This window comes from Notothenia rossii, assembly GCF_949606895.1.
Source record: "Notothenia rossii genome assembly, chromosome: 2".
Lineage (NCBI taxonomy): Eukaryota > Metazoa > Chordata > Actinopteri > Perciformes > Nototheniidae > Notothenia > Notothenia rossii.
In genome coordinates, this window is record NC_136904.1 from 81558692 (window position 1) to 81680587 (window position 121896).

General features: G+C 38.9%; 3 protein-coding genes and 1 long non-coding RNA gene across 5 annotated transcripts; 2 read left to right on the plus strand and 2 right to left on the minus strand.

The window, feature by feature from the left end:
- Positions 1 to 26534: 26534 nt before the first annotated feature.
- gpc6b (glypican 6b) lies at positions 26535 to 116930 on the plus strand. Of its 2 annotated transcripts, XM_079666461.1 has the most exons (10): positions 26535 to 27106; positions 50521 to 50679; positions 61358 to 61749; positions 66980 to 67145; positions 81699 to 81829; positions 82488 to 82631; positions 83579 to 83608; positions 110991 to 111127; positions 113256 to 113431; positions 114614 to 116930. In XM_079666461.1, exons 1-10 carry the CDS (start codon positions 26956 to 26958, stop codon positions 114817 to 114819), a joined length of 1692 nt encoding a protein of 563 aa, XP_079522587.1. In that variant the 5' UTR covers positions 26535 to 26955; the 3' UTR covers positions 114820 to 116930. The 2 variants fall into 2 exon arrangements, with proteins under 2 accessions (XP_079522587.1, XP_079522588.1); XM_079666462.1 differs by lacking the exon at positions 83579 to 83608 and having other exon boundaries at positions 26538 to 27106.
- LOC307030185 lies at positions 100109 to 101686 on the plus strand. The gene is made up of 2 exons (XR_013805571.1): positions 100109 to 100658; positions 100989 to 101686. It is a non-coding gene; the product is annotated as an uncharacterized lncRNA (long non-coding RNA).
- Positions 101832 to 106616, minus strand: LOC307030184 (uncharacterized protein). The gene is made up of 6 exons (XM_079666464.1): positions 106532 to 106616; positions 105377 to 105422; positions 105104 to 105195; positions 104102 to 104212; positions 103566 to 103842; positions 101832 to 102722 (listed from the first exon to the last, which is right to left on the minus strand). Exons 2-5 carry the CDS (start codon positions 105413 to 105415, stop codon positions 103665 to 103667), a joined length of 420 nt encoding a protein of 139 aa, XP_079522590.1. The 5' UTR covers positions 105416 to 105422; positions 106532 to 106616; the 3' UTR covers positions 101832 to 102722; positions 103566 to 103664.
- On the minus strand, positions 116141 to 121680 carry dct (dopachrome tautomerase). The gene is made up of 8 exons (XM_079666463.1): positions 120766 to 121680; positions 120358 to 120657; positions 119980 to 120080; positions 119186 to 119352; positions 118879 to 119058; positions 118655 to 118790; positions 118353 to 118554; positions 116141 to 117646 (listed from the first exon to the last, which is right to left on the minus strand). The coding sequence occupies exons 1-8, from the start codon at positions 121052 to 121054 to the stop codon at positions 117468 to 117470; spliced, it is 1554 nt and encodes a 517-aa protein (XP_079522589.1). The 5' UTR covers positions 121055 to 121680; the 3' UTR covers positions 116141 to 117467.
- Positions 121681 to 121896: the final 216 nt, after the last annotated feature.

Sequence of the window (121896 nt, forward strand, 5' to 3'; positions counted from 1 at the left end):
AACATTCTTGTAGTTTTTTTTTCTTTCTCCTTTCAGACTCCTGTGCACACCTGTATCTTCTGGAAAGCTCCTCGTGGACTTTAAAGCATCCTGAATCATTATTTGTTTGAAAAGCTCCCATGAAGAGTCACTGTAGTGTCAAAGTGCTTACAGTGCAGGTAGTTTTATAAGATCTACTGCAGTGAAGGCACTTTCAGCACTATTCTGATAATGGTAACTAAAGGAGTAGGCGTTTCTACAGACATGGCTGGCTCATGATTGTAGAGGGTAGACTAAATCCCAAAAAAAAAAAAAGATACACACCTCTTCACTGATTTGCTATGATGTACCCTGCTGTTCCTGAAAGAGGCCCCTCTTATCAAACATGATAATTTTGAAGTCATTCTGTCACTGTTAATAACGACATTTCAGTGTTAAACTGTGCATGAAATCAGTAAAACAAAGTATTTCCATTCAGAATTAACTAAGTTTCAGACCACATGATGTGAAATTGGTCTTGAAGGCTTCCCTCAATATGTACTGTTGAGAGAAATCCTTTTGAATGGGTGTTTTGCGTGGCTTTTACCAGTCCTTTGCTAAGGTGCATCTAGTGCAGATAGTGAAGTAGACTAGCACCTACTGCCCTAAGTGCTCCTTCTGGCATAAGATTCTGGAACTCTCATCTGATATGTATCAATTGTTGTGTGTATACATATACACACTTTTTATGTGGCAGTTCTCTATTAGTTTTGCATAGTTGTACTGCAAGAAGAATTGAGTTGTGCAAATCTATGCAAAACTGATGGTGGCCTGTGTTTTCATCTGAAATCCCAATTTACTCCATGTTGATCAATAGGATTCCCACTACAGCTCTGTAAGAAGGGTACAGAAATGTGTCGGTAGTATTAAAGTGCTTATAGTGCAGGTAGTTGTATGAATTTCTACTGCAGTGTGAGCACTTACAGTACTCCTAGATGTGTGTTTCTTCTTGGAAAACGGCAGTGGTAGCTAATCTACATGGGTCTCTGGTTAGTTTTGCTGGTTTGCTTTCAGCTTATCACTGTACTGCTGTGCAAATCCATGCAAAACTGATCATAGAACTGAAATGAGTCTATCAGAAGTTATCCCTTTCTGTGCAGGTTGGGAGAGGAAGCAATGCTCTGTACTTGTGTGGTATTGCACTTGTCCCGGCCTGTTGAGGACATGGGGAATTGTTCTGCACGAAGTTCTACCACATGCGTTAAGGATATATTTGTGCTGCTCTATTGCATTACCATCCTTGCGTTCACCATTTACCTCTTATTTGTGATTATGTAGTATTAATCAAACTGCTAAATATTTCTTGATTCATAGTTAAGGCAACATTTTATTTCTGACAATTGACTCTTATCTATACCGCTAAGGAGAAGTTTGTTTTCTAAATGTGACTAAACAATGTAGGTACAGTATTTTTGACAATTCAATGTTGAAAATAAAATATTTCAGTTGGCTCACTACGGATCTGGTGCTTTTATACCACATATTAATCATCTTGACGAATGTCTACTGATTTTAAGAACAAACATTTGTTTACTGTTAAACCTATAATTGTGAGAAGAAAGAAATCCATACAATCTGGGGATGTTCCTTTTTAAAAAAAAAAAAATGTAAACATGAAGGACAATGTCTTCGTTTCAGGGTCAATCTGTTAGAATCTTTGTGTAAAATTGGATTTCATTTTTTATTTCAGACTCGTTTGATTAATTTTCCCTCAAATCTATAATACAAAAATGTATGCCTCTGATATTTACATTGCTTTTGAAAATGGATCTCTTGCATGGAATTTTTATTTCATGTTATTGATTACTCCTAAATTACTACATTTATTTACATAACAGTTTAACTTTCTTATAAATGCATTACACGTGGTGCTTGACTGTTTGAGTTTAGATTAAATGGAAATGTAACATTGATAATTGATTAAAAAAACATTTTTGGATTTAAATTGACATGTCGAGTAATACATTTTTGTTTAGGTCATAACACATCTTCCTAAACACATGCCAAATATTATCTGTGAAACATCTAATATTAAAATACATTCTTGAAACAATTGAAGATTTTACATGATGTAAAAAAAAAAAAAGTAGTTATGCTTTAGGTGAGTTTTACTCCTGGTACTATAAGTCCTGTCAGAAAGGCTTAGTTACAATTGTGTATTGAGTTCATATTTATTTTTATTTAAATAAACTATACTGTACAGTTATATTTTCTTGTTTTGAAGAAACTAAAAATGTTTTTTTTAAATTGATTGTGCAGTTACCTATTCTTCCAGCAGAGGGAGGTATTTGACTGCCCAACACATATCTTGGGGTAAGTCACCAAAGAACTGCATGAGGAATTAAATTATTGTACAAACAGAACGGCACAATATGAATAATTTTTATACAGCTATGTTATGTTTTATTATTACTAAAAGGGTGTTTGTATTTCTTTTTACCCTAAATTCCATTTAAAGGAATGGGCTACAGAATTAAAATAGATGACGCACACACACACATTTAGTCAAACCCCAGGCCAATGGGCAGAGTTTTCATTATTCTGCATTGCACGGTAGGCTGACAGAGAGAGCCATTCACTGGAGTGTTCACCTTTCATTATCATGTCCTCTTTCCTTGACAGTTGAGATAAATGGGAAGCATCCAGAAAGGACATGAACTCAAAAGATGCATTCCTGCTTGTCAGCCCATGCTGGTAGCTCTAGCAACCTCTATTTACTTTGGTGCCTAAAGAAATCCAATGCCTTCATGGGACATGAATTTATGGGTCATTGTGGAATGCCAGGTTTTAATTTGAGCAAACTGTCAGAGATCAACTGATTCGTTAGTCTTCCATCTTTCAAATACATATTTAAACATACCACTTGAAGCAAAGCTCAGTGTTCTGAAACCTAATCAATTAATCCAACAGATCAACAGCTTCTTGATGCATTGTGATAACACTCAACAAACATTTGTTTACGAACATTTGTGGTGCCCAGTGGATACATGTAGTAAATGTTAGCTAACATGTTAAATGATGATTGTTGTAAACATACATAAAGCCTTGAACCGATTGTGACCATTCTAGCATAGACATAGCATTTAGCTGGATTTAAATGCACTGCTGTACAAATAAGGCAAGGCCTATTTATTTTAAAACCAGAACAAACAATGAAAAGATAAAGAAATAATAGCACAGACTTACTAAGTCAAATGCAATAGGTTGCTAATTTGTTCCACATTAGAATAGAAGATGTACTGATGTACAGTTTGGCATTTTACAAGAGGTATTTATGGGGATTGATTGGATTTAGCCTCAAGTGGCCATTAGAGGAACTTCATCTTTCAACACCAGAGGTTCCCTGTTGGGTGAAACTGAATAAGTATGGACATTGCATAGCCGTGGGAACATGTTTCAAATGGGGGGTGCTGTGGGGATGACACAATGGCTGGTTCTGACCAATTTGCTGCCCTAGGCAAGATTTTAGCTGGCAATGAAAAACCTCTACAAAAGACCAATGCACAACAAAAAGAGAAACGTATTGATATGGTGGACAGCCTATATAAAAAGGCTTCAAATGTATTTAGTATTGCATGAACATGTTTTAATTGGGGGGTGGACTCCACATCCTCTAAGGGGTCCGGGGGTGCCCCCCCGGGAAGATTTGTTTTAACATTTAACATGGTGCACTTTGAGCGCCCAATTACTAGAGACTGATCTAGGGGATACAACTCTAAACACCCATGTGAAAAAGATCGGTTTGTATGTGAACATAACCAATAACCTACCATAGCTAATAACAAATAAATGTAGGCTAACTTGTTTTATTTTTGTGGTTCATTCATATCTTATTTTATCAGTTAACATTTATTTATTTATGCATATTTTAAAATATCTCCAGTTTTAAACAATTTTTTTTGGTTTACTGTCCTATAGTATACATTGGAATGATTTCAAACCTGTTTTTATTTATCCTAATATTTATAAAGGTTTCCTTTTGAAATATTTGCTTACATAAATTGTGATCAAAACGTTTGAGACCCACTGAGATAACTTAGACTAAAGTGAATTATCTAAACACTCAGTCCTTTACCTCACTGAGCCTCTCAGTCTGACAGGACAGAACTCTCCCTCCACATTATTGTAGAAACAGATTCTTATATCCGTTAGCGCAGCAGAAGCTAACAACAATCCCCGCCGGCACCGGTGCACCCCCTCTCTCTATCTATCTATCTATCTCTCTGTCTCTCTCACTTTGGCTGTGAGCTGCGGGCGCCTGATAAGCCAACATTCCCCACTTTCATCACTTACAGCGCCCATCGTACAGGGCAAATGGAAAATGTAACTGGGGTGAAAAGGGTGTTATCTTTATTTAATTATGAATGTTGTTACATCAAGGCTGAAAATTCGTTTTTTTAAAAATTATATTTGCATTTAATCTTGTGGAAGTGCAGATCCCCTGTCCTCCACCAGGGTGTGCTGCAGCACCCTCAGCACCCCTACTTCCCACGACCCTGGGACATTGTGTCAGAAATGAATTTGAAAAGTATCTTATTTTAAACGGACTTCAACACAGTATTTCAATCTTCCCGATAGCAATGAATACATTAAATGAATACATTAAATGCTTTGACAATAAATACATTAAAAAGACGTCATCTGTGGAAGCCGTGGCGCTGTAAAAAGCACGACCAATTATTTTAGCCGGCCCAGCTAAAATAACTGGATGGCCTACCTGTCTGTCAGCCTTCCATCTCGTGCACAGACTTTTCTCGTGCCCTCATTGTTCATGTGCGCGTTCGTGTGTGTTGGAGGAGGGTCTCTGTGAGGAAGTCTGAAGGAAGGGGGCAGATCTTTTTCGGCTGCGTACTTTCAAATTCTAGCGCGCTCGAGCTGGTTTCTCAATTCTGACCTACTCTACCTTTAATGTTAAAATGGCCGCCCTTGATTGTTGTTGTTTTCCCCTTGACAGCCGTATTACAATAGAATAGAAATTATCATCATAATACCAAGATGGCACGCTCAGGTTATTACCTATTTCTCTATGTTGTTTGGGACATGTCTTAGTATTACATTTGCCATGAGGAGTTGAAAGAATATTAGTTCAAATGCTATTAGATGTAGCCATGGGAAATTAAGGTCTGTCTCTTTGCAATTGCCAGTTGTCGGAAGTCATTCAAAGGCACATTCTAATTAAGACACAATCCTCTCAGCACAAAAGTAGTCTTTGCTAGAAGTGTTGGGTTTTCTGCTTTTCTGCTTGATTGTGTTATTCTCCTGGAGCCTAATCTGTATTCAGAGTTCAGCCTCGCTCTCTGTGCCGCTCTCTCTCTGCGTCCTTTGCTAGAAATTATAGACATTTTCTTATCCCCTTTAACCCTTGGCTGGTGTTTTCCCCCTATGTCTAATGCAAGACTGACCTTTTATTGTGAATAGTTATTGCCCCAACACTCCCTGGATTAGAGGAGATGATATAGAATACATCGCCTAAATTAAAGAGTGCGTTTTCAGGATGTATTGTTCTCTCCTTTCCTCTGAGGAACAACTCAAGGCAACACTTAATCAATATGCAGGGATTCCTTAAGGACTGATGGGAGGCTGTTTGTGCATGCTCAAATTTGTTGGATTCCCTGCATGTGAAATTATTGCTGAGACTTTGACAAGCGTTTTGGAGAAATAGGATGTAAGTCTGATTCATTCTTCAAGCATGTTTATCTGTTGTTGGTTTCATTGAAATTGAGTAGCCCTCAATTCACCACATGCATCCTCAAACACCTAATCAACATTGTTCTTAAACATCGACTCTCATCCTGGTAATAATTACCCAGCTCCCACTGTTTCCGCCTATAACTACATGTGGCACCGATGAGAGTCTCAATTTAGTAGCAATACATGTGTATTTGCTTGAAGAGTCTTTAACCTAGAGAGCTCCATAAAAGTGTGGTTATCAGTGTGTGACTAATTGTACATAAACCTGTTTAGCTCCTTTTATTACTTGTAGGGCTAATTGAATATTCAGAAGGAACCTTGTGTGTGTTGATGTTATGTGTCTCAGGGGATTGTTTAATTCTGCTAACAGACACAAAAAAGCCTTTGTCAGGCATGCTGCTGAGGCTGCAATCCACTGCTGGCATTCACTCTGACGGGGGTCTGCTCCTTCACCTGACCTCTGTGAGCTAACCGTGACTCTATCTCCAGGATCGTGCCCGACCGGAGAATGAACTCTAATTTTACGTATGCATATGGAACAACGCAGCTGTCAATTTATGCTAATGCCCTTTTGAATTAGCAATGAAAAACAATTAATTTCCTGAGCCAGTTGATGAGGAGTTTTCACAAGGAGCTTAATCACAATCTTTTGTGCCAGAACACTTGCTGATTCCGTGGCTTGTGAAGCAAGACACCGACAGAATTCCAAGAATGTCCAAACGAGATTAGGAAAGAATCTCTTGCCTGCTTAGTAAACACTCCAGGTTTGTTGTGATGTCGAGATGAACCCTAGTGATTTGCTTGAGTTAGTAATAATTATATAATTCTAATTATATAAGTCATGCTACTTATACAGACTGACACATCTTAGCAAATAAAGGAGCTTTCACAAGTTACAATACACAAGTTTGACACAAGGCCTAATACTACACTGCTTTAAGACCTTGAATGAGCGTATGCAAATTAATGGTGTAATATATTAGTAAAACCTTTCACCAAAGTTGCGTTTACACACTATTGTTTCGTCCTGCTGTGATTAAAATGAATGTTTTACTATGCAACCTTTTTACAAGAAATACTATTAAAATATAATTACTGGTGTTTAAATCTAGAAAAAAACGTCCTTGTAAAATATAGGCCAGTTTGGGTATAGTTGTGAACAATTCTAGCCTTAAGTAGGGCCTCAAAGATATCATGTGCAAGAAAGAGCACGGCTGGGGTTACTGAGAAAAATGGGCTGCTAACTCACATTAACTGTCTTTAACCACACCATTTCACAGCTACCAGTCTGTGTCTTATATTTTTCACTCACCCTTCGGGAGGCCAAGTCGCCTTGAAAACCTCTCCTATATTTTCTCATCAGCTCAACTAATTTCCAGTACACCAGACAGTAAGACAGAACTGGGAGAAATTGTATCACTGCAGGTGTGGAAGCAACAAAGGCTCTACTCTTTTCTGGCCCTGTGACAATTTCAGGGTTATTACTGCGGGGACAGCAACAGCTCCAGTGTTTTACGGTATTTGTAATTGTGTCCTTCCCAAGCAGTTTTCTCAAACTACATTCAATGGTGCTGTTCAGGACTTACATGCAGTGTAGCAGTTCTCTTTCCTTAGTGTTTTCTGTATAGAATGGAAGAACATAATGTTGGTTTATGGAAGTGGGATACACATTAAACTGGCTACTATCTCTTGGGTTTGGGTTGTCGAAAGTCCACGCAGGGCAAATGGCCCTGAAACATCTGTGTGCATCAATCAGTATTCTATAGTTCAGTCTATCAAAAATGTACCATCTGGGCTTCTGGAGCTTTTCATGAACAGTAGCACTAACACTCGACCTGCTGCTCTCATGTGTGTGTTTCTCTGGTGTGCAATGATCTTTATAAGTCAAATACATAATCTTATGTCAGTAATTATGTCTGAAAAAAAAAACAACGCAGGCATTTTACGCTGTGAAGTACAATATGTTTGTTCAAACTCAAAACCAAATTAAAACAGTATAATTGAAAGCTGTGAAAGTAACAAGAAATTCAGCTGAAAGACGGATAAAAGCTCTATATAGAGGTGAAGAAACAGCAAATCTCGATGAAAAAGTCATCTTTTCTCCCTAAAACATGACATTTCCTAACTGGGACTGTAAGAGGGATTGTGAAAGGCATGTGGTAGATAGTGACTATTACTTTGATGAGAGGAAGGCTACCATCTCCCTCGACTACTGTTTCATTTTAATCTACTGGCAAAACATCAGCTTTATTAATCCATACCGCAATATTTCAGATGTTCTGTCCCGTTCTCTGCTTACAGATGAATGGCTATTCACACTGTTCATAACACATAGGCTGATGTACTGTATATTCTATCCTCACTCATACACAAGTTTCACCAAAAGTCAGGGCCAACAACAAGAACACAGAAATGTGTTTCAAGAGAATTATTTTCAGCACATTCCTATGTTTAAAATGGCAACATGGAACCTAGCTTAAGAAACATTACACATTTCTTATATTACTTAAGGCATTTAATCACTTGAGTTATGCTTAATAGAAGAAAGGCAACGCTTTAATTTTAATTCTGCGCATAACTTGTATCCCCTCAAGGAGTGTATATTCTCTCTGAAAACATACGGGGTGACGTCTGCTTGTAGAAAAAATCCTTTTGGTATTAAATCTTTATGGACAACAGTCTATCTGTAAAAAGTTCCCAGTGACGCAGAGATCAACCAAAGGAATGCTCCACTGATGTATTTGTTGATTTACATATATTGGAAAAACATGTAGTCACTTTCAGTGGTTATATCTGCCGACCCAAGGTAAGATGGCTCATTGGCGCGGCCTTCATTGCATTGCAAATCTGTGTTTCTCCTGTGAGTGAGCAGGTTTGCACGATGCAGCAAAAGCAGCACACACATTGCTTTTACCATTATGTGATGTTAAGGTTTAACAAAGTGTATTTCTTTTTTAGGAAGCATGAAACTGGATGATACTTAAGTCTCTGGGAAATAAAAGCTTGTGACAAGAGATATTTACTGACAGCTCAAACGACACACAATTTTTTCTCTGAAGAAACCGACTGAGAGGAGTAAGATACAAGCCTCTTAGCAGCTTCTCATTAATTATAAATCCTCTCAAGGGGAAAATAAGTGGTTTTGTAACACTGTGTCTTGTGCTGTTGTGGGCACTGCGGGTGAAAAGTTGAAGAGCTCAGCGATATATATATATAACAAGTCTCCATATGTCAGCTATAATTAAGAAAGGTTTTTATAATGGGACATTGCTTTGGCCATTTCCAGCATAATATTTGGTGGTCAGAATTTGCCAAATGATGTATCTCATCACGATGTGTTACATGGTTTGTTTCTACGTGTACATGGGTTCATCCGAAGTGGATGTTTTACCTGTATCAAACATCTTAAAATAAGCGAAAGTTGTCTCGGATGTGCTTCTGAATGTAAATGCATATTGTTGAAGACAGGGATCATTTGTATTTGCAATCCTCCTCCTGCCTCACTCACAGTGAAATGATGTGTTTACAGTTCCACTGTGGCTAATGACTCATATCATTTGTCATCACAGAGTAATTCCGCCTTGAGTTATTAGATTACTATGTCGCCTAATTACTCTGTCTGAATTAATATTTCAGACCCATCCTCTGAAAGTTGACAGAGCAAAGCTGTGGGAAAGTATCTGTCACCATCTAGGGTCCAGAGAATTGATGGTTTGACCCCACTTGTCTGAACATCACACTTGGCACTCGTACTCCTGCAGGCAATGTCAAATGAGACAGCTGGGGCTGACTCTGGATGACACACATCACTGACTGCTGCTAAAGATGTACCATTTGTCAGAAATAAACTCATATTTCCTTTTAGCCTTAGCTCTCTGTTCCACTACATTTAATAATTGCTGCAAGGCAATGTGGATTGGGGAGATCTCCTGTAGTACACACAACTATACTAGCATGCCATTTGTCCTAGATGTAAGAATCAGTCTAATATGATCCAAAAAGCGCTCTTAGAGTCGGGTGGAGATTTACTTTTCGTTAACAGTTTTGACAAAAACTTGGCGACGCTGCCAGACTAAATTCTGAAAGGAATTAAGTGACTTGCCCACCAGAGAGACAGCCATCACAGTGCATCGGGGCAAACATCCTGAAAACTACAGTATAGTTTATCATGGCCTGCCACAACATACCAGAAAATATACTGCACATTGTATACAGTGGACTCCACTTATATTGTCTTATGGTATGTCACTGTAAAAGAATAGAGGAATCAAAGAAGAACTGCAACTATAGAAATGTGTGGGTTTGAATGCAAACAGGAGGCTTGAGGAGCTTATTGATGAATAAGTGGGTGGATTGTGATCCAGGCATATCTAAAGCTACAGAAAGTGCATCTATAAAGTTCGGCTCCAGGGTAACTGCTCTTTTGAAACCAAATGATTACATTTAAGGCGATTTTGTCCAAAGCAACAGCTGCCCGTCAAAATGATGAGCATAATTTGAATTCACATTCACATACAATAATTGTACATAATAATGGCAGCTGTCAAAATGTATAGTCATGAGGTATAACTATTCTTCACTCTCTTAACCCCTATCTTCTTGGTACAAGTCATACAGGCTTTGAATTAATGAGCTGTAACCTTTGTGGCAGCGGCATCTCGTTAATGGAGCGTGCACCGAGCAAGTTCACATCATCTCACTGTAACTGGGTGAAAGAGCCTAGAGAAACCCGGTATGATGTAAATGAAGACTGATATGGATTTTATTATATAGGGTCTGCAATTTTCTTGCAATGATTGGCTCAAGAAACTTAATTATCTATGAAAATTCTAGGTTTAAAAAAAAAGGTTGAGAAGGATACCCTAACATAATAAGTTATTCACATCATGATAATAACGATATGAGGAAGAGAAAGAGAGAGAAATACTTTTGGGACACCACAACAGTTTTGACACCAATTCAATATAACACAACAAAATGTGCCAACAGTTTGAAACTATACATTCCTTGAATATATAAAAAGATTAAACAAAGGGATAATAACAATAAAAGGTATTTGAATAAAAGGTAACATTAACCTGAGATTAAACAGTCCCTATGGAAGGTTTTAAAAAAGACCTGTTGTTTTTTACCTCACTGCAGTAAAGTTAGATTGGCCCTTATTGCTGCCAGACTGCCTTTGGTGCTCTCAAACCATCAATAAAATAAAAATGAAAACGTAAAATGCTAAAGTCAGAACATTTTTGAACGCCTAGAGACCTGTCATAAATAGTTTCTCATGTATATGGCTTATCACTTGCTAAGATAGAACAAAACAAACAAAAATGAGAAATGTACAAGAACATAAACTCAGTGGCCAGTATCTGTCTGCCAAACACCACGACTGCCCGAGTATGTGGCGCTCGGCTCTGACTTTTATATTCACAGAGTGTTTGTAGGTGAGCTACCAAGGCCACAGGGAGGAAGGAAGAGGCAGGGCTGAGCGAAGAGCTTTCAGGTCTATCACATATTGCAAAATAACAAATATCCTCATCTCCATTACCTTAATTCACGGAAGACTATTATAACCAGCTCGAAATTCCTGCACAGCCTCAGGTTGGTATAGCTAAGGTTATTCCTGCCTCATGGCACAAAACGACCTTAAGAGGTTCTGCTAGCTAAAAACCCACTTTTCAAAACATCCAAATATGATATTATTAGAAATGTCCGTTTTAGATGAACATGGATTTCTCTTTAGATCTCTGCTCTTATCCGTTGGTATTTTTATTTGAATCATTGTGTTTTCTTTTAATTACAGGCCACTGTAAACTGCCAGAAACCTGTCGATTGCTGACACAATTTCTTGGCTACAGATAAATGTCAATAATGTACCGTTTATTTTTCAATTCCATCAACTTCTTGCCCTTGAATGACATCATGTTTTGTGAGTGCATCAGCATTGATTTTGTTTATAGTATGGACTGACCCAGCATCCATTTATGTTTAGTTACTTGTAATTTACAATGACAGGGGTGATGCATAGTTAATACAGATATGTAGATTTGTTTTTAAAGCACAACATACCTTAATCAAGTGGTATAGTGGAAAAAAAACACAACATAGCCACTAGCTAGCTATGACAAAAAAAAGACAAGCACCAAAGAATATTTATCTAAGCAAGGTTTGCATTTTAAACTTGTCTCTTTATCAAGGATTAAGATGTTATTATTATTGTCATCACAGTCAATATAAAGAAAGAAAGTTTCCAGGGATACTGATTCTATGAAATGTGTGATATGAAAATGATATGCTTTCCTACAATGTAGGGCACATTGATGCATATCATTTAATTTTAAATGTAAATGTCATGCTTCACATCATATCAGTATCGTTGCTAGACTTAAACTTGCACTTGCAAAATCTGCAGAGTTTAGCCAATGAGTCAATTTCAGCTTTTACATAAATACTAAAATGAAGAAAGTGGTTATTAACCTTTTGTTTTTATTTAAAGCTGTAATAAGTTTGTGACTTTCAATAACACCTCCTCTAATTAAAATGGTGGACCATACCACATACCACATAGCACAGGGGCTAATAGTGTTTCCAACTTGTCAAGTCTATCAAGGATTCCTTAAGGTTTTCCCCCTGACATCCCACTCATTAATTCAAAGGGTTTCATTTGTGTTGCAAGCAGTTTGATGTTTGAAATTGAATGTATTCTTGATGAGGGGAGCTGGGAATTGGCTGGGTGTCAGATCAGCATTATTATCTGCCTTTTAGGTTTGAAGCAAATTAGACTTGGGGTCCCTGAGGTGCCTGGACCCTTGCATTCTGGCAGTGTTGAAAGTGTTGAATTCTCCGAGCGTGTCACTTCTTTGATGGAAATTCATTTTAATCAGAAGAAGACTCACATCCCTTCTGGAACTGTTCACGGCCTTTTGACTTGTTTGCAGGGTGTCAGATAGAATATGTTCACCTGAAACTAAGAAAGGCATCAATAAGAAAACACATGCAATGTTTGACCAGTTTTAGCCTGCTGCAGGGTTATTAGGAAGTCATTATGTTACCTTAAACATGACAAGTCCAAAAGTGAAGTACAAATACTTTGATGTTGCAAGATGACGATGGAAAAGTGAAACTAAAGAAAAAACGTAAAATATAGGTTAATGGTTATAAACTGGACTTCTGATGAAAACAAATGGATTGAATTAAGACAGAAAAAAATTCTCGGTGCATAAATTGGAAACAATAAATACATTTAATGAATTCCAATATGTGTTGGTCATTGAAACAGATTTGTTTTGTATTTACTGTATCTAGAAGTCTGCCAAAACAGTTGGGTGCAGTGCCTGGACTAAAACAACATACATAACATGATTTGCATCTTTGAAACACACCATCAACTTTTTGTGGTAACCTTTCTTAAAGAACAGAAAGGCAGACAATGAGATTTTCTTCCTGACGTTTCTTTTCAAAGGAAATGTAGATGCACTGCAGGATATCACTTGGTGAGAGAGCTTTGGAAATGTAAATAGCTTAGGAGCTAAATATCGATACTGAAGAGGATGATTTAATTGGGTTAATAGAAGGAGCGTTGAAACGTGTTTGTTTAGAATTCTCTTGAATTGTGGATTGATTGTTCAGAAAGAAGCAACATATTCAAGTGCCCAGCTAAAATCAGTTTGGGTAACTGATGCCAATAGGATTGGCTGCTGACCCTGATTGTTGGTCTGCTTTTGTGTGAAATTCATGCATTTTGAAGTGATTTTTGTTTTGGGATCAACTTGGTACCAAAAAAGAACCCCCTAAGCACACACAAACACACATCCTCCTGAATTAACATTCACACCGTCTCCCACATACTACCTCTGCTTTTACATAAACATGCCTGTGCACACACCAACGCAAATGAGTTGAATGCTATCAGTGCGCTTTCTTGGGCATTTCAGTACCAGCACAGTTAGATCTCGCTGCAGCTCCTCGGTTCCCATCCATCTTGTCTTATCAGTGTTTATAAGCCATCAGGTTTATTGTGTCCGACCGATTCCCACAGGTAATTTGACTTGCAACATTATTTTTAAAAACATCTTCCAGGCGCCCAGAGCAGTCCAAATCATTGTGGTTTCTGGCAGATACAGAGCAAGCGAAGGATTAAACCAGAGAAGAGCCAAGGAGTGTCAGGATTGTGTTTGTTTGTCCCAGCTGTGTTGTTTACAACTCCCTGTGCTCTAGTCAGCCTGGCACAACAGACGGCAGAGAGGCTTCGGACTCCAGGAGCTTTGTTGAGCCTATCTTCCCTGCACTGTTATTTGCAGGCTCAGTGTGTCCACCATTAGAAAGTGATTGACCACCAGCCTTAGATTGAAATTGATTGTATAAGGGCTATAACAATGAAAGACTGTTGGTATTCTGGCAGTGGCAGTGGAGGAGTGTCAAAGGATGGGATGCTGCTGTCACAAGAACAACTGGCTTCTATATTAACATATTGTCCAGTATTCACATCCCTAAAGATGGGAGTAGACCTTTGATCCGAGAGATACTGTGTTTCTAATTGGGTTATATTGATCCGTCCTGCTCTTGTGATGGCACAGTCTGGATGAATGTCAGTCTGCTGTGCTGAATAAAAAAATTGAAGTAACCAGCCAAATGTTGCCTTAAGTTCACCTGGGTTGTCTCAGTGATTTATGTTGCCAGGTTTTAGAAGTTTGGAAAAGAATGACACTTAAGTGGTAGAAAATCATTATCAGTCTGCTTTGAAGTTTTGGGTCAAAAAGTTGTACTAGTTCGGAGTCTAGTATTGGTAATTAATTACTATGTTACCCTAGGAGAAACACACATTTGCAGTGTATTTTGATCAATTACCAAAAGCCTAATAAATAAATTAGATGAACAAATTATGGAGGAAATTCTTTGACGAATGTATTTTCGTGAAAACCAATGCAAATGATTCCATGGGAAGGACAGTTTGCTGTTCTCAAACTAAAGCCAACAAATAACGACTGACCTTCAAAAGAAAGACCATGCCTCATCAAATTCTCACATCTGTTGTATTGATCTGCCACTTTGAATGAACAATATGATAAACTGATATCAGCAAAAATAGTCATTTCACATCAATCAAAAGTTTGTAATAATTGCAAATTATAAACAGGTTATCATGGTTTGTTTGGCATTTGTTTTTAGAATTTCTGACATTGACTGCATGTGTTTTCTATTTGAAAAGAACCATAATGCTGTATAAAAAGGTGTTGCTTATTTAAACAATGGCAGAGCCAAAACCATAACTTTTAAGTCTTATTTAAGTGTATTTTTACATAAAACAGACACTTACACAGTACAATAAGGTAATTGTGAGCCGATGATTAAGTGTGAAGGAGGAACAAGGGATAAACCTAATCTCACCCCGAAGCTCATTGTTTTGATGTTGTGTTTATTATTCAGACATTTGCGTTTGACTATAGATTTACACAACCATCATTTTTTGAAAATGTTGCATGGCATTTATTTTAGTTGCTCTCAGCAATTGACTTTAAGTAATTAGTCATCTCACACCTTGGAAAATGCATCTGACATTTATAAAAAAAGCACTGCAGAAATATACAAATGCATGACATGTTTTGGATCACTTCTAAAACGATCCATGGCATTGACGTTGACACAGGCTTCGTCTAAGAGTATCTGCCACTGATTCATTATGCTGCATCAGATGTCCTGGAATGAGGGAAGGGGCCAAGCTTGAAGGATTGCACAGCATATTAAATCTGTCTTGCTGAACATCAGTAGAATGAAGAAATCCCAGGAAGATCCAAATGCAGATTTAAAATAACAAGTCGCTGGTTGAAAATGAATGGCTTTTAAAACGTGCATGCAATCCAGGGAAATGGAGGGTAGCATAAATTGCAGGCAGTGATACGATAAAAAACATTTTTTTCTGAAGCGGATAAATGGTATGTCACTCATTGTAAATGATTTTATTGATGGATTTGTGATGCTGTGTGGGCTGCGATGGTTACAATGGTTCCTCTGAATTCGATGTCGTGCATGTGAACTAATTAGAGAGTAATTAGAGAGAATAAACACATTTAATCCTCATTAAATGTAATCATTAACACGTGTCTAAGTAATCTATTTTTAGATATTTTCAAAGTCTGCAACAACATAAGGAACGTTATAAATGAGGGCCAGCTAAGGGTTTATACTTGAAAACAAACCAAGATCTTTATGCTCCCCTAACATAAAAGAGCCAAGACTAGAGACTGGGGGCAGCCATGGCCATCACACTAAAGATAAGTCATTGAAATGGTCAGGTCTAATGACAGCACACTTATCTTTATGTGCTAATCTTCCCAGCTTTATTGCTTTATCCGACCTGTTTGCTAGTGTTTGCAGAATCTGTCAGGTGGGATTCCTCTTCGCACATTCAGATCAGACTGCGATCCAATGTTGGGAGAATGCAAGTTAATTCAGCATGTTGGGGGAAAAGGAGTTGAGCTTTACTTTTTCATGATCGGAAAGGATAATGATTTAAAATTGTGCATTTAAGTGTGTTTATTGTATTATTGTTTCTGAGTTTAACAAACTGTAGTACATTTTGGTTTGGATGGTCATATCTGAATAGTGTTGTGCTGCAGTGAATTGTTGCAGACACAAAGGATCTATCATGCAGAACATGTTTTGTTGGTGCTGTATTTGCATACTGTAACTGTTGATCGTTCTTCATTATATAATGGATTCATTTCTCAAACTCAACCCAAGACATGCCCCAAAGACATGTTTGTTTCTAATGCAATGAACAATTGCTGAAGTGATGAAGAATGAGTAACAGACCCACATGCAGAGTCTTCCCTTGCCCTGGGCTTGTTGAGAATGTGTGGGACCTCTCTGGCCATACTTTAGAGAAGATGGAAGGTAGTGCTAACTCAGAGACGTGTAATTTCATCGCGCAGGCCTCCATTTAAAAACGTTGGTTCGTACCTGTAAGGTGTCGGTATAAATGTGACGTACCTCATGAGATGTCAGATTAATATACTCTACTGAAATAGAATGATCTTACAATGGATAAGTATAAATCTTGTATCATATCCAGATGTTATTTATGTGTACTTAAGAAGTGTTTATTACACAAAGGTACTCATAAAGGAACAGGTACAACTTCTTATACAGCAGTTTCATCCCAGCAGTAAGGATAACAAGCCACATTCCACAAACAAATAGTAACATGCCAAACAGTACTTACTTTGCCCTTTATGTGCCGGGCTCTGATTGTTGAATGTCTTTTCTAAGATACATGATTTTATGACACCTTTTACTTCATAATAATGACATAATTAAATGTTCACACTGTCACTAAGCCAAACAATAGAGAATAATCAGATGTTATGGTTCTTGGTAATCATTTTCATCCAAGTACAGTCATCAGTCTTGGTGAAACAATCAGAGATGATCATGGGACTTGTGACTCCCTAATTCTTCCGATTAATTATGGTTTTAATTTCTTTCCAGGGTATAATTGAGGTCTGTAAATTCTCATAATTTGTGTCCTAATCTGGATCGTTTAGAAATAAAATCATAAACATTAATTCAAGACTATATTTGAAAATGCATAGTGATGCAATAAGGAAACGCTGAGTAAAAAAGTGGTTTAAAGTGAATTAATTAGAATCACCTCACTTGATTTCAGGGGACGGGAATTAGCTTTGCGTCCGATGTGATTAGTTATTTTGGGCATGCAATCTGCAGTTAAGAGAAGTGAGTGCAACCAAGGTGTTTAATGATTCATGATATCCCAACAGAAATACTTTTCAAACTGATATAGCAATGTAATATGTAAAATAATGAATGTGTTTATTTTTAAGCATTTTTGGACACATAGGTAAGATTGAAAAATCCAATTGTGTGGCTGCAAACGCATCTTATTTTAGTGACAGCATTCCCACTATCTGTTATGCTACGCACAAAATTCTTTATTATTCCGCCGGGTTATTTTGCGCCACTTCTCCTCCCGCATTGAACATCGCAGAAACTCTGTTCAAACATCAAAACTTTCAGCTCGGTCAGGAATCAATGGCTATTACTTTTATCATTCATAACTTTCATGATTCCAGAGATACATCCCATAATTCATCCCATTTTTAACATGGAAGTCAATGGAGAAATCTTCAGACTTCAACAATCTTCATGCAACTTCAACTGCTAACTAGTCCTTCTTCAACTGCTAACTGCTCCTTCATACCTTCACTCAAAAACCTCATTCCAACTTTAAAATGTTACACATCTTTCTGACATTATTCGTGGAACACAACTTTTAAATCTGATTCTTACTTTTACAGATATTAAACATTGTTCAGACCTTGGTAAAGAGGCGCTCTTCAGATTTTAGAGTGCGTGATGTCATAGCTAGAGTGGAGGACAGATTTAATTTTGCTTTCTTATTTTCTTTTAAACCTGCCATACTTCCCAAACCATAGATTCCTGAGACATAATTTTTCATGACAAACGTAGGAAAACATCTCGTAGCTTGAACGATAAAAAAATTAAGCAAAATAATTAAACAAAATGCCTCTTGAGGGCATGAAGTGACAAAAACGTTCAACATGTCTCCATTAAACTCCATTGTAAATTCAGCCTCACCTTTCCCCACCACAGCAGCCGCACACCTTTAGTTAATCTGCCAAAAAGGCCACATTATTTACCCGAAAGTACACAAAAAGTACACTTCAGATGCTCAAGTTCCTTGACATGCTTCACACTTTGAAATTTCAACGATATCTCTTACGGTTCTTCAACAAAACGTTCACATGTAACAGCTTTATCTCTCATTCAGAACAATGAAAATGCTCTCCTCTCACTGATCACCATGGAAACCTTTGATCTCTGGACACGCCGTTAGCTCAAATATAAACACCTGTGTCATGGAACACGATGATGTCATAACTCAATTAACATAATTAGCAACAGACTAATGACATGGTCACTGGAGTTTAACAGACTGTCTCAGCCTATTGTTTTCCGACTGATGGCGACTTCATACTGACTTCAACATGTTCCACATATTTTAGACATTATTGGTGACGTATGCTTTAGTTCTAAAGTTTTCAGTTCAAATATTCTGCTGCTTTTTCATGCATTTAGACTTTTATCTTCTTGTTCTTATTTCACATTCAAGTCCCCTCTATTCATGAACCCTTTAAAGCAGTGATTCTCTTTTTCAATAATGTACCCCATTTGAAAAAAAAATGCAGCCAAGTACCCCCTGATCAGCGCAAAAACAAGTTGTTAGGGAAAACATGCCTATATAAAGAGGTACAGTACAGCCTTGCACCATCAGTGTCTGATTTATTAAAACAACAACATTGTAACTGAGAAACACTTAACCTCTTAGGCCCCACGGACCCGGGGCCGAAATCGCGTCATTTGCAGGAAACAACGTCTAAGGAACCTTAATATTTAATAAACTATGAATATTTTATATCCATATAACGGGAAACATTCATTCATTTTCTTTTTAAAAAAAACCCCACAATGCTAACAGTGAGCCTCTGAATTAGCCCAGAGCGAAAGATGCTAACCTATTACTGCACTGAAAATCACTCCTAGCTCCCTTATTACTTATCCTAGCTGCACATCCAACACATCGTTTATGATCGTAAAGACACAGAATCTAACGGTGCACACCTCAACGCTGAAAGATACAAACTTGCGACAAAAACGTACATCAAAACAAGTGGCGCTAGGTAGCCCACAACGCTAACATGGCTTATCTTCGTCTTTGTCTGGTCTAAACTGGTCTTCAATGGCATTAAAACGATAACAACAATGATGTAGTTAATCCATAGGTTAATATCCAATGTGGCTGTGTCCCCTTTGAAATGTTCTGATAATCTATAAGCAATAAAACTGCAATTCCGTTTTAAAAAAAACGCCCTAGGGGCGTGGGGAATGAAAAGAAAAAAAGATATGAGCATTTTATGAGCATGGGATTTTGACCCCTCATATTATGTATAGTGGTGCGCTATACTTTGCAGCCACACGCCGTTGCCAAGCAACGCTTATTGTTTAGGTCCTTTGATAAGCAGGCAGTCATATAATTAACCAGAACTAGCTAGATCTGATAGATTTGGACATAAACGCGAGACAGAGATCAGAGATCAGATCAGCTGCTGCTGACGGAGAACACGCAGCTCTTCCGGATCACAGTTCCGCCGCTGTGACCAGTGGCGGAGCCAGGACATTTTCAGTGGGGTGGCCAGGATGGAACCAGTGATCATTTTGGGGTGGCATTGAAATCACTATTATATGAACATAAAAATACAACTCACTATAAAATAAGGGGTTATTTAAGGCACCTACAGCACACCTCTACATTATTTGGGATTAAGCTAGTGGTGGAAAAGATCAAATAATATTCAGCATATCTAACTATTTTGTTCTTATTCCCACAGGCAAAGTATCGACAAAGTTTACATTATACAAATGTAGTGCAATATACAGACTGTTTAGCTTATGGTGATCAGCAGCCCTATGAGCTCATTCTCTCGGTGTATCATCAGGAATACAGAGACACACACACATCATTTAAATAAGAGTTTTTAAATTTAATTATTTGTTAAGAATAAACATCTTAAAGTAAATAACAATAAACAATAGCCCTTACTATGCTATTGGGTAGTAAATGTGTTTATATGTCTTACCCTCTGGCCATACATATAAGACTAACATTCCTGACAATAGATCTCAATAGTCATCTTTTATGGTGTAAATGCCTTTTTAATAATAACATTTTTGAATGGAACATTCTCAACACGAATGCATCAATCCAAATAAATATAACTTAAATATGTGGGAAAATACTGTGTTTGAAATGTATAATTGAAATGAGATGTTAGCTTTTTGTTTTGATATATATATATATATATATATATATTGTATTCCAGTCTCCCTTCAGATATGTTAAGTGACATGTAATTCAACACAATGCTGCTCATCTCCTTCAGTTGGGAGAAAAGCTGGTTCAGGTTCAGCATTATGGGGGGTACAGAGGCTTTGGATAATTAACTTTTGGAAGAAAATGAATTAATTGTAAGTTTAGTGAGTACATTATCAATATAACGTTATATTAATGTTAATTATTGATGAATGATGAAAGGTTACATAAACATTTTTTTCTTAATGTTCTAAAATTGTTTGGGCCCCCGTGGTGAGGGTGTTTGTGGTGGCCAATAGGGTGGCCCCAGCCACCCCCCAGCTCCGCCACTGGCTGTGACGGACCGCTGAGCGGAGCAAAATACACTTAGAGTTAGACCTAACAAACTTAGTTTATCTACTCTGGAACTAGCTAAACTAATTATAAATATATTTATTCTTTACTGTCGGGTCACTTATTACAGGTTCAGCGAGCTGCATGAGACTGACAGGTTGTCAGGAGAGGGAGAGGAAAAGAGAGCTCCCCGTTTATTTTTCCCATTTTATTATCCAGAATTAGTGTGAATAAAGAGTTAATCTACTATTAGTAGTTTGTTTAAATGCATTACTTGTGTTTTTTTTTTTCATTAACATAAAATAATTTCACGTACCTCCTGCAGTACTCCAACATAACCCTAAGGGCCCGCGTACCCCCATTTGAGAACCACTGCTTTAAAGTACTCAGCCACACCACTTATACCAGGTGCGACTGTTGCTATGTGATTTAATCTTTCAAATACAAGGTTGCTTGTTTGATTCAAGCTCTTGTGGTCAATATGTCAAGGTATTTATCCCTAATATTTTATCAGCTAACTAATGACACACACTCGGAGGACCTTTATAAACGTTTTAAGTATTGCACATCTTTAAACATGACTCTTATAAATCCCTTTTAAAACCAGTGATGCACTACAGTGTCAGCTTTTCTAAAATAGAAAATTCAATGTTCACATCTTTCTAAATGATTCTACTTTTCAATTACCTGCAAATAATAAAAATGTGAGCCTTTGCCACATTTATTTGATTACCATGGAAACCTTTGATATGTGGACACGTCGTTAGCTCAAATATAAACACCTGTGTCATGGAACACGATGATGTCATAACTACAATTGACATGCTCAGAGCAGCAGACTTCAAATAATGGTTAATGGTCCTGCCTTCAACAGCTCTACGTCAATTATGGGGTGACATCATATGCCGTTTCCATGGAAACGCATCCCTCGCCATAAAACACGATGTCGCTGTAACTCCAATGGACACGGTCCGATCGTCCCCCAAACTTTGCTTGTATATCACCGGTCCATGCCTCAACAGCTTTACGCCAAATCTAAGATCTCACCATAGGCTGTTGCCATGGGAACGCATCCCTTGCTATAAAACACGATGTTGCTCTAGCTCCAATGGACACGGTCCGGTCGTCCCACAATCTTCACTTGTATATCACCTCTCCATGCCTCAACAGCTCTACGTCAAATCTGACATCTCACCATATGCAGTTTCCATGGAAACGCATCCCTCGCCATAAAACACGATGTTGTCGTAACGCCTATGAAAAGGGTCAAAACAGCACCACACTTCAGATAATGGTGAAAGGTCCAGCCCTCAACAGCTCTACGTCAATTATGGGGTTTCATCATATGCCGTTTCCATGTAAACGCATCCCTCGCCATAAAAGACGATGTCGCTATAACTCCTTTGAGAATGTTCAAAAAGTGCTCAAACTTCACATGTGTGCAAACAGTCCAGCCGTGAAGACATCTACGGGACAGTTTTGAGATTTCTTCAAATACCGTTGCCGTGGCAACACAATGTTCACCATGAAACAAGGTTTTCTCATAACTTCAGTGAAAATGCTCCAAATGGCCCAAAACTTCACAGGTTTGGTAACAACGCAGCCATCAACGCATCTAAGCATATTATGGGATGTCACCAAATGCCGCTGGCATGGCGACAGATCATTCACCATCAAGTTAGTTCAAAAGTTTGCAGTTCAAATCTTCTGCTGCTTTTCCAAGCCTTTTCACTTTCTTTTCTTCTCTCATCACACATTCAAGCCCCCAGTGTTCATGTATAATTTCAATCTAAATTCTTCAATTTCTTCTTACACATTACATTTCAGCATAGCAGTTTAGCGTCAGCTTTTCAGCATAAAGTATTCCCACTAGCAATTTCTTCAGGAATTGCATTCTCTAGTTCAAATTGAAATTGCAGGCACAGTATGGTGGAGAGTTTGAAGGCCTTGTACTCCATGATGTTGTTTTGAGCCTCATGCTCCTTGAAAGACAACACTTTGTAAAGGGTCCTCAGGTAGAGGTAATCCGAGAGCAATACAAGAGGAGCTTTAACAACGGTTTGGTATAGCCTTCACATGTAGTAAAATCACAAGAGTCCACTCTAGGCGCAGGCTTGGGACTGAGTGCACACAGTCAAAGGTTTGGTGGCTAGAACCCCTTAGGCTCAGGAACAGCCTAATTACTTTGATTAATAATCCAGCATCGGTGTAGCCGCTGATTGTTCATTCCTTTCTCAATGGGTCATTCTTTGAAACATAGCATTTTGTTTAACTGGGAGTGGATGAGGAGTCCCTGTCCTCTGAGCATCTGTTCAGTGCAGCACTATATGTTCCAGACACCTCCAAACTACTTGTGCAAAAGACTGTTTTCATATCTCAGTGACATTTGAATGGGGAATCTAATGCTGATATAGACTAGTTTCAAGTTTCAAGGCTTTTATTGTCATTTGTGCATAGCTACAGTGTAGTTATGACAATGAAAATCTTAGGTCACAGGCTCATCCAACAGTGCAACACAATACAACAGATAAAATAGTACAAGTAAATACAGTTACATAGAACATAATAGAAACAGAATATAATATAAACAGTGCAGAGTAGTCTATACTGTATGTAATTGCAATATTGATATATGAGTTGCAAACAGATGAATGTTATGTACGTTCTTTCAAAGGTTCAGGTGTTTTTTCTCCCATTTTCAATGCAGGAAAATGCAACCCCCAAAATTAAGAGGCTGATAAAGAGAGAAAAACACTAATCACTGAAACATGAATGTTCAGAGTCCCCCAGTGAGGGGTGTGTTGGTTTACAGGGTTGAGAAGTTCACTGCATAAAATTGTTGAAAGTAGATAATTTATTAGTGACTGCTCAGAACTCTCAGTTGGAAGTGCGTTGGTTTGTGATGACAATATTTTTGTTAAAAATAAAAGCTATTTATTGAGTTTCGGAAGCGGTGTTAATGAGTGATATGAATTATTCAAATACTTAAGAAAGCAAGAAATAATAGGACTCAAAAAATCAAAATGATTTGTCTGGTACATGACACACAAATGAGAATAGAACATTCCAGTCAGGTAGATAACTACTTCTAGTATTATTACTCATATTGAATAATTTCAGTTATTTTACAGTTTCTGATCTGTTCTGTGAACCAGAAATCAGTTAACCTGGTTATATCAGTTTATCCACATTGTCACTATACATTTTCAAACACCAGTGAGATGAAACACCCTGCACACACTTGAATATAAAACACAATTAAATATAATCACAAAAGTATGCGCTTAAACCATTCAGCCAGCTAATGTTATACCAGCAAATATTAAACAATGTTCATCAGCAAAACCTGGTGAATCCTGGTATACATCTGGCCATCATTATCCCAAACATCATCAGCATTTAATAGTTATTGGTCTCAGCTGCAGTGATGCATGCTGGATCACATAGAGATGTTATGACCCCATAACCTTTAGCTGATGACCAAAACATAAAAGGCTGCAGATACAAAAAGCTACAGGATTCTCCAAAGGTGGTTAGTCTCTCTCTGAGATACTGTGAAAAGTTATATTAATCACAAATGATCTCAAAGCTGCATAATTAGCCTTTTTATAAAAGTTGTAGCGTTGAGGTGTTTCAGTTACCTGGTAAGAATGTGGCACTCTCCAAGGTGCTGATTAAGCATCTGTCCTTTTAATGACCCGTTTAACAATTAGATCACATGAGTTATTCCTCTTGGTTTTCCAGTGTTCAGTGTGCCTTCGCCTGATAATGCATTCGTTAGCTACTAATATGGTTTGACTGTTTGAATCTTTATGCACTGTAAAGGGATTTCCAAAGATGTAGTTTAATCACCTTGATTGATGAAGTGTTGACTGTTTTGCAAAGGAATGTTTGTGGTTTTGCTAAGATAATAGAAAAAAATGTCTGCATCATCAGTCTCCTGCATTTTAACATTGTTACTTTTTTTACACCGTCTTATGGAGGAGTGCTGGGTATGACCAGCTGGAAGGAGACTCCAAGATAAACTCAGAACACAGAGGAGGGTTTGTACATCTCTCACAATGTTGGCAATGCAATGGTAATGAAAATAAAACATGCACAAATTGTTTGACAAATGGTGTGCGCAGGCAGCATTTAATGCAGCCCATATGCACATGCACACATATAGATGTTCTGGAGTACAAGTAGTGTAGTTAGGCAACTTGACTGAGAATATACCATTAAATTCATTTTTCATTGTATCAAACATTTCCATTTGGATGAAACGTCCCTTGACTTTCAAAGTTGGATACGTTAATTAACTGTGTACAGTTAAAAAAGGCTCAAAAAGTAGAGCAGAGAATATTTTGGGAGCGGTAGGATGGCTAAGAGTAGACTCACCACTCACAGCATAAGACATTAGTACCTTGTATCTTGTGAACAAAAGCATTTGCCCATTTGTAACATATCATACAAATGATTACGCTTCAATCATTTTATAATTGTATTTTACAAATTCAACATTGTTATTTTTGGCTCATAGGAGATACACAAACTGATTCTGTGGTTAATAGAAATTACATAATTCAACATGAATAATATGCAATCTTAAATAATAACAGACTTTCCAAAAATAATTGATGTCATAAAAGCATTGGATTTGGTTATTTGATACAAAATCGTCCAGTGCGTGGTCACTGTCTGTAAGAAGTATCTTTAAAGCACCTCTGAAAATGTGATATCCCCATATCAATAGGAACAAAGTGATATATATAATAATACATACAATTTAGCTGACGCTACAATAAATAAGATGCATCGGTTTCAATGGGGAATGTCTTTAAGCGCTAAATATATGTTTTATTTTTTATTTAATTGTCAAGGTACAAGCAAAACATGTGGGATTTCCCTTTTCCATGGCAGATATATATATACTTGAATGAGAACATTTTAAAGCAATTGTAATTTCCTGCCCCAGATGAGGGAGAAAGAAGCACCGTGTTTATATAGCCCAACCCCTAGTCTATACTAATCCATCAATAATCAATCATGATGGCACGTGATGGCAGCCATGTTAATCCACTGATGATCTACCTACCCTGTATCAAGCTTGCAAAATCAATAAAGCCATGAAAGCTTTGCCTTCTGGTCTTCCACACATCATTTAAATTATCTGGTTAATACAGTTTGATACCATACAACTGTTGTTTGCTTTGATGTCAGATGAATGAGAAGAAGAAAAAAAGAAACTGTCAGCATTTACATTTTCTGAATTCAGGAAAATCCCCATCACTGGATCATACCATAAGACAATTAAATTATGTTAAGGAGCTTGGATGTCATATTTAGACACAAACATTAGGTGAACAAGACATATACAAAGGTTGTTTGCAATAAGGCTAAATAAGCATTTAGACTTATTGCATAATTTCCCCACATTTTTCCTCATGGTTTTAAAGATTTTCCATTTGAAACTGAGTGTGTATACTATACCTGAGAATAACATAACAGTCTCTTAAAACAGATTGTATTACATTCCACAGTTAACCCACCTTCCTACATAAGTAACCTATTTGTTCAAATTGATTTATTTCCAAATCGTCCCTGTTGGTCTATGTGCCGACCTAAAGCCACTACCAAAACGGATGAGACTGGACTCCACTCCACATTTTGTGTCCCTCTCTGGCTCCTCAGTGTATCTGATGTGAACACAGCGCTCCTCTCCACAGCAGTTCCACTTCAGCTCAGCAATCAGCGGCTTCGTCTGCTCAGCGAAGTTGAGTCAACACGCTGGGAATCGCTCTGCCTGGATTCATGTGGCACCTCCACATCTTTTCTTAAAAGGGACTTTTTCTGTCATTCTCTGATAGAAACTCGTTTTGCTTGAAATGTGTTGTTAGATACTAATAGTTGAGTTGCAACCATTAACCGCTCAGTCATTAAGTACCTGCGGATCTACTGCAGGGGAGTTTTCACCAGCAAGGATACTGCAGAAAACCTTAAACAATAAGGATCTTCACAGAACTGAAACAATGCTCAGACTAGGGACCATCATTTGCACTTTTTCTGTGCTGGCTATTGCAGCAAGAGCAGATTTTAAGGCTCGGAACTGTAGCGAGGTGCGGGAGGCTTGTATCGGGAAAGGCTTCAGTTTCGCACATGTTCCTCTTCAGGAGATCCCAGGTAAGTGGCACAAGTCAATGAGGCTAAAGACCTGCTTAACAAGACAATATGAAATTATTTTGTGAGAAAATAGAATGCTTAAAAAATATATATACTTTGTTTTTATTATCAAGCTCCGTATGGTTTGTTACAAATCCCACACCTTTAATATGCAAAGTGGCTTAATAAATACACCATTACTGTAGATATGTTGTTGGATGTTGAAACTGTAGCTGCATCAAACTAATCTGTCAAACAGCAACCCAACCACCTGTCACTCACTAAGTTGCTGCAAATCAAACGGACGAAAGTTATATCAACATATTCTGCATTTACCTCCCTGGATGGTCACCAACAGCTGCAGCCTCCTGCAACAAGCACCCATCTGGAAACTGACAGGCCTGCTGTAATCAGGAACACTCCTCATTTAACACGCCTGAACCCAGTTAAAAGCTGGTTTACTGATTGTATATCCATCCTGCCATAACAAGATATCATCAGGTGCATCAATACTGAATGTGTGAAGAGTGAGTGCCCCAGGCAGCTGTGGGAAAGATCTGTGTCCAGTAGAGGTCTGCGACTGTACTAACCAAGCAGAGATAATGAATGATCAACTGTGCAGATTAACTCCTGTCTGGAGAAAATTAAGTGATAAGGTGAAGTGGAACTGCTGGCTCTTGCAGTCCTTAATCATGAGTCAACTACATAATTACAGCCACTACTACCCTTTGGAGCAGTTATTTTAAATGACTTATATAATAAATGTCCTATTAGCGTATTAAATGGACAGAGTTAATACATAAAACGACACCATTTTAATAATGTCTAGTTAGAGCACCTACTGACTTGGGAACCGAAGTAACCTTTTTAAAAGAGAGAAATTCTCAATTCATGCATATACATTTTATTTTAGCATTTCAGATCATTTCAAAATATGTCAGTCACTCCATTCAAAAATATTATTGTGTGATTTCACATGATCAGTCAAAGTCATATTTTTCTTATCATGTTAATGTGTGCAGCTGTAGAAAAGTAATTACTCCAGCTGAGTTGTCTCTCAGGTTGACATTGTTGTGCTTCAGGGCCAATCATTCTCTCTATAAAGCAGGAAATCTGGCACATGTAAAATGCTGCATATTTGATAACAGGCACACCTGTTCAGAGCTGGGTTGAATAACCTACTGATTAAATCCTTTGGATCTGAGTCTCTGACATCACAATTAATCTCCTAAATGAGTGAAAAATTCAATCTCTCTCATCTCTGAGCGTTGTCACCCTGAATAAACGTCTTTTGATGTGGTCTTTGAATGAGTCATAACCTTACGTGTCTGCAGGAGAGACAACGCATTATCAACACCTCAGCAAATTCACACAGTGATGGGCATGCCCTTCAGCCTTGGGACTTATTGCCTCTCACTCATGCAAACAATAATCGAGGTGAGACCTACCTTAGCTAAGGTAAAGGTTGAGATACCTTTTATTTAAAAAGTAGCAGAAGCTGAACTACATTTTCACTTTTCAAACTCTGGAGACTAATATAATGTTGAATTGGTTTTGAATTTTATCATGGATGGTACTTTTCTGTGCTATTTCCAATGGGTCTATTGAGAATAGAGTAGTATTTTGTCAGTAGTCTATGCTTTAAATAAATCAGGCATTGCATATGTATGTTCTATTTCCAATTAAAGTGTACTTATACAATATACAAACAAAGATAACATACAGTTACAAATTGTGTGTAGGACAAAAGCAGTTCATTTCATTGAGGTATATTGTTCACATTTTGCAGGTTTTACTGACAGACATAAACACTGCACACATATGGCAGATTACATTACACACAGATTCCTAATATAAGCGGTTTATTATGTGTCACCGAAGGGGTTAAGAGTCCATGTGGCAGATGGGCAGCATCCTTACTGATGACATTACCTGGAGTTAATATTCCAGCATGCTACTTGTAGATTAGTTGGCCCTCGTGGGACTCTGTTTCGAGAGCCTCTTAAAGCTTCCCGTATAGCTTATTGTTTCTGTCAGCCTTACAACTGCCATCACACTCTATTAATTTACTGATGATTTGGCAAAAACGTCAACCTTCATGTTACTGGTCCACCTCTACAAACGATGGTTTGACTGCTGCCACATCCTTCATGTTGCTCTTTGGAGTTTGATTTCTTGATATCTCTGTCGTTATCCGAGACGCCAACATCAAATTGTAGTGACAACAGGATGTGTTTGTGTGTTCCTTTTTCTTTTTATATTAGAGACCTTATAAGACATGAACTTAGACAGAAACCACTCGCTATCCCTTTTGACGTTACCTACAGTTTAATCCCAGATATTTGGACTTGTTCATTCAAGTAATTCCCATTATACTACTGTTAAATTATTATCACACTTACTATGTTAATGAATGATTGTTTTACTACGAGCTATTTGCCTTTGTCAGATGTTTCTTGTTATTCATTCATTGTTGCCTTTCACATTTTGATTACACCATATGTTTCTGGCTAATATGAAGCACTTATTACAACCATACAAATATAATGGAGAAAAAACAGCAGGGTTTTTGTACTCAGCGCCTTTACACTGCTCAGCCACTGAAACAATATGTTCTTTCTGAAGCTAAAAATGAAAGGCTTACAATCCCACACTCTGGGTCAAACAGAAGGAGGAGGTCAGGTGGAATGAAAGCAGTGGTCAGTGTTATTGACAGAAATGTTTTTAAGATCCAAAGCTTAAAGGCTCAGTTGGAACAGTAATTCCACAAGACTGAGGCGATGCTTCTGCCCGCTGACCAGGCCAGGCTGGAGGGTGTCAACAGCTTTGTGGTGAAGTCATTTTAAACCACGGGAGCATGATCTTTTGGATTGCTCAAGTGCTCACATATCTAAAACTGCCCAGAGCGTCTCCCCCTCCACTGCTGAACCATCCCTTTTAATTATACTGTTAATAAGAGTGTCACATTTTTGCTTTTTAAATCCGCTTCTTTGCTCTGGGTAAAAATCAGACCTGCACCCTGCAGTCTAGCCCCAGCTGTCACCAAACGTCTGAGACGAGATGGAAAGATATGAGTAGGGAGTCACACTCCTGACTGCTGGATTCAGAACTTCCTAGCATGTCATAGTCTATTGACGGCCGGCTCTGTTTACTCGCAGTCAGGAGATGGAGATGGGACAGAAATAACGGCGCTGATGTTTAATGTGATCCAGTGCTGCCTGCACAACATAGCAAATGATCTCTGCTGAAGCGTGTAATGTGCACAGGTTCTCTTCTGTCATGTAATGGGATGGAGAGGATTAAAAAGGGCTAAATGGGAGTGCCTGCAGAGGAAATGGCCAGGTGCCCTCACAGCATAGTGCTGCTGTGATGTATCGTCAGATTATTGTGACCTTCCTGCCACTCATTCATGTGGAGAGAGACCTGGCCAAAGACGGGGATCACAGCTTCTGATGGGTTTGTGGTGTGTCTATGTTTTTTCATTTGCCTCCACAAACATCAACATCTTTGCGATAGATTTTCCGATAATTGGACTTTTAGAAGCGTGACTTATTGTTTAAGTTTGTAGCCTATTTTGTAGCGCCAGTATTTCAGGCTGCATTCTTCTATATAAAGTAATGTGAATGTGTCCTGCTGAGAAGCAGGGGGGGGCACTATCAGGGAGGAAGAATCCAAACAATCATCATTTTTTTCCGGCGGCAGAGGGGATTTCTCAAACGCTGCTTCCATCTCCGTGTCATCAATCATGTTCATGAATGCTAGAATGGCCTCATGATGGGCTCTCTCTGTAGGTGTTCCCTCTGAGAGCGGTAGGAGACGTTGTGTACAAGGGTTTTAGGGTTGAAGCTTTGGAATCAGAACAACACTCAGCACTTAAAGAATATCAAAGCATAGAATATCCTATCTCTAATCAAATACATTTTTTAATTTAAATTTGTTTTGACTTGTGTTGTACATTTATCAAATAGAACCATAAAATAGAGTTTTGTGCAGACATGTATTATGTCAAATACCCTGAAAACTTATTTTCTTAGTAAGTTTCTCAATGTTAAGTATGGGTTCCAACATGGAAACAAACTTTCTGTCAACATTTTTCTTGATTTCACAAAATAATAAAATGTTTTTTCCCTTTCTATTTTTGTTGTTGCTTATGTTTCCAGCAAAAAATTAATTGTAATCCAACTTCAGGGTGCTGATTAAGCAATTTAACAAATAAGAGCTTCTGGGTGTTGAAAACTAATACATACAAAATATATGAATTTGGAGGTGTTTGTCCTAACTTAAAACTTCATTTTATTCAGACATTACACACAAGTGTATGGTGCTATCATTGTGAAGCTATAGTGCAGGTAACCTTTAGAGATGTGTAATTTTGCTCTTGGGTTATACTTGATTTCATTAAATGTCTTTATAAACACTGGGGACAGGAGTATTGGTTAACCTTTGGTAATGGTCGTCTTTTTTCATATTTGTTCCTACTTTTAGTACAGTATGTGTAGTACAAGTTAGTTTTAAGTCAAGCTCGGCAGATATTTAGTGTCAGTTTTTGCATGGCCACATGACCACATGCATGAACACACTCATAAATCCAGGCATTAGCATATGTTATCTGACCAACAGTGCAAAACCCAAACTTTTTTATTCTGTCAGTCAGTTGGAAACTGACAGACTATGCTCTGGTGCTTTGTTTCGGCTTCTAAAAGCAAGATGCTGTGCATTTTTGATGGATCTGGGTTTCCTTAGAAAAGGAGGGAAATTCATGTCCTCAGGGGTAGTCTTTTTTTTTTAACACACTAAAAGTCGTTTCTGGATAATATTCAAAACCATAATCTTGTTTGTGACCCAGGCTTTCTGTTTATGGTTTTTGTGTCCTTCAGCAGGGTTTATGCCCAACTTTCTGTTGCTGGTTCTGAAACTTTAATAGAGCCGACACAGTTTAACAACAACATGGATTTTAGCTGGCAGTTATTAACTGCTGTATGTTTTCCTAATTCACAGACAATATTATATATATATATATATATATATATATATATATATATATATGGGTGTGAACACAGCCATAAACAATTAACGTTTGTCACAATCATCTGAGATAAATCCTCTGTGAAAAATAAAGACAATTGATTGAAGTGATTCTCCTGAGACGGCATGGCTGTTTTCATGGCTTAAGAATAATTAGAAATGCGAAAGAATGAGTGCTCCTGTTGTCAACAAGAGATTGAATAGATGTTATTTTGATGTATTAGTTCCTGTCAACAACTGTCCAATTAAATTCTAACTTGGAGCCTCTGACAAGGAGCTTTTTTATTCCTTATTTCACAAGCTGGCATAAACACATCTCCTCTAGTCACTGATTCTGTTTTTGTATTGTTTTTCATTTTTCGAAACTCTTGACCCGTGTAGACCACACACTGAACAATACACGCCTGATTTGTAACAGAAACAGAAGCTTTCTACTCCTTTTGGTGTATTGATAACCATTATAATTTGTATCAACCAAAGGCAATTCATACAGGGGACATAATTCTCTTCACATACTACAAGGCTCTTAATAAACCTTTTTTATTTCCTCACTTTGGAGTGGGAGATGGATAAGAGGTGTTACCTTGGATAAATTCTGAGATTGATTTCACCGTCATATTGTTTCTCACCTGCAAACCATAAAATGCCACCATGTTGTCCTGTCTGTGTAAGATTTGTGGATGAATAGCCCCGTTAAATTCTCGAATGTCCCTTAACTGACATTTTTCTGACATGTCAGAGTCTGTTTATTTATGTATTTTAGAATTGTTTACACATTTCACGTAGTATATCACTGTCTCTTTTTAAGCCTTCCCTGACTTTTCATAAAACAATCCACAGGATCAATGCGAGTCTCGTCATTGACATGAGGATCAAATGTAGGCTTATGACTGTGACGTATAGCTGGTACTTTTCCCTGACACCTCATCTGCCTGTCAAAACCTAGCCATCATGAAACAAAGCCCCCTCGAATGCCTCATCGCTGTTGTTGGATCTATCTTTAGCCACACGTCTACCACTCCCGTTGACAGTGTCTGACTAGACATGATGTGCAACCGGATAGGACGCTTGCCTTTTACTCTGCTCCTGACGACGCTCAGGTGTGTTTTAGCAAGCTGCAGTGAGGATCTGTGTGTTGTACAGTTGTGTCTTCTCCTTCTTACTAAAGCAGCCTGCTCACAAGAGGACACTGCAACAAGGCAGCAGAGTTAATAATGGTCGGAGTCTGTAAACTACGCTGTAAATGCTGAGTGAAAGGTAATGATCAGTGCAGGTCTCAAGGCCCTGGAGGTCTCCAAACAGCCACCAGCTGCTGCCTGTAGCGCAGTCCTCCGCCATGCTCCACTTAACAAGTTGACGCAGAAGAGAGTGGCTTGCCTGCTCACGTCTCATTCTCAGGGGCTTCTAGGCGTGCTGCCCATGCGGATCGAATATCCACACCGTCTTGTCATGCCCCCACTAGGCTTTTTATTACACACTCCTCAATAAATATCAAAGCCAGACATAGTGCTACATGCGCTGCATATTTGGTGCTTGTCATTCCTAAATGTGCTGCACATGGTGTTAGGGAATCCATACATTAATCTCAGCTGTAATGATATTGGTGCACCTTGCAAAAGGGTATGGCACATGAATATTCCATAGGTATTTTCTCAGGGTCGTGGTTGTATCTTGGCAAAGATTAATACGAGGGAGATCTAGCCTTTGTGTATTGTTTTATATGTATTCCCTCACTGTAACAAGTAAAGCAAGGCTAGAACAGTCTTTTAGTGTTATTTGTTTTCTCATTACTTTCTCAACTATTGATTTGGTTTTTAAAATATCAGAAGATTATCATAATCCAAAAAAATAAACATTACTTTATTTACTTTTTCACATAACAAAAAAAGTATTTTTCCCCGAAATTAACTGAAATAACAATGAAATTATTTAGATATTTAACAAATAATTTCCTTAGTTCTAAAGGATTAGTTTACAAATTACATGTCACTTGTTTGACGCTTTTAACCAAAGCAACTTACATACTTGATACTGTGGGCACTCCCCACAGGAGCAATTTGGTGTGAAGTGTCTTGCCCAGGGACACAACGACATGCTGACTGCAGTGGGGTTTGAACCTGTGCTCCCCTGATACGAACACCAACGCACTAGTCCACTGCGCCACAGCCTCTCGGAAGAAATGTATTCAATCAGTCACCCTTAACTTTTATGGCCTTATCTTCTGTACTAGAATACCCAAACCTTTCATATATGAACCAAAATGAGTAATTGCAAAATCAAAGATGGTTCTATATTCAAGAGCCACAGTGAAGCCCAGTTTCTGGGAACAATTACCTTTTTTATAGAAATATATTGTCTATAAAAACCCGTTCCTCCTCTACTACTTCTTCAAAGCCTCTACACATTTTTTTTCTGCAGTGACAGGGGCGACTTATGCATTTATATTTTTCTCCTCAAAGAGATTTCTTTATCGTAAATTTAAACATATTTCAATATGAATCACCACACCGTTGAGGCAACATTTGACTGTTTTATCATATACACAGCTTTGCACATGGAATGTTGCTGTGAAATGTCTTGAAATATTAAAAAGAAAATACTGACACATTTGCGAGGGGTATGAAACTGTTCCAACATCTTTATTCTTGTCCTTTTTCCCTTCACGCTGACTCTCCTGAGGATGTAGAATGCCATCATACCATTGTACTTTGCTGCTTTTATTGTAGACTGTTTTATGTCGGTGAGAATTCATTTCTCTTGAACCTGTCCTCATTCACCCAAGGACATACTCCTCTATATCAGCATCCCCCAGTTATTTAAAACATGAGCATGCCTTTCATTATGACTTCTGACATGACCCAAAATGTGATGGGAATAATGTCATTCAATTTTGATTGATGCAAGTTCGAACTTGAGCGAGAAACTTGTCTATTCTGTACACAAAACCCTCTGGAGACACTATTATGTAAGTGCAAGGGAAGACTGTGTGTAGTGCACACATGAATAGGTGCATGCTGATTCATATGCTTTAAATTCCATCCTCATTTGCTGTGGTTGTTTAGGAACTCAGCGTCTGATTAGTTAGAGGAAATGTTTCAGGAAAACGGAAACAATTTACATTGACTGCCTTGGATGTCTGAAAGCATACAACAATGAGTGGATATGAAAAGTGTTGGATAGAACAGCGATGTAAAGCAACCAGTAGTTTAACTATATTATTACAAGGTAAAACGATTTTTGATCTTTATCATTTATATATGTGATTATCATGAAGCCTGACAATGACATGCATTTTCATTTATTCATTCGTCTATATCCAACCACCCACTTACATTGGAAGTTAGACTAATTCATTAGTTGATTTGGTCATGCATTTTCTCATTTATTCATAGTTGGTCTGCTCATGCATATGTCTGAAGACGTCACACTTAAACAGCCTCCTCCCAACAGTGTTTAAAGTGCAATCTGCTTTGTGTTGTGTCCGTGCTTTGGATTCAATAATGTGACTAAAATAGCCTTGTCTCAAATAGGCCAGCCTAAATCACTTTAGCTCAGATTTTTCAAAAATGTTTAGCAGGACATCTTCCACTGAGAATCTCTCAAGCCCATTAGCTAGAAGCTCTAAATAAGCCCTATAAAAGCTTATATGATAACAGAGAGTTAGAATTTAAATGAGTGCAATACTTTTGTATGCAGCTCTAACTGGTCCAGGCCGATTCTGTTGCCCATCTGGCATTGGATTAGATGCAGAAAGTCTTTTCTCTTGGTTTGTATTATCAAAGCAAACATCAACTAAACCATTTCAGAGCACATTGAGCAAAGCAAAATTGAATAAAAATAAAATTACATTATACCGTTTTCATGTGGGGTTACCATTTTTTCTTAAGTGACTGACATTTCTGAAATAAGGTGGTTAAATATTAAATCATCAGATGATTGATGACAAGGAAAAATGCATTGACTCAAGTCATGTCTGACTCAATATTTCCTGAAAGGAGACAAACTTTTTTTGATGACTAAAATAAAGGAATCCAGAGTTTTTGTTAACTACGTATTTTACTAAAACATAAAGGAATTCTGACTTCAACACATGAACTCTTAAGCTAAGACATACATGTTACAGCTCCAGATTTCAGATGGCCTTTTATTGCCTTAAGATGATGAAGTGATGTGAAAAGGACACTAAAAAAGCTTCTCTTATTATGTTTGAGTGTGGCTCCAAGTGTGTAAACCCATAGAGTTTGTCGGAGGGAATCCTGGGACACAGCAGATGGCCGAGCACATGCTGGGTCTCTTTGGCCAGGTACACTGAATAATACTTCTGAGAGTTGGCCCGTGCTTTATGCAGAGGGACTTGGACTCTTAACTCTCCAGGCTGAAGTTTGTAAACGATGTCCTCATGTCTTCATATAGAGATTATTAGAAACGATTGTGTTCAACAGAGCATATTAAACATGTAAGTATTTATAAAGCTATGTGTTTAGACAGTGAAGTTCTTAGTTGTGTTCATTGCTTCCTCCTTATAATTCTCTTCCCTTCTACATTCATGCAGGGACAATCATATAAACCTAATAGAAATTATAAATCAAAAAGTATAAAGAAATAATTAGATACAAAAATGTGTTATATTTACTTTACTTTTTGAACAATGACTTTCCTATTTTGGAACATGCATGGGGTTTAGGTATTATCGCATAATTAGAGATATACCATAAGTAAATGAAGTAATGAGAATATTTAAAAACAGGTATCAGAAAAAAATATCTAACCTGTAGGATTATACACTATAACAGGAATCTTTGACCTGGTGAATGATGGGGAAATGATTACCAATGTTTACAACAAAGGACATTATAAGTTTATTACATTTGCAGTGCATAAATAAATCAATGAGATCCTACTAATAGAAGAAAAGTATGCATCAACATGTAAGCAGAAGCAGTAAGAAGGCAGAATACATTTCTTTTTCCCGCCTCGTCATTAGTGATAACAAGGTCAATTACAGACATGGCAGTGACGTGGAGTACTGTAATTGCGACTCATGATGATAGCTCGTATACAAAGGCGTTAATAAATGTGCATGCATAAACCTCTATCATTAACTCTCAGTTTTATGTTTTTCGCAGTTTTGTTAAAGAGTTAACACTAGTGACGTAACATTAGTATGTATTGAATCTGCGTCTTGTCATTAATATGATAATGTGTGCAGGATCTGCTGCTCTGTATGCATGTTAAACATCTGGTGCCATGGCTCGATGCAGAGTCAAGTTATGCGTCTTGCTGGTGGCTGTGGACAAATAAAGGACAGGGAACGGGTGGGTACAGTGAGGTTAGGCTGGGACAAGTCTCTCTTTCTCACTTCAACAGCCCTCTTTATTCTGGATGAAGTGCCAAAGGCCAGCTTTGATACAAGGCTAGAGAAGGGAAATAATTCTCCCTCAGCAACTAAAGTAAGGCTTGCTCGGAATCAGCGACAGCTTCAGATGGAAATCAAACTTGATACCATACCGTGTCAAAAAATCAAACAAAAAAGTCTATCTGCATAAGACTTGGCTCAGTGCAGATCCAATAAAGAAACAAACTATCCCAAAGCTGTTCTGAGACATGAAGAACACTTTTCACAACTGTTTCCACAGACCCTTTGTAACTCTCATGGATCACATCCTCACATCGCTCTATTTTTTAGTTTTAAAGATGGAACCTGAGGTGATAGAAAAGTTGATACAATCTTACAGCGAACAAAATGGGACCCTAGAAATAAAAAAGTGCAAGTTAAACCAGGGGATGAAATATAGTAGAAATTAGACAGTTATTGCAAAAATGAATAAACTGAATCCAAACCGCATGCATAAAGATGAAGTACAGTATTGAGTATTGTACATTTAAGTTTTTTGTATGATGAATCAAGTTGTTTTACCTGTACTATAAGCTATGCTATAACAATGGATGGTGTGTTTGCGTTGTAGTTTTACAGTGTACTTAAATGATTGACAATACAGAACTGTGCCAATTTACAGTTTATCTGGAGAATCTTGCTGAGTTCCATAGAAACGCTTACAATTACACTTTACTACCTGGCAAAGGACTTTAGGGCATCCATCGCCAACGCTCATCTCCAGCTACTTCAACAGTGGTGTTAACTTAAACTTACGGGGCATGCAAATCAATGATGGATAAATGATGCCGCAGGACTGCTGTGGTTTTGTTCTCTTTTATATTTTGATTGTTGGAGAGATAATGCAGTAAGAAACATCACATTTATAATTCAGTCACAAATAAATGTTGCACAAAAGACGTAAAGGACACCTTTAATGACATATTTAAATGATATATTGTAGGGCCATACCTATATAAGGTATATTTATACGTTTCTGTTTTCAAAATACCAAACAGATCATGCATTTTAGCCATGCCTCATTTCGCTCTATTTGCTGTTCTCTAGCCCTGTTCTCATTCGTAACACTCCGTTCGATGTCTCACTATGGGATGCGCCTCATCGCGGAGCAAACAGAAGCATCAATCTCATTACGCCAATCCTGATTGGCTGGTGATCTTGACGTCAGCGTCAGGGAATCTACCCCCTATAAGTAGCTTGCGCTACGCCGCATGCATCATTCAAACACCTCTTCTCGCTTCAGAGCACATCTCTATTGGTTGCCGGGCTAGCTCACACAGTCCACAGACGGAACCAAGCTATCCAAGCTAACTTCGGTCGACGGGCGCTCGCCGGCTACTTTTATATATACTTCTGCAAGAAGACTGTTAATACTAACACACCAATTAGTGTTGCAATCTACCTCACCGTTTATTTCTTCGGAATTAAAGGTAAGGTTTTGATTTTTCAAGCTGGTAACACACCTGTTACAAGCTTGCCTTTCCTCACTACCGACACCACGGTAGCGGGGACGGTTTTTTATTTTTCTCTCTCACACCAGAGCAGGGGAAGATAAAAACCAGTTAATATTCTTTGAGAATAAAATTCTACACCGTCGTTTTTTTCTCCGGATTAACGACAGGTGGGGAAGGATTTTTTCTCAGCAACGTACCTGTTACGAGCGGGTCCTTTCCACGCCTTCACCACGGCGAACGAGATGGACGCTTCTCTCCCTCACACCAGAGGAGTCAGGGACTCGGAGGCTCGGCTCTGCGGCTGCAGGTTGAAGATATCAGACACAGACTCACACCAGGTCTGCTCGTCCTGCCTCGGGCTGGAACACGCCCAGGAGGCTATCGACAACCCCGGCTCGTGCGGGCATTGTGCCCGCTTCACCATCAAGAGCCTCCGCCGACGGCTAGCACGCCAAGCTAGCTTGTCGGGACAGGACCCCCTCATGTCCGCTGTTTCGCCGGCCGGCAATCAAGACATGGGGGCGTCCGCCGCGGTGATTGAGCCCCGCGCTGTGTCAGGCTGGGGCTCAATAACAGCGGCAGCTGCTGAACCGGAGCCCCGCGCCGTGTCAGGCTGGGACCCGGTGGCGGTAACAGCCGCGAGAGCGGAGCCCCGCGCTGTGTCAAGCTGGGGCTCCCAACTGGACCTCACCATGGTCTCGCCCGCGGATGATGTCCTGGAGTTGGACTACATGGAGGACGAAGAGGATACTTCTGAGTTCCTCCTGTCCGACTCGGATGAGCAAGACGATGATGTCTTCGTGTCATCAGCTCAGGCTGCAAAGCCGGGAGCGATGGCTGCTCTCCCGGGCGATAGCGCACCAGCTTCGCCCTGTCTGAGCATGGACCTGCAGGCCGTGTGTCAACGTGCCGCGTCCAGGCTGGACATCCCATGGCCTGAAATGGTCAAGGAGACCTCAAGGTCTCGCTACGAGGGGAAGATTTTGCCCCACGCAGCGAGGACAAAGAGGCAGCTCCTTCCAGTCTTCCCGGAGATGCTGGACGAGGTGTCGGTCTCGTGGAGAGACCGCCCCTTCAGTAATAAGGCCCCAATCCAGGGTGCCTCCTCCCTGGACTGTGACGGTATGGAGAGGCTCGGCCTGCTCCGCATGCCGCCCATGGAACCACTGGTGGCAGCCCACCTCCAACCGAGGCTGGCTCTGACACCAAGCAGGAACCCCACGCTACCGGTGAAGGCAGACCGGTTCCAGTCAGCGATGACGGAACGGGCCTATAAAGCCGCAGCGTTGTCCGCCAGGGCGCTCAATGTCTCCTCACTGCTGACCGCCTACCGGGCGGAGCTCTGCGAGGACCTATCGAGCAAACCTGGGCCGGCCGTATGGGACAAGATCGCAGCGATCACGGACATTTGCCTCCGTGTGCAGCGCTGTGCAGTCCAGGCCACGGGCAAAGTCATGGGCATAATGGTGGTACAGGAGAGAGCCAGGTGGCTCAACCTGACCAACCCCCCAGACCGGGAAAAGGAGGATGTTCTTGACATGCCTATCGTTCCCGAGGGTATTTTCGGCTCCGCTCTAGTCTCGATGCAGCGGAGATGTGAGTCGAAAAAGAAGGAAGACGAGGCCCTGCACCTCTGTCTCCCCCGAAGGGTCCAGCCACTACCTGTGACGGTCTCGCGGTAGTCCTTCGCCCAAGTTGCCTCACGTTCTGCCCGGTTCAAGGTACCGAGGCAGCAGAGGCCACAGCCCGCCCCGAGTCCCCAGCCCAGGCAGGAGACGAGGACGAGCTGGCCGAGGAAATCTCCGGTTTCGGCAGCTGCTGTTCAGGCACAGCCGACTCAGATCTTCGGTCACCAGTCGAGGAAAAAGAAGCGGGCGGCCTGACAGCCTCCTCTCCTCTCCTCGGTGACAGAGCTGGAAGTTCCCTGTTCCACAGCTCCAGATGTGTTTTCGGGGTGCCACCAGGCCTCCATCTTCCCGACGCCTCGAGTGATGCCGCAACGCCATCCTCAGAAGGGAAAACAGACTTAATACCAGAGACAGCGAGTTCTGCTATCTGCCTAAGTCACAAAAACACATGTCACAATTGTTGTTGTTTTCAAATAAACCATTTTTCACTGTCGCATCCAGGCTTCAAGCCGAGGGCGCAGTCCTAAAAAATGAAAAGAAAGACAATAAAAACAATAAACATTCTGTCGCCTGTCCCTCTTTTGAGAGCAGCTACGGCCTCTCTCAAAAGGCGGATAATAGACGGGTCTGTGAAGGCACCACCGCCATGCGCATGCGCAGTGACGACTGGGGTTATAGAGCCGCTACCGTCACGCGTATGCGCAGTGCCGGCTGGGGTTGTGAAGGCACCACCGTCACGCGCATGCGCAGTCTCGGTGGGGATTGTCGAAATGGGGTACCATCGTGTTCAGACACTAGAGGGCCCCATAACACAACAAATAGAGACTCAGAGGGTAAGAGACGTGACATCTCCGCTGGCTCTAAGGAGCAAACAGTGGGAGATGCTCACAGCGTCTGCTTGGGTTTACCACTGTATGCAGACTGGACTCTACATCCAATGGTTGTGAGCCAGCTGTGGGTGCGTTACGGCCGAGCCGCGGTAGATCTCTTCGCATCAAAAGAAAATGCTCACTGTCAGCTTTTCTTTTCAATGCGCGATCAAAACGCACCATTAAGCGTGGACGCGCTCGCGCACATTTGGCCTCCGGTCCTCCTGTACGCGTTTCCACCCCTGGCGCTGATACCCCCAACTCTGGCCAGAGTGAGGGAACGGCTACACACAATGATCCTGATAGCTCTGCACTGGCCTGCAATGTACTGGCTGGCGGAGATATATCAGCTGCTGTGCGGTCAGCCGTGGCAGCTCCCCCTACGCAGAGACATACTGTCTCAGGCGGGGGGGACGATCTTTCACCCACACCCGGAGCGCATGGCCCTATGGGCCTGGCCCGTGAGTGGTATAATCTGAATGCAGTGGGTCTCCCGCAGAAGGTGATAAACACTATTCAGAGTGCGAGAGCTTCCTCCACTAGGTGTCTTTATGACTGTAAGTGGAGGGTGTTTGAGGACTGGTGCCTTCAAAAAGGGCACACCACTTTTCAATGCCCTGTGGGAGTGATTTTATCATTTCTACAGGACCTAATTGATAAACACAGAGCTTTCTCCACGATCAAAGTCTACCTGGCTGCTATTGCTGCATGCCATGTGGGTTTTGAGGGTAAGACGGCCGGCCAGCATCCTCTGGTCTGCCGTTTTATGAAGGGAGCTCGCAGGCTCCTTCCTGTTTCCAGGTCACTGGTGCCCTTATGGGACTTGACAGTGGTTTTAGATGGGCTCACTCGAGCCCCATTTGAACCCCTGGAAGGAGCTGACATGAAGCACCTGTCACTCAAGACAGTGCTGTTACTGGCCCTGGCATCCGCCAAGCGAGTCAGTGACATTCATGCGCTATCTGTACATCCTTCATGCACTCAGTTCGCCCGAGGGTTAACGAGAGTGTTGCTGAAGCCCAACCCTGCCTTTATACCTAAGGTGGTTGGTTCATGTACCCCCATTGACATTGAGGCATTTCCTCCGCCGCTGTGTCCCTGCGGGGAACAGCAGCCGAATTTGCTATGTCCAGTCCGTGCTTTATCCACTTATATGGACAGATCAAAAGAGTTTCGTCATAATGACCAACTCTTTGTGTCCTGGGCTAACCCTCAGAAGGGCAAGCCTGTTACTAAGCAACGGCTCTCTCACTGGATTGTGGAGGCAATTGCTTTGGCTTACACGAGTCAGGGTCTGCAGGCACCTTCGGGTTTGCGTGCTCATTCGACTCGTGGTCTGGCTACATCCTGGGCTTTGTTCAGGGGTGTTTCCATCCAAGACATTTGTGCAGCGGCGAGCTGGTCCTCTCCGCTCACTTTTGTCCGCTTTTACAGATTAGACATCTCTGCTCCCAGTGTGGCCCATGCAGTGCTGGGCCCCCTGCTGAGTTAGAGCTCTAACTGTTAAATTCTGGTTGGGTTTGGTGATTTTCGAGATAAGCTCGTCTGGCAATACGGGAGCTACAATATCCCATAGTGAGACATCGAACGGAGTGTTACGAATGAGAACTATAGGTTACTTATGTAACCCCAGTTCTCAGAGTAACATGAAGTAAGATGTCTCACCAGACGGCCCTCCTTGCTAAGGTGAAGCGAGAAGAGGTGCTTATTTTTGAATGATGCATGCGGCGTAGCGCAAGATACTTATAGGGGGTAGATTCCCTGACGCTGACGTCAAGATCACCAGCCAATCAGGATTGGCGTAATGAGATTGATGCTTCTGTTTGCTCCGCGATGAGGCGCATCCCATAGTGAGACATCTCACTTCATGTTACTCTGAGAACTGGGGTTACGTAAGTAACCTATAGTTTTTGCAGGGGGCTGATTCTGTGAGCTGCAGCTGACCACGCCCCCCAGCAGGAGAGGGGAGCATGCTCTGATCAAGTCAGAAGAGGGGGAGAAAAATAGATCTCCGTTCTCCGTGTTTTATTATATTATTATATAGAGTCGTTATTCATTTGTTTTAAAGCTCAATAAATAACAAAGAAGACCTTTGACCGGCACTTTTCTAATTTTGTCCGGAAGATTTAAACTTTAACGGACATCTTGACCGGCAACTGAAACTCTGCTGCACGGTCCCCTCGTTCCTTTAAGAGGCGGAGAGGTGGGTGTTTGTCATCTGCTGGTGGACTACCGGAGAGAATTACAGTGCTTGCCTCGACGGGGAGGGATTGCATTGAATTACAGCAGCGGGAGCAAACGCTTGCCTTGGGGAGGGAGAAAAAGAGCCACAGCGGAGAATAAACAGAAGGGCAACCATGGCAACCATGATGCACGGGAAGTCTTCTTCGCTGCTTTTGTGGGAGACTACAGCGCCACTTACAGGCCTGGCATATGTACTACGGAGTCTTCAGCGCTTTCGAGCGGCAATAGCCGGCCGTGGCCCAACCCCATATTCCCCTGATAGGTGGAGAGTTGGCCCAATAGCCGTAGCGCCACCGTCCTGACGTCAGGACAGTGTTCAAATCTGGATCAGTTTTTATCAGATCCTTTGCAGCCCCGTTTTTAGAGATTTGGGTATGGAGGAAAATAGAGAGGGTTGTGTTTTCTGACACTTGGTGAGTTCCCTGGAACAACGGGGACACATATTCATGTATTAAAGACGTACAAAAGTGCATTTTGCATGATAGGTCCCCTATGTCTAGCCTATGTCTAGCCTATGCCTATGTCTATGCCTAAGTCTAGTAAACTAAAGTGCCTTTACTGAAGATCAACTGCTTGAGTGAAGAAGCATCTTTTTTTACTGTTGGAAGAATATTACTTTTATGTATATTTCGAGATAACAAAAAGGATAAAAGACGTTACTGGAAAATGATAATGAGCAAAACAATTACCATCCTAACTGTCAACATTTTGACAACAGTAAGAACAACATCAGCAGTCCCATAAGCTGCTAAGATGTCACTCTACCAGACATGCAGACATTAACGCACATTCTCTGTTGTGCAGTGACCAAATACACTCTATTAAACAACACTAAAAAAACACAGTATAAACCAATATTCGTCTCCCTCTCTTCTCTCGCGGTGTTGGTACACTATATTTATTCTTTATTATTTTTGCAGTAGGACTAGGTTTAGCCTTTGTGGTCTTAAGCACAGAATCCTTTATAAAAACAAGTCAACGATCTGTCATAAATGTATTTTGCAACTTACTTAAGTTACTAATTGTTTATATGTAACTACATTAATTACAAAATAAACCATGTTTGAAAATGGTTTCTTATTGAAAACACATATTGAATTAATTAATTGAAAGGACTAAATTACAAATTACATCAAAAGAGCAAAGTGAAATGATGGCCAGAGGGCTTCTTTAACAGAAACAACTTTAGGAACATCACAATGCCACCAGAGTAGAGGGGTTAAAAAATAATATGCATATACTGTAGTCCACTGCGTGACAATGATTAATGCATAACTACATACAGTTTTAAGGGTTTTAAATCCATAAAGAAAGTCAAATGTGCTTAATGTTAAAAGCCAGGAAGGCAGGGTGTGACCTTTTGGGACCCTAAAGGTGGTTGCAGGCTCTGGGTCAGCTTAGGAGGGGTATGTCAGGGTCCATGTTTGATTGACAGCTGCCTTAGATCCTGTCCGGACATAGTAAACAAACTTTCGCAGTAGCGTTAGCTTCCAAGTCATGGGCAGACAGTGTGTTGTTTCCAGTGCCAAAGAGCCTCTCCAGCAGATAGACCGAATTGACATTTGCAGGTAACAGTTCACAACGTTGCTGTTTAAATGTATCGCAGCTGACCAGCTAACTATATCGCTGTCTAGCAAACAAAATGACGTTAGCAGCGCATGTGTTTGTTTGGTGGCTCGTAGAACAAGTTATAGTGCAGGACAAAGATTCAGGTTCGTAAAGCTTTGCAAAAAATATATATATATAAATTGGGCATGGCCGTGGCATTCGTTGTTTATCAGGCTGCTATCTTGTAGTTTTACCGTCTATGACATAGGCCTAAGCAGACTTTACTAAATATTATAAATGCATAGCTGTGATTTTCTGTGTGGAGGTTTTCTATAGGCTTTGTAAATAGAGAACGATATTCCGATGAATTACTGAAAAAACAGGAGAAATGTATTGTGTTAAATGCAATTTAATTAAAGTTGGTCTCTGAGTTATAGTATGGTGGTAGGCTAATTGCGATGTTATGCATTACAACATCAATCTCTAATTCCTAGCCATATGTTCCAAGTAAAGAGATGCATAATTTCACCCCCCCTACTGTGTCCATACAATCTCTATCTACAGTCACAAGTAAAAAAGGCCAACGTGTTTATAGGATCAATGAATTGCTGTTACAATAATATTAGAATTGGCAAATCATTTGCCATAACATCTTTTTATGACACTGCAGCAAACTTTAAGATGCAGAGTTTTTTCCCTTGCTGCAAAAAACTGTCTGGCACACACTCCATCCTGAGTGTGGTGGGTGTGTTTGGTCAGTGCTCCTAGATAGATTATCTGGGAAGCCACATTGCTGTTTTAACCTTGGCAAGGAGGGTGGTGGCACTTTGCTGAGTGGTGAAGTCCCTTGAAAGCTCCTTCCCATATGTTGACTTACAACAGTCTTATTTTAAGTGATGCTTTTGCTCTGTTGAGACCGATGGCGGACACAGAAGGTGTTTTGTGTCAAGATGTTGTTTTCTGTGCTCTTGACATATCTGATGAAAAGGTTGCACTCAGAGTGTGTAGTCAGAGGGACTTGCTAGGACACTGTCTGTGTGATATTTATGAAGTTTCTAAGTCCATCCATAACTTTTATTGTGCTGTTTTGAAATTCAAATTCCAGTTGCTCTTCAGTCAGTCTGATCAGAAGAGGAGGGGGTCTATGATGTTGAAATTGTGAGCTTCATTGAGGGGTACACATCAGCAGCCTGAATGCTCCAGTGACATATTTGAACTGGGTCCCTTTTTCCCTAAGATCAAAGCCTTTCTGAGAATACCTGAGTGCTGTGTATAAATATCTCCTTATTACCAGCTGCAGCTACTCGAGAGTGTGATGTTGACGTCATAACAGTGCAATATACAGTCATTAAACTTTACAGGTGCAGAGTGATGTGAGATCCAAATAAAAGCAGAGTTTAAATGATGGGTATGGTCTGAGCAAGGGCCGGCATAAGGAGGGAAGTGTTGCCCATCTGGTGTCAGGTGACTTATTTATGTATAAAAAATAAAAGCAAAATTCAAAGATTAACTTGAACCTAGCAAAGAATTCAACTTAGGGGGATAGAAAGGAAGTAAGTTAGTACATTTATTACATTTTTTGTTTGTTTTTGACATTTACTAGGACACTTTCAAACACAATGTTTTTCTGGTGTAATCACATATGTAACATTCCCTATTCACATGCTTTACAACACACTGTAGATAGTGAAATAAAATATACTTCAATAGGACATTTATATAAACAAATTCACATTAAGAAAACTATTGTACTTTAATCCCACATTTGAATTCCATACGAATATATATTCTATGACAAACAAACACCCATGGTGAAAATGATAGAACCTTTTAAAAGTAAAATGCCATTCCCTTATAGTAGCCTATGAAGGAAATGACTTCTCTTTACCACCCTCTGTTTAGTTCTGTGCCCTTGCTACTACACTACATCTTTTTAAATAGTTAATGTGTATGTTGATAAGAAGGATGGATGTTCAGTTTATGGAGAGAAAAGGGGGGGGGGGGGGGGGAAACAGCAGTATTACTTTCCACAGTCCACATATTTTCTTACAGTCTTCATCTCTCACAGCCCCAGGTTCAGAAAACAGATTTGTGTCCTCAACTAAATGACATGAATTTGGTTTGTATTGTGTTACTTAGGAAACAAATCATTTTAAATCAAGTGATTTTCTAACATGCTTGATCTGACAAGGTGGGACTTTCTTATCTCCTCTTCTTTGGTCTTTATTTGTAGGGCTACTGACTGTTGTAAAGGCAATACTGGGTTCAGTTTGCATATTTCCTACTACATGCCTTATGGGTGTTGCTTTCTAATGAAAATGTTCCCACATGTCACCATTTGAAGAAGACACCAATGTGCAAAGCAATATCGTGCTCATATCATATTGTTGCTCACTCAGTATGGCGCTCAGTAAGTGACATCCATTTCTTCTTCTGCTGCTGTGCAATCTGTTAATGCATGCAGGGAGAATCGTACAGCTGCTTGATTGTAAGCTCATGCTGATTGTAGATGATGTACATTAGTTCTGCGCTTTGTAAAAGAGAAAAATGATTCCTTTGTGCTTTGTGTGGGGATGAGAAACATTATTATGCTATATTGTGTGTGCAGGGGGCAAAATTGTGAAATCATTGAATGTTATCATCCCGGTAATTGATATAATTATTTAGGATGTAATGAACACATTTTTTTTTTTGTTTTGTTATCCTACAATTTTAATTATTGTGGGTGTATGTGTCTGTAGATTCAAGTTGACCCCGCTTTTGATCACCCACACAATTCAGTGTTTCCCCTAGATGAATGCATCAGTGTTTCTTAGGGTCAAAAACACTAAACTCACAACTTAAAATGAAAGCGTTTAGTTTATTTAATAAAAGAGCGCATAATCAATTTTAAAAGTGATATTAGATATAGATTAGTTGCAATTTGGTGCATGTATATATATATATATTTTTTTTTTTTAAACACCTTGAATTTCAGGGGGGGCGCAGGGCTCCGTTGGCGGGGCACAGCACCCCTCCAAGACAAGGGTAGGGGAAACACTGCAATTATCAATACGGTTAAGAGACGGATACCAATTACAGCTCTTTGTCATCACCTGGTGTTTATTCACTTAAATATCCAGCACCTATTTTGAAAGCAGAAGGACAAGGAAGGAACATAAAGGTTCACTTTCAGATTGAGTAGCACTAAAATGACTTTTGTGCTCTTTCAAATATTATGTCTACAATATGCTTTTATAGGTTTCATTGAAACTGTTAGAACGGGGTACAAAATACTGGACTCAAATGCGACGACTCATATTTTTTATGAGAAAAATAAAACAAAGTATTAATAAAAAATTACTCTTGCGAGGACAAAACAAAACTTCTTGATTTCAAACAAACAAAAAAAACTCTCCTCTCTGGTAACTCTCCTCTCTGGTTTTAACGCTGGGTCTCTGGACATAGAAGCACACTGAAACAAGACGAACTGGCACAAGACAAAGGGAGACAAGGACTATTTAAACATGAGGAAATTGGGAACAGGTGGAAACAATCAGGGGAGGGGCAGGCGCTGACGATGGCGGAAAAACACCCAAAGTGAGGAAGTAACAGGACCTGAAAGGAAAGACAAGAGGTAAGTACAAAATAAAACAGGAAATGGGAAAACGAGACATCACATGAAACATGGGGACTTCACTAGAGATGACCGACATAAAATAGACAGACAAGACATGACGTAAGAAGAAAACCTGACTCTACATAGAAACCTGACTAGACTTGGAATTATATACCTGACTAAACATGAAATGACAGACATAAAACAAACACGACTAACACAATTGACGAGACACCACAGAAACAGTCTTTGGTTTTAGACTGAAATGGAGAAAAACACTTTTTTTCCTTCTTCGTTTTTATTTTCAGTATTTTCTCCATGTTTTCAATTATGTAGCGCATGGGAATATTTCCAATTAAGCCTCTTATTGTCAAACAAAAAAATGAGAAGCACTACCATTGTTCCTCTTCTACACAGAATCATGTTAAATATCCTGCAAGGCACGAGTGTTATATTGACATTTGAGATAATTTGAACAACACATTGAGGGAATAACTGCTTTAATTCTATCATAATATAAACATAACAAGGCCAATGTTTCCCACATCATTTTGTGAGACAGTGGTGGGTGTGTGATACAAATTTGAAATTAAGAGTCTATAAAACAAGGCAATGACGACTCACAAATGATTATATTCAACTGGAGCACAGAGGAAATAGAGTGAGAGTACTGTGAGTGAGTGAGTGAGAGGAGGCAGGGGATTGTGGCACTGCAGCGGTTTGTCTCAACTGGCCGTTGTAAAGAACAGAAAAAAAGAAAGCGCAGCTGGTACCAGAGTATCTGTGAAGCAGAACATAAGCATCAAAACGTCCCATATTTCAGAATCAATGATTGACAACACTGCATGGCAAAAGCCATTTGTCCAATTTGTCCATTTGTAAAATTGGGAACAAATTGTCTGTAGAGAGAAAATTATAGTGACGAACGATTGCACATCACATTTTAAATGAAAGTAAGCGACAAGAGTGTCATGTTGGAGACTTAAAATGTCAGTTTTTGAGTGTTCTTAAAAAACGTGTTTTCATAAGAGAAACTGTAATTTATTAGCATGTGCTTTAATGCAATCTGCTGTCACCCCTTCATTTGTTGTATTTTAGCTTCAACGTGTTCATATGTTTAAAAGGCATCAACTAACTTCTAAATCATTTACACGGCATCCTTTGGCATGTCAACATATTGCCATTAAATAACATTTCTGTTTGCTACTGTATTATATTTCTGTTTTTAGTGTGGTGCCATGTCTCATGAGGTCTCAACACTTTGCCCTGTGACAATTGGAAGCTTGTCAGGCATAGCAACAGTAACTAAGTGCGAATGAGGCTATTTGAATGCACTGCTAATTAGGACCTGATGGTGGATGTTTGAAACCACAGTCCTGCACACGTTTCCCATAACATTCCTGTATGGGAGACCATAAAAGTTAAATACTGTTATCAGCTCAAATGGTTATGTGTCCAAAATGAGTTCTTTTCTGTAAAGTTTTATTGAGTAATTTTAGCCAACCCACATTCAGGATGGGGTGATCACGATGTTAGTGTTATTGCATTTTCTTTGAATTTGGAAATGACTTAAAAAACACACATTTTATGGTGATGCCAAAATAAATCAAGGATTTCTAAAGTTAAATTTGGAATTTGAATGGTCTTAAAACATTTTCTTTGTCTATTTTGCAGGTGAACATCTCCGCGTATGTCCTCAGGGAAACACATGTTGCACCCAGGAAATGGAGGACACATTTGGCCAACAGAGCAAAAAGGACTTTGAGAATCTTGTTGATGAAATTAGTCATGAATTGAGAAGCACCTTTGTTTCCAGACATAAAAGATTTGACGGTAAGTACATTTTAATTTCTCGCTCAACGCTTCATGCTGACTAATCTTCCTATTTTGTTTCTTTTTTTGTCACCATTGAACAAAATGCTGCTAAAAGGAAAATCAAAAGAATTTTGAATATATGTTTTAATATGAAAAGGTTCACTGTTTGTAGCGCTGTCCTCCCCTTAAGTCGAGACAGGATTTGAAAATCTCATTAATATGCCTTGGAGTGGAGAACCCTCTTGTTAGATTAGACAAACATGGCGTCTTGCACAGCAGAGTGACAGCTTGAACAGCAGTACAGAGCCAAACTCTGCATTATTACGGCTGTTTGGTGGTCCTCTGCTCTGTGGGATCTTGTCAAAGCCCTATGGCGACTGTCTTGACCCTCCCACACATCCACTGAGCTACTGCTACTGTATGGGAGTGGATGTATCCTACTCATTACTGAACAAAGACCCACTCTACTGTCCCTGTTGGTAATCCTCCAATTTCTTTAAGTGAATGGCAGGACAACAAAGGAAAATCTTTCATAGGAAAATACACTCATATTGTCTTTTGTTTAAATAGAGGAATAATGGTTTATAAAACTTTCTTAACGCCCAGTTACAGGAATGGCAACCAGATTATAATGACTCTATCCTTGGCATATACCGTATGTTACAAGCCCCTAACTTTAAAACCCCACATCCAATTTTGCTTCCTGTAGTGGATAAAGGTTGAGTATCAACTTTTCCAGTTGCGATCGTGAAAAGAAAAGGCAAAGCTGCATCCATGTAACCATCAAGCTTTTGGAACCTTGGGTGTAACGATGGGTGATTCAACAGTGCCAGTACAAGCACTCTTTATTTATTATTGCACTCTCTAAAGTAGTGGATACAAAGTGTTTTACAGCTGAAAGAAAAAGAGAAATGGAGAAACCGTAAATATAACGTTTAAAAAAGCAGAAATAAAAAGGCTTTCGGTGTGTGCTGAGACTCTGGCGGGAAGCTACAGTATTCCTCTGTTGAGGAGAAGCACAGAAAAAGCAGAATCATCGAATATAAAAGGGTGTTGTATGCCCAATACATACACGTACTGTACCATGAAGATTGATAGAGGTTTGCATTTGATAATAACATCCAGCTCATTTATTTAATAGCATATAGATTACATTTAATGCACAATCTTGTCTTCCTGTGACATGGTTTGCATATACAGTAGCATAACAAACAAGCTTCCTGTTTCATATGGAAGCAAATACACAACATAAATCAAAGTTTGAGTGGTATTAGCATATCAGGCATCTCCTAACTGTACTTCAGTTGACATTTTTCTGCTCTGTATTTTAAATCTATTTGCTCGCTTGTCATCTGCGGAATTTAAATTGCAAAACGGCAATCTCTCTGTGAAAATGCAGAAGACTAGGGGCCATGTATCTAGAATTACCTTTGAATTCAAAATTGGTGCTGAGTAGTAATTGTACTGTCAGTGCGCAGCTGAGACTACTGATCTGACTAATAACGCACCATTGACTTATACGTCATGTTTTATCAGGTGTTTGATTTAACATAAAAGATCACACAAGTTTTATTTTTATATTGAATGATTGTGGTCACTCAGCAGTAAAGGAACCTTTAGAATATTTGAATTCATTTCCTTGCCCCATATTTTAAATACGGCTTATTTTAATGCATTTCAAGGAGACTATTAAAGGTGGGGTAGGTGAGTTTGAGAAACCGGCTCAAGATACACTTTTTGTTATATTCCATGGAATGCTCTTATGTAACATCCTGATAGCAATGAATATCTGAATTGCTTTGACAAAAAATCCATTAAAAAATAACATCTGTGGAAGGCGTAGTACTGTAAAAAGCACGACCAATCATTTTAGCCGGCCCGGCAAAAATAACTGGATGGCTTACCTGCCTGTCAGCCTTCCATCTGGGCACAAACTTATCTCGTGCCCTCATTGGTCATGTGCACGTTCGTGTGTGTTGGAGGAGGGGCTCTGTAAGGAAGTGGCAGATTTTCTCCGGTTGTGTATTTTCAAATTATATCGCACTCAAGCTGGTTTCTCCGAAATTACCTACCCCACCTTTAAGTCAAAATGTATTACTGTTACATAATGCACACTATGTGTCAGCAGCTCTTTGTGCCTTAAACCATTCATAGCATGGTGCTTGATCTATAAGCATACTTTTGATATAAATATCTTCATCTTAATCCAACCTTATTATAATTTGGTCCAAATGTTGGAGGTTGAAGCATAGAATTTCATAATGGGCTATTTTAATATGTCCAATGTCAACCTTTGAACAATGCTGGAGTGATTAATAGTGCAATCGAATAGTCCAACATATTATATGAAACAAATAGCCTACTATTCAGTTACAGACGCAACTCTCAAATGATTGAACATTGCCCAGAAACTCAATATCATAATGCCCGGCTGATGTCTGTCTGTTTTGTTTTCCAGGAATATTCACTTATTTAGCACACGTGTGTTTCCTGGAAGCATGAATAAATAAATAAGTGTTATTTTGATCGGCCCCCGTCAGGGTACCGACTGTCATAGGGAGGGCTCCAGTGAGGGAGGACATGGCGTTTGTCCAGCAGCACTTAGATGCATGACTCCAGGCACCCCTGCTCCTCTTGGGGTTTGCTGCCATTCTCCATGATTTCATCAGCGTCAAAGCAGATGCCATATTCGAGTTTCTCCTCCGTAGCCCTCTGCTGTCTGGGGACTTTGAGTCTGCTGAGAGCCTCGACTGACCAGCCGCTGGGGAAATCTCAAATATTGATTGCTGGATTTGAATTCCACCCTTATCTCTTCACGTCATTAATTGAATGTGAGTGTTGAGAGTTGTGTGGTTTTATGCCAGAGACATTAGCTGAAATTGAACCAGCCAAGCCAAAAAACCTTCCAGCATTTTGAGCACAATATGTACTGTGTTATAAGATGTGTCATTTCCTTGACTCTATGGTACTTACAGTGGAGGAAATAAGTATTTGATCCCTTGCAGATTTAGTAAGTTTGCCCACTTTTCCCACAGTTAAATACAAATCAATTTGTATCTTTTATATAATGTCAATTTCTGGATTTTCTTTTTGATATTCTCTATCTCATCAGTAAAATAAACTTACTATTACAATTATAGACTGGTCATTTCTTTGTAAGTGGTTAAAATCACAACTTCGGCAAGGGATCAAATACTTATTTCCTACACTGTATATAACAATATGTTCTCTTCATAAAACAGTGTTACCAACATAATTGTAATGGCCTCAATTCTGAGTTTGAACACAGTTAAAGATACAAACAGTACCAATCATTTAGATGCTCTTTACCATCTATTTAGCCCCTCGCTCTGGGATCCCACCTACACGGTTCAGTGTACTGTATGTGTATCTTCTCTTCTCTTTATGCAGAGATTGTGATGAGTGTTACTGAAGCTGACAGTAGCCGGCCAGCCCACGCGTACCTGACACCACAGCCTACGTGTCACAGTGAGAGGGCACAGTCTCGACTATGCCAAGATCATCAGAGCACAAATACAGAAATACCCACAACAATACATGCACTGTACAGCTGTGTGAATCTAAGAGAGAAGCTGTATCATCTGAAAAAGAATAGCACCAAAAATGAAGCCACAGTTATTGCAAAAGCTGTTTTTGCCTGTTTAATAATTCATGTTTATTACCATGTCCAAATATTCTCTTAATTATAAAGCAATTGGCAAGTGTATTTATATAGCACCTTTTAACACGAGGTAATTTAAAGTGCTTCAAAGGCATTTAGATAAGGTGCGACAGAAACACATCATAACATTACAATAATTTACGAAACAATCTTTAAAGCCAGAAGAATACAAATAAATCAATGCATAGTGTATTCCTATTCCTCAGGAAAACATTTGCTCAGAGAAATTAGATAAAAGGCTGGCACAGAGCTTTGTTTCCCTACGCGTTAAACACTTAGTCATGGTTCTTAATTGCTAATCAATTGTTGACCCTCCTCTGACCATGAACACCATGGTGCTGGGTAGCCAAACAGAATATTAATGTGGTTCACCCTTCACAATTGATCTTCTTTGGAGTAACTGACTTGCGCCGCTATTTCTCGTCAAAAGTTTCCTGGCAGTTTATTAAGAGAATATTAGGCAGATAGTAAACAATGGCATCAGTTCTATTACTGCACACAGCACAATAAATGTCACTAATTCCGGACTTACTTATTAATTAATTAATTAATTAACAGCAGACAATGGCTGGTTTTGACCTAGTGTCTAATTTGTGGGGGGGTTCTGTGTTGGCTAATGTACCCGAATAAAAATGATATGATCGTAAAATAGTATCTACTCAAACTCTGTGTGAAGCCATAGTCCCGTTCGTTGCTGATGGCATATTATCATTTTGTACAATAAAAATAAAAATGTTTTAAGGTAAAAAGTATATAATAATAATAACGCTAACACTGGAAAGAAATAATTTTACCTGGCAGAAGTTATCCCAGTTTTATTGGTGCTGTATCAACTTCAAATGGGTCTTTATAATTTTTTTTAAATAAAAAATGAGAGTGAGAATGTGGCAAATGTGTTTTCCTATCTCTCTTCCCTCAACAGATATTGTTAATGTGCCCTTGAGCAAAGCACTTAACCTGAAATAACTCCTCTAAAGCTTCCAACCACAATAGGCTGCACTGTGCTGGCCAGCCACCAGGTGTGGATGTGTTTGAGATGAATGTGGAGCTGGGTACTGCTGAAAAGGCCATGCTTGCTCAGCAAAACCCTTGTTTAGTTAAGAAGTCCTATTGGACTATCCAGTTGGAGAGAGTAGGTAGTATTCAAGTGAGAAGCTACAGTATCTCTCTTCACTACAGTGTTTTTATGAACATGCTTGTGACTGTAATCCTTGTCTCCATATGTATATAAGATATACTGCAGCGTGGATATGTGCATCGTTACAGCAGAAGTGACAGATAAAAGGCAAAACAATTAAAAGAGAAAGTTAACTTATTCATTGTAAAGACAAGCACATGTTGGTTAAAAAAAGTACACATCCATGGTTAAAAATATGCATTTTAAAAGTAAATAGTCTGGATTATTCTTTACTGTTTAGACTGTATGCTAACATTTGTGAAGCAGCATGATGGTACCTTTTGAATATGAGGAAAAACATTCTAGTAAAATGACATGATATTAGATCTTTTTTTCCCCTTGATGCACCAACAGACTATTCACCTTTTTATATACCAGCTGTGATTGTTACGTGCAAGTGTCTGCTTTTAACTGCCACTGTGTGACTCCCAACCGACAGGCTAAAAGAATTAACACATGGAAATGGAGACAGAAAAGGTCAGCCTGTCATGTCCTGTACAGTAGCATAGCACTCAGAGCAGCCCTCTACAGACTAGTGCCTCCTGTCAGACCAATCAGGCATCCGCTTATGATTGACATGTACAATTAGAATGGTTCCTTTTGGCAGCAAAATTGCCGGTTTCATGTACAGGCACAAGAGCTTTGATGGGTTGCAAACCAAGCCCTATGTGTTGCGTTATGCGGTTCCAATAATGACACATAGTGAGAGATGGGCTCCCTCTGTGACTGGCTGAAGAAGACACGGAGTGGCTCTGCTGGAGATAAAGGAGTGTTTATTCTTCTGCTTGAGGGCTAAGCAGCTCATTTGCAACTTGTGCATATCACTCAGGGTAGCCTCACTGATAAATTACAGATTTGTTTATGAGACGACATCCAACAAATCATTTGAAAAATCTCTTTGTTCTGAATTAATTACCTTTCTTTGATAATGTAAATTAAATGCAATGCTTCACTGAAACTAAGATATTGTAAGAGTTTCATTGCTTATTTTATCACACATGATCTACCAAAGTTCTTTCAACAGTTGAGCATATTCTTTCAGTCCCTTAAGCAGTTTCTGATTTTACAAGAATTCATGATAATGTAACCCGTTTCATGCATTTTTGAGCAGTTCCAGTATATTTCTGCACAAAGTCTTCAACTTGTAACAATTCTTAAAAATACTCACATTCAGAAGCAATTTTACAAGTCCAGGTCACACACCCTGAAGCTCAACAAACCCAGTAACATGACATTTGTGTTATTCATATTCATATTTCCCCCAAAAGACCTCTTCCAAGGCCAGTCCAGAGTGTGGGCTATCCGTGAAATGTTCAAACAAACTATGAGTCTTCTCCCCGCCTCCTTAAAACTAAACGATGCATTTTTACTGGATAACATGTTTTAGCTTTCTCTGATTTGAATGGTTTCAAAAAGGTCAGTCGTGAATATGGAATACTTCTCCCAGTTGATGTGCTCTGGAGCTGGGTGTTAACCAAGCACCTCTTTGTCTTTACCTTTTTGTAAAGCCTTTCATAAATATGTACTGTATGTGTAACATATGCATTGATGAAGTCCAATTTATCCCTAGCCTCTTATATTATGTTAATGATATGGATGTTACTGTATAAATGTACTAATGAATGGGCCTTGAGCAGTGACTATTAAACGCTATTGGGGGTATACTATGTTTATGTAATATGACGTTGAAAAATCCTTTCAGGAAATGAAGTTCTAGTCCCTATTAGTCCCTTGAACCGATTAGTTTATTTTGATTACACTGTAAGATTCATGATACATCAGTATGTTTGCTCTTAAACAAACTTATTCTTTTCTTAGTTTTTACCTTTTTTAAATAATGAGGTTACATAAATGATACTGCATTTATTCGGATTATTTATTACTTTTGTGTCTTTGCTATATTATTAATGCTATTTTCTGACCGGTGAGACAAATGCTTTAAGTGAGATCTAGGTGACCATCAGTCAAGTCGATCTCGGCAGTCCTTTGTTATAAATAATTGGATGATTGAGGCAGCTCCTATGTGTGAATTGAAGTCCTGTGATGCAGACCATATACTTATTAACACGAAGAACCTGAAACCTTGAAGTTAGATGAATACATTAGCAGTAAGCGAGGTGTCGTTCCAGTGGTTTAAAAGATTCTCCCTACATCCTGGACATGTTTGAACATTTCCATTCAACACTAAATGAGTTGAAAGTGCATCCTTCAATTGCATTTCTGTGAACTGTATTCCTTTCTGCGTGTTCACAAAAATCCCTATTGGGACTGATTTCCACTGGTTTTATTGAGGCTGCAGCTTTCATGAACGAAGGTGAACAAATTGTCTGCTTGTTCCTGAGTTTTGCAGTAATAACATAGCCTCATTGTATTGACTCTTAAATTGCGCTCCACTGTCCCTGTTAGAACCTTAAGCTGTGCCTAAATACTGTATGGATTTTTTTCTTGAGAGACACATTGTGATATTTGCAACTCAAAAATCATCTTGCTACTTCTACTCAAATGCTTAAGATCCAAAACTGTGCCAAACAAACATTTTCTAAAGTTTAAACTATTGGCTTTTAACCCACAGACTATGACTAAATACCAGTTTTAGGTGTTGATTGCAGCCTGATATATGCTTATGATTACTATGTTTGTAATTTGTACACAAATATCTCTTTAAACGGTGTTCTGCTTGCACAGATGTCAAATGTGGACCAGGTTGCCTTGCCACAGTTTCCTCACCACTGGTTTTTTCATGACAGAGTGTAATTACTCAACTGGAAAAAGGGAATTGTGGTGGAAAACCAACCCTTTTTATCCTCCTAAGTTATGGCTGGTCACAGTTCAGGAGTCTTTGCAGTAATTAATTCTGCTGCTCACTTCCCATGAGGGCAGTGGATGCCGTCCTATTCACACCTATACCTCTGTTAGTTGCTTTGTCATTTCTGTAGTCTGTGGTCTTCTTATAATGGAAAATCACATTTCCCTTTTTCTCTAGATTACAATAGGAGTACTGTACGTTGTTTATAGATTTCTCAAATTGAGACTTCTACTGACATCTCTGACATCCAGGAGAGCATCCATCAGGAGGCTTCTGTAAGAGCAAGCAGACAGAAAGCCTCTGTGTAACCTCTGCTCTGCTCTGTGCACTCAGTGAGGAATTGGAGCCAAACGGAGCTTTATCAGCGAAATGTAATGAACGCTCTGCTAGGTGGGAGTATTAAAATGTCCCCCTGTCCAGTGTTTCAGCATCATTATCCTTTCTTTGCAGCACTGAAGCCATTTTTTTGGACAGACTTCTTAATTACTAAGATGTGTTGAGGATTTATGTAAGCTTTCCTGATCATTTTAGTCTCTGACATTTCAATACATTCGCTATTGTATAATGTAACCCGCTCGTGAATTTTCCCTAATTAGATTAAGTTGTCTGTTTCAACTCAATACATTATTCACTGAATTATACTAAGCTCATCCATAATGAAGTTATTCAATGTAATCACTCCAAAACAGACCGGAGAATGATATCAACTACACTTGCCATATTAACAATAAATCTACCTTAATTGCATCTGTTATATTCACACAATATTTCCGCAGACAAATTGTAATGGGCAAAAAAACCTGTATAAAGATGATTATTTCTAATATGCACATTTGCTTTGGGTGAAATTAGTTTTGAAGCTGTCATTGACTATTTTCATTACTAACAGCAGGTCTCTGAGACACAAATCATGCTTGATGCTTTGTTTTTTATTTATGTAAAGAACTAATCACTGCAGTCTTTCATTTAGTCTCAATAATTACTTTGACCAACATCACAAGTCCTGCATATTGTGTGTGCTACTAAAATAAAAAATACATATCCTCTTAGGATAGCAGGAAATATGTGTGAGAGTAACACTAATTTAATCAGATCCCCAGAGGATGTCTTACAGTTTATACACACTGGTACCTTTCATGAAACGTACTAATGAACAGTAATGAATTGTGATAAGAATAGACATAGCAATTCTTTAACAAGCGTGTTGAATGTGATAATCAGAAGCAGTTTGAGGCTGAAAAGATGTATTCAGGGGTGGAATCTAGCATTTCTCCTGTGGAAAATGTGACCTTTACCCTGCTTGTTGCAGCTAAAAATACATGTGTCTCAATCACATAATAACATTATGAAACAACATCCTGTGCTCTGCTACCTTGCAGGCACATTTTTCATATTTTAATTTCTGCTGGTTTCACAAAATGGACAGCTCTTGATAGCTAACCAGATGTGATTTAGGGTATCGTCATTTCTCTGCTGCTGCAATTTGGAATTTTACCTGCATTGCAGAGCACTAATAACCACTTCAAATCCATTACAGCTGTGTCAGTGCCATTCTGATAAGTGACTAATGCGAATTGCTCAGAGAGGCAGAATGACTAAGTGGATAGTTGGTCATTTAAACTACTGTGAATTGCTGTACAGATTTAGGCCATGATGATTGAGATTTACAAAGCTGAGAGTTACTGTAAAATGCAGAGTCAAAACACTAGTGTTAACAAGGTTCAAGGTATCAATAGCATTTACTGAGACAACCCACGCACTCATTATTTTTAATTATTCCCACCTATTCATTTTGTTTTATTGCAGGCTTTGTTACACCGTCAAACTATTTTTCACTAAGCATTCAACTCAGGGAATTATCAACACAACCCTCCAAAGTATTTTAGAAAATATCCTTTTTTGTTTTGCGGCCAGCAACGTTATCATTTCGATTTAGTCTCTTAGCTCTCATCAACCCTGGTCCAGATCCAGAGCAGGCAGCTGTTCTCTCCGATAAACACACCATACAGGAAAAGCCTAGCACCAAGCAGCAGGCAAAAAAAAGTTGGTGACCGTCGGGTCAACATGGCCTTTCACTTCATGTTCCCATCAGGAGTTAGCAAAGACTAAAACCAAACAAAGGAGAAGTGAATATAAGAATCTGTGTGGGACTTTTTGTCCATAACCAGGCTTCAAAGAAATACTAATGTCTTCTGAAATGTGTTAATCAGTGACAGTTTGATGTTCGGTTTATCCACCTAATGAAGTAATAATATGTCAAAGCTTTCCGCACTCTCCAAGTGGCCAATACTCCAATACTATTTGAATCTCTTCTGTCCAGTCTAATATTTATCTTTGCATTTAAATGTGCAGGGTCTTAAATCCTATTTATATTTTAATCTTGGTCCTTGAACCCAAGGACTATCATTATGGATGGCAGATGGTCAGAAATAGTATCATCTCTTCCCAATTTGTGGTGACTTAAAGAGGCCATGAGGTAAACAACAGGTGTTGCTTGAAAACCAGAATGCAGAACAGCAGCAAACCTTACACATAAACTCAATTGTGGAATAGTTTTGAAGATATACTTGTTTTGACTTCATCTGACAGCCTTTTGCCTGCAGCATATAGAGCAATGTTCCAGTGCAGATTCTGAGGAAAGAAAGTCTTTCAACAACATATTATATCCTTTCTATTGAGGTGCACAAATGTATTTTGGGTTTACGGGTGAAATAGGGACAATACAGACCTCATGCACTGCAAACACAGAACTTATTGCTTTCCAGAAATATGCATGAGGAAGGCTCACATTGCAATGTCAAAAGTAAACCCACCAAGCTGAAAAATAATAAGCAATAAGCAATCAAGCAGCCTTCTATCTTGTAATCAGACACAGTTTGTATTTTTGCTGCATTTGTATTTCCATCAGGGGCAGGTTCCCAGTGCCAGCCATCTCTATGTATGCCATGTACAGTATAATATTTACACCAACACGTTACACATGAAAGAAAATATGGCATTAACACTTTTTTTGTCTTCCCTTTTAACCCAGAATTCTTCCTGGAGCTACTGGAAAACACGGAGAGGTCCCTGAATGAGATGTTTGTGAGGACTTATGGCAAGCCTTACATGCAGAACTCAGAGGTCTTTGAGAACCTGTTTGCAGAGCTGAAGCGCTATTACACAGGAGGGAATGTTAACCTGGAGGAAATGCTTAATGACTTTTGGTCGCGGCTACTGGAGCGTATGTTCACGCTGCTCAACTCCCAGTACGTCATCACTGAGGACTATCTGGAGTGTATCAGTAAGTACACCGACCAGCTCAAGCCCTTTGGAGACGTGCCCAGGAAACTCAAGGCTCAGGTTACCCGGGCATTCATCGCTGCACGCACATTTGTCCAAGGGCTCTCTGTTGGCCGGGAGGTTGCCCAGAGAGTGTCTAAGGTAACAGCGCTCACCACATTAGTAGAATTTAACTGGATAATAAAACACCCAATCAACTGCCTGCTTCTGTAATTTACCATTCTTAAACAAAACCATGTTTTATTTGATTGCACTTTCTGATTCTGTTTGAATATATTCAGAATTTGGCCTGAGTGGAAATCAAGATTTGCACAAGGTATTTTTTGGCAATTCTACCTTGGCAGCAAGCCAGCCTCTGGTTTTCAACTGAAAACAACTTCCTCCCAGATACCTTTCTGACAAATGTGTGCTCTTTTTGTGCATGTCTTCAGCAAGCTTAGGACTTAAGGCAGTTTGTTCAGGTGCTCTCTAGAAAACAATTGCCGAAAGGTCCGTGGATTGCTCAGGAGAAATGCCCACGCAATGAAAAAGTAGAGAAAATAAATGTTGTGCCATAGATGTTTATTGCTCTATTTCTTAACATTTGTTCACCCAGGGTACAAAAGCCATTAATCATGCTCTAGCCTTGGTATTCTGTTTGATGCGATGTAATCTTATTGCAGCTTTTGCAGTGTATCATACTGCTCTCGGACTATGTGTAGTTTTGATCATGTACAAAGTAAGATTAAAGGAAAAGCAAGAGGCTAAGGCTGGGCTTTAGTCACACTTAACAACAACAGGGCTGTTTCTACACGCCATCTTATGGGCTGAGGGGAGCACTCTGATAAGGCAAATCCCCAACCACCCTGGTGTCTTTCACTCCTCTATTGATATCAGTATCAGTGGATTATCAAATATTTATAGATCTGCTGTACAGTATATACTCAGAAGGCAATGAAAGTATTATAACACTCAATCATCATAAACAGAAAGGAAGACACTAAGGAGAAGTCGAAGAAATCCAGAATGTGTTTTCTTGCTCCACCATGGTGCACTCGTTGAACTTTAAACTAATCCCTTCACTATGTGTATCAGTTCCCCCCCCCCTTCACCAGTAGTAGCGGTGCTCATTTCGAAGCTGCCACGGAGGATGTGTTGTTCGTATGCGTTTACTGAGTTACACTCTGCGTTTCTTACAAGCCAGCATCTTCCAGCCTCACCTCTTGACATTTCAGTGGGACCTGAGATCCAGGTCATGTGTCTGGGACTGCAGCCCTTTGATCCCCAGGGTATAAACTCTTCCTGAGGGATTGGGTGTAAGCATAATGGAAGAAGACACGCTGATAGAGATTTCTGAGGCACAGCGCCTCTTAAGATGTGACATCCACACTTATTGCTTCCCTGATGTATTGAATTAAAGAAGATGATGTTGGACTTTATTGCTTTTCACAGCTTAAGAAACACAGAACCCGGCGGGGCTTTGAGGAAGCAGAAAGTCCTGTTTGGAGTCTGCCTCTCACAAACAAAGCTCATAGTGATCCCATATAACTACCCATACATCAACAGGCTATTGATACTTAGAACATTTGAGCTAACAACTTTTTTTTACTGAATGCACTCACTGTAGTAGACTGGCAATTCAATAAGCAAACATGTAAATTATGTTAAAACATTATGCAGTCTTTGTCATTAGAGTCACAGTGACCATTAATGGGCTGCATCAACTCTGTGATATTGAAATATTATATTCCTCAGTATGTTTCCAGTGTACATTACCACGGGAGGGATCCTTTATTCTATCAGTCACTTGATTGCATTTCTCTTTACAAAAATAGGTTTGTCGATTAATACAATGACTTCTATTCCAGAATCAGAATCGGCTTTAGTAGGTTACACATACGAGGAATTGGCTTTGGCATACTGTATGTCGTGTATACAGAGACACAGAATGAAGAATATGTGGTAAAATGAAATAAAATAAAAATAGTACTGTCATAACAGCTATTGTAAAAAAAAAACTATTTTAAGACTATTATAACAATTTTAAAATATGTACACAACATAATTATGTGAGAAACTGGGTACAGTCAAATATAATAAAATATGACAAATACTAAATACTGTATTTCAAGTGGAGAGTTGTGCTGACTAAAAAAACTAGTGCGCAGACATTTTTTGCAGGATTTACAATTTTTAAAAGAACAATTTCTATTTATACTTCTACTACTACCAATACAAATGTAAATTCTAATAATAATAATTACTACTTTAATATCTCCTAATGACCTCTACTGTGTATTAGCTGAGAACAGGACCGTGTGAATTTGTTGAGGCTGCCCTACACCTGTCTGAGGTGTGATAGGTGTTGGCAGGATCATTTTTAGAAGTTGGTATGTGACAAGTCACACCAGCTGTCTATGAGGTGATGTGTGAGCATTTTCTGTTAGACACGGCGGTATGTTTGAGTCTCCTTCTACTCTTTGGAGTAAACATAAAATCCTCAAACCAACTTTTATATGAGGTAGTGCTCCAGGAACATCAAACACCAACACATATCCCCAACATCATGTAATTTCCCTAATTCCTATTTTATCTTAAGATCTTATAATTGTTTGTTTTTTTCTACTTTTTTCATACAAAATATTGTACAACTACAGCTGAGACAAAATTCTCCCGCCAGACTTTTATCACATTCAAGGGAGTGGACCTTTGTCACAGTAGATTTAGATTTGATTTTTGAGATTGTATCATTACTTGTTCCTAAAGCTTGGATGATTATGTATTTTTATCGTTTTGTCCCATTCTGCAACCGCCACAGAAACTTGATGGTAGTTTTTTTTGTCAGAGAATAGTATGTATTAATTGCTCTCTGGAAATGGGGAGAATTCAACAAATATGCAGCATTACCCACATTAGTTCAATATAATAAGGAATATAGTAGTAGATGTAATCTACATATTAATAAGAGCTTGATTTGAAAGATAGATACCTTTTTCTATGATTTTATTGCTAGCTACACGTTATCTCCAAGCAGTTATGTGTCAAGTTTTGTTTAGCCTCCACAACTGTATATTTAATTGTTTGCTAAATCATTTACAGTCTAACTCTGCAGCATGGAAGACAAGCATGATGACAGTAGGTATACTTTAATACAATGACATTAAATAGTCTGGGCTACTTTTAGACCAGTCTATTTAAAACATTATCAATGGTGGCTTTTCACTAATAATCATTAGAGATGATTCTATAGTTGCTTGGCAACAACAACACAACAACTCTGTAGGTGGATCTGCTTTAAAGTTAATAACGTCAGCCTTGCATCGCTGCGTGATCAGGTTAATCAGAATCAGAATTCCTTTATTAGTCCCACAGAGGGGAAACCTATTCAATTTACCATTGAATAGGTTTCAATACATGGAAATTACCTTTCCTATCATGCTGCGATAATGCTTTTCATAAGTTAATTAACGTCTGGCTGAAGACAATAAAGCTTTGATGATTTGTAGGCAAAGGGAGGACAAGGCCTTAAGAATTTCTCTTTTTCAGGGTCTGTACAATAGATTTATTTAGCAGTAGCCTTTATTTAAAGCAAGTTAAGCTGAGTTAGAGTGTCTTCAGTACTGCAAACCTGCTTTGAGTGATGTTTTAAAAAACAAAAGTTTTGTTTTTCAAAGAAAATTAGACATTAATGAGTGAGTGCATGGCATGTCTGTGTTAGTCTCGGAAGGTGGGTTTTCAGTCTGAAAGATGCTTTATAAGATGCCTGTTGGTGCTTCATGGAACACAATCAAAAATCCATTAGCTGCAACCCAGGAGCTTTAATTTCAAACCTTTTGACAGAGCTCCAGAGTGCAAGCATTTGCGTTTGCAGGATAAGAATGTTGAGTGCCGACTGCTCTTAAGAAATTATCTAATTAAATAAGCCTCACAAGGTCACACAGTCCAGTTTGTATTCCTGGTATTTGCTATCTGAAATGTCACCATGCTGGCTTACACGTAGCAAAACAGACAATCACTGAGAAGATGTCGCAGTTTGTTCGCACAGAGTCTAGGACTGTAGCTAAATCAGCGACCCCCGCTGTTCACCAGAGTCATACCAGTTGAGTACATTTTTGATTTACAAAAATACATAAAAATGCTTGGTTTGAACAAGCACCATATGTTCAATGTGCCACATTAAGCTGCACATAAACTCTAATTTGTACTCTGGTGGTGTAATATAAAAAGGAAACTTAATTTAACTTAAACATAGCAACAGTAAAAAATAAACACTCAATTAGTGCCGCAACCGATTGTCAAACTGACTGATTATGTTGTTTTCCACTTTCTACAAATTCATTATGAATTCAATGGTAGCTAATTAATACATTTACATTCCACCCACTAAAATAATCCTGTGGTTTTGATTGAAATCTTTTCAATGTGTCTCCATAATCATATTTATGGCTTTAGAACTGAGCGCATCTTAAAGTGGAGCTTCTAAACTCATCATAGGCAAGACATCTGCTTTAGTATTGATCATATGTCAAGAAATACATTATTTAGTTTCAGCATTTCTAAATCAATTTCTGTAACAGTCCTGTTTTAGAGGTCTTGGATATCTGTGATGGATGTTTTCGGCCACACAATCTTCCACTACGGCCCTCTCCATTACCAAACACTTCATTATTTATTCATTAATCCAGCTCTACAACACAATGGTCAATTTAATGTTGTTTGGGCTGGTGAAGGCATATTGCTGGTAAAGGCTTCTTTTCCATTGATGGTGGAGAGGTTTCCTGTGAAAACACACTGAAGAAATAATGTCAGCTTATCATGGCTAATCATCTGCTATTTATTTGTTGGAGCGTTGTATTTCCTGATGAGTGTGATGACTGATGAAACCTTTCTGCCCTCTTCAAGCTACGCCTGTCAAACAATACCATCAATTTCCTTTATGGAAAGAAACAACTGATAAAGATGAATGAAATGTATGAATTCTAGTTTTACTGATATAAATATTTGTCATTATGTAATATTTGACATTTAAATGTGGGGTTAAATCATCTGAAAATGATAACATACACACACACACTGTGATTGACAGTGCTCACAAAGACGTTTAAAAGCCTTGTCTCGGCTCTAATGGCATTTCTGAACATGCTCGCTCTTATTATATCTTTGACTGAAGCTTTTTTTCAAAAATAAACAGACAATATAAATCTAATCACTGGTATTACACATTTACTGCTCACTTTGAACATGCCAATAACCCTCAACTGGGATGCGTTCAGCAAAATTGCCTGAAAAGAACATGGAAGAATGATGGAATTAATGTATTACTAAATGACAAAGTGTAATTTTCGTGTGTGTTTTTGGTGCTAATGCCAGCTGTCTCACTCTGTTCCTGCAGGTAAGCAGCACTCCAGCATGTATTCGGGCTCTGACCAAGATGCTGTACTGCCCCTTTTGTCAGGGCATGCCAACAGTTAAACCCTGTAAGAACTACTGCCTGAATGTCATGAAGGGCTGCCTTGCCAATCAGGCTGATCTGGATCCAGAGTGGAATCTGTACATCGGTAAGTCTCTCCAAGCGTCGCTCCAACCGTTTCTCACCTCACTGCTGCTGTTATTTCCCATTAGACCCATTCAATGTTTTTTTGTGTTTATGCTTTGGTGTTGGCTCTGCACTATAGTTAAATGGCTCTAATGGATGTGGTGGATTTGGGGGAAAAACATCATGTTGGCACTCTCAATAATGAAAGCATTTCTGTTTTACACATAGGTGTTAAGGCACTTTAAGGCTGGTGTTTAATTGTCATAAAGAAGGGAATGTATTACATTAAGTGCATTTAAATACCACTACATTTATAGCACTGAAAGATGAATTTAGCACTTCAGTTTCCCTGATCTGGCATGTTACATTTTGCAGCTAGCTATTGATTGAAGGATAACAATTAGTTTGCCTTTCATTTCTTTCATTAGGTTGATTTATAAACTCAATGTTTGTGACTACAGTAAAGCATTTAACAATGTTTTAAATGGTTTGATATTATAAATGAAATGTTAAAATATGATTCAGGTCAAAATATTTATCTTGTAAGTTTGCAGGATAACAGAACCAGGAGTGTTATGTTGTCAAGTTTGACTTTCTATGTTAGGAGAGGTTACAGCTGGTGCTGTGTTGTTATCACGTTTTGACAACATCATTTCCATTGTCACACATCGGGGCCTTGGATAAAAAGCTGCTTTATTAGTCATTCTTCTATCAGCATTTGAAAAGATTTTATTCATGGGATTCTGCTCTCCTGCTGGGCTAAATGAGGACTTGTTATAGGGCAGAAGTTCACTCTGCTGAGTGTCAAGTTTTGAGGAGAAGTTCAATGGAAACTTGTTCAGCTAAGAGACGAACAGTGCAAACACGAATGCGATATTTATATATTTATTCAATATTTCATTGAATGTCTAACATAGATGCAACATGTTGTCATTTAGATAGAAACGTCCTATGGGGTTGATCTAAAGTGGTGAAAATGAGAACGTAAAACATTTCAATCCCACCACTGCAACTTTTTGAATAAATTAACATACCACCGAAGCATGTTTGAGCAATTCGATGTTTCTCTATTCACAAAACATCAATGTTGTAATGTGTTTTTTAATCATCGTGAATGTTTACAAAAATGTATCCAATCAAACATGATATTGGGCAACGAGATAAACCCTCCCATCACATAACAACAAGTGAAGCTTGTTGCTTTATTAGCAGAGCAATATCATGGGGCAGAGAGGTGTTTTCACATTTTCAGAAGACTGGTTAAGATCTTATTTTTTAATTACTTCTCATCCTCCAACTCCTGATCCATAATTGCTAGTTGAGGATTCTCCCAAAGCGAATGCTCGCATATCAAGCTTACTTATCAAATTCCTGAGAAATTTGATCACATCCCTCTTGAAAGTATTCCCCCGCACACTACTGAGTCACTGGAAAACATGTCACAAACAATAACAGAAAGGAAATTGACTGTAAATGTGTTTCCCTGGGACCTAAGGCTGAGACTTAAGACTCACAGCAACAGATACCTCCCAATCGATCCACTGTGTGTTACCCAACAAATCCCTACTTACATGTACACATCCAGCAGATTCTAAGCATTGGATGATTTGACCTTAATGTTTACTCGCCTGTTAGCTAATGCTTGGTCCTTGTGTTTGTGATGTTGTTGTATTTTGGCCTGCTTAATGTTCCATACTCCTCACCAGTGAATCGTTATCTTTGGCACTCGGCCATTTTACAGTGCGCATGTAGTGTAGAACCGGCTTGTGCAGGCTCGTGACCTTGGAGCAGCTGGACAAAGTTTTGTTGAGCCATTGGGACTATATAGACCAGCGAACCAAAACAATGAGCGGATCAAAGAGGACTAAAGCTGCAGGGTGAAGGCTTGGATTAGCAGCATTACCAACATGTTCACATTACAGAGTCATTAGAATCAGTTTTATTATCAAAATTCCTAATGGAGCTTTACATATATATTTGATGTGGACTCTGAAGAAAAAAACTGCAATGACCATGAACAACAGAGATGTGTAAAAAGAGCAATTGCATCAAAATAAAACCCTTTTTTTTTCTCAACCATAACTTTGTTGAATACCTATCTAAGCATATATTTCATTTCTATTTTTTGTTAGGAATGAATGAGCTTTGTTTGTTACGCAATGAACGGAAAACACCATCCAAGGTTTCTGAAAAATGATTTCTTAAGCTATACATCGCATGATGAGAGGAAATTAAGGGACATTTTTGAGAAAATGTTTGGCAACAGATCTGTTAAAAATATCCAAAGTGTCCAGGATGTCTCTACGTGTTTAACAAGAACAGTGCAGAGGAGCTCAGTGTGGGAGGAGAAGGAACAGGTTGTTAGGTCACTTTCTTTTAAAAGGTAGTGTAGTGGATTATTAACACACAGTAATAGAGTGGTGCAGTGACGCCTGCAATCATAAAACTAATCGATAGATTTGTGATCGATAGATTTATGATTCGAAAATTATAAAAGTAGGGTAGACATGTGGTTATTATCCGGCTGAACAAAACGTGCATTTATCTAACAGGTTCGTAACGCCAATTTGTGGGGAAAACTCCTGAAGCAATAGGAGTCAGGACTCAGAGAGACACGAGGAGAGCTGGAGTTTTGATGGCAAACACTGACGGTTTATTACGAGCTTCGTCCGGAGAATTCACAAGACATGTCACGGGCCACGGTTTGACCACACGGTTGAGATGCCACAATCAATTCTGAAGAACCCCCCTGTAGCTCGAGGTTTTAAATAGTTCAGAGTGTAATAATCAACATTCTTCAATAGATAGACTAAACAGCTGAGGACACTGAATCACATTTGTTGTCGCTTATGGCTCGGGGTCATCTACACCCCGAGAAGGATGTGTTCCAGGTGTCCCTGCACAACAATAGCTATCTCTGACAGAGAGTCATAAACTGGCAACATCAACAATATGCTAGGGCAGCCCCTCCTTAAGGGAGATCACGGCTGCTCAAGGTTGGTCAGCTGCGTCAGAGGGCGAAGGAGGACATGCAGGGCAAATTATTCCAGACCTATTTACAGACCTTATTTCGAGCTATTTTCCAAAATCCTATGGAGAAATCCCATTGCTTTCTTGTCGAGGGAACCCATGCACAGCCTACTTCTGGGTTTTAGGACACGTCACTGCACCACTCTATTAACTCAACCAACCACTCAAAACCTGAAATAGCCTGTAAGCAGCTTTGTGCGAGCATTTGCTGCTTTTGATCATTAATTATTCAAAAGACACAACACAGAGAAATTGATAATGAAAATAATTGACCTAAAAGCATATTCTCATAATAAAAATAAAAAGTATTTTGCCGAGTAAACCTGTTGCTCTCAAAGCCGTGGGAAATTGGTTGCTAAGAAACACCTATCACAGCTTAAGTTCAACTGGCCAAACAGCATTTCCTGTCTGCCTGCTCTTAAGTTGGAATCAATGTACATTTTTGTTTATCTCTATTCATCTATTAAAATAATTCTCTTCACTCATCAATCTTTACCAATACAATGCAATATATATTATGTGTCAGTAACATGTGCTGTTGTTGCATGCTTACAAAGAGTCCAACTGTATTTTAAATAAACGAAAATGTTCTACATTTATTCCACTAGCAGCTCAGACGAATTAAGTTAGTTTTACATTTCTGCTTTTTAATCGCAGGGCAGCGTTCACTCTATCTTCATCAGGGCTCTTGTCAATTGGATTATTGTTCCCCTGTGAAGATTAAAAGCCAGTTGTATGTCTTTTGACTCTGACATTCCATGCTCATTAAAGGATGAATGATTTTCAATTAGCTTAAGGTCTAACCACAGAAAAGGTATTGACTTGGCTCTTGGTGTTAAATAATCAGGAGGGCTCTGTCATGTTCAGCACAGACGGAGATATTGAAAAGTGGAACGCAGTATAGATGATGCTTGTAGCATTCTAATCATTCTCTTACATAGCAGTACATGATTATTACTCATTAACTGTTCGACTGTAAGGCCTTTTGCCGTTATTTACACATTGTGGTCAGCTAAAAATGGGTTCTATCTGTTGGTAAAAAAGAATAACAAGCTTTGTCTTGAGGCCTCAGGGAGCGATATGGAGGAACACCTCAGAGACCTGACAGAGAGCTGGTGCAGACTAAGATATTCATCCTTATTCCCAGGGCTTTCATTCAGACAAACATCATATACCTGCTCCACTGACCAGAGCAGACAAGATATTGGGGAGGTGAAAATTAATCCAACCAAAGAGTGATAAATCCTTTAAACCTCGAGGCTCTGCCCAGGAGAGCAACGATTTCCCGTACAACACCCTCTCTCTGAACGAAGCCACTTGCAGGAAATAACACCCTTCTGTTTAATGAATTCCAACTTGTCACAGAACTTGAACAAGAAACATTGGCTCACACAAACCAGCCTTACTTTCTGGTATCCATAATGTTACTTTGTGTCCTTTGTGAACAGGCAAGCTTAAACAGCTGTGAGTTTAAAGAGCAGCTGCACTGCTATGTATAATCTCTGAATGTTTTTGCTAGTTTTCAGATTCTGAACTGCACTTACACAGCAAAAGAAGAATAGCTACCGAAAGTATTTCATGTTTGTTTTGATTAGATGTTCCATGTTCTTTGAAATGTCTTTTGTTGTTGTTAAGGTCAGTGGACAACACATTATGGAACTTGTTGAGGATTTATTCAACTACCAAACTTAGACCAAATGTCCTTGTGCATGTGCTTGTTTTGATTGCCCCAAAGCAAAAGATGAATAAGCAATTGAATTCATACATGACCTAGACATTTCAGTAAAAAGACAAGCTTTCTGTAGACTTCAAAAGGCTCCTGTAAGTTTTAAATACGCCAGTCTCACATTGGCATTTCAGATTAATGTTGAAAGGTATTATTTCTGGGACTAAGATAGTTTATTCAGGTTCATCTCATTATGTACAATGAAACACTTCACGCAGCAGCTAAAATGGTGCCTATAGTTTTAGGTAACATAAGCTAAACAGAGCTATAATACCGGCCTGTAATGTGCATTTCTTCCTTAATTTTACACTGAGTAAATCCAATGTGAATAAATTATACAGTAGATTAAATGGGCTCTGCTGAGTAGTCAGTCTCTAATCCATTTGTTCCCACTGGAGGACAAATCCTTGCTGACCTCTCCCCAATCTGCTCCTAAAGACAAGACTTGCTCAGGGGCAATTATTATGGAACCAGATGCTTATAACACACTGCTCTTAAGGAGTGTATTGTGTGCATATTATATTAGAGATACCCAATGTTAATTTAGAAAGTTGTTATAAATAGTACTTTATTTCCCATCATGCATTAAAAAAAAAAACAGTTTGTGTGCATTTTGCTGTGATTATTAGTGGGATTAGACTTTAATTACATGAACTGAAGCGTCGATGAACAGCTGTCACTTTGTTTACACCTGAGAACTACACTGAACATAATCAGGAGCCACATGCCAGGTCCTCTGGGATATATACATTAGAGCTTTCTGCATTCATCACTGGATATCTGTTTTCAGATGATCACTTTGACAGTGTTTACTTGTTTTTGTTGTTTAAAAACTCTTCCGGTTGTGCATCCAGTTTGTGGATGTTCTGAAGCAGGCTGTTTTTAACCATTCTGATGTTATTTATCAGGCTGTCTGCATAAATTCTTCCTATTAGGTTGTTTTAATACCAATCACATGCTGTGGTGATGAACATAATGTGACTGTGCCACAGCTTTGTTTATCTTGTTGCTGTGGTGTTTACAGGGCTGTTGCTGTTCTCTTCAGAGAGACATGTCACACCATAGGAAGTGATCTGAAGCGATTCTATTTGCTAATTTATTTTTAATTAGGGTTTGTTTCATTTGGTAACTGGATCCAGCCACTACCTCACTGTGTACGAACATTCAAGTCATATATTAAAGCAACACATATTTTTCTCATGAATAAAATATTGTGTGGAAAAATGTGCCTAACACACTGTGAATCTAGCCTATGGCTAGAAGTCAGACCAGACAAATTGACCAAATATATTTTAGGCTCACAAGGATGCTGATGGGTTTAGAATTGTGTTCTTTCCCCAGAATGAATTGAATCACTGATAAATCTCACACTTTATACTTTACCACAATGAGGCTGTCTAATACTCCTTTTCCGCCTACACAGCAACGCGAGTTAAGCGTTTGCAGCAGATCTGAATAGGTCAATGCACATCACACAACCTGGCTTAATGAACCTCCTCCACCACCGGGTTCAATTTGACTCCGACATTCTGGCTTTTCTATTAATTCATTCGTTTTTTCTTTTAAATTTATATTAATGCAAGAACAACCACATAATTAGTTCATGTAAATGTTTGTGCAGAAAGAAGCAGCCATGTGATTTTAAACCGTTTTACCTGGTACCTCTGTGCCTCTCTAATCCTGCATTCTCTTGCATATAAGGATTTATTAGTTGGACTTGGAAGGCGAGACAGAACGCTTCCTTGCATCTGATGTGCGGTAATAAAACTCCTGATTGTGCAATCAGAGCTACACTGGGTTTGAATTCAGAGAGCTTGAACACTCACAAGCAGCAACACATGCAGCCACCGGTCTTCAGCTCCTCAAATGTACAAAACTCACATAGGAATTAAATATAGACTTCCCATTGGACTGGCCATCATTGCCTTGTATGTCTAGTAATGTCAAAAGTAAATGAGTTATTTTCTATTCATGTTTCCTTCCTGTGTGATCTTCCCTGTGGAGGATAGATGCTTTTGAAAAGTGCCTTGGAACAGTTATGTCTAAAAGCCATTTCAAACCACACCTTGGGAGTGAAATGGATTCATGATGATTGTTTGCAATCTTTGTGGCTTGTTTCACCACCCATAGACAAAGAGTTAAGACAAGGCAAAGCTTCACTGCCAAAAATCTCCCTCTAGATACTACTTATGTGTGCTAGTATGAAAACAAAAGATCTGGTCAAACATTTTAACTACGAATAATGAAACTTTAAAGGGGCTTGATTTTAGATGAATATACTTGTTCAGCACAATGTAGGAAATAATCATTTGTAAATTAGACTTTGTTTCCTTATACCTGAGGAAAATGAGTTTCGCCAGGAGGATTGAAGCTTAACAGTAGACCTAAAACAATATGGTTTACAGAATTCTCACTGCTCTCATATTGTTGTATTTTCAGCTATCGCTATTTTCATTGAAACCTCTCAAAAGTTCACAGTAGTTCCTGCTCAGCACCACACAGCAGACAGACATGTTAAAGACTAGCTGGTAAACGGTAACTTATGAGATGATGGAGACCAAAAACCAAGCTGAAAGAGAGGGGATAATAAACTCCCATGTATACGAAACACTCATTGAAATAAATGAGATTGTTGCTCTCTAACTGATGTTTAAAAGTGATGGCTAAAATATTTACCAGCTTAAAAGATAACGATGTGTCATTGTTTGTTCACACTTTCGATGCCCTCAAAGGTCCAAATGAAATCAAACTAGTCAAACATTTCTGCAGCACTAAGTTAAAACATGCGGTAAAGGTGGCTGAACTTTAGGCTAGTGGTCTCCACCTGTTTTGGTGCTGAGCTAACAGGCTACATGTGGTTATCTTGTATTTACCAGAGAGTGATGAGGACTTAGAGAAAATTAGAGAGCACATTAATCAGGTTAGATTTTTCCACTTTAAGATTATTCTGCTTACTTCAAAAATTGCAAGGTTACTTTGTAGTTTGGTCTGTTTTTTACTTCGAATAAAGAAATACATAAAATCCATGCAAACCATTTATAGCCTTTCAGCTCAAAAAGATTGAATGCGTCAGGGGGTGAACTCTGAGGCATGAACTCAAATGCACGACTCAACTCAGACTCAGGTAGTGTTCAAAATAAAGACTTTACTGGTATTGACACAGTAACAAAACAGGGAAAAACAATAGCAATCTTTCGAGGAAAAACAAGGACTATGATCATGAGCTTAGAGGTAAGTGAGATGTCCGTGGAGCAGGCTTCTACGGCTTTATCCTAAATGAGGAAACAAACTGGCAATGGACAGGAGGGAACTAGCACAATATATACACAGGGTAAGGGGAACAGGTGGAAACAAACAGGGCGGGGAAAACAATCACGGACGCAGGAGACAGATAGGTGCGGGGGGCGGGGAGGCCTGAAATGAGAGGGAGAATTACTTATTGAAATAAACATAAAGCACAGGACAAAGGGACATGACAAAACTAACTTAAAGAATAAACTTTCACAATAAGTTTCTTAGACATGACAGAATGTCTAAAAAATGAAGACAGTTTCGCTCACCACCCGATTGAAAGGTTGCTTGACAGGATAATTGCTCTTGCATAACAATACAATTATAGATCACCATTCAATTATATATATTGTTAGAATTGATCTTTTTGCAGCATTTGAAATGTACAGATTTGAAATAAAACTGTGAGTCCTTCATTAAGGCTTCCGAACAGTGAGAAAACGGTTAACTTAAAAGCCTGAGGAAATAGCATTACTTTATTTAGCTTCAACACACAGGAGTTATTTCTGGCAGATTTGTCCCAGGCTGTAGCACGCTTCATTTGTCTAAAGTCATTCAACAAATATTGTAAAACATATTGTGTTTATTTACAATGCAGTACCAGATGAACATTCTCACATTTATGTGCAAAAGCATCTGAAGTGACAACACATTCATTTCATTTTTATTTTTTTTCTTTGCTTGCCTAATCATTCACAGTTACATGAAGATGTGTTAGAGTGGTTCTAATTACAGAATCACTTCCCACCTATAGAATTACGAATTTGCAGAAGGAGGAATTCTGTGAAAAGAAAGAAATGCTTCTCTCTGGTGTATTTCATTGATGCATAACATTGTCTTTGCTCTGAGCTGCTCCGTTGTCTTTGCTGTTGATCCTGTCCAGATCACTTCTGAGTTTTGTGGTGGTGATGTGCCCTGTAACGTGGATTTCACAGAGTGAAAACAAGGATACTGACCGGGGGGAAGGACTCCTTCAACATATTTGTGGGCAAAATCTATTGACTGACATTCCATTACATCTCCAAACCCATTAGTAACACAATCTGCTTGTGAAGGGCTCATTATTTGATTATGCTGCTTAGTTTCATTAGCAGTGCAGAACAGTATCAGCACTGCTCCACTAAATGGCTTTAAGATTAGTAGCCTTGAATACTTTTCAATGTGTTGTTATGGGGGGACCCCAAATAGTTGACAGTTTCAACAAAGTGATTAGTCTAAGCCTAATGGTAAGACTGATTGTCAAATGTGAGAATAAGTCATGTGGTTTCAATCATTATGTGTGTTGTTAAATCATCATGTGGCTCCATTTTAATGTGTGGGACCATCAGTGTAGCATCTTAGCGATAGCCTCAACGCTGCTGACATACAACAGGCTACTGTTTCAAAATCGAAGACTACATTCAATAATAAGAGCCCTAACATAAGAACCTGACACTATCAGAGTGCTTGATCTATTTTTGAATGTATCAATGATTCAATGTTTAAAACAAAAATCAAACACAGGGAGGGGCATGTTATATTCAGGTCAAATTTTTTATTGGAAAACAATTTCTTTACCATGCTGGCCTGAGATAAATAGTCAGGAGATCAATATGTTATAAAGCCTACATCACTCAATATTGCTCGGACGCATTGTCTTGGAAACGTGAATGTCTTCAATAAATATATGCCCAATACATCTAAGAGATCATTTGCTAGAAAGGGAATAATTGGACCTGCTGGTGGGGCTAAAGGAGCATTATGAAAATCACCAATGTCTGTCAGCATCATTCCCCTGGGAACACTAGCTTCTATTTGTGAGGTTTTTAAAAGATAAAGTGTTTTGAAAATGCTTTTAAGTTCTGGTAAGAAAAAGGTATTCAAAATGATTTGCTTATGCCGGCTCAGTTTTACTTCTGTAGATACTTTAAATAGAAAGTTAGTTTTCATGTGGAGATGTGTATATTCAAGGACCTTTTTGATCAGGACAAAGTGTGACAAAAGGTGTGAAGCAATAACATGCCTTTTCTTTGGTATCCATTTCTATACCGTTTCATATAGCACCATTAGTTGGTTGACTGAACCACAGATGAGCTATGCTTTGCAGAATCCAAATTACAATAGAGCCATTTTTCATTCTGTGGAGCTCTTCACAGGAGCCATAGATGGGCCTGTTCACTTTCCTTATTTGTCCTTGTCTGCTGGAGGTTGCCGCTGGCTGACATAGCCTGAATTTAAGTGGACATCAATCTCGATAAAGAGGCCCAGAGTAATATTACCTCCTGGGATTTTTCTGTCTGTTTAGCAGGACAGAGCAAATAAACATGTTTCGCATCCCAAACTGAAACATTAGCCTCTTATGTGAAACAAAATGTCCACACCACGCTGTGGTTTCACGGCATGGTGTCTGTTGTTGTTTTTAAAAGCCTCAGCTCAGAATAGGACAAGATGCGCCTATTTGCATGGCTGTGTCATGATGATAAAAAGATTTCCTCCGGCTGGCCAGTGGCCTATCTCAGTGCTGCAAGAGTGATGCAGGGAAAACTTGGCTCAGACTGGCAGCAATGCCACAGCGGACTGGACTTCATGGACTCCTTATAAATGATGGTCATTAATTCTCCATGTAGGTAGAGTTTTTCCACATGTGGCACAGGAGCCCTTCCCCTGGGACAAAGCCGTCCACTGGCCTGACTCAACCCCATCAGCCCACTATTATTCTACTTTCTACTTTCTTCTTTCTCTCGAGTGCTGTCGCTCGCTGTCTCCTCTGCCTCAGTTTTGAATGAAGACAAAGTTCCTGGCTCTCTGTGTTTGTTGAGCCCATCTGATAAGTTGCAGATAAGTCACTATCGCCTCTGGTGCTTGAGGCACTCTTCTCTTCTTCTATTATGAAATATGAGTTGTTCCCAGTTGGCTCCTCTGACCTACATTTTCAGTTTTTGCACTTGCCAGTTTTTTACTGACGCTTGAATTGAGATGTTATGTGTTTGTTATCAAGTAAGCAGACACACCTCGGGCACTTGAATGAATTTACATCATAATCAGATTAAACGGAAAGCTATATGGCAATGCCAAATCCAAATTATTTCCAGGAAATCAAGAATTCGAAGAAAGCGCTCTGCCTAAATTGAGGTTCAGTGTCAAGAAACACATTATTGCAGCGGATTAGCATCAGTGCTAATAGACTAGCAGTGGCATCGTTAATTTTGTTTGGTTTGATTTTTCTGCCTGTGCAGGGGTCGTCTACACTTAGATATGGTTCCACTGCGGCGCAATTGAAGTGCTACTGCAGAACACAATTTGGCGCTGACAAAATCTCAGCAAGCTTCACAGGCTATTAGATTTTGTGTTAACAAACAGAAGAGCCCTTCAAAGGCTCAGACCTCGACATAATTGGAAAGGAAATGAAGCCAGAGCTGGGGTAATGTTTCTTGGCTCTATTCCTCTGCCATTATGGATCTCAGGTCCCTCAAGATTGAAAAGCTGGACATGCTCAAAGAACTGCAGTGTAATTTCTTAAATTCACACTGTTTGTCTCCAATATCCCCTCTAAGTCTTTGGTAAGCTTTAACACAGAGTATTATTCTCTTTTTTCAGTTAAGCTCCATTTTTTTCACCCATGGTTTCCATCATGGCTTTGATTTTTTTTAAAGTATCGGTGTGTTAATAGCTTGTGAACAAATAACACAATAGTCTTATGATGCATGTGGTCATGGCAACTGCATGTCATAATGAATATGTATTATGGCCTCACGATATTGAAACTGACAACTGACATTGCGATATTTTTTTCCCCTGCGATATATATTGCGTTTTTTTTAACTATATTTAAACGGATGAAGGATTTTAGTCAGGGACGTCTGGATCTTAACTGGTTGACTCACCATACCTTAAGTCATGATCTAACATGTCATGATAATGCATATTGCTTACTCTCAAATAAGGGGGTTCATCTGTGAATGAAGAAGAGAAGAACCTTTTTGTATCCAAAATAGTTCCAGATGGCAGATGTTGCTTTTCTTTTTGGAAGTAAATCTTCATTCTCGCCGGTATTGTCCTCCTGTTCCTCGGTAATTTTTTACCGGTGTTTTGATGGTCTGCAAACTAGCGGGGCGGGGCCTGCTGTGATTTGATCAAGAATGATTGTGATTGGTGGTTTGCTGTGCATGCAGAGCCTGCATGTCACTCACTCAAGTACCCCTGACATGAGAGCCGCGCAAGTTTTCCCTTTGTAGCAAGCAGCAAAATAATCGTAACATGACGTGTTTGAGTTAATTTACCTACTTAATATCGCACGTTAAGTAGGTGAATTTTTTTTTTTTAAATAAAATCGCACGTCCCTGCGATGTGAATATCGCGCATGCGCATATCGCGGTTATCGTCATGACACGATATATCGTTCAGCCCTAATATGTATGATATTTCCCATTAATCGAAATTCTGCTTACACAGGTCATTGTTTCACTATCAAATGACCTTATTTAGTAAGGGCGTAGCTGTAGAGTCTTTATGACAGTCTGCTGGGGAGGTCTTGTGCTGGGAGGTCTATGGATGGAGAAACCTCTGATGGCAGATGACTTAAGTACCGTCTCCAGATCTGGGAATGACTCAGTTATGAGTTGTGGTTTAGTGATGTCCAACTCCCTGTGGCACTGCATTCAAATTAGAACTGCCATTACAGAGACTTTGGCACATTAGTACAAACCCTGTGGGCTGGACACCACTTTAGCACGGTTTCTGTTTCATGGCCATATCAATTAACACAGTGAACCGCTAAAAGGACAACAGCTTATTAAAAGTATTTCAATCCAAAATAAGTTTTCAGGATTGGCATCGTCTCCTCTGTGTCATGATTGGTTAACTATTTCAAACATTAAACTCCATCAAATGTGTGTTTCAAAAGTACGGCTTACACAATGTATGTCACAACTTCTATTTATAATGATGTCTGATTTCCATTCTATATAACCAGAGCAGCAACTAGTTAACTGTGTCAGTTTGTATAATTCTAAATTTGTATTCAAAGGATGTTTTTCCAAAAATTGACCCCCCTAATTATTACTAGTAGGGCTATTTCAGACTTGTTATTGTTCTTTTATCTCTCTCTTATTATTCTTTTATCTCAATTTGCTCACACTATTTCGCAAGATTTTATATTTTATCAGGGGAAAAAATTTCACCCCATTTTTGGGGAGATCGGGGGTCCCTGTGCCTCAATGCATCAGTATGCTGTCTGAGTGTTTCAATAGCATCATAGTGTGATAAGTGGAATAAAAGAAAACAAGCAATACAGTATATGCATTAGAGAATTATTTATTTCAACGAAAATCCAAATGTGTGTATTTGTGTGAAGGGGTTGGCCCCTTCGCCCCCCCCCCCCCCCCCCCCCCATGCTCTGACTGGTGTCATGTTCCGAACTTCACTTTTAAACTTGAAATGGCTGGTAACTAAGCTGGTGCGCTGCGCTGCTGTGACATGTGCACCATAGCTGTAAATATAAAATATTTCGACAGCAACATCTTTGTTTTACACGGTCAGGGGTTTAATTAGAAGTGATGAAAACTATTAGTGACTCGTGTTTAACAATGGCTTCTGGCTTGTGTCCACACAAGGACATTAATGAGCGATTGACCTTATTCATCAGTGCCCACAGGGGATGGAAATATATGCTTCCCTTTGGGAAGTTTTATTAAATCAATGATTCATCAGCTCTATTGGTTGCATGTAGCATAACAGCATTGTGTTGATGATTAAGTTGATCTACATACAAATTGAATTTGCCTTAAGAAGCATTCATAAATAAATGTGTGTTGGTGGACTGTGATGAGAAGTTTGAGGTTATTGACAACACAGTGTAGTACCCAGAAGGCAATACACAATACTTTGTTGTTTGAAGCTTCTACTAAAACAATGCCCAAGAAGCTAAGCCTTTTATGATTGTGATTATATCGTTTTTTTTTAATTTCAGAAGATAGTGAGATATGCTCACCACAATTCCTCAGAGTGCAAAGTGATATCTTGAAGTTGCTTGTTTTATCCAACTTTCAGTCAAAAACCCAAGAGTATTCAGTTTATAGTGATATAAAATGGAGATAACCAGTAATCCAAATTCGAGAAACTGGAACTAACTTGGGTGTTTTTGCAATGATAGTAACTACGATCAAAATGCTTGACAATAGTTGTTGGTTTTCTGTTCAAGAATGACAGAATCTGAAGAAAACATTTACAGCAGTTACAAAATGTAACCTTTTTTTTTTTCCGGACAGGGCAAGAAACAAATACATATGAGCTACAAATTAAATGCAACCAATTACTCGCAGATATAGAAAACACATGCAAATACAGTATCCCTGTAAATGCACACGGCTAAACTGAGTTGACTTCACAGTAACCGCAATATTTGAAGTCTTGTTTCTGTATTGGAGGGCTGCACCAGTGCCAGTGAATGCAATACAGTGGATGTATCTTCAACTGATTGTCTGTTTGGATCTCTCCTCTTTTCTTCCCTCCATCCCACACCCCACCTTTTTGTACCACTGTTTTTGACAGATGCCTTGCTGCTGGTCGCACAGAGGCTGGAGGGACCTTTCAACATTGAATCTGTCATGGAGCCTATTGATGTCAAGATTTCAGAGGCCATCATGAATATGCAAGAGAACAGTGCCCAGGTCTCCTTCAGGGTATGTCAATTAGGTTTATTCCCTAAAGTAACACCTCAGACCGGCTGCTGAAGTCCAAGTTGAATTAAAACTGAGAGGGAAGCTTTCTTGAAGTCATACAGGGCTGTGTCCAAGGTGTGTAGTACAACACATGCTAATTATTTCCAACTTTAGGTCTTGAGGTTGAATTATATGTTTTAATTTTGGTCAGATAACCTTAGTTCAACTAACAGTAGTTAATGTGATTCCTGTGTTTTACTGCATTTTTCTTTGCCCACAAAATTGTAGTCAGAAAGAAATAAAAATGTAGGTGGTTGTGAATTTTTTGTTTCTGCCTACACAGTTTTGGATGCCTGTTCTTATTCGAAGCTAAATGCTCCGTTGGCTTTTCCGATGCAACAGATGCAGTTTTGTTATGGTTTTAAGTATATGTGGTATTTTCCCAAAAGGCCATAAAAATGTAACTCTATCATCTTAAATAGCATTGGTTAAAACTCCTAGTTTAATTTTCTATCAACATGGTTACCTCAACTTGATGAAAAGCACTGTCACACGGGTAATGTGGGAAAAATGCTTCATAAGACCTTAACAAAACAGGATGGTTTTTTTTCTTCTATTTTCCGCTTCCCAAGTAATTTAAACCCTTGACAATTGGGTGCCCATGTTTTTGTAATTGCAGGTTTTTCAAGGCTGTGGCCAGCCCAAACCCGCAGGAATGACTAGGTCTACCCGCGGTGTTTCGGATGTGTTCAGCGCTCGCTTCAGGCCCTACAGCCCAGAGGAGCGCCCCACCACTGCAGCTGGCACAAGCTTAGACAGACTGGTAAGGACACTGAGTCAGTGCTGCTGTTTTCAGGCAGACGCTGCTTCAGTGTAAACATCATTTGTCTCTCTGACTTGACACCGTTGATTAAAGCTGTAGATTTGCCGTTGTAAGCCCCTGGAGCCGGAAATTAATTCTTTGTACTTGTCCTCCATTCAGGCGCCTCTATCGATTTGTGTTTGTTAACGAATCAACAGCTTTACCCCAAGAGGGCAGTGGAAGGTGTGCTGCGTTCAGTGCCCTTCTCATCTCTGTGTACTTGGCAAACAGAAAAGAAAGGGATGAAAGAATAGATGGATAGATTTTGTGAGGCTCACCATAGCAATTGTTTGCTGCGAAGCACACCTTTATTTTCTATCAGATTAGCTCTATGTTTGTTGGATTTGATCTTGATACATGGATTTCCATCTCAAACAACCTTGAAACCTAAAATGCTGCATCAGGGTAAAGGTTAACACGGAGCTGACAGACCAATTCAGCTGAGAGACAGTTCTCATCATGGATTACCTTTGCAGCCACTCTGCCCTTCCTTTCTGTGTTTAGAGCTGCTTATATCAGGAACCAACAAAATATGTTTTTTCCTTTAATGACCTTTGAAAAGTAGCAAATATGACTAATTCAGTTTAGCGGGAAGCTGTCTCGCCCACATAGTTTCAAACATGCTAATCCTAGCATTGTGTCAGGTTAATAATGTGTTCTTTAGTTAATGAATACATCATTTGAACAGCAGCATTTTTTGCCATCTGGTTTTTGGAATCCCATAACAATTGACTAATTATGTGTTTTATTCAATGCTAATTAAGCACATCTAATTTATTTCCCACACATTTGTTACGTCTCATATACAGCAGTTGCCTTTTTAGTGTTGTATGTCCGTCAATGATTTCTTCCACCTACAATGAATTAATTAAGACTTTCTGTTTCCCTGCCTTTATGCTGCAAACCAGAGGATTGTTTGGAAAGCGATGCAACACAGCGTAAGGTTCAATGTTTTATAATCATTACAGCTGTTGTTTGCTTTGCTGGGATTATTGTCTACAACTGTTTTATGCAATGTGTCAAAACACAAATGATGTTTTAATATTGTGTGGTTGGGGATACGTAGAAATGTGTTCTCGCTGTTAGAGATTACAGCAAACAAACACTGTGACCTGTAAATGTCACTCGTAGTCTCATTTCCATTCCACAAAAGGTCAGTGTCACCTAGTCTCATAAAGTTTCCTACTTAGGAGCATTTTCTTTGTAATTTATTAGGGGATCTACTTCAGGAACAAGCCAGACCTCGATTATAGCGGCTGTGGTGTAATATATCATCAGAGTATCAGCTGTTAAACACGGTAGTTTACAGTCCAGCCGCTTACACCCCAGGAATTGTTGAACACAAGCCATGATGTACTACGATTCCACTCTGCATGTCTAACACAAAACCTTTGTCAAAAACCACATCTATTCTAGACACATCCCCAACGAAGACCTTTATTCTCTTAGCTAATAGAGCCTCGAGGAAGCCAACCAATCAGCAGATGACCGGCTCCGTCAGAAATGGCAGAGGAGAGAGCTGTGAAGAGTTGGTGGGGGAGTGTTGAGACCAGCATCTGCTGTAATGGTACAGTGAAGTGGGAGCTTCAGATTGCTCATGAATAACTGGGCAATTAGCCTGGAGATTCACACAAGATGAAGCTCAGCGACAGGAGCTTTTTTTTACATGCCATAACTAGAACAGTATACCTGAGCAGCAAATGATATCATCAACATCCCTGTGCTCGCAGAATGCTGATCGTGGTAGACACAGCAAGCTGCAAATCGTGACTCTTTGTAATATGCTGTAATGGGGGGGAAGTATGGTTCATGGTAGGAAAAAGTAAATAGTTGGTTCCTTTGTATTCTCAGTCCGGCTCCAGTCCATCATTACCGCTGCAGTCAGGTGTCAGCTAAACATCAAAGCAGAGCATCGTTAGCATTGGTTTGCAGGCTTGATCCCATTGACGTATATTCACTTTGGTTTAAGCTCTGTTTTTCTTTGTCTGCTAATTACTGACAGCATATCTGACTCTTTAGCTGTTAAATACCCCGTAATGTTCACAAAGTATCTCAAAGTATGCTCTTTAGCTGGAGCAACCTTGTAGAGAACTGTGGATAATTAAAGCCTTTGTTCATTGTAAACCATTGCCTGGTGCACAATAGGATTCATTCATACAATTAAGTTAGTGTGTTATATGAGAGTGTTACTCTGTAGCAATAATGAAAACTGGTATGCTGAGTGCTTGTGTGGTTATATTTTGTGGTTCCAGTAAATGAACAGTACTAGTCAGCATTTAGTTTTCTAAACTAAAGATGATAAAACATATTATACGATAGTGAAATATAACCTTTATCTTTTTAATGAATCACGTTGTGGTAATAATAAACAACTTAAATGGCAGCTGTGGTTTGCTGAGCTGACATTGAATTACAAAAAAGATCTAAGGCACTCTTCTGGCAATATGTCGACAGCCTATTTCAGGGTGCTTCTTTACTCTTGTTTGAACCTTTTAAACTGTTTGACATTTTCTTTTTGATAGCACTGAATTACGAGAGTTGAAATCATACAGTATGATGTGTATATATATCAGATTTGTTTTAAAGCGCTTACTCATCACTGTACCCTGTATGCCAAGGCAGGTTTGCCATCACTTACTGTAAAGAGGCTCAGTCATTGGTACGTGTTTATTTATAAAGCTATGTTGGGTAAACTCCCGTATTATATCTCCTCTCTGATAACACAGAGAGTTGCAAGCAGCTATTGTCTGAGATCTCATGATGTAGTCTTGTTAGGTGTGCCAAGAGCAAGGACTGTTTTAGGTAAGACAGCTTGTATGTGCGCAGCTCCACTTGCTTGGAACAATCTTCAGCAAGAATTGAAACTGAGCAATCTCATTCCTCTGCATGTTTTTAAAGCTAGGCTAAATGGAATGCTTGTTGATACTATGGGCACTTGTAAATGTCTATAACTATGTAAATGTATCCTCTAAATATAATGTATGATGTCCTTTATTGTTTTATGTTTCATGTGGAACCTATATGCTGTAGGTCTCCCTTGAAAAAGAGATCTATGATCTCAAGGGACCAATCTGATTAAATAAAGGTTTGAAATGAAATGAAATGACACACATCTGCTGTGAAGTCACTCTTGCAGCTTACCTCCAGCTGTGAAATATGTCACACAATAACATTGAACATATTGCAGACAAGCAAAGGCGTGGCAGGAACACACAGAAACATGTCCTAATGCTCAAATGGCTAGTTCACATGAGGAAGTGATAAGGAAGTTTCCATTACACCTTGAAAACTTGAGAAAAAGCGCACTAATGGACTTTTTACAAAATTTGTAGTACAATGAGTCAGGCAACATGCTAAATATATCAGTTTAATAAACACAGCATGGTCTTCCTAATAACTGCTAATTGAGTGTGTGACAATACCAAAATCATGTCTTTCCACATGATTATGTTTTAACTCTTGATCACTTGAAGCCTGCACTGAGTGGTCTGAGGTCACATTAGCTAATTAAGAGACTGAGGTGTTGTGGACTAATCAGTAGTCACTCATCATATTCATGATTTAAAGGTCCCATCAGGTACCTGGAGGCAAGCATTTTCTGCTGATTTGACTCAAGTTGCATCAGGATACATGCTATTTATTGTTTGGCGGATACCCAAAGAGGTGAGTAGTGGCAGGCATCACATGCATCCCCCTTTACAGGTGGTTGGGTGGCTTGTATATATCCAGTGTGGACTAAATCCTGAAGTTCAGATGCAGGTTTTGAGCAGGTGTTGGGGCTTGTTACAGAAATATCACAAACATACCATCATTTATAGGGACTTTTTGTCAGTGACGAAGCAGCTGCTGCCTGTTATTTTCTCATGCCTCTACTGTATGCTGTACGCTCGGAGTAGCTGTGAAGGTGTTAGTCTGCTTACCCATGCCATCACTAATATGACAGTTTTTATGTTTTATAGTTTGTCTTGTAGCAGACATGACTGGGTACATCTGTGTTGTGCCGTCCACATTTACAATTGGGCACAACATAATTAACCGTGACAGCGACAGCCTTGTGAAAGACGGCAATTTTTAAAGTGTCATTTCAATAGAACTTCTTGTCTAGATTGACCCAACGTTTCAGAGTCAAACAATGTGCAAGGGAAGGCAGGGAGAGCCTGCATTCATTTATTTTGTTGCCATTGGAGAAACCTGGAGGAGCAAGCCCACCTCCAGCTCAATGAGCCACGACTGTTTAATTGCCTGACATTCTGTCAGAGCACACACGCTCAAAGCTTTTAGAGAAATGGAGATTTGAAAGTCCAAAGAGGGGATAAAGGAACAACAGACTGTCAGGCTAAGAAGCGCATAATAGATAAGAGGTGGAGCTTTTCATTTGACATTTGTAACAAGTTTGGTTCAGTGCAATTTAGTGTAGTTGTATTGGTCCTTTTTGTCTCCCTTGTGTTGTACAAGGTTAACTTTTTATCAGCATGGTTATATAAACAAAGGCGAGACAGAAAAAAAGACGAGACTGTAGAAAGAGACTGTGGGGGACAATGATTGTCGAGAATGAATCCTTTGATTTACAGCTGTATGTCTGTTAACAGCAATACACCCTCTTTACAGAGGATACTTTTTAAAAGTCGATCAGATGTGCTTTGGAAAAAAAGGATGTCGGTATCATCAGGGATTACAAGGTTATTAATATACGCACTCTTCGCTTATTACTAATTAATGAAACCCAAGTCCTCAGATAGCTGATCCAACGTTTTTGATCTATTTGGAAAGCTCTTTCACTAAGGCTTGGTCAGTTCATTTTTGTGTATGTCTAAGACTGGTTGGGGTTTTACGGAATCAAACTTAAAAAAATATCTGGAAGTTTTCAAAGAACGAGATTGATTTAGACAATTTTTACTTGTTTGACTTTTATGTTAGAAAACAACAGAAACTCTAAGAGGCAAGGTCAACATGTTTTTACTTTGCATGCATTGTTCACTGTTGGCCACGGTTCATCTAATAAGTAGGAGATATCCATGCTTGGAAAGGTTTTCTTCGACAGATCTCGTCCTCGTTGGCTGTGTAGCGACTCTAATTCAGACCCCTGTTCCGGGCTATTGTCGCTGTCATATTTGCAAAATGCATGCATTGCGCCCTCAGTTAAATATGTTGCAGCCTCAGTTGAAATGTGATTAGTAATGTCAAGCACAAGGTTTTTGGTCCTAGGCTGAAAGACTGTGTGTGGGCGTCTCTATGCGCACTATTTTGGTTTATGTATGTGCAGCAACGCAAATGGCAAAAGGATTACATGAAGGTGAATTGAGATGATGGGGTGAGGTGATTGTTAAATACTCAGCAAGTCACATCTCAAGGATCTGAAACAACTGTGGCAATTACAATCAAAGGTCTACAAGAAATAAACAAAGGGAAAGCATTACCTCAGGAAATGTTGGAAGGTTCTGAGCATCAACATGAACGCACAGAGAAAGATGGATTTGGATTTTGCATCGGTTACTAGGCGAGTGAGCATATAAATAAATGAAAAAATACATTTCTATCGTGTATTCAAATACACACCATGCCCGCATTTATAAACTCATTTGTCCAAATCCACTGAAAAAACAAACGCTTGGTAAAGATTTATTACCTCCAATTATTTCAGTACCCAGGACAGTGACAATTCTACACTGGCACCCGCTACACACACACAACAAACACTGCTATCTGTCTGAGAATAAGCAATAACAATTAATGTTGATGCACAATGAATAATGTGGGATTACCATTCCTAATTTGGTTTGGTTGTTATTTGGTTGTTTTTAGGGTATTGCATAGGATCAAGAAAATAATCTAAGAAACGCTGCACTGCACAACTGATTTAAACATCGATTACCAACGTATTCAATATCAGCATGACATTTATTTGTTGAGGATATTTTGTCTTATCTTTTGTTTGTCTCCAGCACATTGTAATGAATTGTTATGAATAGCAGTATTAAGTATGCCTCCATCAGCCGTCTGACTGTTGCTTGCCTTTAACTCTCAACGCGCATAGCGTAAATAGAGAAGTGTGTTCACTCTTTGTTCAGTGAAGGCCCTGTCCATGGTGCTGAATCTGGGGGGATTTGCCCTTTGTGACCTTTGACAAAGCAATATGTTGCCCTATTTTGCTGTTATTTTGAAATCTCCAAGTCGATATCAAATCCTGAGAGGTTTTCATCCCTTGCGCGCCCAGGCCATTTGATGTAGGCAGTTACAAAATTACATTTGACTACTGCCTCTGAAGGTTTGTGTGGACAACTTCTCAGTTAAACAAAGTCTTCTTACAACAACTACTTTACAAAAATTGAGGCAAAACAAGATAAAACACAATGATTAATTAAGTACAATAATAGGGGATTTTTATATTCCAAATGTTTCCAAACCTGATTTTTATCAAACGGTTTGTATGTTCAATCTTATTTTCGTCTGTGTCTTTTTAAATCTAATATTTTCCTTGTTTGGTTTGTTTTCTGTGCTCACAACTCTAACCACTTTAATGTATTTGAAGAACAAACATACAGTACCATGACAAAAAAACCCACAGATGAACATTTAATTTCCTGTTACACGGTCCAGCTAAAGTATATACTAAGTTTCAACGTAGTCTTATTGTGACTTCTTAGATATAATTGTTAACAAATTATAGCTTCCTTTTCATCTGTGTACTGTAGATATATTTAACCCTGCCTTTCTCTGCCGTTCCTTCTCTCCCTGCCCGTCTCCCCCGTGGAGCATTTTCGTACTTTTGGCAAAAGTAAACACTGTTGGAATCCAAAGTCAACAATCACCAGTGGCTTTCTACCATGCATTCAGGAATACACCCCAAGGTTAGTCTAAACTTGCCACAGAGATTCCTAACTGCTGCCACAAAAGAACACTTACATAATATTTTAAGGAAAATGGTCTTCATGGAAACTGCTGGACCTCGTGGTTTCAAACATTGAGTCACACAATAAATAAGAGAGGTCGCTTGAGGAAAACCCAAGTAAACAGAACATGATGCATTTGCTTGTCTTTTGAAATACTGTGTTCTAATGTTAGAATAAAGCAGTTAGACTTGGTTGAACTTCTTTCCTTTTTGATACAGAATGTCCAAACCTTGGTTACATCATAAATCATGCGCGTTCATACATGTCTTATACTCAGATTGAAGGTGAGCAGAGAAAGTTTCCCTTCTTTAGCAGATGAATGTGGAAACAGCCTTTTACTGCACATACATCATTCTGCCCAGAGAAGGTCAAACATCCAAGTGAGATAAACATATTTTTGAGCCGAGTTAGACTTTATAGAAAATAACCAAAAGCGAGCTCTTACTGTGACATTAGATCAAGGGCAGTTTGATGTGTGTCTAATGCCAAGGTGTGCTACCTGCCTTATCATACCAATGTGCCAATGTCAGTAGTTGGTTCAAGACCGATAGACAATCACTCTGTCCTTTGGGCTAGTCTTTTCAGTAAGAAAGGTGGCGCCATGGTGGATCAATGCTTAGAATTGCTGCCTTACAGCAAGAAAGTTTTTGCACTTAAATCTTGGTTTTCTCCCTGTTTCTTTCTTTTGGTACTCCATGCCAACCATGCAGGTCAATACACTTTTGTTAAGTGTGACTGTGGTACTGCCTGTCTGTGTGTGTTAGCATTGTGAGAGACCAGGGATGTGCCCGGGGGTTTTTCTCTTACTTAGCTCCAGCCTTCCGTGACTCTGGTAAGTGTGTGAAAAGTGTGGAAAAGGGGCACAAATGCACTTTTTCAGCTTGGTAGGGTGAGAGTGAACTCATTATTTATCAGACTGAACTGTTTTTTTTTTATTGTATATGCTTTATTGTAGAAACTCGAACATCCCTTTTAGTCTCTGCTCACTTTTATTTAAAGAAATGTTATTCATGTTAATTTAGTCCTTGTAATAGTATAACATAAAGTAAAACCGAATATTCATACGCACAATCTCTCTCATTCTTTGCCATGTTCAGTAGGAAACATCCGTCTGTGGTTGGTAAAGTCAGTTGTCAGTAGAAAAGCACAACCGCTCTGTTCCCAAAACTTTGACCCTGGCATTACATTCCTACCGTCCAGGAACATGTCAACTGTTACATTCTTGTGTTGGATCCAGCGTAATGGAAGCAAAGTGGGCCTATCCACAGCTCCTTTCTCAGAGTTGTCGTATTTACTGAATCTTGCCCAAACCATGCAATTATGTGGATTCCACAGATTCTAACAAAACTCGTACTTTTTCTAAGACCACACAAAAATAAATAGTCTAGAAATGCACATGTGGCTTGATACTTCAGCCAGGCATTGTTTGAGCGTAAATTAAACAATCCCCTCGGTTATGGTTGGCACTCGAGTGTAAATATTTGCTCTGAAATTACAACCTGACAAATACCACATATAACTTTAAATGTAAATCACCTTTCAGCAGAAACAGGTTTGGTCTGGCGTCTTGATGATTTATCACTGAAGCAATGTGGGAAACAAACATGGATTGAAATGGTTATTGCTTCTTGGTGGTATTATGGAAGGACGTTTCTCTTACTTTTTCCACGCAGGATCATTGTGCTTTTCAAGCTAACTGCATATGAAGTACACACTAGTCATGCTTTTATACACCACATTCAGATACATTTCACATATTGCTAAAGGAATTGGCATACTGAATAAGCCTCTTTGTTTTTTGTTCCCACACAGCACTGATAGTACAGTACTGTGTGTTCTCTTTTTCAACAACCAACACGCTGAAGCATTATCCACTTATTCTGTATCTACTGACTCAGTGTCCATCACCCACACTGTCTTACGAAGACCTTTTTAAACTTGATGTCAGATGTAATGCTCTTCTCCAGTTGAGGGCGCTTTGGTGTATTCAATGGAGGATAGAGTTCAATGTACAGAATGAGAGTATTTGATTTCCTGGGAATACAATCTCTATACCTGCAGGAACCCTGGGTTTCTCGCATTTAGTGAATTTTTCAAAATAAATTCTAATATAGTGGCTTATCTGTGGACGAGTCCTGATCTCCATCAGAGCTGTCAGAAAAAGAAAGATTTGTCAATAAATAAGAGATCAGTGTTTTTTCACCTCAAGGTGGATACTCTCAAAACAAATTGCTTACAAACTTCCAAATCAATATGAAATACATATAGAATCAAAATAATTTCATAATTTACGAAGAACTGTGGTGTAAGTATATTTCCTGAAATATTGGATGAACAAGGTTCAGTCTATATTTTCTATGTTACTTTGACTTGGTAAGTGTATACGATCTGAATGCTGAAGTTGATGCGGAAACTTGTTGGATATTAACAGCTACAGCTCGAAAACATCCCTGTTGCAGGTTTATTTGGAAGAGAAAAACACGTACATGTCCGTTTTTGGTTTCATCCCAAATCCAGAATTAGGAAAGCACTAAAAGATGATCTCTAACTTATACCATGTTAACTCAGTCAGTACCACCTTCGTCTTATCTTTGAGCAAGGTACCTATAACATCATTAGTTGAGCTGCAAAGCTACTGGATAGATTCCACAATATTTACAATTGTGTGTGTGTCAAGCAGGACATTAATTAAATTAAAAAGGCCAGTTTGTGTGGCTGTGTAACAATAATAATAATAATAATAACAGATTTAATTTGTTAGCGCTTTTACAGGTGCTCAAAGACGCTTTACAGATAATAGTGAAGAGAAAAGAAAAGAGAAGAAAGGAACAAAAAATAAATATATAGTTAAAGTTAAAGTCAAATAATACAAAAACAATCACACATGAAAAGCCAGATTGAAGAGGTGAGTTTTTTGAAGGTGGTGAGGTGATGATGAACAATGAACATATGTCTCTTTTCTTGCACACTAAATGCAACCATATGGTTTCTTATAAAGTCCACACTCCACGCTTTGCTTTGAATGGACCACAGTAACCACACATCAACACTTAATAAATTAGCGTTTGATCACTTCATGGTTCTTCTCAGAAATGTTTTACACATCAAAACATACAGCAGACTGTTGTGGCCGTGAGCGTTGTTCTCTGATCGCATGATTAAAAAGTCAGACCTTCTGGGAGAGAACGGAGCTGTGCACGAGGATTATTAGAAAACAGAGCCCTCCCTCATTACACAGCCATCACTTTGTGTCAGTTGGTAGTGCATAATGAAATAATGTATGTGACAAACATGCAAGGTGACGTATCCCAAAGCAGCATATCTCAATCACACTGTCATAGAAGTGCATGGTGTTACTGCCATACAGCACAACAAGGCTTAATGTCTTTGATTCTGTGGTGAGATAAAGACATCACACAAGCTTAAGGTGTTAACCGGATACTTATCATATCGTCGTCATTCACAAGGTAACACAAAATAATAAGTAAACCTGTAACAAAGTCAAGCAGAATTACAAAGCTGTGGTCTCAATAATGCTTTCTGAAGAAATTGTACTTTGTATAGGCTATATGAGAATATTTTCAATCATATTTCAAATTCATATTTCATACATGCTTTTGTCTAATTAGGGAAACTATAGGAAAATACCTTTAAACCATTTCTATTGCTCACACTTTAGTCCTTTCACCACTTGCAACGCCGTGTTCACGTTGCATGGAAGTAAGGATCAAATGGGAAAAGTGTTTTAGTGAATTCTAGGCCCACATTTATCAAAGTTCTGTAAAGGAAATGTAGAAAGGTTCTTTGTGACCATATAAGGATAAACATGTAGCACTTACCATGTGCATTCACTAGTAGAAACCAACCAGAAAAGAACTGAGACACAAATAATAAGGAACCTTCGAAGAGAGAAACAAAAGGAAAGAAAACTAAAGAAGGGAGATCTGACTTCTGGTTTCCATCCTCACTCAAATAAATGACGTTAATTTAACACCCTGATGTAGTGTCAGCCAAGCTTTCTGATAGGCTGTCCAATAAAGAGCTCCGACATAACATCTAGAGGTCTAGTTTTAAAAGTTTAGCCACATTTGAAAGGCATTGCGTTCAAAGCAAGCTTATAATGGAAAAGTTTGACGTGTCAGATGTTAAATAGTGTTTTTGTCAGGTCAGTTTTGTATGAATTTGAGTACTTGTCATATAAATGATTCTTATACTCCATGTTAATTTAACTTCAACTTGACTGCTGTATTTATGTATTGAATAACATCTGCGTATCATCCAGGGGGGTGAAAGTGACTAGACTAACTATATGGAAATTAGCTATTGGCTCAAATCTGGAATAATTCATCTCTTCTCTTTTCTGAGATGAATGTATTTGTATGCATGGTCTTTTTTCAAAGAAATACATGATAATATAAATGGAGTCTAAATATAGAGTCACACATTTAAAATACTAACATAGTTTTTTTTATCATACATTTTTTATTGCAACATCTTCAATTTACAACACAGTACAGAAGACAATTAAGGTTGCACAACATTTTGGATCAATCCCATCCCTCTATCCTACATCCCACCCACCTACCCACCCACTCCATAGCCCACCCCCCTCCCCTAACATAGTTAAATAAAAAAGAACAAATACAGAGAGAATGAAGACTTAATCTGCCCATACTCATCACATTCATTCCATAATCATTTAGCTAAAATACTATTTATTTTCATTAACCATCATCATAACTCAATCATTTCACAATTAATCCATTCTTAAAGGTGGGGTAGGTAAGTTTGAGAAACCGGCTCGAGATACACTTTTTGGTATATTCCATGAAATGCTCTTAACATCTCGATAGCAATGAATATCTTAAGTGCTTTGACAAAAAATCCATTAAAAAATGTCATCTGTGGAAGCCGTAGTACTGTAAAAAGCACGACCAATCATCTGAGCCGGCCCGGCTAAAATAACTGGATGGCCTACCTGCCTGTCAGCCTTCCATCTGTCCACACACTTATCTCGTGCCCTCATTGGTAATGTGCACGTTTGTGTGTGTTGGAGGAGGGGCTCTGTAAGGAAGTGGCAGATTTCTTCCGGGTGTGTATTTTCAAATTCTAGCGCACTCGAGCTGGTTTCTCCAAAATGACCTACCCCACCTTTAAGGTTAAATCAAAGGCCAAGTCAACCAGTGGTTTGAAGCAGGACTATCATTTTTCACATAAGAAGCTCATTGAATTATTTAAATCATGTTATGCATCGTCCCTCCTTTCTGAACGACTAATGCTGGTGCCATAAAGGCTCTGCTTCTTTTCCATATCTGTCAATACATGAATGAGGCACATAGGCCCCGTTACACTCTCTGCTGCCTGCTCTCTGGGGAGCTCGGCCTGCTGATGATTGCTCTGTTCTCCACAGAGCATAGCTTCCCTTTAATCATCTCCCTTTTTCAAACTTCTTCTGTCGTGGCCTTGGGCGAATCACAAGCACAAACTCACCACTGTTTCATCAATATTCTGTCATTTCCCCACCCCCCCCGCACTGTGGGTTCATTGTGTGATTAATTTTGCTCACCATGATACAACATATTGCCTTACTCTGTAGATACCACGGGACTGAACAAATGGTTTGAGGCAATCTTATGTAAAACGAGCCGCTGAGTATGCCCCACTGTTAATTGACAGTACATAAATATTACATGACTTTCAACAACATGAAGTGATTTGTCATTTATAAGATAAAAAGATCCTGATGAGCAATTTGAAATATGGACAAAAATACTGTTTAAGCCAGTAACAGTAACTGGGCTCTAAAAACACCTGTGTATTATTTTTTAATCTATCGGGCAAACACAAATATCTCTTAAATCAATGATGTAGTTTATCTTTTTCTATTTGTGCAATGCATTTTGGGGGATTATTTCTCAGTAGATTGATAACACCTGATCAAATTAGCCTAAAGAGACCAAAGTGGTTGTAATTATGCGTCTCTTGTAACAACACATCTCCTTCTATTTTTGGAACAAGCATAATCTTTCAAGGTACACAGACATTCAGCGTCACATTGAATTACAGGCATGATGAATTATTTCCCTTGCAACATTTATGAACACTTTTGAAAGTGGAAAATAAAGTTATGTCTCCAGGGTGTCATATAACCCAGCAATTAGATTTTTTTCTCAGCTTTTTCTCTCTGACGTAAGGAATCAAAACTAACTTTGACAACACTGTCAGACAGTATGGCAGCAAATGAAGTATTGTAATTGTGTAAATTCATCAAGACTGTGTACAGTATTGTTTAAGGCAGCAGTTTTAAAATCTTAAAGTATGTGATAGGGTGAAAGTGAAGTGATAAATATTCATTACATTTCCTGAATAGTACATTTATCCTCCCATCACTTTCTGTTATATATACCATTAAAATGCATCTCACAGGATTTCCGCTATACTGTTCAAATCCCGGGCTTGAATATCAAAACAAATGCAAAACAATGGCCGGTTTTGAATAACAATAGAACTCCACTTTATCTCAAGTATCTACTCTCAGGAAACAGCATAATAACAATATCACAGTGCTGTCACCGTAAGATATAAGAAAGGTATATGCGCGGCTCAGGCTGAGGCTTTGTGAACATATTTATTGGACATAACATATTTTCTTTTCCCTCTCTTGGTGGATATTGATTGGATGAAAACAGGCCAGACCAATAATGCACTCAGCTAGTTACCTGCTCTAAGCAACACTGCCAGTCACCTCTGAGGTGAGTGTTTCCAGACAAGGACAACATGAGACCTGACAAGTGGGGGGCAACTGCTACTGAAAACATTATCACAGAGGTCATTTACTTGGTATGCTTTGGGCTAGCCAATATTATTTCTACTCTACGCATCTTTTAATGTGCTAACAGTACTTTAGAGTCCAGGTGGCAGGCCTTGGTTGAGAGAATCTGCTGTTTATGTGTGGACCTGAGCGAATGAGTTTATGACGTGTTATACACCAGATTAAATAGCCGTGTCCGGGGACATGCACCCACAGGGCATCGGCACCCTGATACTCGACACTGTGGCAGTCATTCTGTTGGCCTCATGACCGCATAGTGCACCCAGACTTGGGAAGGAGAGTGTATTAGTTTTTTAGGATTGACTCAGTCAACAATATAAACTTGATCAAGAATGTGATGAAGAGGCAGAGTTATTCTGACTGTGGCCTTCCTCCCTGTGAGAAAGTATTCGGCCTGTCCTCAAAGTGGTCACTGGTCAGGGAGAGACTCATGGCATCGTCAAGGTCTTGGTATGAGCACAACCGACTCCCTGACCTCTGTAATTGAGATGCAGGAAGAATACTGCATTCGTATCAAATGAAAAAACTATTTTAATGCAGACAGGAGGAGCAGCTGCCAGGGAAAATAAGTTGATAGAGGAGTTGTCTGCCCCTTGTGGTTCAGTGGTGAGACCTGCTGCCGAGTCTAAGATTAGATTGAACATGCACTAATTTAGCTCAGACTTGCAGCAGATGGACATGCTCCATGCCTAGAAATTACGACATCCCTAGATAGTTCCTTAAAAAATGTCAAATTGTTAATTTAACAAGAGAGAGGTGTTACAGTATAACAAGGGGGAGAAGGCGTGCCTATGAACGAGAGAAAGGGAGGTTTACCAGCTGGCACACAGCCAGCTGTAGGTCAGCTTTGACATCGCTCTAAGCACGATGTGTTATGATGAGACTAAAAGTTAAAGAGATAGTTGTATTTTTACAGAATGGCAGATAGCACGCGCGGGCATCATCCCACAGCCAGATAAGAGCTTCGACCGCTGACATTGTGCTGTTGCCAGGAGTGTGATTGCGGCTTCAAAGCCTGTGACACGTCAGCTTTTGATCTGAGAATAGGCAAGGGCATCCAAATACCACTGGTCAATGAACAGTGCGCTCACATGACCGTGCTGGGCTGAAAGGTGGCACACAGAAGCCGACCCTGTTAACGATAATCCGTGTTTGTGTGCGTAAAAACAAGACTGATAATAAATACTGGGAGAAATGCTTGGAGTATCTGTACACACAGACGTTAAGCCGCTAATGCCTTTATCTCATTGCCTCACACTGTTTTTTTAGTACATAATTGTTCTCTGTCAACAATTCCTTGTGTTTGCTTATTTTAGATAGCCAATTCCTTTTGTACCGTGGGTTAACATTGGACTGTATATCTGTTATATTTGACCAGGTTTTATTTGTAAATAGAAGAATCAGAGGTGAGGCGTGTTTGTATCACGGCACGCAATATGTGTGAGCTGTAACTCATTATGGGCCTCTTTTCAATGCTGTTTACTTCTGGATTAATCTTCTGTTTAATCTGTTTAGTAAACTTCCTGTTTTCCTGTTCCTACGGATAAAAAGCAGGAACAGAGAGAGAAGAAAATAATAGATTATTGATTTGATTACGCGTATGATTGAAAAAAACATTTCTTTAAATTATAATTGGCAGACAAAAGAATAGTGCTTACAATCTTGCTGTACAGCTCATTCACATTGTGGTACGATACAATAAAAACAACGGGAGAGAACAGAGGTGTTACAGGGAAAAAGAGGCCGAGCATACACTCTTATATCACATCTGAAAGAAAGACGTGGGGCTTTTTTTCACTGAGCTTTTTGGAATAGGAGTCTGGTCTAAGATTACAGGTCAGCTAGCCATGAAACCTTCACTTTCACTTTGGACCGGTGGAGCAGATAGAGAGACAGAAGCAACAAGAGAGCAGAGTATTGAGGGGGGGGGGGCGAGAGAGAGAGAAACAGCATGAAGTAATATATGGTTCCTGACAGGAAGCATGGAGACAGAGGGCAAAGGAGAAGAAATATGTCACTGGAGGAAGAGTAGCCAAAACTACACCTTGCTGCAGTTTTTTCTTTTTACCCCAAAGTTTATCATGAATCCCTCCTTGTTTTAGCTTAGTACTTTTAAAGGATTAGTCGTGTGAGATTTTGTGTTTTTGGCATCCTTACCAAGTCCAAGGAAAAGACAGAGACCAACAATACATTTTCATTAGATTTTCTCCAAAAGCCAAAGCCTGATATAAATCACAGCATTATTGTTCTGTGCATGGCTGATTCCTTTTTAACCGATTCATTCCTCATGCTGCTGTAATACTTACCTGGGCACCAAATGTGCATTTATCCCCAACTAACAATACTTAAATAAATAAACCACTTTATATTTCTGTAATGAACTACTATCTGCTATAAAACTGCAAGTCTTTTTCAACACTTAAATTGATTTAAATCTTGGGTTTGAGACTAAGTCACATATATGGGGTCAGAGAAGTCAGAAAGTGTTGAAAGATGTGTTTATTAAATGTAATATATAGAAAACTGCCAGTACACAGTCAAATCTGGAGTGTTAATGTAACTTAAATTAACACTTAAGGGAGGGATTAACACTCTTTAAGTGTTAGATTAACACTTAAATTAAAGAGTCAATTTTAACACTGAGCCAGTGAACATATGGTCCTTATCACAGTGTTACATTAACACCCCAGATGTTACTGTGTATGTATTACAGTTTGTTTAACAAGAAATCTTTTGGCGTGCATTTTCACAAAGTTGTATGGAACAGTAAATATCATGCCTTTAAGAAATACAGAATGTGGATGATCTGATGGATTAAACAGATAGAGGGCAAGGCCATGTGAAGCCCTGCAGGACAAGCCTTCCTCCTAAAGACCTTGTGAAAGTGCAAGAGATATGAATGTTATTTTCTTCGTTTTACTGTGCATCAGTTTGAAATAGAAACACATCAAGCTTTGCCTGAACGAAAATGTGTTTATACTATTAACAGTATAATTAAAATATTTCATCTGGTTTTGTAAGAGAAAAAACAACAGTAGGGGAGTATTGTTGGGTTGATGTAAAATCAACAATTTAATTATACCCACTGTGAAAAAATCACATGGAACAAATCTATTTCTTTCTGCATTATTAACAGTAATTCCCCCTGTTTAGCGTTCATTAGCAGTATTTAAAACAGGGGTAGTTTACTAATACCAATACTGTACATTTAAAATGTCCTTCTAATTCTTTAATGTGTGTGTATGTATTAATGTTAAATACTGGTTATTAGATTAATTTAAATCCTTATCAAAATATCATGTACATATGCTACAAAATGTTTTTTTGTGGAGATGAAAGAAAACCAAATCCTTCGTGTCATGTTTAAAACATTATTCTGCTGTGCATGCAGTGAACACATCTGTACAGTTAAATCGTCCCAGCACTTAAAGGTAAGGTAAGAATAGGCGCTTTCACACTGCAGTACTTTTCCCACAAAAGGTTCATGAGAATTTAGTTCATCAGAACTCTTTAGTTCTGATGAACTAAATACAGATCGCGTGCACACCGGAATAAATCCCTGGGGGTGGATTAGGCAAATGAAGCCGCTGACGTCACTTCTTCTTCTTCTGCTTTGGGTTTACTGGCAGGCCGCAAACAACTTCACGCGTATACTGCCACCCGAAGTCCCCGGAGTTGGGGACTGGCTTCAGTAGAAGCTGCTGGGATATGGAATCAAATTAGGGTCAATAATATTCACAAATTATTTCACAGTCTGCAGTTGTATATCACCTGTTGTGCGCATGTGAAAAGATTTTGTGCATGTGTAAAAAAGTTTTGTGCACACAGATATAATTTGCTCGTGTAAAAACATGTTGCAGCTGTAGAAATATTTTGTGCGTGTGTGAAAAGTTTTTGCAGATATAATTTGCACGTGTAAAAAAGTTTTGCAGGTGTAGAAATATTTTGTGCAAGGATATTTACAACAGTGAGGTTTCACAAAGTCTGAGATACGGACACACACATTTCCTATCTGTGTGTGCGAACCTGAAGTTACAAGCTACAAGCTGCTATTTACGAGTACGAATTTTGACCCTGTTTTTACGCCTGAGTATGCTAGCCAATCAGCACGTTGCCCACTGACTAGCCAATCAGCACGTAGCCCACTGACCATCCAATCATAGGACACAAGGTTCTAACGCGTTCGTTTTGCTGACCTGCGCCACTTGGAGCGTGCTTGCGGGAGTCAACATGGAGGAGCCCGAGGCGAACTCTTGTGGGACACAGGTGGGTTAATTACATGCTACCACGGAACATGCCACTACAGTTTTAATTAACTGACGTTACATCGTAATTAACTAAATATATCAAGACAGCTGTGCGTGCATCCCGGAGTTACTTAAATTGTATATTTAACGCTAGCTAGTTGATGTGGTCTTTGCTAATACTACTTTGTGCCACCCTCCTTTTTTGGGCTCAGTACTATCCCAACAAAGTATTTCCATTTACCTATATATAAAACAACATGGTAAAGCAGTAAAATACAGCTCATCTTTAAAAACGCAAATGTCATTTATTTGATGTATTTCCACAACCTCTTGTTGTCTTTGAATGCAGCCTCTCCATCCCAACTCGAACAGCTGACAAAATTCTGGGTAGGGTGGGAAATCCCTACAGACACCTTGAAGGTCCGAGTTGTGAAGGGGGCGTACCTGAAGTCTTCCACATGTTTTGGCACATTGCATGTACCTGGGCACTTCCAAAACTATGAGGACTTTTCAAAGCATGTGGAGAGCTGCATTGCAACCTATGTTACAGGCTTTGGTCTAGTTTAGATACTGCTCATCAGTATGATTCTGTTGCAAAAAAAACATTGTTTCAGTGTTATGGAGCTTCTGCTTTTGTTCATTGGTGTAAAAAGGGATTTTGTCTTTGGTATTCTTTCACCTGAAAAGAGATCTCCATTTTAAGAATATCGACTCACAGAAACGAAACCTTTTGAGATTATTACTACTTCATTTGTTCCAGTGGTCAGCTCAAAATTGAACTTGAACATGACATTTTGTGACAGATACTATAACCTTTGCCTGGTACTCTTTTTGTACTGCATTTTGTTGGAAGGGCTGTTTGGATTGTGCCATATGTAGTTCTGGCACCTGGTTCAGGTAGTTGTAACCAATGGCATCATTCATTCTGTTAATAGAGTCAATATTTAGAAAATGGTCTATTACAGTACTTGTTATTGCTGATGTATTTACTTGAATCCTACAGCTCTTGTATCCAAAGATTCTAAGAAATAAACCATTGACCAGTGACTTTGGATGTTTGCTTCATTTCAATTTACCCACATTTTTCACAACAATCAAAATTTGAATTATTATATTATATACCTTAAAATGTTCTGCGGCTAACAAAGTCATTTCCATTCATAAACCACAGAACTGATCATTTGCTGTGTAAACATTTCCCCGGGGACTATTTTGAATGCAGGTTGAAGTCTCTGAAAATGATTTTTTCAAGTCGTAGCGGAATGAAAAGAAGTCAATGTCAGGATGAAAGGTAGGGACATTATTGTGAGTTCTAAAATAGAACACTATACTACTACTGTAGTATCTTTCATGTAACAAGGAACTGCATTAGCTAGTGGAAAGCCATGTTATTCTAAGAGTAACATTTCAGGTTACTACAAATAAAGTAGGCCTCTAAAATTGAAATACATTTATTTTCCTTTTCAAAATGAGAATATAACAGTCATGCCCTATATATATATATTCCATCATCCTCTACCCAACCACCCCCACAAAAGTACCACGTATCTCCAGATGTGTTGGTGTTGAATGTTTGTGATCAACTGAAGGATGAAGTGTTACTTAAATTCTTCTTCAGCTAAATAAACTCTTTAAAAAGCCTCTTGGATCAGCTTGAAAAGTAGTCGTCACAAAGCTGAAAACAGGCTGTTTTTCTGACTTTGTAGAGATACGTGGTTTTCACAGGACAGAGACAAAGATACAAACACATGATGATCTTATAGAATATGATGCATTGATGGAGATTAAACTAGCCAACAGGATATAAAGGATTTATATGCAACTAATTACTGAATACTTCTTCCACTGCTGAAAGTTAGTATGCATTGTGCCTTATGCTTCCTGACTTGATTCAAGGACACCCTCTATGTAGTGAACTACAGCACTATAGATGTCTGCCCCAAAACACAATGAAGGAGCAGTAGGATTAAAAAGTTGATTCAGTCCTTCCAGTTCTTCGATGCCCAGGGGAGATGCCAGTTCAGGAACTTGTACTCCAATTTGATCCATTTTCTGCAATTTCCACATCTGGAAAATGGATCCCCTGAAATAAAAAAGTAATCGGGTTTGTTAAAATAATTACATGGGATGACACCCTAAAACAGTGGTCAGGAACCTTTTCTAGAAATCATTTGGCTCCCAACAAATACAAATTCTAAATTACTAATACAGTCCATTATTTATTATTAAATTATTTCCACCCCACTGATTAAATTGTTGTTTTGTCAATCTTGACATGAACACTAAACTAGATTTCAATCACTTGACATGCATTACTGAACTGTAATTTATTAAGCCATTTATTTAGTTTAAATGTTATCCTTGTACAGACTAAATAGACTAGTGCACTGCATATTCATTGCAGTTTTCAGGTGTTAATTTACCAGTGAAAGAAGTCAGCATCTATTTTCCTGCAATACTCTTTTTGAGGCCTACAAATTCAAAGAAAAATAAAATGAAAACAACTACAACAGTAGTTGTTTTCATTAGTTTTACATTTTTCGGATTGTGGCCTATGTCTTTGTATATCAACAAAACTATTCTATGCAACTGAAACTCAATGTTACATTGTGTTGCATAGCCCATTGTTGGCTTTGACACAAATTGTAATTCTGCTGTAGCCTGATTATGCATGTGGTTATTGCTGTGTACTATTGGAAGATGCCTGGTAAAGTGAAACACAGTGGTCCTGGTAGGCTAAATTCCAGTTCCCGTGTGTTGCATTTTCATTATAATATTAAGAACAGTGTAAGGATTTTGTCAAATAAACATATAACCAAATACTAACATTGTTATGACTTCTAAAAGAAAGCAAGGTGTGCTAACATTGGCTTCCTCCACAATGGTGAATAAAACACAGAACTACAAAACAGTTTTTCCCCTTTACCTCGAAGTTGTCAGGAGGGCTGACAGGGCTCTGACTCTTCCCGATTTCCCACAGCTGGTTAGGAGTGAGGTTACGTTCTGTTCGGAGTGAATGGTTATTCTAGCCATCTGTGAATGTGTCAAGATCTTCCTGAATTCGGGGCAGAAAGACATACTGAGCACAGAAAAGGTGTGTGCAATTTGCTGGGTCGAGCAGGCCATCCTCCTCTAGGCTGTGGAGCAGATCGTAATAAATACTTGACACGACATTCCACACGTCACGCCACAGGCGCTCTATCCTGAAAGACAGTTGACAAAAATAAATGAATAAATGCAGTCCGTAAACAATTATCACACCTTTACGTTGCAGAAAATGCAAATAGTAACTCAATGGATTTTTCCCCATCCCTAATAACACTAATATGTACATTAATCTCAGCAACAACTTTTAGCACCATAATTAATGGCAGCACGTCACTATTAAGCGATACACTAGCAAAAGATATTTTGACCAACGAAAGCTTTATGACAGAAGCTACAACCATACACTGATATTACCTTTGATTATGAACACTTTTCCCTGAGATGAAGCTTCCCCTGCCGCACCCACGAACGTCAAACATATGTCTGGCAATGTCCACATTTTCCACACCTTGGTCTCCTCTGACCCTTGACATGTACAACCATACAGATACCATGTTAAGTAATTTGACAATGTGAAATTTGAATCTCTGTACTCTTAGAGCTGGCTGTATCTCCAGTTTTCTAAGTACAGCTATAGCCATTTAACAAGCTTCACTATTGGCTCCTGGCTAATCCCCCAGGGAACCAGCAGTTTTAAATATTTTGTTACCACAGAAACAAGAGGTTTTAGTATGAGACTGAAACATTCTTTATGGGCACATCACTGGAAAGACCTACACATAATATTGGGAATATGTCACGAGGTCATGTAAAGTAATATAAACAAGGAATGAATAATCCAATCTCATTCTAAGGCCATACCCATAAGTGTCATCACTGGTAAAGTGTTGTTTCAGAAATGACATATAGGGGGTGCTAGGGCTTCCTGGGCCTTTGCTTAATAGGCACTATATCCCCAACTATCAATTTACAACTTTTCTTGTAAAACTTAGTGAAAAATCTGTTGATCATGTAGGCCTATAGACCTTTTTGAAAAGCAGCCATTTTGACATAAAATAGTAGGGTAAACACAGGTGTTACCAGTGATACTAATTAATGTTCTGTTCCATTCAGATCAAACAGTCAGGGTGCTGCTATTGTGCATGTTGGCTCACTGGAAAGGCTCTACTGCACTAAATAGAATGGAACCTTAATCAACTTAATTAATTTAACCTGTATTTACCTGCTAGTTCATGTCAATACGGCTGCCGTGACAAAAGTCTACCTTATTTTTATAAAATGGCCTAGACTGATACAAATCAGTGTTCTTTTAACTGTATCAAGTGCACCTGACATTTTTCTTCATATTCAGTATTTCCAATAATCCAATGTTTACATGTAAAAAAAACACACACAAAACAAGAAATAGCCTGTTACCTGGATGGAAATCCGTGTTTGTCCACAGCCTCAAGGAAGAACTGCAGAGCTGTTGAAGCCTTGTTGTTATTGGCTACTTGTAGGTACATGATCTATGAGAGCATTTATAGAAAGGAAAAAGTAAGCACCACAGAAACACAGTACTCAAATAACCTATTAATGAATTAAATACTGACCCCATACTGTATGTGCGTGATAATTAACTTTAAAAAATGGCATTTAATATCAATTCACTTTTGGTCAATTGTAAAATAAACTCCAGGAAGCACTAACCTTTCTTGAAAATCCATCAATTCCACCAAATATTACCATACCATATCTGCAAAATAAAAAGGTATTAATTGCTTGATGTATCCACACCACATCTTGTCCCACCAAGTCCTTTGATGATTGAAATAATCTTCGTGTCCATCGCCAGACCCCTTTTTGTGGTGTTGTGCTGAATAACATGATGTGATCGGCGCCTACATAAGATGACCCGCACAATGTATAGTGAAATGTTTATCTTTGGCTACAATACTGCTTGTGTTTACATTATATAAAACATAGCTGAGGAAGAGCATTTATTGTTATAAATATGTTATTTGTGTCCTAAATATTGCTGATTGGTCTTTTAAATGAATGAAGTAAGGCTAATTTTGGCCTGAACTCGAGCAGTGAGGCATGTGTTTCAGGTTAAAGCTTTTGAAGTTCTGCCCTTTTCATGCAAAAAAGTATAATGCATGGACTGTAGAGTATATGAAAAAAATATAGAATTATATTTAAACAAATAAAATAATTAATACATAAATCATTGATTTATGTATTAATTATCAATCAATCAATCATATACTCTACAGTATATGATTGATTTAAAATCAATCATATACTGTAGAGTATATGATTGATTGATTTTTAAGAAAACATGAATCGCTCATCGTCTATTGCAGCGGGTTGTAAGGAGCATTTGTGTTGAGTAGGCCATACAGTTATTTATTATTGATTATGAAGATCGTATTATTATGAAGCCCACTTTACCGTTCCTTTTCTGTTCACTTGCTTTATTTTCCAGCTGACGTGAACACAAGTCGGATTGGAAACTGAACCTTTTCGACCTTTGGCTAACTAACGTTACGTTACCTTCCTCTCCATATTAAATGCCCGGGGCATTATGTCAGGAAGCACCCGACAAAAGTGTTGCATTAATTTCTTTAACATTAACGTTACTCATTCAAACGGCACAACAACAACAAACGTTAATTTAGCCAACAGACTGTAGCTAGCTAAGACAATAGCAAAGACCACATCAACTAGCTAGCGTTAAATATAAAATATAAGTAACTCAGGGATGCACGCACAGCTGTCTTGATATATTTAGTTAATTACGATGTAACGTTAGTTAATTAAAACTGTAGTGGCATGTTCCGTGGTAGCATGTAATTAACCCACCTGTGTCCCACAAGAGTTCGCCTCGGGTTCCTCCATGTTGACTCCCGCAAGCACGCTCCAAGTGGCGCAGGTCAGCAAAACGAACGCGTTAGAACCTTGTGTCCTATGATTGGATGGTCAGTGGGCTACGTCCCGATTGGCTAGTCAGTTGGCAACGTGCTGATTGGCTAGCATACTCAGGCGTAAAAACAGGGTCAAAATTCGTACTCGTAAATAGCAGCTTGTAGCTTGTAACTTCAGGTTCGCACACACAGATAGGAAATTTGTGTGTCCGTATCTCAGACTTTGTGAAACCTCACTGTTGTAAATATCCTTGCAAAAAATATTTCTACACCTGCAAAACTTTTTTACACGTGCAAATTATATCTGCAAAAACTTTTCACACACGCACAAAATATTTCTACAGTTGCAAAATGTTTTTACACGAGCAAATTATATCTGTGTGCACAAAACTTTTTTACACATGCACAAAATCTTTTCACATGCGCACAACAGGTGATATACAACTGCAGACTGTGAAATAATTTGTGAATATTATTGACCCTAATTTGATTCCATACTGGGAAAGCCTTCCGAGTAAATCGCCAGAACGCCGACACCTCCTCATCTCCACCGCTCCCATGTTTTATCTTGTGTTGCCATAAATTAGTCTCTCTGCGTTTCTGTGCTGGGCTAATGCTAATGCTAGGATAATAAAATGACAGCTTCACCAAACTTTTTTTGAGTTCTACGGGGCGTGGTTTGCATTCCGCCCAGACAATCAGAAATATAGCTCTTTTCTCACAAGAGAGCCGCATGAGAGTCCCTGCTCTCTAGCAGGGACGGAAAAGGGGGTAAAAAGGTTCTCATGAACTAATTTTAGTTCCGGCTCTTTTTGGTGCGAACGCGACATTTCTGAACTATATCGGAACTAAAGTGGGAAAAGTAATGCGGCGTGAACGCGGCAATTCTATTGTAATATGGCTGTCAGTGTCAAGGGGAAAACAACGACAAAACAAGGGTGACTATTTTAACATTAAAGGTAGGATAGGTCAGAATGGAGAAACCAGTGCGCTAGAATTTGAAAGTACACAACCGAAAAACATCTGCCACTGCCTTCAGACTTCCTTACAGAGCCCCTCCTCCAACACACACGAACGTGCACATGACCAATGAGGGCAAGAGATAAGTTTGTGCACAGATGGAAGGCTGACAGGCAGGTAGGCCATCCAGTTACTTTAGCCGGCCGGCTCAGATGATTGGTCGTGCTTTTTACTGCGCCACGGCTTCCACAGATGAAATGTTTGTATGTATTAATTGTCAAAGGACTTAATTTATTCATTGCTATCGAGATGTTAACTTAAGAGCATTCCATGGAATATAACAAAAAGTGTTTCTCAAGTGAATTACCTACCCCACCTTTAAGATTCAAATGTTGACAGTGTATCTACTCATGAGAGGTCCTTTGAAGCAAATGGAAATTGTATAATATAAAACAATCATGGTTTGCCGTGAGGAAATGTTTCTATCAACTGCCTTGTCAGCCTTTGTTAGCGAACCATATGGATCAAACACTAATAACACATTACATGTCCTCATGGATTGAAATAACTATCACACTTCATGATTAAAGCCATCTGTTAGGATGTCATGGAAAAATAAATGCACTGTAATTTCCTCATATGAGGCGACCGGGAGGTGTTTGGCTTTCTACGATCTTCATTGTGATTTTTAATGACAATATTAACACTGTCAGTAATACAGTAGGCAGAGTGATACAAAAAGCTCTCTGCTTCCTCACATACCATCACCATACGGGGATGATTATGTGGACATGTTTGATGTTTATACCTGTTGTGTACTTCAGTCTTTCATTAGTCCTCTTAATCTCTTCTGTTTCGATTGCAAGTATGTGGTCTTCATGCTAGACCACTCAACTTCCTGTGAATGTAAAGTTTGAAGAAAACATCACAAGTAGACATAATTGGTTTAAATCTTGAATACATTTCTCACTTCTATTTCATCTATGTATTTGCTTTCTGGAAGCGTTCATGTATCTCCCCATTTCTCAAAGACATAGTGCCATCTAGTGTGCATTGGAGCATGTTGCATGCCGAGGATGCTTGTTGCAGTCATATTATTTATTCATGGCAATGCGCAATAAAGAGAGGCAGACTTTTCCCAAAGGCATTTCATCTTGTGAAAAGGCCTTTCCTCTTTCTGTCCTTAAAGCATCTGACATGTGGGTATTTTAGTTTCATCAGGTACTTTTTTGTTGTTGCAGTTTTCCTTATTCTAGGGAATTGTGTGAAACTACGCAAGTGATGTGAAATAGGAAGAATCCAACTTTTAGTCACTGTCTATAATGGTTATAAACAGCTTGTTTTTCCAATACTTCACAATCTATGTATCAGGGTTTCCGTTAGCCGGTAATTACCGGTTTTTAGCTGGTAAAATTGAATAAAAACCGATAAATTCAAAACCTGCCGGTCAAAATGTCCGATGCTCCGATCGATTGGCCGCCGATCATTATCGGCCGATATTCACTCTTAATAGTTTGATCTGTGCTCTCTATAAAGTCCGATCAGGAGAGCTAGATCTGATCGATATGGACATAAACGCGAGTGAAGTGTAACCGGACGCGAGACAGAGATCGTATCAGCTGCTGCATTATCACCTGAAGCCCCGCCCACTGTTTAGCGCGCTGCATGAGAAACTGACGGGCTGTCAGGAGAGAGAGGGAGGGAGAGGGGAAAAGAGAGGATCCGTTTCTCCCGTATTATTATTCAAAGTTAATGTAAACTTTGGAATAATGTACTTCATCTACTACAAGTAATTTCTTTGAATGTAATAATTATGTTGTTTGTTGTTTGTGGAATCATTTATTGAAAAATTAATCTGAATTTTTCAATCTGTTACGATTATAAACTGAAGAAGCAATATAAAAATGAGCCCCATTAAGTGAGTTTTAAACATCAGCATATCCAGTCATAGTCCGGTAATTACCTGCTAACGGGAACTCTGCTACACAATTCTTATTATTGAAACATGACCGGTAAGTTTCAAATTTGTCCGGTAAAATAAATTCTGTTCGGACATTTGACCGGCGAGAAAAAATCCTAGCGGAAACCCTGATATATATGTGTGTGTAATAATCACAAGCCATTATTAGTCATCTCAGCCCATTAAAGAATATAATAAGTAATCTATTTACAGCCACAATAAATACGGCAGTGCCATGTTTACGAGAGGTGCTAATTAAATATGTGCATACACTAAAGATGAGTTCCTTATTCCCAGTTCAACTCACACTTGTTAGCCTACAGGTTTTGCCAACGAAAAAAACTGTGAATCTCTCACTTGTTAAACTTAACTTAATGTGTGAGGTTTAGTCAAACATTGCCAGTCAATCTCTTGCATTGAGTGTAGCTTTGACCCTCGGGGCAGTATCAGAGCCGCTGAAGTGCTTTGGCATCAGTGTGACAGGATTAACACATCAAAAGCCGAGTCGGGGCCTACAGCAGCGTCACACAGTCAGTACAGCACCTTTCATGTTCTGCTCAGGTTCACCACAATTTCACGTAAGCCAACAGCAAGTCAGACGGAAAAAGATAATGGGGCCAACCTGCTGCTATCAGGCTTTCCCTCAGCTTCAGTGAAATATGTCAAATTCTGTGTTTGATGAAAGATTGGAGTTCAACAGGCTCAAGTCAGGAAATTATATCTGAATATGTCACATGGCTGGGATGCAAAGAAGCATTTAAGTCTGACATTCAAGCTGAAATGATTGCTGCGAGCCTGCATGGTCTTACTTTCTCATGATGCAAACATTCGATAGATGACGTGGAGAGAAAATTTAACCGAAATCAGTTTTGCGGAGTCAAAGAGTTAAGATGTCTTCGGGTTGAATCCCAAGATGTATAATCCCTTTGATAAGATGTGGTAATAAGTGACGGTGGGGCAGGTTTATAATGAGTTTTCAAATCAGATGTATCCTGAGTAACAGAGAGATTTTAAAAGACTAAAGCTCAGTTAGGACGTTCTTGACACAAATGCTTGTTACCTACTATTTGTCATTAGAAACTTCAAGGAGATATTTCAGTATTTTTCTAGCTTTTACAAGGATGTTTGGTAATTAGTAATGATGATGAAATGCTTTGCGGGCAACAGCATAATTAAAGGAATTGGGTATGTGAACGGTTGTCATCAGAAGTCAAGGAAACGCGTTGTTCACACTGATATCTTTTTTATTATTTCATACTTGGGTTGAATAATATCTTAAATAACAAAATGTCCAATGTGCTGCTTATTAATGTACCGTCTTATATTTGCAGCATTATTTACTGTGTGTCGTGTTTGTATGAATATGATATGTGCATAACTTTCAGCTATAACTCAAAGGCTGAAACTGCTATATTGAAACCCAGACTGGGGTTTTGCTCCCCACTTACAGTATGTAATGACCCCTATCTTTGCTTAGGTGGTCGACATAAAAGAGAAACTAAAGCTGTCAAAGAAATTTTGGTCCAACCTGCCCGAGGCGATGTGTTCGGAGGACAGAGTGACCGCTGGAAATGCCAGCGATGAGGACTGCTGGAATGGACATACCAAGGGCAGGTGAGTGCACCAGGCCCGGGGCTAATGCAGGCTTAAACAAAAGGTTACTTCAAATCCAAAGTCTGTTCACTTCAGTCTAATTCGGACTAATCCTAGAAATAATAGCCAGATTTGAACCTTATTTAAACAAAGCTGTGCAAGAGTTTGGCATAGTTTGACTGTTATTCATCAACCAATACAATACGAAGTGACCTCTTTGGTTAGTATTCACCCTTTACTTTATATTCAAATGTACTTTTTAAAAGGCTTTCTAAATTTCTGTCAGTGTTATTTTTTGGAATTGTATGTGTTTTTATTCTTTAAAACGTGCATGGTGCGTCCGTCCCTGTTCATCTGATTTCATTTTTTGAGGAAAAATGGTGCACAAGCAAAATAAATTCCCACCGCCATGGCTGAGGTCGCAGATAATTGTTTTTTGCCCCCTATATCCATACCATCAGCTGTATGATCAAAATATGTTCTGCTTTAATGATAACATTATTTGAATTACTCTAAACCTGGTGATTTAATCCTGTAGATTAATTGTTGGAATTGGCTTGTATTGTCTGTGAAAAAATAGATATATGACAAAATAAATGATCCCCAGTGTTCATCAAATGTTGCATAACTCACTGAGATGTCAGAGGTTTGTTTTAGCCAGGGTGACCCGGGCTTATGAAGGGAAATGCTGTGGTGCGGCAGAATTTGTGAAAGGCCCTCACATGATGGCCTGCTGCTTATTCATCAGACAGGAGCGCAGGCAGCTGACGTGCTTACTCTGAAGAAATATATTACAAGTGTGTCAGAACATGACCCTCGGAAGAAACATTACATGATTAGGATATATTTCACCATCACTGTTCTAACCTCTGAGAGCTGTTCTCAAATCTGTGAGAATTAGACCTCCAGTTTGAAATAATATTTATGTATCAGTACCCTTAGCCTTTCTCTAGTTCTTATTGACTTCAGAATTCTGATCAAGATAATTATTTGCACGTGAGAGAGCTCAGACTCTATAATCCGTTTGTCTAGTGGTCAGTGTACTCAAGTATAATCCATTCTTCAAAATTATAAAACTAGTTTTTTTGTTTTGCTTCAAACATATTTTTTTTTGCATAGTTAATTCACATTAAAAAAGCATAATAGTACAAATGAAGAGATTGAACTGAAATTAAAATAATACTATCAAAATAAAAGTGTAAAGTGTTATTGACAGGAGAACAAGGCATTTAAATTGGTTGCCAGTAGCTTCATATCAAGCTAAAGTTAAATGTATAGAGATATTATATTTATTTGAGTTGAATTCATTCATATGTGTTTCTATTATATGTATCCCTATTTCATATTCCCTACCCAAGTTAAGAGCATTTATAAAAATCCCCAGCAGAGGTCGCCATTTCCAACCATGAAGTTATAATATTAACATGGTTTCAAATATTATCTGACCGCACTTCATTCCCATATGAATTGTATTAAAGTTCCTATTTCAGTTGTAAATGTCCTCTCAAGAGTGTAGTATAAGCATGACTTGACCATGACCGGGTGTTCCCTCACTTGTTTTAAATGTGTCCACATCCAGCTGCAAGTTTAGACCAATAACCACATTACATGTTTTCTCCAATAACCTACTATATTTGACATTTTTCTGTTTGTGTTTTTGAAATTCTCTGCATTTCTTATTACATATACTATACAATAAGTTTTTTGGGGACATACTATAGCTTTTCTATGTATTTAATATGGTTTACTTTACCATGAAATGTTTTGTAACAATTAGATTCACTTGACATAAAAAGTTCATAATATTATATCTACAACAAATACTACTATACATACTTCACCACATACTTCGCCATACTTTGCCAAATATTCATAGATTTTTGTATCTTTTTTACATGACATGCCTTATTCAATACACAAGGGAAAATGAAAGTTACACCAAACCAAAGCACTAACCGTTTTTTTTAATGTGTTTTTCAATGTTTTTGAACATTTAAAGAAATTGTCAACAAGCAAGTCTTGTGTTTTTCACTGGAAATAAAATTATAGACCAATTCAGTTATTTTCTCTTTGACACTCACCGGATTCCTTTTCCTTTTAACAAGCCACATTATGTTTATTTTATTTGTTGCATTTTTTCCCTTAAAAGGTACTTTCCTGAAGTCCAAAAGGATGGACTCACCAACCAGGTGAATAACCCCGAGGTGGCTGTGGACATCACCCGCCCTGACACCCTAATCCGCCAGCAGATCATGGCTCTCAGGGTGATGACCAACAAGTTGAAAAATGCCTACAACGGCAATGATATCTACTTTCAAGACTCAAGTAAGCAATTTGTCCCTTTCCCATCCACACACCTGACAACATGCTACTTTTTGTATTAAGGCAGGAAATGTGTTTGTTGGACCTGACTGGTCAAGTGCATACTGCAACTTGTCACTCATTTTGATTAGCTGTTAACTTTGAAATGGTACCTAACCTTGAGGTGGAAGTAATCGACAGAAGTAAAGCCACAAGAGGCACAGAGGGAGTAAATAACAGGCAGTGTGTCGAAAAACACTGTCAATGTCAAAATGGTCAAAGAAAACCTGACGAAGACAGAAATAGAATAGAGTGTGAATAAAACACTTACATATTATCATTTGAATTTGATACAGAAAAGGTTTATCCAACTCACAGAGACCAGTTTTACTGTACACTTATTTGAGAAATTGTGTCCATACTTGATAAAGTCCAATTATTAGTCTCCTCTTAGCTCTGTTTTGGTCATCACCAATTCTTGAGGAAATTGTTTATCAAGGTTTATCAAAGCTGTGTTTGAAAAACACTTAGATGAGAAAATTGAGTTTGAACCAAAACAGAAAAGCCAAAACAGTTAAAACTTAAAGACACTAAAATGCTGCAAAGGGCTAAAAAGTGGATCTGCAGAAAGTTCATACTTTGCTGGGGGTGTATTACTATGAATGACACTTTTCACATACACATAGTCCTTTGGCCACTTTCAATTTAGTTGAGTAACTGGCCCCCATCACACTTTACTCTGCGGACGGGCTTTGGAGACTCCATTTAAAAAGAGAAGAAGTTCTCTTTAAAATTGGATATAAACCGAAGCTGAAAAAAGAAGCTGTGACAGAATTCCTCGAAGCAACACAACTGTGCTTTCATTTGCTTTTCTGGAACTGTAAATAGTAACCTTTTAAATACTATGTGCATGCCTTTTCATTACATTACATTACATGTCATTTGCTAGACTAACAAATGTTAATTGTTACAGCCTCACTGTGACTGTGAAGAAGTTCCTTTAACTCTCTATGGGGGATCTTTGTTTGCACAATCTTTTGAAACTGGACCTAAAAACAAGATAGCTAGAGCATCCACTCTTATGCGTCAGAGGCTTCAATCTTTGGCGTAATCACATTCATCAGTTCAGCTCGGATGAATTGTTGACTTTTGTTTACATTTCCAGTGGTGTACTCAGTCTGCTTGTGTTTTGTTCTGGTGTTGCAGGTGATGAAGGCAGCGGCTCAGGCAGTGGCAGCGGCTGCACAGAAGCCTGCCCCACAGAGGCGGGCGGTGCTGCCTCAGAAGCCCCGGTGGTGGAAGCTGATCGGCGCGGGCCTGTGGACGACTCAGCCCCGCTCCGAGCTCCCTCTGTAGCGCTGCCAACCATTCTGGCCCTCTCAGCCCTGGCACTCCACCCGCTATGGAGATAATGCTGGAGGAACCGGCTAAACATGGACAGCAGGGTTTTCTTTTCTTTTTGCAGTTTTTGTATTCGGGCGGATTGGAGCTACAGTCATGCTGCCAGCCTGGAGGCTAGAAGAGTCTGCTCTGAAAAAGAGAGCAGCCATGCATCGTGATTTCCCACTTTCCCAAAGATCGTGCAGTGCCATCCTTACACTTGACATTTTATGGCATCACCTCTCCATCTAACACTGATGCCGACCCAACAAACTCTGCTTCAGAGATTTCTTGCACATATGGCAGGTATTAATGTAGTTCTCCATGTGGAAAAATATAACACGCACTTTGATTGTTTTGATTTTATTTTTTATGCAAAAAATTGTTTGTGTGTTGAAAAATGTTGAGAATGTGGTCACATAAGGTAACATTATATTTTAAAACCAAAACAGTGGATAATGACAGAAAATGAAGGAACATTTCTGCCTCAAATTTTTAATTGAATCCTTGTTCCATCGCCATTAAATCATGTGCCAATTATTGATTTTGGATGTTTTCATCATCATATATCCATGTTTGTTTTTAGAACAATCGTGTTGCTTAATCTTACTGAATCGTGTTGCTTAATCTTGTGTTTCACAGTCATTTCAACCATGGTGTTTGTTAGCTTAAGCGTATCATTGGTTTGTCATGGATCTGCTCTCTTCAACAGCCGCCTTGTGCTAAACTCACATTTTGTTAAAAGGGATAAGATTGACATTTTTGTATACTAATTTCCCTTGCAAAAAATTACAATCTTTATAATGCTAGTTTGTGTGCTTGTTTCAGGAGTTAACAGCCTGGACCGAATGCTAACAGTTACTTACAGACAGAGAAGGTCCCACCAGTGTAGAGTAATACCATCAAAGTGATGCTGGAAAACACATTTGAATCCACTCCAATATATAATGATTGATTCATAATGTCATGGTTTTCTTTTGAATTATATTATTTGAATTTTGTCTCCATAAAGGTAGTAAGCCAGTGTCAGCATTCAACAATTATTCACAACATCATTGACCGGTAAGCATACCTCTCAATATGAGGTACATCAATTATCCATTTCATGTCTTTAGATATGTAAACTATTCTAAACATACCATGCTGACATTATAAATGCCTTATAGGCACAATAATGGAAAATCATGACCTGGACATTGCCTTATAAAGGGCACACCCACTCAATACAGAATCACTGTCACAGGTGGAAATCTTGCACTGCTTGAATCTTGAAATTAACTTAAATTTACTTTTGGTTGCATTTTCTTCGCCATCCTCAGAATACTCTACAAATATTTTCACAAATATTACACATTTTTAAACTTCAAGAAAAGTTTAATATTAATATACAGTGACAAAAAGAAGGCTGAAACTGTTGCATATGTGATAATAGCCAAAGCGTATCCTGTAATTGATTTCACAGTTTGGATTAAAATATGCATTGTGTTTTAGCTCTACAAAACTGACATACTGTAAAACAGTAGTAAAAACAAGTGTTTCTATTTCTGCATATATATTAGCACAGTTCTTTAAAAGGTCAGACAATTATTAAGAAGTAGCAAACAGCACACAGTGGTTACTGGAAATGCAAAGAAAGGGCCCCTAAATGTATCTGTAAAGCTTGACTGGTTGTGTCTGCAGCACAGACAGGCTGGATGCAGACCACAGTCACCTGTGAAATGAGAATCTGTGCAGACCGGACAGGCCTGAACGCTCCGGTGCAGCTCCTCAGCAGAGCGAACTTACGGAGAATGTGAGAGGCCTGGCAGTGCTGAGGGGGAGGACAAAACCAGCCTGTTTGTTCTCTGAGAGCCAGCTCCATAACCACCAGGCCAGCTCAGCTTACATATCACAGGAATTAACCAGTGTTCGCAGTATATCAGTGATTATTAGTCAAGCTTTTTCTTTATTGCAGTTTTATCCACATTGCAAGAACACAAATATATTTAATGTCATTTAAAATGATTCTCTATTATGGTCTTACAGGATGCCCTTTTTATGTTTTGTATCATTGGACTTTTAATGGTAATATTTTTGAAATAAAACTTTAAAAATCAATGTCTGGTCAGAGAAATGATCTGACAAATAAAATTAGCAGGAAACACTTTAAGTCAAACTTTTTTTACAACCAATGCAATTCTGTATGAAGTTAAATACTAATGATGGTACGTTTGATCGGAGTTTGAATCTTATTTCAAACTAAAAGGGGTGAATAACTAGTTCAGAAAATATGCCTTATTGTTTTCCAGTGCAATTCAAATGATTGCATTTGTGTTTTGTTACTGTTCTCAAGAATAAATATTTATTAAAAACATTCCAATATAATTGTATTTGTAGTGGCTGTTAAAAAGACATTTTAAAATATAAATGTAAATTAGCTTTTGCTTTTAGAAGCTCACTATGCTACCAAAATAGTTAAAGCAAACATTCATTTTAATTGGTTTTGGGAATTTTCTTTATTTTTCAGATATAATCAATTGTTCTGATTTAAGAATTGATTTCGTATTTCAAAGTAAAATGTAAGTTAATATTTAGGGTTAATATTGTCCTTTTGCATCAGAGTAAGGCATACAATACATTGGCTGCTCCATTTCTTTCAGGCATGTAAAAGCATTGAAGTGTTTTTCAGAACAACGGAAGCCTAGGCTTCCTCCTCTGTGTACTTTCTATTTGTGAAGTCTGCTTTTATCAGAGGTTCAAAGCCTCTGTTTCTTCGTTGACGCAGGTAGAGCACGAAGATAAGAAGAAGCGCCAGGAGACCGATGAAGACTCCCCCCAGAGTGGAGCCCAGCACAAACACAGCCGGCCCTCCTTCTTCATCTGAAAAGAATAAAGCACAGGTGGACATTTTCAGAGAACTATTTGAAGCAGAAAAACAAAACAAATGTAAATGTCAGTCCTGGTGATAAGATGTTCAAAATTGATCGATTTGATGAGGCTTATAATTGACAACAATGAGGCTTATAATTGACAACAATGACTTAATGTTTCTCAGCTATTAACCTATACTTCAAAACTAATTTTAAAACCCTTTGTTTGCAACAGAAATTGGCAATTTGAAAACACTCAACTACCCAACAGAAACATTATGGTGTTAAAGAAGGATAATTAGTATTTTGCATCATGATTGTATGCATTCACGTGACTCAAGTTTCTGACCTATTTTGCCAGATATCTCATAAAGATTAAAAACCTATTTGTCACTTATGAGCATAAAAAAATTCTGAGATTGAACTAAATTATAGGCTTAAAGTCTTATCTGAGCTCAGGTGGAATTTAAAACATTTAAAGAATCTTGATCTGATTAAACAAAGACCAATTCAGTAAATAGTTTAATTGGCAGACTTTAGGGGTGTAAGCAGATTATGTTAATTTTGGTTGGAGCCATGCTAGCTGTTTTCCAGTATTTGTGCTAGGCTAATCCAGCCTCATATTCAACACACAAATACACTGGAGCTGATCTTCTCATCTAACTTTGTTAAGAGAGTGAATAAGAGTATTTCCCAAAACAGTCAAACTTGCTCACCATCAAGGGCAAGAGCATAAGAATATCCCAGCTCCTCAGATGCAATATAAATCTCCTCGTTGGTGATGGGAGGAAAGAAAGGAACCATGTTGAAGTCCCTGTTGTGACCAATGGGGGCCATCTCATCGGGGTAAGTGGCGTTGGATGGAACAAACCTTCTCATCCACTCGTCAAAAATGGCATCAGTGAAAGCGTGGAGCACCTGCGAAATAAACAACAAAAGGAAGTTAAACCGTGGTGATTTCAAGGAAAGAGAAATCCAATGTGTACTTTCAGAGCAATCCATGAAATCAAATTCTCACCAGAAATATAGGGTCGTTTGCTGCAGAATGAGACAAAGCGCTCGTTCCATTCAGCATGGAGTGTACCAGGTTGTGAAGGTTATTGACCGAATCATCCAGTTCACCATCTGGTTTCTCGTAACCTTCCAGAGCATTTCTGTGGGTCAGAAAGCACAAAGTCTGATGGGTTTTGTAAAAACATAGCAGGTTAAAAATAATTGAAAATACATTTTTGACTTTAGTACCTAAAACTGAAGGATGAGTTGGTGAAGTATGGAGGGCTGTCGAAGTCTCTGATTCCCAGGCAGCTTCTGACGTCGGTCATGGTGGGCAGAGACGTGTTTGCCCTCTCCATTATCCCTCTCTGAATGAAACCCTCGCCGGTGCCATTACACAGAGTCGCGAGCTGATTGTACTCATCCAAACTGGAAATTAATCAAATGAAACATTAAAATGTGATTTCCAAAACTAAAACATGCATTAATGTGCCTGATTGTTTCATCATTATCAAACCATTAATGATATAGTCTCCCATCATGCTTTTGGGCTTACTTGTCACACACCACGCCCCATCTGGAGAACCTGGACTGGTTGCTGATGAGAGACGGGTTTTCTGGGTTTCGGCCCCCCAGCAGAGAGTCGGTGCACACGTCGCACTCACTTTGGCCTGTGGCAAAGTTCCAGTAGGGGATTGCAAAGTTCTCATTGCCGGTTAATCTCTGCAGACAAATGTTTTGATATAAGTTTACATTATTAGTAAAAATGTTTATTAGGGTGATCAACATCAACACTTTTGACGGTCCTTTCACAAGCCACAACAACTTCACTTCAATTTATATCAACTCAAACACTTAATATCCTCTACTTTTCTCTCGCATTTCTCAAATGTTGGACCAATTGTCTGATTCTTTAAAATCTTCAACATTGACAACAAATTATAACTAACTTGGACGGACAGTATGGGACATTCAGAAACACTTGTTTTTTATATGAATAATATATTTAAGGCCGGTAGCCTCCTCCTCAGAGTCACCTATGTGGAGCTGTGTATTCAACGAAGTGTTATTGAATGATAAAGTAAATAATTGTGTTGTTACTTTAACAACTTGTAGAACTTTTTTTTTTTATTAAGCTGTGGTCTGGAAACAATATCAGACTCTGATATGCCAAGAATAAGTATAAGATAATAAAATAAATTAACGATTAAAAATGTCATGCAAAAGTACACATATGTAGGAATGCAAAGCTGATCACCCCAATGAGAATTATAGTTTACAGCGCCAAAAGACTATTCACACCCAGTCATGTCAGAACAACACAACTTGTTCTCCAAAGTGTACACATACCTGTAACTCTCGTTCCAAGCTGAGGAGGTGATATCTGTGCCATGTGATGAAAGCTGGTCCTTTGTGTGAGAAATCAATGGCTTTGAATGGACGACCTGGACCTGAAGGGAAACAAAGTGCGTCATGAGCTCTATGTGATCACAAGGTGACCTCATGCTGTTAAATATACTGTTATATGTAAAACAAACATTTGAATCCTTGTTAGAGCAAACAAATACTTTTGATGTATCACAAATAATTTCTATCATACAAATCCAACATTTCCCAAACTTTTCAGTGTGTTTTAAAAAATATGGATTAGGTCCAGACATCCTAATAACTAATCATTTTGGAAATAGTAACAATAGTTTTAAAAGAAATGTGACCATGGTCTTTTACCAATAAGCGTGTCCCGGACAGAGTAGTAATGCTGCCAGACAAAGAAGTCATAGATGGAGATGTTAGTAAACTGGGGCTCGGTTCCATTTGGTCCCAGGAGTCCCAACCAGTGCTGGGTGGCAATGACGTAGTCTGGTTGGGTGGTGTTCTTAGACAGCTCCAGGACATTGAGGAACTCCTGGAGCTCTTCGGGGGTCAGGGAGTGGATGTTCTTCCTCACAACAGTAGCTTTCCTTTGGTCACAGTTTGGTCCGGTCCAGCCAAATTTGCACTGACCACAGTCATAACCTGCAAAGGTACCTGGAACACACAGAGAAAACTAACATATTAAATCATGTTGATGCTGTTTTATGTTCAGAATGAGCCATTTCTGGAGTTAAATGTTTGAAAACATTGTGAATTACTCACCAGTGCATCTGCAAGTCTGATTGAAGAATTTGGTGGGCCACCTCTCTCTGTCATCAACATTTCTCAGTCTGTACGGACCTCCCCAGGGTTTGTTGTCCACTCTAATAGCCGCGCAGCTTCCTCTCCCCGACAGAGAGCCGCACACATTGGCAGGATCTGAGCCCAGAGCGGGGCAGCACAGCTTGGACACAATCCCCTCCACTGTGCAGCACACTCGTGGAAACTGAGCATCTGCAGGCTCAGGCCAGAGCAGCAAACAAAGCAGACCAAGACCCAGAGCGTTCATCATATTTCACCAGTTTGTTTCCTCCAGTCAGTTGGGAAAAATCAGTTTGTACTTCAACTTTCAGCGGTAATAAGGCCAATTAGTTCCTCCAGAAGAGTGTGGAATCTCAGTCTGCTACGGTCCCCCGTTGTGTATCTTCAAATTAGATTCAGTGATAGTTTTAAAATCTGTGTAAACACCACTTAAAGCCGAATCATGTAATGTTCCAGTGGGTTACATGCATATTAAGAAAGCCTGTGATTTCTGTTCTTGCTTAAATAGAGCTGAGGAGGATTAAGCCTTGGTCTTGTGATCATCACCTGACAGCAGAGCTGTGAGCTGTGGTCTGCACTAAGATCTGGATGAATACTAAGAAACTGCCTGAAGGGGCTATAACAGAAAGTCACTATGTACCAAAAGACTTGAATGTTTGCAGTAGTTATATGTAAAATGGCAAAAAGTGTAAAAATAAGAGATTGTTAAATTAGTTTGATTTTCCGCCAACTGTGGAGACATTATTCAAATACAACAGGGAAATTACACACTGATTAATTTGTTGAGCCATTCACAGCTATGTTAATACAATAACAGTTGGAAAAGTCCTCTTTGGGGCCAGAATAAATGTCCGGAACCCCTTCAGTAAATCAGTCATGTAAATTGTATGGCCGATTATCCTCTTAATCATACCATCAACTCAGATTGTTCATGGTATTGGGTCTGATTATCTTTTTGATCCATTTGTCAAACGTTTCGCCCAAAGGTGTCAGCTGACATCCTGTGATGTGCATGTGAGGTGATTAAAGAGCAACTTTAGCAATGATATGGTATTCTCTTTCAAACAATGTCCGTATGTTATATGCAGGTAT

What these genes read in the sequence shown, in the direction of transcription:
- gpc6b (XM_079666461.1), top strand. Translation starts at nt 26,956, where the DNA reads ATGCTCAGACTAGGGACCATCATTTGCACTTTTTCTGTGCTGGCTATT. An exon ending in TCCTCTTCAGGAGATCCCAG is followed by an intron (nt 27,107 to 50,520) that starts GTAAGTGGCACA and finishes TCTATTTTGCAG; the next exon opens with GTGAACATCTCCGCGTATGT. An exon ending in GCACAAGCTTAGACAGACTG is followed by an intron (nt 82,632 to 83,578) that starts GTAAGGACACTG and finishes GCTGCAAACCAG; the next exon opens with AGGATTGTTTGGAAAGCGAT.
- LOC307030184 (XM_079666464.1), bottom strand. Translation starts at nt 105,415, where the DNA reads ATGGTAATATTTGGTGGAATTGATGGATTTTCAAGAAAG. An exon ending in TTGATGGATTTTCAAGAAAG is followed by an intron (nt 105,196 to 105,376) that starts GTTAGTGCTTCC and finishes ATGCTCTCATAG; the next exon opens with ATCATGTACCTACAAGTAGC. An exon ending in AAACACGGATTTCCATCCAG is followed by an intron (nt 104,213 to 105,103) that starts GTAACAGGCTAT and finishes GTACATGTCAAG; the next exon opens with GGTCAGAGGAGACCAAGGTG.
- dct (XM_079666463.1), bottom strand. Translation starts at nt 121,054, where the DNA reads ATGATGAACGCTCTGGGTCTTGGTCTGCTTTGTTTGCTGCTCTGGCCT. An exon ending in AACTCATCCTTCAGTTTTAG is followed by an intron (nt 118,791 to 118,878) that starts GTACTAAAGTCA and finishes TCTGACCCACAG; the next exon opens with AAATGCTCTGGAAGGTTACG. An exon ending in CAAACGACCCTATATTTCTG is followed by an intron (nt 118,555 to 118,654) that starts GTGAGAATTTGA and finishes TTTATTTCGCAG; the next exon opens with GTGCTCCACGCTTTCACTGA.